This window comes from Galleria mellonella, unplaced genomic scaffold, assembly GCF_026898425.1.
Source record: "Galleria mellonella isolate WM207_F2 unplaced genomic scaffold, CSIRO_AGI_GalMel_v1 utg57, whole genome shotgun sequence".
In the NCBI taxonomy this organism is placed as follows: domain Eukaryota; kingdom Metazoa; phylum Arthropoda; class Insecta; order Lepidoptera; family Pyralidae; genus Galleria; species Galleria mellonella.
The window spans coordinates 2,429,636-2,573,814 of NW_026442119.1; the positions used below are offsets into that span (position 1 = coordinate 2,429,636).

General features: G+C 31.6%; 1 protein-coding gene across 1 annotated transcript; it reads left to right on the forward strand.

Annotated features, from left to right (window-relative positions):
- The first annotated feature begins 26,084 nt into the window (after positions 1-26,084).
- On the forward strand, positions 26,085-90,085 carry LOC113509672 (octopamine receptor). The gene is made up of 3 exons (XM_026893065.3): positions 26,085-26,354; positions 87,159-87,228; positions 87,316-90,085. Exon 3 carries the CDS (start codon positions 87,479-87,481, stop codon positions 88,907-88,909), a length of 1,431 nt encoding a protein of 476 aa, XP_026748866.1. The 5' UTR covers positions 26,085-26,354; positions 87,159-87,228; positions 87,316-87,478; the 3' UTR covers positions 88,910-90,085.
- The last annotated feature ends 54,094 nt before the right edge of the window (positions 90,086-144,179 follow it).

Here is a 144,179-nt window from a genome sequence, read left to right on the forward strand (position 1 = left end):
TACTACCGTAAGAATAAGGATTATTCTTATACTTTTACTTTTTACAATTACTTAGGAGGACTTATAAAATTCTCTAAATATCTCATGATGCTAGACAGTTACAGATGGTAAAACATAATCAGAGAAATGATCCTGTTGAGCAATCACGACCTGCAATGATACGGAATATAACGCGAAGCGGGACGCGGATGATTACTTTGGACTATTTAATTTCCGTCAATTTGCGCTAAATTATTGTTTTGTTCAGTTCAATAACAGTCCCGGAATTTGAAGCGTACTGCTCATTATTTTTAATACAATATTCAGCCTCTCTAATTGATATTTTCAAAGTGACGCCATTGAATCAGTCTCGGGCAATATTTGTACGCAGGCTGTTTAGAATGTTTGAGTGAGTTTATTTGACTTTAGTTAGATAATTATTCAAGCAAAGATGTTTGAGCTCACTAAAATATAATGTTTACGCTTGACTACTCTAGTTGAAACATAATCTAGAATTATGTGCCTATGTTGCTATGCAAAATATTACGTATTTGTCAAATTTTATGACCATTAGCTTCTTATCAGCCAACTGAAAAAAATTAAGCTTCGCCTATCTGTAGGCTCTCTACTAAAATATATTTTGTGTGTATATTAAGCTATATCTTCCATTACATTAAACGGTTTTCGTATAGGAATCTTCTTATTGTACCTAATATATTATTAGAGACAAATGTTCGATAAAATATTATATGATTATTCAAAGAATTGTACTTTGTTGAATAGTGTATTTATTATTTACAAGCTATATTTGCGGCTTTGTCGTAAGAATCTTTCGTCTTCATCATCATCATCATAATCATAATCATAACAGCTTTTAACTGTCTACTGCTGAACATAAACCTCCCTTTTGGGGTTTTGCCAGTAGCTACCACGATTGGCAGGCGAATTGGCGAAAAGTTTCATTATGAAATTGTAACACAAGCAATTAGTAACTTTAAGGAATTTTAGTATAAAGATAAATAGGACCTTGGAGAAGAAAATAAAGCTACTCATAGTACCAATCCTGTGCATCAGTTAGTGATTTATGAATAAGCGAGGGAATCAAATTATAAATTACATCACAAATAAAAAAATGACATAAAAAAGACATATTTGTGATATGCAATTGCAGTTGTACCCGTTTATATTTTGTTAAATTTTGTAAAGAGAGATTAAAAAACCAGTGCTGTATAGCTGTACACTGTACTGTAGCTGTATACCCTCATAGCATCAGCTAAGCTAGTTTTTTTTTGTTATTTTGAGATAATTCTTATATATAGTATTATTATATTATTCTGACAATAAATATTTTCTATTCTATTTTTAATACTATTGTATATCATTTTAATAGATAGATAGTTATTCTTTATTATTTCCTCCAAAACATTACAATAGTAAAATTATTATAGATACAAACAATTACAAGAAATAAGCACAGAAATAGACAATGGAAAACAAACAAGAATATACTAGAAATATAGATATGTATAAATATATTTCAGTATACTTAAACGATATAAAAATAATTAAAATATCGATTTGTTGGAAGCAGTCGAGTAGATTAAGCTTTACGTAGGAAACGATACAATAAAGCTGGGATTACGATTTTCCGTTAATTGCAAAATAAATAACATACGTGCGTATGTGAAGCGGCAGGCAATCTTTAGGAGCTACATTATACACCACTTGAACGAAATTATTCTCATTTGATAGTACTCTCAAATATAAGCAGATTTATACTTAAGAAAACATTAATTAATATTTTTTATCCAATAAATAAATGCTAATCGACATATCACATAAGGCGTCGTAAGAGGCGAATAAGAGAACTTTATTGTCGAGGGATTGGCAGCAGCGTCCTTCTTAAAATATCACTAAAGTCTAACTGCGGTTGCCAATCCGCCTGCCAAGCGTGGTAACTACTGGTAAAACCCATCAATAGAGGGAGATCTATGTTTAGCATTGGACAATTAACAGCTGATGTGATATGGCATGTCAAACCTTATACAATGGATACTAGATATAGTCACATAATAAGGTTGCTTAAATGCTTTTTGTGAACACATACATATTATACATACAATATATACAAATAAATACAATTATACACATGTATACAAATGATTCAGGGACCGAACTCGCGACTGTCGGTAGGTGAGGTGTGTTAAACCGAAAGTATTACACTCTCAAAGGCATGAGTACCAAAAATTGATGGGGTTTTTTGTCACGTCGCTTTATTATTGAATTCCTATTTCTATTTTCCCACTCTGTAAGACTAGGTGTGGGTCATAATAACATTGTATTATCATCCGACTTACATATATATGTTTACATAAAATATTACCTCAATCTGATGTCAGTAGATGCGTATGAAATAAATTATAAACAAACAGAAAATACTGACAGGAAGACATGTACGTCAAAGTAACATAAAAGCTTGTAATTACATATTGTGTCTTCACACGCGCGGAATTCGTTACCTCCCGTTTTCGTGAGAGTTTCGGCAAATTCTTTCATAACGCTCGCTTACCGATATTACATAAAGTACTGTGCAAAGTTACATGTCTCTAGACCCAGTAATATTGAATGCGCGTTAATTAATCACTCAGTTTGCTTATAGAGGTAACATTTTAGATTTTATACAACATATCAGAATGTGGTCTCGGCATAGAATAGGCGACTCCTTCCTTTCCCGTGGGTGTCGTACGCCTCTTATTAAGGAAGGGCAAGGGATAGGCAGCAGCGTCCCTCTTAAAATATCTCCAAAGCCTGTGGTTGCCAATCCGCTTACTAACAGAGAGCAAGAGATGGATAGCAGCGTCCTTTTTAAAACATCTCCAAAGCCTAACTGTGGTTGCCAATCCGCTTGCCAAGCGTGACAACTACTGACAAACCCCCCAAGGTGGAGCCTTATGTTCAGCAGTGGACAATTGAAGACTGATATGATGATGATGATAATTAGTAGTAATAGTAATCTAATTTGTTGAACTATTGTAATAAAGAAATCAAATAATGCTTAGTAATTTATATTTATACAAATTTATGTATCCATGTAGCCCCGGTATAGAATGGGTAATGTTTTCCTTTTTCGTGGATGTCGTAAGAGGCAACTAAGGGAATTTAATGGTCGAGAGATGGACAGCAGTGATTCTCTTAATACATCAGCAAAGCCTAACTGTGGTTGTTATATTATATTGTGGTAGTTATATAATATAGGAATGTTTCATGCCATTCTAGCAGACCCCTGGTCCAACGACGCGAGGCTGGTGTATGATATGGTTGGATGTAGATTTTAATGTAGATCCACCTGCCTTGAGGCTTGCATCGGACCATAGACTATTAAGTTTTTTTTTGCTCCACGACATTCCTTTCATTCATATTATTTGATTTGGTGGTGTTTTTGATTGTTAAAATTTTGTAAAATTGTGAACTTTTGATTGTTAAAATATATACAATGATATCCTAAAATTGATTAAGGTACGATGGGACTGACGTGCCTAAAAGGACAAAAGTCCCTGAATAAATAAAGATTAAAAAAAAACTGTGGTTGTTAATCTGCCTGCTAAGCGTAGTAACTATTGGCAGAACTATTCAATAGAGAGAGGTCAATGTTCCACAGCAGACAGATAATGGCTGATATGATGATGATAGTTAATAAAATTTGTTTTTTTTTAAAGCAACAGTTGAATTTCCTGCATTTTTTAACTGAATTGCATTCCAAAAGGGCGGTGTAATAAAAAAAAAACATATTTATAAATGCTTAATTTTAAGGCGACTGGAATAAAAATATACCTTTCATAAATTTACATTTTATAAGTTTTCTTCACAAGAGGAGTTTTGCCAGTAGTTGCCAAACTTGGCTGGCAGATTGGCAACCGCAATTAGACTTTTAGAGAAGGACGCTGCTGCCCATTCCTCTACTATTAAGTTACCTTAGTCTCTTACAACACCCATAGAATATAAAGGAGTGGTCTATCCTATTCTGGGACTACACAGCCAAAAATACATCTTTATTTTTATTCAATTCAAAAGAGTTTTTTTTATTATTACAAGATACATCAATTGTATTATATTAGCATTTGTAACTCTATTTCTATATAAGTATAATTCATTACAAGTGAAATGTTCATAGTTCGATATTCGCTAACGAGTGAAGTTTGCGTGTAATCTAATGATGTTGCCATTAGAGAGTATTTCAAAGTTTATAGTGCTATTGCCTGAATTGATGGCAGACAATTGAGATTGCTATCAAATGCGACAATCTTAATTGGGTCTTGACGTCCATACATTCGACTGTCAAACGCTTCAAACTCATTAGTACGAGATCGTTTATGTTGAAGGGGTCACAATAATCTTATTGAGATTTTAGTTTAGTAATACTTCAATGAGATAGTTAGTTAGTGAATCTTAGTAATAAAATTGTAACTATACGATGTCAATATATAAAACATATTTAAAAAAATAGTTGAAAATAAATAAAGAAGCAGGCTTGTAGATGCTATTTACCTACAAAAAATATTTCAGCGCATTAAGTTTCGATAGCTTATTTAAAATATTTAAAAAATTGCTATAAGGGGGGGGGGGGGTAATAAACCATTTAGAAATTTTGTCTATCTGTCTGTATATGTGTTTTGATATAACGCATAAACTAGTATACAATGTTGGATATGGGTAATTAAAACCTGGTTTATATTTTATCTTAAGACACTAACTAGAGGTAGACAATTTTATTTGTTTTACTGTTTTCGAATTCCACGCGTAGAAGTAAGTAGCGAGCAGAAAAACTCGGCAAACAATTCCTGTCCACCGCCACCTGTTGAGCCCGTTTTACTTATCAGGATAAAAACTATCATATCTATCGATCTCACTGTTCTTATTTTAAAACAAAAAGAAAAAAAACGAAGTAATCGACGCGCTGTTTCATAGATACATTTGATTTCAGACAGGCATTATTTGTATTTAGAATTTTGCTCCACAGATAAAAATAGACTTGTATAAATTTGAAGTATAAATAAAATGTAGTAATAAAATAAATACACAGTTAAGTATAAAACAAATACGGAAGTAAACTTTATCAATTGCAATAAGATCGTAAGTTTACTATTTTTATAAATTACTTGTATTGTATGCACTTTTGATATTTCTGATAATGCTTGATATATTATTCACACACGTACAACCACTCTTTGGAATCAACTTCCAGCAGCAGTATTTCCGAACCGATACGACAACATAACCTTCAAGAAAAGAGCATATTCCTTTTTAAAAGGCCGGCAGCACACCTGCAATGCCGTAGATGCTGTGGGTGACCATGGGCGGCGGTAATCACTTACCATCAGGTGAGCCGTATGTTCGTTTGCCCCCTGTTGTAAAAAAAATATACAAATTTTATACAAAATCATAATTTATAATATTCATCGCTATGAATAAAGCAACTGAGTTCTAAACTAACTAAAGAATTCTTATCCGTTCTTTTTAGCTTAACGGAATTTGAATAAACCCTGGTAGAATAAAAATACAGTAAAAAGTAAACATTTAAAAATAAATGCTTATATTAAAGTGTACTTGAATAACAATTGCATATTATACACTAAAAAATATAGATATAGATAAAAAATCTATAATAAAGGTGAACCCTTCTTATTTCAAAATTCGTTTAAAATAAATAAAAGTTAATGTGACACTTATTATTAGCTTTACAATGAGAAACAAACATTAAATGACACGAGTTTGTTAATTATTTCTTAGCCCTTGACTTTGAAAATTGTTTCAGCGCCTATCAGATGTCGCTAATGAAAATTTTCATATTGTTGTCAACTTTGAAATGAACTGTCAAAAGTTGTGGAATTTATTGGTGGCAACAATCGTTGTAAGATGCCGTTATACTCTCTATAAACTTTTTAATTAGCGATAGAGAAAACTGTGAAGAATAAAGTGTGTAATAAGTTTATTCGAGTAAACTGAAATTTTTTTGAATAGTTATTTTTTATGTTTCGACCACCCAGCAAAAGTGTGAAAACAATTTCAACTGAGAAGAAAGGATAAAAAATTAGCTGTTGTTTTTTCAAATAGTTCATTTATATAAATTATATATTTATATGAATATAAATTACTTATTAATAAGATATTATTGATTAGTAAGATCTTAACAGCAATACAATTACTAATAACAACAAAATATGTAGAAGATTGTTATTCCCATACAGTAAGGTAGAATAAACACAAATGTTCCTTGGCATATGTCAGTGTACTGAATGTAATACTCGAATTACTTAAAATTCACTCCCGACTCTGTCAACAACGACATTTTGCTACTCTGATATTAAATTTTGAACTAAAGTAACTAAATATGTATATATTAAATTATAAACTCGTTTGTAAAGACAAATACGAGTGGTGTTTCAATGGGAAATGCAACTTACTTCTAAACTGTCAAGTAAACGAAACTAAACACAGCTCAAAGGAACAAGCAAATTTTCATGCACGTACTTAACACAATACTAGAGCGGTTCATGAGTCAACCACATAACACTAGAATGAATGTTGTTTAAAGTAAAACAAAGTGAAGTGAAGTGTATGTTTGATTATATACGGGATGAAATCGACACGGTTAGCATCTCTTTACAAGGAATATTCTATCAATAAAATAGAACAGCTTCCATATATAAACATAGTTTGAAAAATCCTATTAATAATATAATACATGCGAAAGTTTGCAACGATGGTTGGATGGATGGATGTTTGTTACTTTTTTACACAAAAACTATTGAACATATTTGAATGAAATTTGATCTAAAGCTAATATTCTTTATTGTATACAAACATAATGTTAAGAATAATTAATTTTAATCGTGTTAGAACATAAAAACAAGTACACTCAAATTTCCCGCGCCCTCCCTTTCCATTCAACCTGTCAGCGAACGCGGACAATCAGAGCTGCCCAAAATGACAACATTCGAAAAAAACAAATATCATCGATGGCGGCCGTTTCGCGCGTTCACAATAAAATAATCATAATTAAGGTGCTTCAGTTTGGTATTCATACAAATTTGTGGCTAAAAGTGAACCTAAGACGATCGACAACCCGTACACTTGTGGGTAGCTCCAGGCAGACTACAAGAATATTCCGTAAGTCTTGTTCACTTGTGCCGGTATTTTACAGCAGTAATAAAGCCCTATTTTAAGTTTCTACAGTCCACTTAAATCAACTTTTAATACCAAATCGTAATGTTCAAAAGCAAGTTTATCTCAATAAGAGATTTCTTTCAGTACTAGTTTCATGTGTATTAAATTAATATTTTTAAGAAAACGCGCTTCCTGATGCCATTAAGAAACTACCGACTAAACCATCTTTCAAAAAAAACGTTCATGCCACTTTTTTACTTTATCCGAGCGCTAAGTGTTTTATATTATTCTCAATTTCGTGTATAATATAGTGTATGTCATATACGTGTAAGTATATTTATTATTTGTATATATTTATTCGTTTATATATGTAATTTTATTATGTATGTATATCAATAATTAGTAGTACCGCATTCGAGTATTCTGACATTTCCCTATGGTTGACTAGGAGAGAATGCTTTTAGCATTAAGTCCGCCATGTATACATATTTGTACCAATAAATAAATATGATATAGTAACCGTTCTATAATTATTAGTAATAGTAAAAATTGTAATATAAGTATAAACATAAATCGCTTAGTCGTGTCATGGTCAAACATAAACGATGACAATTACCACACATATAAACAATATTTGTATAACTATAAACAAAACATTAAATAATATTGATTTTACACATATGTATATTATTTAATAATGATTCCATTATTTATGCATTATAACTGCCATCAATCATTTATTGTTGTTATCGGAATATACATCTATGGAATAGTAATACTCATTCAATTGAAATGCTTTCACGTAAAATGTTTGTATTTAGTTTTGTTTAATTTATGAAAATAATGGAATTACGATAAAATTACATGTCTGTGTTAATAATATAAATAAGTAAATATCTAAATTAATTAGTAAGTAAAACTAAATACTACGAGTATTAGACAACGGACACATGCATTTACATTTAAATAGTTTTTTTTTATAAATACATACATATTATAAGTGGAAAATTCCCAGAAAATACAAACTATGTAAATATTTTTTAAACTAAGTGTTATCTTACGGAAGTATTATTGTTGGTTAATAATATTAATAATAATAACCCATATCACGAATTATTTTGTTTAATTAGTCCAGTGTGTGTGTATCACTGGTTATCTTTATCATTACTAGAAGTTTATTTTGTTTAATCCTCCCATATTGTTCTTGAAATTCGTAGTTTACTCGAACGGTTTACTCTAGATTTCGAGCAGCGATCTAATAATTTGCCATAAACAAAATGGTAGTAGAAAATTGATGGCTTATATGGAAGGTCATGTAACTTTTGGTAGTAATAGTTGTGGTCAATCTTCGAGTGTTGGCAGTCACACACATACTAACGGTAGCGGAATTAAACAAAATAATTCTATTCATATAACCAACAAACAATGTATTCATACAAATGTTTGTATTCTGCGGGGAGCGAATCCACGTCTATTGGAGGGTGAGACGGAGTGTTAAATCACTAGATACATCAAAACTGTATCAACATCGTATTATATAAAGTAAATCAATTAGGAACATACACAAGTTAGGTACCTGCTCTCAAGGTATACCCTCCTATAATTAATGTCTCAACTATACTCAATCGAATACATGTTTGCACAAATATCGTGTGTTAATTAAACCAGTAATACGTGGTAATTGATTCGCTGTAGATGACACATCTACAGATTATCAAATGTGTATTTATCATCTGTTAGTAATTAATTAGTTTTTGATAGATCATATATATATATATATATTTAGCTGTGTGGTCTCGGCAAAGATTAGTCCACATCTTCCTTTCCCATGGGTGTCGTAAGAGGCGACTAAGGGAATTTGATGGTCAAGGAATGAGCAGTAGTGTCTCACTTAAAACATCATCAAACCCTAACTGCGGTAGTCAAACTGCCTGCCTGCTAAGCATGTCAACTACTGGCAAAGCTCCCTAATAGGGGAAGGCATATGTTCAGCACTGAACAGTTAAGTTTCAATTTAACAGCACAATCCCCATCTTAAAAAAAGTTTGAATTTGACACCAAAATCCCCATTAACAAAATAATCCGCCATTTATTAAATTCATTTGTTACAAAAAATGTGATAAATGAAGAACCGCTCGACCGATATTGTGCAAACTTCACTGACTAAAGCCTAAACATTTGGTTTGGATAGGTGAGCCCGTTCTTGAGTTATAAAATTACAACGAAAAGTGGCATTAATTTTTATATATATAGATATATTAATTTTAGCCTTATTCAACGCAAGTTGTACATGGTGTCCGAGTTGGGGGCCTGGATTCCTGAGATACAGATCTCTGATCTAGTTTAAGGTCCAATCTCCCACAAGTTTTACAGAGCATTGTATTTATACAATTATAGTTGTATTTTTTTCATGTAGCTGTCTTTTTCTGTAAAATTTGTGGAGAAAATAAATAGATCTTATATATTAAAATAAATATTAAATCGTTAAATCGTTATTAATAAATCGTTTTAATGTGAGTCAATATTAAACTTCCTAATATCTGAACATTTTTACAAACTTTCACATTTATAACAATAATGACAGTTACTAAGTTCCGTGTTTAATTCTTAATCGAGTCAGTTAAGAAAACAAACTTTTCATTGTACCTCTTAGTTCACGACATTGTCTTTATATGAGATATAGAAATGGGGAAGTTCCTTAATTCACTCGCAAATTTTTTATATGTGTTACTCCAAAAAACATAGGAGCCTCAGTCATGAAAGTTATATGGGAATTGGTGAAGATATGTAATTTATAATACATAAATAAAAATGTAGGTAAAATTTCTTATTCTTCTTCTCTTCTTCAATGGTAATAAGTCGTTACTTTTACGACCATTTCTGCCAGCGTCATGTAAGAAGCTCGTACTGAAAATCACTTATTTTTGTGTAATAACTTCTGTCAGAATATTTAATTAATTTCACTATTAAACATGAACCTTCAAACTGAAACAAGTTATGCAAGCGGCATTGGCAGCTGAAATAGGTTAGACAGAGGTACCCACGTAACTTTGCACAAACTCCAAAACTATTGAGTTATTGAATTCTAAAAATGGACAAATAAATGAAAACTATTCTGACTCCAAAAATAGTTATTTTCAACCGACTTCAAAAATGGTTCTTAATTCGATTTTTTTTTTTTATTTGTTACTTCATAGTCATTTGTTATTTTTATATATATCAAGTGAGACTTTGTACAAAGTCATTTGTTTGGGCATCTCTGTCCCATTTGTGTTTTTACCGTGAAACAGTTGTGTTTGTATGGTTCTATTTGATTTTTTATTTGAATATTTTCAGATCGGTTCCCGTTTTTTATGAAACAAAATCTACATGTTATCAATGTAATTAGCTGCTAAAATAAATTTTTACTTACATAGATATAGATTACGAAGAAATCAAAAATACGTCACTATATTTAGTAAAATAAAATATACTTAAATTGCAAATAATACGCTTGTGATATTATTTAATAGTCCAAAAAAAGTTGATGTGATTTGTATTCGCTAATAATAAAGGCATCTCATTCATAGTATTTTAATTGATTCTTCACTTGCACAGCACTCCCTAACCATATAGGTTTCAGCATAGAATAGACCACTCCTTTCTTTCCCGTGGGTGTCATGAGAGGCGACAAAGGAAGTTTATAATGAAGGATGAGCATGAGCGTCCCTCTTAAAACATCACCAAAAGCTAAAGGCCTTTGGTGATGTTTTAAGAGGGATGCTGCTGCCCATTTCTCGACCATTAAGTTCCCTTAGTCGCTTCTTACGACACCAACGGGAAAGAAAGGGAGTTTTAATATATTTTAAAGCAATCACAACCAGATTAACTTACCTGTAATGTAGAATGTCCTAAAATTAGTCGGGCTTACTCAACTAAAATACATACTATTAACATAATCCGGTTGTTATTACATAAAATACCAGTTTGTTGTTTAGAGAGTGACTTTGTATAAAAGTCATTTGTGTTTCGGTTTCTAAGAGTTGAGAATTAACGCGATTGTTTAGGTAAACTTTTTTTATAGATGATAATGAAATGGTAACACCGCCTGCACTAATGGCATATGCTGGTGGGGCACCAGTGATGACTGATAGGTGAAAATAGAAAGGCAGGTTAGTTAAACCATTGTGATGAATACATCTGGAATTTAATACAATAGTTTTTAGGGGGGACAATGTGGAGGTCGACCAGATAGCGTATATTGCCAGCAATGGGTTTGGTAGTTCGCATTACTAACAATTCCTGCCCCTTCACCCCCATTTTATTTGAGTTATTTCGAAATTTCGATTAGGCTACCTTTTATAAATCATAAACCTTGAAAACACGAAAGTCTAAAAGTTTATTATCTATGTGGGTTTTAAGGGTAGGATATGGCAGTGAAATTACAGGTTACGAAGTAATGGCAACGCATAAGGGATATCATGGGCATAACAGTATATTCTGTGGTATGTATGGTACCGTCTGCCGTAGGCGACGATTATTTCCCATCAGGTGGACTGTGAGCTCGTTTACCATCCTAACTTTCATAAAAACGACATTAGTAAATACTCCAATTGGAGTAAATAAAATATGTAAGGGTAATGAATATATAACACTTTGTCTCCTGTATTCGAGTGACAGAACTAAATTACTCTAATATTGTTATGTTCTGCCCTTGATTGTGGCGAAAAAATGAACTGACTTCCTACAAGTGACCTTTTTCTGTATCAGATAAAATAAGTGCGAGCGCACAGTAAGCCTAGATAGTAATAAAGATAAACATCTCACTTGTAATTCGTTCATTTTGTGTTACAATCGTGCTTTAATATAAATTGGATACTACTTTAATGATGATCTATCCCTTGGAGAATTTAGGTGATGGTAAGAAGTAATACTACAACATATCATAAGTATATTATGTCATTGTCAATATTAGAAAGCGGTGAACTGTAATGAGGTGATAAGTAATGAAGACATGGATTTTAGCAGAGAAATATGTATTAACAGCGATCAAGCAAGAAAGAAAGAAACGTTGCCAAAAGATACAAAATCAAAATTACAAATAAGAACATTCTAAAAGTAAGTCTATATAAAAAAGTATTTAATAAAATTTAAAGAGTGCATCGGCTGGTCGCCATCAAATGCGTACTGCAAATACATAGAAGTATTATAAACTATCTTAACTAGCTCACAACTTCATGCGTGTGTATCAAAATAAAACATATACCAGATTTTAAGTTATACATTCAGGAATACAAGCGTAAAATTCACTTTCAATTCGGTGTAGTAGTTTTTGTGTAATGCCAAAACAAATAAAAAAATATTGTATATCTTTCTGACATTATACCAGAGGGAGACTTTGTACAAAAGTAGTTTGTTCGAGCATCTCAGTCCTATTCGTGTTTCTACCGTGAAGCAGTTATTTGCATGGTTGTTTTTCGGTTTGAAGGGTAGGATATGGCAGTGAATTTACAGGGTACAGAGGAATAACACCTGAGTCTTCAGGAATGGCACCTCATGCGGGGTATCATAAGCAAAACAGCATACTCTGTTATGTTCATGGCACTGTTCTCGTCTATAGGTGACGGTTACCACTTTCCATCAGGTGGGCCGTCAGCTTGTTTACCATTCTGAGTTGCATAAAAAAATCATCTGATTACAACTTTAATATAATGCCAAGTAAGATATAATTGGATAAAATTACTCATATTTTTATCGAGAATATTTAAATAAACCATTGACGTGACCATCTGAAACTCTAAGTAACGAAGGCAAATCTACTCTTTTAGACAAGGCGTAACAAGAAACTCTGGATAGAATCGTTTCCTTTAGCGCTCGCATAAAAAGAAACAGGACGCCGCACGTCGTCATCTCATTCAATTTCATGAAATTGCTAGCGATAACGATTCTATTAATAGATTCATTTCTATTTTATTTATTTATCTTTTTCTTTTTTATTTCTCTTTATTTCAGCAGAAATATAAAAATATGCAATGATAATTGAATAATTCAAATGTAATACAGTACCATATAGATTAAAATATTCAGGGGAATTAACATCTTACTATGTTATATACGGTGTACACTTTACACATGAGTGACAAGAAGCTTAGTTCATAGTGCGTCTTTGGCATAAATATAGGTAAGTCAATGCAGTTAAGTTTACAATTAAACACATTCAAGTAGAAATAAATCGTCTTCTGAATGTACATTATCTACTTAGAATAGATAAAGAATTTCTCTTCTTGGAACTTCTTGGCATTTCTGTCTCTTGAACTCTATTATCGGGTGAGAACAATAGATATCAGAAAGTTGCAGTGCTACAACTTTGAATAGTCTGAAGGACAATACAGATAATTTAAGTTTTTTTTATTCCATAAATAATACCATTAGTGATAATGGAATGGATGGAATCAACATGGAAGTCATCGTACATAAAAAAAAAAACTCATTATCATCATATCAGCCGTAAATTGTCCACTGCTGAATATAAACCCCATAATTAAGTTCCGTTAGTCACCTCTTAGGACACCCACGGGAAAAGAATGGGTGACCCAATCTATGACGGGACCACAAGGTATAGAATAGATAGAACAGAAAATTTTTAGTAATAGGCAATAAATACTACGAAATGGAAAAATAATAATAAAAAATCGTTAACATAGGTGCATGTATATAACATAAACAGGAGAATTGTAAATTTTCTCCTTTTCGATATTATATATTATATAAAAGATTATGTGACTAATAGTAAAAAGATTTTCCAACGGACTTTATGTGAATGTATCGCAAAATTTTAATTATTTAGAGCATCGTGTGTAAAAAACGATGTCAAATTTTATTCAGCGAAACGTCAAATTGGTTGACACATGTTTTTTATTAAATCAAAATAAACGCACTTTGTTCAGGGTTTCAAATGAATTAATTAAAAATTTCCCAGATTTTTCAATTACAATTGAGAACTATTTGTCTGATATAAATATATAATTTACAAATGTACGTATTGCTCAGTATAAATAAAAAAAAAACTTGTTTTAACGCAACACTTTTAAGGAGATCTATACGAGTATAATTTAAGCACATAATATATAGACATATAAAATAGTATTTTTTTACCTTATTTAATTATAATGTCATTAAAACAAATAGACAAACTACCCTCGAATTGAGAACCTCCTTTTTGAAGTAGTTCCATGGACATTTCGCTTGAATGGGTTCATTTTGCAATTCTACGATATTCTAGAAATCGGAATTCAACTGCTGTAACGGTGATCGTTTAAAGCGATAAAGTTTGTGGTCTCATGTCTGGAATCGAGGTTGTGACTTGTTAAATGTATTGAAAGCTGTAATACTTCACGTTAAAAGTTCAACGAAGTGTTTTTTTTTTTATAATACAGAGGGCAAACGAGATCTGGCTCATCTGATGGTAAGTGACTACCACCGCCCAAGATCACTCGCAATACCAAAGGCATTACAGGTGTACTGCCGGCCTTTTAAAAAGGAATATGCTCTTTTCTTAAAGGTAATGATGTCGTATTAGTTCGGTCTGTTTTTTTATTAAACAATTTCCAAGACAAGTTTCATTTATATTACAAAAATGGCAGGCAAGACTAATAAATTGTTACAATTATTTCTATTCCATTTATTACCATAAAAATCGGCCCGCGTTTAGCGAAATATGAAATCTTACATAAATTTACTTCCTAAAATAAATTTGTATGTTATCTAAATAATTCAATTACTTCTTCGTTCTGTCTAAATTACAACAAAAAATATACTCTTCGAATTGAGATCGTACAAAAGAACTCGAGATGATACTTGGTGGAATTTGGAATTTGTCTTTATAAGTGAATTGACTTGTACTACTTTTCCTCATATTCACTCGACACCAAAAAGAAAGAGATTCCTAGTTTTATTTTTTATTGCCCCACAACTCCATCGGTTATAAATTGATTTGGCATATTCTTTTTTTTTATCTAAAAGGTTATAAATTGGTTTTATAAAAATTTTAACAGATCAATAGTTTAATTTTGAAATCAAAATAATTGGTTCCGCTACAATTGAAGTCGGCTTTTATTGTACTACACGATTTTTAATTATTTTTTCCTGTTAAAAACATAAAAAATATGATAACAAGAAATTTTATAATGCATTTTATAAAATCAAATCTGCCCATGATTACAGTTGTTCTGGTATAGAATCTTAATGACGGCGTGGAGATGGTGAATGCAAAATGGACTATGAATAATAATGAGTATTTTTACTCGTAGCTGAGCGGTAACTTCCATTCTTCCGCTATTTGTTTGTTTAATAAATTGCAATTTTAAATCTAATATGGTATAATGAATTATAAAAATTATTTTCAGTTACATTTTTAACATTTTTAATTAATATGTAAAATTAATACGTAAAACAGTTTTTTTTATACAATTTTTTTTTTATAAACACCTAAAATGAATACAAGTTGCATAAAAGAATAATGTGCATAATACTACTTACTCTGTTTTAATTTCAAATTGTTATCGTATATTTTTAAATGTAAGGTTCAATAATGAATTAAATAAATAATGATATTAATATAATAAATGGGAAAATTGTAATGATGGATGTTTGTTAGTTTTTTTTACCCAAATAGTACTGAACAGATTGGAATGAAATTTCGTACACGGGTAGGTTATATTTTAATTTAACACACAGAATACTTCAGGTACTAATTCACACGAGTTTAAAAGAATTGTGTTCGTTCTGATTTTAGTTACTCATAAAATAATTTCATTAATAATAAGATTATTTGAAAGTTCGTCCGTCCTATTAACGCTTTAATGCCTTAACGGTTTTTTAGTTGTTCTGGGTCGCGTAAACAAAGTGACACGTCCTCGCTAACGGATATGGGCGACGAATCAGCCCAAAATATGTACGATAGCGCCAGAAAAGAAAATACTTAACGTTTTAGTTGTTATGGAATTTCGCATACAAGTAACAGTAAAAAATAATAGTAAATATTAGTAGTATATTTGAAGTGGAGATAAATTATTGGGAAGTATTTTATTTTGAACAATTAGTAACATCCTAGATATGCGAACGAATTCGCGGGTGAAAACTAGTATATTATATTTTACATATAAGCTGAATAACGTCAACCCTCCTAGGGAGGACGTGACCTAAAAAAAAACTATTTTCTTATTTCCCGTGACGTCACAAGTAGGTCACTACGCTTTGTTAATGAGAGACTGTCCCCACTCACACTAGCACTTATCTATTAGGAAGTTTAGCATGAAAAAAATTAAAACATAAGACAGTTTTAGTTTTATAAGTGTCCTACGAGGTAGGTAGAAAGTACGAAGCTATTACCGAACGCCCATTTCGTCTCTGATTAATTAAAAAAGTTTAGATGGCGTGGCTCTAGTACTAAACTCATTTTCTATACATAGGCTAAAATCGAGGCCATTAGTCATACGTAAAACCAAATACTTACCAAGCTGTTAAATATATCTGAGATTATGAAAGTACGTAAATATGGCAGACTAAGTCTGTGGTATTCCACAGTACAGACTTAGACTGTAATCACGTCTTTTAATCAATTGTATATAATAATTCTATGCACTTATACATATGTATATATATTTATTTATTTATTTATATATTTATCCACAATAGTGTTTGCTGTATTTACATTATTTTCACTGGTACCTTTTCTGCACTGGATTACCCAAATTAAATTATTTTCTCTCTAACTACACTGGGTTAGCTGGAAGAGATCTCTTTCAGAGATAAGTCTTCTCTTGCTAACAAGTTGTTAAACTAATCGTCGCATATATTGTTTAAGTGCAATAAAGTGCAATAATATATATATATATATATATATATATATTAGTCTACCATATTTACAGTACCTTAATCAACGTAACCTATGCCTTAAATTGGTGTTTGTGTTCTTTAATTAGTATCGGCATAAAATGGGCCACCTTTTCAATTCCCGTGGATGTCGTAAGAGGTGACTAAGGAAACTTAATGATCGAAGGATGGACAGCAACGTCCTTCTTGAAACATCACCAAAGTCTAACTGCGGTAGCCAATCTTCCTACTCCAAAAAATCTGACTACAATTTTTTTTTAATTACACAGATGGAGATCTGTATCAACGACACTACATACCTAATGCTTTTAGAATAGATACAGGTGGTTTTTCTTTTTAACATTTTTTTTTAATATTTATTAGTTGTGTTATTTAGATTTTTATATTTAGCCTTAGTTAGTGTCAATATTAAATACAATATGAAATATTTTTTCTTTATTGACTCTTTCGTTTAGAAATTACATTCAGATTTACTAAATAAATCTGCATTAAATATTTTTAATTCTAACTAAATATATGTTTAATTATACAAAAAAAAAACTAAAATTTTAATAATTAAATAAACAAAAGTTATAAATGAATAAAATTTAATCGATGATTTAATTAATTTTTATTAATACAGCTTTGATGCACGATTCGCAGATCTATTACCGAGCAATGAGGTTTATAATAATTTTGTCACTCATCAAAATAATAATGTTCGGGAGAAACGAGTCGCTATCAATTCTCTTTGGTACTTTACTAAATGAAAGATCATATTTCACGTGTAACACGCCGTAGTGATTTTGATAGCAAATTTCCACTTATAATAAAATCCATTAATTTCATTTATAACATTACATCTCCATAAAGAACCTGTCTATATTGAGATGTTTTGATTTGACAATCTATTTATTATTTGATATCGTGTTACATACATTTAATTAGTTTATTCTGTAATGAAATAATAGTATTGAAAAACATCATTTATTTTAATATAAATAGATTGTATTCAATAAACTTATACTTGAGTCAAAACGTCAAAGCAGGTTAATAACCTCTTGTTGAAGATGTTTTTTGTTTAGTCTAAGAGTAGTTTTTCTTAAATGAAATTTTCTAATTAAGCTGCCATTATCTTTGTCCATTTAATTTTTGTTTATTGTAAGGAAGGCAAACGAGCAGTCGGTTCGCATAATGGAAAGCGGCTACCGTTGTCCCTGTACATCTGCAATACGAAATAATATATAGAAGGAATAGCATGTTTAAACTGGAATTTATCAATATAGAAGTTTAGTCCATTGCCAATGACAAAATTCATTTCAGGTACCATAACAGAGGGAGACTGTACAAAAGTCATTTGCTGGGCACCTCTGTCCTATTCGTGCTTCTACTGTGAAGCAGATGTGTTTGCATGGCTGTGTTTCGGTTTGAAGGGTGGGATGTGGTAGTGAAATTACAGGATATAAAGAAATAACACCTGAGTCCTCAGGGATGGCAACGCATGGGCGAAACAATATACTCTGAAATGCGCATGGTACTACTCATGTCTATGGACGACGGTTACCACTTTCCATCAGGTGGGCCGTTAGCTTGTTTGCCATTCTAAATTGCATAAAAAAAGGTGAAACAACAATATTACAATACAGGTCTGTTGTTGTGTATATATCATGACTATTTCCAAATAATAAATTTATTCTAATACTTTTTTTTAATTAAATATTATAAAGTACACTCTTGTTTATTATTCTCTGATTATATAAACCGAAAATATATATAAAAAGTTCGAAATTTAACAGATAATTGCATATTAGCTTAATTAAACTAAATAAATATCATTAAAAATACGATACGATTACAATTATTCGATATGAAAAAACTAATGCATATAACATCAAATATGTCGATTATAAACCATTCTAATCGACTTTCAAAACAAAGAGTTACTCAATTTATTTAATTTTGATTGTGACCATTATGATGGTTATTAACATGATAGTAATTAGTGAATTCGGAGTCCCATACTATAAACTTATTCCCATTTAGTGTAAATACCCAAATCGTGCAGAAACTATTTTAATAACAAGTATACGCTTATGTAATAATATCCGTTCATAATATAGTGGATTTATTTAATACTAGCTATTTCCATGACTTTGCTTCCATAATTTAGCGACTGATCAGACTTTTTTAAATTGGTACTAATATTTTTTTTTATAGATGATAATGGATGGGTAACCCCGCTTGCGTAATTGGTATACGCTGACAGGGTATTAGTAAGGGATGATGGGTGAGAATGTAAAGGCAGGTTAGTTAGCCCATCGTGATAAATACCCCTGGACTTCAACATGATTATTTCCAGGGGTGACCGCGTGAAGGTCGATCTGACAGGATATATTGCTAGCAAAGGGACTGATAGCTCACATTACTAACAATTCCTCCCCCGCTGTTATTAATGTTAGGATATAAGCTATCCGTATACCATATTTAATTAAAATCCATTCAGTTGTTTTCAAACTTTATAAACTTTTACGTTTATAACATCGGAGGGATGAGACTAACAAGAGCCCCAACGGTTTGAAAAAGAAATTGTAAATATCGCTTCAGAATTTACAACAATCGCGTAGTCGTAGATAAAAAAAAAATAGAAACTAATTAAGAACCTCTTTCTTTTGAAAGTAACTTGAAAATAAAAAGTAAATTATGATAAATTTGTATCGGAAACGATAGCTTATTTTAGAAACAGTACTGCCTCAGGTGTATCAGATACGTGTGGATTCAAACACGTAGCGTTGATTTTTTTTTTCAATTACAAATAAAGTTATTTTATTCATATTTTCTACATCTAATCTTCCTGTCATCTGATCCCCGATTCTGCCACGTTAACGCCCAAAAAGTTATAATGAAGCGAAAATCTCAGCTGACAATTTAATCATGACATAATCACTCTTGGATTTTACTAAAACGGGGTCGCATTAGAAGCGGGAACAATGAGATAATTAAAAGTTAATGCGTCAAATAATTGCTTTAATTCAAGGCAAATTGTATGAAAATATAATAGATTATAACTGTCCATTGTTAAATATACATTACCTCTGTTCCATTCGTGTTTATAATGGCGTGAATTTACTGGGTACAGAGGAATAACACCTAAGTCCTCAGGAATGGCAACGCATGGGGGGTATCATGAGCGAAACAGTATACTCTGTTATGTCCATGGTACTGCTCATGTCTATAGGCGATACCACTTTCCATCAGGTGGGCCGTCAGCTTATTTGCCATTCTAAGTTGCATAAAAAAAAAAAAAAAAAAAAACATTATTTATAATTAGGTATTATAAATATAGACGGTAATTTTTAATCTTTTATATTTCTGTTCATAAAATTGTAGAAAGATTGAACAATCAAGAAGTTAGACAATTCGAGTTATTTTCATAAAAGTTTGTAAAGTAACTGATAATGAATGCATGAATAATGTTTATTGTAGGATTTCATAGCCACAATCAACGATATGAGAAATATATTTTACTAAAATATTTATTTGTCGTAGGATAAAATATTTCCATATTTTTTTTACGTTTTGTATATTTTTTCTTAATAGTTTAAAAATAAACTTAACGTATTCAGATATACCTACCATACCTCTAGATGATGCTAGTGTATGATGCACTAGTTTCGAATTATTTGAAATTTTGAATAATTGATCATCAGCGCTTTACTATTCGATTCGATCCACTGAAACTGCGTAGACGTTTGCATCTTTAATCGAATATATCATGGGGAGTATTCTGAGAAATTGTTCGTCTTGATATCTGCTGCTGAACCTCATAATATAATTTGCAATAAACTAAAGTTTTATCCCGACCATCTGGATAAGTGGCTGTTTTTACTGTGCATATTCCATAGCAGTTTCTTCCACGCACATCATATATCACACATATCATCATATTTTAGAATCCACTCTTAGCAAAAATACCTGTATTTTTGCACCAATATGACATAGATAGTTCCAAGAATCGAGCATTATTCTCTTTAAAAGTACACCTGCAATTCGTTCGATGTTGCACGTGCTCATGGGTTGCGTTAATCACTTACTATCAGATCAATGGCTTTGGTGTAAATATGGCGAGCCAATACCCACAATTGGGTATACAAAAAATCTAGCAGATCAGACGCATGGGGACCTAGGTACACTCCAGAACTTAGTTGCTACCTTTTTTACTACTGCAGTATCGAATAAACTGGCTCACTTACCTTATGTACTGATATGTCTTTACGTAGGCCGGCCGGCTGAACAGCAACAGTTCCAAGATAGAGAATGCGTAGCAACGTGAACTATCTTACACCACAAGACACTAGTATCCACACACTTCACCTGTGAAAAGTACAAGTATCCATACAGTTTTTGTCACAACACAAAACAGAAACGTTTAGGGTGAAACTTGAATGTAGGTACTGATTTTTTGGGTTTTTATAATTTTTAATTAAAACATGGCAGCGAGAGAACTGCAAAACGGAAACTCTCGCGCTCGTCGGTTTCACAGAACCGCGGGGAACGAACGGAACGTTCCTATTGGCTGTCACCTCGCCATTGTCGGGCATGCGCAGAAAAGCTGTGCAGACATTGCGCGCGAGATTTGAGTGAGCCTGTAGCGACACCTATAGGAATATGGAATCGCAACCAAGTTATAGCCCAAACTGGCTTGAAAGCCCCGTTAGCATGAAATCATTGATTTTTCTATACAAAAAAGCAATTCTAATTTGACAAAGTTAATGTACGACCAATTTTTTTACTTATAAAGTACATTTTTGCTTTTATTTCAGTAGTTGTCTTTGGGAAAAATATTAAACTGCACAAGTAGAATTCTCCTTTTATGACGATGCTAATTTCATCTTATACAATAATTTTAATATAAATTGAGATGTTTGCGTTGGTTATTTCTCTTTGACTGTATTCAATATTTAGATATTTCATTGGATTTTTTTTATATTTATTTTTCAAGTAGAAGTATGGTGAAATTACAAGGTACGGAGGCATAACACTGCACTTGTGTAGAATGGTAACGCGTAAAGGGTACCATGGGCTAGATGATATAATCTGTGATGTTCATGATGCTGTTTATGTAAATAGGTTATAAGTTTCCATCAGGTCTTAAGCTTGTTTGCTTGTATCATGTAAAAAATATAGAGAAATTAAATACTAAAAATATAAAGAAAGTACAGAAGCCTAACATATTAGTCCTCAGGAATGGCAACGCTTGGGAGGTATCATAGGTGAAACAATATGCTCTGTTATGTCCATGGTTCTGCTCATGTCTATAGGCAACTTTCCATCAGATGAGTCGTCACTTTATTTGCCATTCTACGTTGCATAAGAAAACAACTTAGGCGAATTTCAAAAAGACATGTCATTTATTTAATCTTGCAAGCCAATGTCAAAAGTTTGAACTGGAAGTTATATATATTGTAATATATATGTGATCCCAGCATACCATAGACTACCCCCTTCCTTTTTCGTGAACAACAACGGTTTTATTTATTTATTAGAACATGTGTGTACATGGCGGACTTAATGCTAAAAGCATTCTCTCCCAGTCAACTATAGGGAAGTGTTAGAATACTCTAGTAATGCGGTACTAGTAATTATTGATATACATACATACTAAAATCACATATATTAACGAATAAATATATATAAATAACAAATATACTTACACATATGAGACATATACTATATTATACACGAAATCAAGAATAATATAAAGTACTTACTCCTACTAAAGTAGTTTACTTAAAATATCACTGGCATTTAATCTAACTTATCACTGGCTTTTATGTATTTTATTTTAATCATTTCTCTTATCTCACTTTTTTATGTTTATCTGTATCTGTTGTAATTTGTGTGCTATAAGAAATGCAAATAAATTATATGACTATCTATCTATCTACATTTCTGTGGTACTCTTCACCTCTCTATCCCCTCTCATCGTTCTGATTTTGTATCAAATTCATTTGTTATACATTTTTCACGGCTCTAGAATGCGTTCCCCGATACCATCAAGAGACGTTCGTGTAAATCGTCTTTCAATAAAGAAGGTGCACGTTCATTTCTACACTTTACTTACCTCGCTTTATACACATCTTGTATTAAAAAGTAAATAAATATAATAATACTAATATATACTAAATACATGTTATTTTATTTTTTCCCCCAAAAAAAACCTTTTATACAGATAAAACAGTTTTAAAAGCTTTTCTGCATACCCATTATATGTTGAAACAATTTTCGAGAGCCCATTTGCATACCTATATATTTATTACCATATGGACTAATTCCTCGTATTTTATATTGATAAAAGGCTAGATATTTCTCATAACTCCGTCTGCGCAAAGACATTATCTTCTATTTCCGTTGTAATTTCCTTGTATTGTTTTGTTTATTTTTGATAAATACAAATTAAATAGAAGATTCTCCGAAAAGGCCGTATTAAAGATTCCTTAGTATTGAAAACGCGTAAGTGATACCTTTAATATTCCATAATTAATTTGTTTGAACTTTTCGGTAACTGTATTATGGGATTATGTCACTAATTGTGAACCGATGTTCACGGTGCAAAATTTACTCTCCTGTTGGTGTTATTTTATTTCCGAAGCAAAAAATTTGGCTCAAAAAAAAATATTTTTGGTGCCCATAAATCAATATGTAGGTACTTTATGCGCGACAAACGCGTCTAAAGTAACAGGCTCGGCTAGTTTAATGTAAATATTGCATTTACAAAGAAATTTAATTATGTTAAATGGAAATTATATTTATTACTTTCAAGAATAACTGAGGTCCGCTATAAATAGCACCCCAACCTGAGATTAAGAGGACTCAATTTTTTTATCTCCAATCATTTTAAAGGACCCTTTTAATTTTTTTCCTGTGCTAATTTAATATTTCCTTTTATCAAAATAATTAGTATAATGGTATACAGTAAGTGTAAAAAAAAATATAAATAAAGAAGAGATTATGGTGATATTTCAAAGTACATTTTATTTTTTATTTATTTATCAATATAAAGTATGTTATTTCAAATTGATTGATGATGATTTTATGATGAATGATGAAATTAGTGATCATATTATATGATCGATATAAAAAAAGATCTAAATCTTTCTCCGCTCTATATAGTACGTGTATACCAAATTTCATAGTGATTGGATAGGCTTTTAGGGTACTATGAGGTAACAAATAAATAAACTCACTTTCACATTTATAATATCAATAAAGATAAAATAATATAACTAAGTAATAAATGTCTTCAAACTTGGTTTTCAAAAGTTTTCAATTATACATTAGCAGATATAAACTGATTTTGATAATTCTTTTTGTAGTCGATATAGTTGTCTTCTTATAGCTTTAAACATAGAGTAATTTTCACAGTTGCTAGGCAACATATTTTTACTAGCTATTTTATTTTAGACTTGAAATGTATTCATATAAATTAGGTATTCATTTTAAATCATATAAATAGAGCATCGAGTATAAAAAACGGGGTCAACTTTTAGTCAGACAAACGTCAAATAGGGTTGGCAAGTTTTTTTTTTTAAAAACAGACTGATTTTTTTGGGTGTTACAAGAAATAAATTAAAAAAATTTCAGATTTTTAAACTCGAATTGAGAATTATTTTCTTGACATAATATATAAATTTATTTATTGTTTACAAATTAATATACATGTATTAATGGCGCCCATTTTTAATTATTTAAAAATGAAAATATATTTTATGTCTATACTCAGATACTTATCATCAAATATTATTATTACTTCAGCCGTTAACTGTCCACTGCTGAATTAAGTCTTCCCTATAAGGGAAATTTTGCCAGTAGTTGCCACGCTTGGCAGGTGGGTTGGCAACCGCAGTTAGGCTTTTATAGATGTTTTAAGAGGGACGCTTCAGCCCATCCCTCGCCGTCTCTTAGTCGTTTCTTACGACACCCAAGGGAAAGGAAGGGGTGACCTACAGGTTGAATACCTGAAAATAATTCATTCTGAAACAAATTAATTTTTAATTTATTTTTTAATAATTAATAATAAGAATTTTGTATCGTTTCTAATTTTTTATTTAAACTTATAATATACATACTTTATTATATATTATAATGTGCTTAACAATAAATCTACATTATAGTAAACTTATTCACGGAAGTATGGATAAAATAGTTGACCTGTTTTAAGGGAAGCATTTGTTTGGAGCGACTCTATGTATATAGTCTAAGGTATTCCTATAACGAAATTATTTGAAATTAAAAATGTTACTACTTTAGAGTCAAATAGTAGCCTGCGCTTTGTGTGAATAAATTTACGGATTCGATTTTTAATTTTTACGTATCTTTTAGATTTTTTTTCTATATACAATTATATTATGTTTTCCAATACAAGATTAGTTGTATTTTGGTCGAGCGAACTTCAAATTCTTTTGTCAATTTTACTTATTAATAATATAATGTGAAATCTTATCTAAACAGGACAGACTAATTCGACCGGAGTTTTGCACTAATAAATTAACAAGAGATAAAACTAGCCGTTTCCTTTCCCATGGTTGTTGTAAGAGACGACTAAATAAATTTAATGATAGAGGGATGTGTAGCAGTGTCCCTTCTAAAGCATCAGCAAAGCCCTGTATAACTGTAGTTTCCAATCCGCCTGTTTAGCGTGGCAACTACTAAGAAAATCCCCCAAAGAGAGATGACTATATTGGATCTGGAATCTGGAAGGTTATTTATGTAAACTTACTTCTCTACAAAATTAATAATTAATGAAATAAATTAATTATAAACAGATCCATTAAAATACCACTGCAATACAAAAGTTTGAATAGCGAAACAATGCAAGAGCTTATTTCCAAATTGAAACCTCATTAAAGCAGACCCGCTTCAGTTTGAAGTTTGTTATTAATTAAATAATTAAAATATAAAAGATTCATTTAAATTACACTGCAATGTAAAAGTTTAAAGTAAGCTTATCATGAAAATGTGAAAAGTGTAAAAATAACTGAAGCTTCAGTATCATAACTCGTACTACGGCGTAGACACTTCGTAGCGTCAGTAGACAGCAGGCTGCTACGGAGTGCGCTCGCTACGCTGTGCGTCCTTACGCTACGATCATTCTATATGAACTCGTAACGGACTTGTTATGAATAATATGAACTGAAATTTACTGTGAACGTGAAATGAATTTTATTAGTCTAATATCGATTTTTGTTGTATAGATTATAAAATAGTTAAGATATAAGTTAGCTGTAATTTTAAGTTCATTTGTGGGATATGGTGCACAGTTAACAATAAATATGAACTCAAAAGAAGATAATAATATTTAGGTGAGTATTTCTTTTTTTACTTACTTGAATTAAATTATGTTTAAATAGTCTTACAAATTATTATTATAAGAAATAAAAATAAGGTACTAGCACTTGTTTGTTGCATTGTAATTTGAAAAGTTTGAATTTTTACGGTTTCTTTCGAACAGACACCGATATTCCGAACCAAATGATAAAATCACAAGAAATTGCTACATATGATATTACATTAATACTGATAGTGTTAAAATTAGTTTCAATAAAAATCTATTTATTTATCTATTTTTTATAATTCTAAAAAAACAATTACGAGTTTAAATAATTCTAAAAAATGTTACTACTGTTATTAAAAAATGTCAATAAAAAGAATTAATAATTATTACATTTTTCTATTAATTTATTTAATTTTTCATTTCAAATTAAATAAATATAATTCTTAAATATAATTTGTGCATAATATGAATTTATCTAAATTGGCGTGAAAATATTAAATTGAAAAAATATAGGTAAGAGTTTTGAAATGAGAAAGATATTTAAAAAAAACTTAGGTATATTTCTTATAATAATAATAAAGTAATTATAATAAAAATTAACAATAATAAACACATACTTCATCACATATTTTTTTAAAAGCACAATCGTTTGCTTCCCCTGTTGAATATAAAGATGTTAATTATAATAAGTTCTACTAATAAATATAAAATACAGACAAATATTATGAATCAGATTATTGTGACCCATTATTAATATAATAATAATAACCGTGACTCGGTGGTATACTACTTTGACTAATATAGACTACAAAGGTCGTTAGTTCGAATCAGGCCGACATCAAAAAATCTGTGTGTATTTTTAAATGATCTCCAGTGATAAAAAACGCTATTAAAATACCAAATAAGTCTTAGAAATGGTGATATATTTGCTCCATATGCCGCAGGATTTTAATATGCTCGGCGAAATATGGGCACGGTGATTATTACTCGTATTCATCATCACAACGGTAACAAATGAGAAATGCTTCTGATTACCCCATAAGAAATTAAGGTCATGATTATATTGATAACACAAACACACAAACAAACACACACACACACACATACACACACACACATATACACACACACGTACATGCACACGCTCACGCACACGCACACGTATACACACACATTATTATTATTTATTTTTTAAGTTAACATGTAGGCTACTGTTTTTTAAATTTTTACTTTTTTATTTTATTTATTGTAGTTTATAGTTATTATTTAGTATTGTGGTTGGTTAGTTGCTAGATACAAACAATTATCTTCGTTGATGTAATAACTACTATACGTTTTGTCTATTTTGGAATCCTGCTATAAGGAGGAGGGCGTTGATATTCGCGACACAGTTTTATACTTCTGCGGATATCATCGTTTTTCAATAATATTGTAACCAATGTTTTTGTTCCAAATAAATTTTTGTTCCAAATAAATTGATATATATAATTTTTCGCAAATACTTATGCTAAATAGAAAAAGGAAAATCAGCAAACTGACCAAATCTGTATACTACTTTAACAAATATGAATATTTTAATATAAAAACAACAATTTAATTTATCTAATTTATACAATACTTTGATACAAGTCTTTATATCTTATTAAAGATTTATATTCATAATAATAAATATCTATAATAATGTAATATATTATATTAATAATGATATTTAGCAAAACGGGAATACGCGATACGAAGTTTGTGAATATAAATTAATTTTAAATTAAACGCCTCTGGGATTCCTCTCTGGATTTGTTTGAAATATTTTAGTCTGACTATACTTTTAAAGTTTATTTTTGTATAATGCGTTAGAGATAGTTAATAAGTCCGTGGGTTTATTTTTGGCGATATAATTTAATCAAAGGCAGTAAAAGCGATATTATTATAATGGTTTTGGTGAGCAATAAATTCCAATTTAGAAAGGTTTCTTTCCAAAATTGCCGCGAACAAAAATCGAACCCGAGATCTAATTTATGCAAAACTACATTCTTACTATTGGGCTACAGAGATCATAGAAATATTCATCATCATCCTCATCATGATTTTACCCATTATTTGTTCACTACTGAATATTGGCTTCCCCCATAGGCTGCCATAAGAAACGCTCCTGAGCCACCTGCATCCACTGACTACCTGCAATGCATTTGAGGTCGTCACTCCATGTAGTAGAGGAGATGTAGTCGATGCCGCCACTCGAAAACATTTTTCCCCATTGATTGTTGATTCTTCGAGCTATGTAACCAGTTCATTGCCACTTCAGCTTGCTTATCCTTCGGGCTACTTTAGTGACTTTGGTTCGTTTGCAGATATCCTCAAATTCTATTACGTAAAGAAACTCCGAGCATAACCCTCTTCATAGCTTGCTGAGTAATTTGAAGTCATATAAAATATCTACATATTTTTATAAATATATGCGAATTGATGGAAGCGGGTAACAGGAAAGTTTGGAGGGAAGGGAAGTTTGTTAGTAAAGAAGACTAAGGTTCCTATTGCTATCAACTTGGAAATTATTATATTGAATTAAGTAGGTCTATTCATCACGATGGGGTAACCGGCCTACATTCATTGACATACTAAAAAAAAAAAAGAAAAATAAAATACCATTAAATACAAACTACCAAACTGTGTTCAGAAAGCAGTTGACAAGAAGAATTTGTATATACATATTTATATGTGTTTATTTACTATAGTTTTAAACAATTTTTGTTGGACATGTAATTTTTCAATGAAAGCCGGTCATCTTTCTTCCCGACATTACCCACATCAACCTTATCCTTAAGCTATTTTATGACCTGTCATTTCTAACATGTCAGTCAGCAAATTATAGTATATAGTTTTTTGAAAAACCATCACGAACGTATTCAGGACATACGAAGTTTTTATTATTTGGAAAATTGGAAATAGAGAAAAAAATTGTTCAAATTATTAAATTACATAAAATGAGGCACGTATGTATACCTATATAATCGTAGGTCCTAATTTAAATTGATCGACAATAATGAGAATTTCTCCATCACAGATAAATATTTATGTTTAAACCAATATGATTAAAAGGAAAGGATTAATTATTTGCTTTTCAGTAACGAATGTGCTAAAAAATTACAACTAATTTTAAAAATTCCCTAATCTATAGAATTGCTATGTATTTACCGTATACTTCCGGCATAAATGGATCACCACCTCCTTTCTCGAGGGGTCTTAAGAGTCGATAAAGAAAATTTAATGAGTGTATAAATTCTTAAAACATCACCAAAAATCTAGATGCGACTGTCAACCTGTAAGTATTGGCAAAACCTCCCTCATTGTGAAGGCTTATGTTTAGCAATGAACGGTTAACGACTGATATGTTAACGATGATGACGTGATGAAATGTCTTGTAAAGAAACTCTATAGATTACATAAATAATCATCAAAATTGACGAGCGGGTAGATCGCGTAACATTCGACAAATAAACCTAATCGAATCAAAAAACTACTTATTGTTAAATCGGTAGAAAAGGTTCATATATTTTCATAACGGTGTTTATTATAGGAATAAATGGTTTATGACTTTGTCAATAGTTTCTAGATATGATAATATAGGTATTTCTGATTTATTTGAATGGAAACTGAAGTTATTTGAAATTTATACTAATCTTACGTGATTAGAATTATTTTCTTCTATTATATAAGGAACTTTATTGTTTATAAAGTTAAACTTGAATGTGAGTTTATTTATTATATACTAGCGATCCGTCCCGGTTTCGCACGGGTAGAGAGAATTTTCGAAAATAATATATAGCTTATGTTACTCACTGATAATGTAGCTTTTTACATTTGAAAGAATTTTTAAAATCGGTTGAATAAATTTTGAGCGTATCCAACACAAATAAATGTACAAATAATCAAATGTTACCTATTCATAATATACTAGTGATTCAATCCGGCTTCGCATGAATATCGATTTTTCGAAAATAATATATAGCGTATATTAAGTACTTAGAGATAAAGTAGAATTTTAATAGTAAAATAATTTTTAAAATCGGTCCAGAAGTTTTTGAGTTTACTCATTACAAATATACAAAAATGCAAAAAATTCCTCTTGGTAATATCAGTGTAGACATATGTATGATTATTTCAATGTGTTACTATAATTGTCACATATTTTTTACCACATCTACTCTTTATACGCTTTTTTTTATACCAGTGAGGTGGCAAACAAGCATACGGCCCCCTGATGGTAAGCAGTTACCGTAGACGCCTGCAATACCAGAGGTATTACGCGCGCTTTGCCGACCCTGAAGAAACCTCTTTACCCTCCTCTTGAAGAACCCCGTGCTGTAGTCTCTTGGGAAAATCTCGGCAGGGAGCTCATTCTGTTTTTACCTAATGGTTAGCTGGTATATAATGCCATATGGCATTAAGCTCGCCACTTGTACAAAGTTTTATTGTGCAATAAAGAATAAATAAAAGAAATAAAATAAAACTATGTCACGAAATTTAGTATATACATATATCTACGTTGTTAGTATTTCGGATGAGAAATGACATGGATAGACTTCAATTACTTTTTATTACAATTAATCTAAATATTCGGTTTATATGGAGGAAGGCACAAATAAAAACTAATCTTTACTAATTTGTTTGAATTAGTTTATTACCTTAGAGGGCCTCAACGGATTAACCATTCATTATAAAATTTGGTATACACATACTATATGGGGTGGAGAAGGTTATAGGCTACTTTATATCCCGGTTAGTAAACATATCTAGTATTTCTTATAATAATAACTAATCTAAGACATTGGTTTGAATTAGTATTTTTTAGCCATGATTTCATTTGCGTGACTGGAGTATATTGATTGACCGGGACAGAAAGTAGCTTATGTCCTTGCCCGTCCTATTACATTAAGTATTTGTTGGCCAAATATTATGACATTTGATTAAGTGGTTGAGTCGCTATGAGGTAGCAAACAAACAACAAACAACCAAATTTAAATTCACATTCACATTTATAATATTGGTAGGGATACTTCAAAACTAATATTTCAATTCAAACTTGAAGTTACACAATAGACCGATCCGTTATCACTGAAATGTCGAAGTGGTCGTATTAAGGTCGTCTTGCAGGGCCGTACACCACTTAAAAGCTCATTACACCCACAGCGTGTACACAACCAACATTTGGACAGCTCTTGAATTATTGTTCAAAATTGGAGATACAGACAGACACGCGACGGAGATAGATGACTGGGTGCACCCGTGAGAATACCGGAGCGGCCCCGCTAACGATGTGTGATAAAACTTTTGTCGCATGTCGTCAACTGACTTCGGAATAGGGACGTAGAGATCCTCTCGGTACTGTTTTGTTGCAGTCATAATAATAATTGCCTTAACTCAAACAAAAAGTGAATTACACGAGTTATAATAAATATATGAATCTGAAAAGGGAAGGAAAGAAATATTCAAATTGTCAAGGTGTAACAGAAAAATAATAAGACATAAAAAAAGGAGAAAATATGACTAAATATGAATTTAAGCGCAGTATAAACGATATAAATATACTTACACATAATAATAATAAAATACTTATAATATACTAACAAAAACAGAAGCAAATAAATAAGATAAATATACTAATATGGTGTATTTAGTACTACGACGGAGATGAATAAAAATGCACTATACAAAGAGAGACAGTCTCCGCCCGGGGCAACACGATGTCTGTTTTTCTAGTAGAATTGCAACTTTTTCTTTAACGTATGTAAAGATGTAATTATTCTGAGGAATGGTGGGATATTATTCCAACATTTCGTGGCCTGGTAACAAAAGCCGTCAGTAAATGCCGCAGTTTTATGACGTTGAAGTGACAGTGGTGGTTGCACTGATCTAGAGTGATACCTATCTAAAAAAGTGGAGAACTTCAACTTACTGTAAAGACATTCCGGATTTTTAAATTTCATTACACCAAATAATAAAGTAGCTAAATGTATTTGTCGTCGGAATTCCATATTAAGCATAGACGCCATATTCAAATAAGGAGAAATATGACTACGAGGAGAAATGTCGAAATAAAATCGACAACAGGCGTTTGGAACTCTTTATATCAGATGCTGCGTTTTATGAAGTAGACGAGGGCCATATACTGGGTCACCATAATTGAATCTAGATAAAACTAAGGACTCGTATAAAGTGATGCGAACTGTAACCAATAGAAAATGACGAATTTTGTATATGATTGATAAGATGATATTTACTTACATAATTAATAAAAAGAATTAAATTCCTTGTTTTGTAGTTAATCCTAGGCGATTTGTTTCTAGTTTAATTTCGGGTCGGGGGCGAAGGGATTGTTAGTAATGGAGAGGTTAGTCCCCATTGCTATCAATATACCCTATCACCGACCTCTACGTGGTTCCTCCTGAAAATTATCGTGATAAATTTATCGTTGAATTCGTCACGATGGGCTAACAGACCTGCCTTTTCATCCTCACCTATCACCTCTCACTGGTATCCCACCAGTGTATAACGATAGCGCAGGTGGGGGGTTACCATGCCATTTTCTCCCATTTGAATTTATGTGTTTATATTCAGGACTGAATTATGGAAACTTCGCACTGGATATTATTAGGATAGTGTTAGGGTTATTATTTTTAAGTACGTACAAAACATATCATGAGTTGTGAAATTAGCGGTACATACGCAGTGATCCTGGTCAGTTGCTAATGCTTAATTGATGGAGATCATTTAAATATATTTAAATTTAATCAAGAAAAACAAAATGTAAGAAATATATCTTTATCTTCATTTACCATTATTATATTATTACTCAAAAGCAGCCTATGTTCTTTTCCATGTAATATTGTACGCCAATATCAATTACTTAAAACACTAAAGCGCTAGGAGGTGACACAATCAAACTCACACAAGAACTTATCTGACTATAATGTAAGCTAAAATATAAGTTTTCGTATAAATAAACTATATTTTTATAGTAGGATGCAATGATATATGTATCTCTGAGAGCGTCGTGACCCAGTTATATACTATACAGACATATAAATCTCAAAGGTCACGAGTTCAAATCTGACTGACACCAAAAATTTTATGTGTCAATGTGCGTAGTTTGATAAAAATGTGATGAAAAATGTCGAGAACTTGCTTTTTGCTGTATTTAATTCTTATTATATATACTAGATAAAATGGGCATATTGAAAGATATATTCACAAGAATAGAAACAGTTTACAAATGTTAAAGACATTTATATTGGTGTATTACCGAAAAATTTTGTTCTCAGGGACTGTAATTTAACTTCAAGCGACTTCCGACAAAGAAGAGGTTCTTAATTTGTCTTTTTTATACAACTTAGAATGGCAAACAAGCTGACAGCTCACCTAATGGAAAGTAGTAACCGTCGCCTATGGACATGAGCAGTATCATGGACATAACAGAGTATACTGTTGTGTCCATGATACTATATTACCATGCGTTGCCATTCCTGAGGACTTTTCAAACCGAAACACAGCCATACTAACAGAACTGCTTCACGGTTGAAACACGAATGGGACAAAGGTACCCAAGCGAGTGACTTTTGTACAAAGTCTCCTTCTGGTTTTATGCCCGTTACTTAAGAACTTTGTCATTTAAAAACCGATTTTAAATTCTTCTTTTATCTGAAATACTTTTAAATTAGTTTCCGAAATTTCATAAAATTGGTTTAGCAGTCAAGTTTTTAATCAAAATAACTTTGTTTTGCCACTTTTTTTTTATAATATTTTGCCAGTTTTAAAGGCGGTGATATTTTTTTGTGAAACGAAATCTGTTCTTACCATACCTTACCATATTAGCCATTAATTGCCCACTGGTGACTACAGGCCTCCTCCTATTGGGGGGTTTTACCAGTAGTTGCCACGCTTGGCAGGTTGGCTGCCAACCAAAGTTAGGCTTTGGTGATGTTTTAAGAGGGACGCTGCTGTCTATCTCTCGACTATTAAGCTCCCTTAGTCGGCTCTTACGACACTCACGGGAATAAAAAAGGTGGCCTATATTATGCCGGGATCACATAGCACAGTACTTGTTATAATTTCAATAATGTCGCTAAATCTTCGAGATATTTATTGAGTTATCATATTTTCAATTTTCAAGTTTTATATTTCAATTAGAAGATAATTATGAAAGTCCGTTCATAATTTTACAAGTCACCATTTAGAAGTCGGTTAAAACTGACTTGATATCACCATAAAATAGCTTTACCACCTGCCCACATCTAGCCATTCTCGGCAAATGTGAATCATGATGCGCTCATTTATATCAACGCATCTACGTGATACCATCACAGGAACTTCCTGTGTTTACGTGTTTCTTGTTAACACACACAAATTTATTTGCAGCTTCTTAACCTACCGTTCAGAAATAAGAGGGTAATATTTTACGGGTAGAAAAGTTTGTAATGCATGCCCGGATACGAACATATGGCGCATTTTCTTTTTATACCACTAAAGCGGCAAATAAGCATATGGCCTGTTTGAACTCAAAAAAAAAGGTTGTGTTTGCGAATGACTTGAATAACTATTATTTAGCTTCCGACTAACTTTCATGTGTTAGTAAATAGCGTTAACTAACCACATCAGCCCCAGTGACAGTAGCATACTTTGTTAAATTAAAATAGGATTGATTATTATTTTCTAATACAATAAATGTGGCAAACAAGCATACAGCCCGTCTGATGGTAAACGGTTACTGTTGTTCATGGACACCTGCAATACCAGAGGTGTCATGTGCGTGTTGCAGACCCTGTAAAAACCTTAATATATATTTTTTTGAAGAACCCCATAATGTAGTCTCTAGGAAAAACCTCGGCTGAGAGCTCATTCCACAGCCTGAGCGTTCACGGAAAAAATCTTTTGAAATCGCACTGAACGCAATCATTTAGGTTCAAGCGTGTGTAACCAAATATAAATAAATGTAACCGAAACAGTTTTATGGGTTTTTACAAATGTAATGCCATTATGATAGAATCCGAAATGAGGATATCCATATAAAAACCAAAGAGAGCGAGCCCGAAGGATAAGCAAGCTGAAGTGACAATGGGCTGGGCACATAGCTTGATGAACGGACAACAATGGGGAAGAAAGATTTATGAGTAGCGACCCCGTATAGGAAAATGCAGTGTAGGACGACACCCCACTAGATGGAGCGACAACCTCAGAAACATTGCAGGCAGCAATGTACTTTACTACTTTTTATTTGTAAATATATATAGAAAACACCCAAGAATTTATTTTTCTTTCCTAAAATTCAAAAGCATACCTACTATTATATAATAATATTTATAATGTTATTCTGTATGATATTTCTTTTTGTTTATTTTATTCTTATTATTAACTTTATTACGTCAGTGTAAAAATAATAAATAAATAATAATATTCAATCGGCCAAGCCTTGTCAAAGTGTTCCCTTCTCTGTTTTTGGGACTTAATATTGAGAAAAAAACTAGTTAAGAATACCTATATAATAATATTTATAATGTTATTCTGTATGATTTTTAATTTTAATGTTAATTTATTTATTATTAACAGGTGTATTTTTTACATATAATATACAATGGCCACCACTGCTCTCAAACACTTTCTGTTTTTACTTAATATTTAACTAGTTAAGAATGCTATATATCAATAAGCTCGCCATTTGTACAAATTTTATTGTGCAAAACCAGAGGGAGACTTTGTACAAAAGTCGTTTGCTTGGGCACCTCTGAACCATTCGTGTTTCTATTGTAAAGCAGTTGTGTTTGCATGGCTGTGTTTCGGTTTGAAGGGTGGGATATGATGGTGTACAGATGAATAACACCTGAGTTCTCAGGAATGGCAACGCATGGGGGGTATCGTGGGTGAAACAGTATACTCTGTTATGCTCATATCCACGTGGCGGTTACCAAGTACAAACTTTTCAAGTTTTCTTTCTAAGTTGCATAAAAAAAATAAGGAAAGTAAATAAATAATAAAAAAACACACACACACATACTTAATAAATTAAAATTATTAAAAATACCTTAAAACTTAAGTTAGTCTAAATTTAATAACCAATACAATTAATCATCCACCGTTTAAACAACTTTCAAGCGGCCTTTGTGAACGAAATATGCATTTCGCCAAACTTTCACACCATAACAAATGGTCCGGAAAATTTGGTTCGACTTGGGATTTTGTATTTATTAAGACTTTATATATTTTTAATACTTCAATATCCTCTAGTTATGGAATGACATAACTTGTTATTTACAATTAATCAACCCTTATCCGTCACGATTCGGAATAATTTTCAATTTCCACGAATCAGTAGCTGGAAGGTACAAAATTTAATCTAAATAATTTTGATTAATTTGACTACGGCAAATTTGATTATCTATATTGATTTATGTAATGAGTTATGTGAGTGTAACATTAAAGTTGGCTACTATTTTGTTTATATATACAATGTATGAAATTCCAAGTAAGGCACATTAGTTTTTGGTATGCCTGCTTAATTTTATAATCGAATAAAGTATACAGAGAACTTTGTGGTTTAGACCATATAGATATTTACTATCTTAATTTACCGATGCTCTATAGGCAAACACTGTGTGTAACAACCTGCCACTAGATGGAGCGCTGACAATGCATTGCAGGGAGTCAGTGATGATGCAGATCCAGGGAGAGCAGCAGTGAACAGTTAATAGCTCAAATGATAATGATCCTACAAACCCAAAAAAAGTTTGTGAGTTTGTGCGTGGACGACACGAATAGCTATTTTTTTGTTTCTGACTAACTTTCGTGTATTGGTAAATAGCGTTAACAAACCACATCAGCCCCAGTGACAGTAATATACACCGTTAAGTTAAAATATGATTGATTAACATTTTTTTAATATATATATTTTTTAATACGAAGATGCAAACATACAGCCCGTCTGATGGTAAACGGTTATAGTCTGAGGACGCCTGCAACACTAGGTATATCACGTGTGCGTGGCCGACCCTGAAGAAACCTTAATATACACTTTTTGAAGAGTAGACATTTTTTAGACCCTCCATACTGTAGTTTCTAGGGAAAAACAAAATGGATATATTGAGTGTTACGTTCACTATAACGACGTCAACAACTGTTGCCGATATAATTATGATTTGAGATTACCCAACAGAATTTGTCGTGAGCATATTTCTGTAAAATCTAGTTTAGGTATACAGGGTCATCACTTTTGATTATGTTTTCTTTTCATCAATAAGACTTTTTATTTGTTGTACTATTTAGCGACTTGTATTTATACGTTGATTATGAATAAAATTATTATTATTCTGCACTTCATTTAATAACTAAATATTTTCATTTAATTCTATATATTTTTTAGATCTGTACATCTAAAAATATATAAATAAATAAAATTTTAATTTTATTGCATTGCATTTTTATAGTAGAAAAAAGAAAACGTACTGCCGAATACCGCAGATTTATTGCCATATTTTACTTTAAAGTAACTTCTACTGTCTTCCCCAGGTTATCAATTTTAAAATAATTGATTATATTAATTTACGTTAACAAAAAATCTACTCTCATTATCGCCACAGGATATTATATTCTGTGAAGGCGGTATGAAAACATAATTTTAAATTTAATTTATTAATTGGCAAAGGAATTAATTTGTATTTAAGAATTAATTTGATTATCACAAACAGTAAATTAAAATTTGATTAATTCTGTTCGCGCTGGAGGCCTTATAAACGAGGAAGCGTTTGTATTGCTTCTCGAGATATCTATTTAACTATAATTATATCATCAAATTGACAGTTAACTAATCACCGTTGAATATAAGTCTCTCCCAATAGGGGGGAGGCGGGAGTTGCCAATAGTAGAGAGATAAACAACTGCAGTTCGACTTTTAATGATATTTTAAAAGGGACGTTGCTGCCCATCCTTTGACCATTAAGTTCTCTTAGTTGCCTCTTACGACACTCATGAGGAAGGAAAAGGTAGCTCATTCTCAACCGGGACCGCACAAAAGCAATATGGCTTACTCTCTTGTTAATACCATATTTATTGTAAAAAAGTCTCTTCAATATCGTCAATGCGCATGCAAAGTTCTTTAAACTACATGTATTGTATGTTCATGCGGATTGTACGATATGCTTATTTGCCACCTCATTGATGTAAAAAAATCCTTTTTTGGAATCCAGTTATAAAAAAACATCCTTTTTATATCCCACTGATAAAAAAAGAATCATCAACGTCTTTATCTTTATTCTTTATTGTACACAAAATATAATGTTAACTACATTTCATTTGAAACATAATGTACGTCGTTTCGCAATATCGCTACACGCGAAAATAGAAATCTTCTTTCTCTTAAACACTTCTTTTAAAGTCATTTGTAAAAATAGAAAGTAGACGAGAAGCAATGTAAAGAACACCTATCATGTAATTATAGTTATAAAAGTCTTTTATATAGTGAAAACTACATCATTACTATAAAAATAAGATTAGGGGCCCGAAGATTAATTAACTCCAACAAAGCTGTATTCCCGCCTTCATTGAATACCGGTGCCTTCGAGATTTCTAATTTCACTCACGTAACTAGTTGGAAAGACGTTCAGAGTTTAGCTTTCTGCTCTATTATTGCGTAGAGATATATTTTTAGATAGATTAATTTAATGATTCAATCGAAGATACTCAGTGTTATTGATTTTGATATTTATTTATTTAACAGTAGACTTTTTAATTGATTTTCAAACGTAGACAATCGATTCATTTTTAACTGACTTCAAAAGAGGAATTTCGATGATCGATTGTATATTTTTTTCATTGATAATTTTATTATTTATTTATTTATAGGATCATCAACATAAGATACAGCGAAGCAATACAATACACTAGTGGATTAGGTCTGATTTTACAGTTAGAAGCAACCACAGCATGCTTTATGTTCGAGAGATATTAAAATGGAATTAAATTAATAAATCTCATTAAATGAATAAAAAAAAAACAACATAAATTGTTAATATCTATGTTTATACAAATGATGGAAATTATGATTAATTTGAATTTATATTTTAATAAAAATTAATTGTATTGACTGTAAATGAACTGTAAATTTAATTTATAATTTTTGTAATGTTATTAAGTAGTATCTATCCTATACAATGTATTTTGTGCTTTGGATAAAATAAATAAATATCATCAGCTACTGACAAAACCCCTCAAGGGGAGGCTTATTTCAGCAATGGACGGTTAGGGGATGAAATGATGATGACGATGATTACACGATTACGTCGTCAATGTTACTCGATTGTGACGTTATCTTGTAACATTTACATGTTACAAGTTATTTGATTACGTCATCAATGTCATTCGATGACGTTGTCAACATCACTTGATTATGTCGTCCATGTCGTCAAAGTCCACGTGGTTTCGGCATAGAATAGGCCACCTCTTCCTTTCCCATGTGTGTTGTAAGAGACGACTAAGGGAGAGCGAGGGATGGGCAGCAACATCCATTTAAAACATCTTTAAAGCCTAACTGCGGTTGCCATTGCGCCTGCCAAGCGTGGCAACTAGTGGCAAAATACCCCAAGGGGGACGCTTGTATACAGCAGTGGACCTTTAAAGGCTGATACGATAATGACGATTATATCGTCAATGTTAATTGATTTGATTACATCATCAGTGTTATTCGTTTACGTTTAAACTTATTTTTAATTTCTTTTTACAATTGCTAGACTTCTGTGTTGGTCTTATTTTAATTTTTCGACTATTGTCATTTTTCTTGACGGAACAAAAAACTGCTTATTGCGAAGCAAAAATTATGTAACGACTGAATATTGACATGCATATAGTATGCGTGCATATAGGGTATCTACAAAACCAGTCATTGTTGGATATCTTCGAAATGTTTTGTTATTTATCCGTATATTCACGATTGAAGAAGCATTTTTGTCAACCATTATATACTTATTGTGAACAAAATCATCTGTTACCAATTGGAATATTTTATTGCAAAATTATTGAATTATTCGCTTCGAAGTATTAACTATTTATTTAAAGCGGGCAAGCCCGAAATGCAAGTCCTCTGTGTTCATTGCAAACAGATTAATTTCGAAGAAAGCGAAATTGAGTTTTCGTAAATTAATAAAATCTTCTGAATTGTGTAACTTCCATTATAAATTCTTCAATATTTATGAATCTCTATTGAATTTTTATATAAAGAAAAAAATATTGGGGAATTGTTTAAATATTGTAAAGAATATTTTTTTTTTATAAAAAGATACATTTTAATATATCTAAAATGAAATTAAATTAGTGACTATTAATAAAGTAATTGAGTTTGGAACTAAAAAAATATATTGATAATAAATTGCTTACTTTTGAAGACATTTCTAAACGTATTATAATATCTGTGTCTAAACTAATATTATAAAATGTGTGTGTTTTTGTATATTTATTTGTTTGTAATGGATTAACTCGAAAACTACTTAACCGATTTTAAAAATTCTTTCACACGTTGAAAACTAATAGTGAGTAACATGAGCTATATTATATTTACAAAAAAATCGTACGAATCCGAAGAGGGTTGCTAATCTATACTTATAATAAATCTGTACAGAGGTCAATTCTGTATATGAAATATATTTCCAAAATAACTATCAGGGGGTGATAAGTGGTCGATACTGATGCCAAAAATGCAATCAGTAAAATTTTTGTCTGTTTGTCTGTATGTTCGCTATAGAAACAAAAAGTACTCGACGGATTTTAACGAAACTTGGTACAATTATTCTTGATACTGCTGGGACAGGTTATAGTATACTTTTCATCACGCTGTGATCAATAGGAGCAGAGCAGTGAAGGGAAATGTTGGGAAAACAGGAGAAGTTACTTCATTTTTAAGCTTCCGTCGCTTGTGCAGCCTTAATGGCAACTTTTTAAAATGTAAAAGTGTCCACCTGTACAAAACCGGGACGGGCCACTAGTTATTATATAAAATCTAAATTTACTTCAGGGAAAATATTTAAAAGATTTATATTATTTGGCAAAATATAATACTCGTATAATATCGTGTAATAGCAACCAACCGCTTCCTTTCCCGTGGGTGTCGTAAAAGGTGACTAAGGGAACTTAACGATCGAGGTATAGACAGCAATGTTCCTCTTAAAACGTCACCAAAGCCTGACTGCGGTTGGCAACCCACTTACCAAGCGTGGCAACTACAGGCAAAATCCCCTAAAGGCTTATTGAGCATTGCACAGTTAACGGTTGATATGTTGATGATGATGAATATCGTGTTAATATATATTATGTTTATATATTAAATATAAATGTTAGTATCATGTATTGTAGTCTCATGTTTTCAGTTATAAATTTAAATATTGTATATATTTTTGATGAGTGAAAATGGTATAGTAACCCCGCCTGCGCTAACGGGATACGCTGGCGGGGCACCAGTGAAGGGTGATAGATGAGAATGAAAACAGGCCAGTTAGCCCATCATGATGAATTCATCTGGATTTAACCATGATAGTTTCCAGGGAGAACCGCGAGGAGGTCGATCTGGTTGGGTATAATGCTAGCAATGGGATTCTCAGTCTCCATTACTAACAATCCCTTTCCCCCATATTTTATATATTATCTACATGCAATGTATCTATAAAACATGTGCTCATACAGCGGTAGGTGCGTCTAAATCAATTTGAAATAAGAGTAGGGAGATTTATATATCAATTTTAATTCTGTCACATTTGAAGTCGCTGTGTTTTTATGAAACACAATTTAAAACAAAAAGTAGTAATTATAATAACTTGTGCCTACCCAATAATGAATTTGCATATTTTAGACTATCAAAATTTGTAAAAAAACAATGTTATGGCAAATAAATGTATCTATCTATGTATCTAAAAAAATCCTTCGACAACTCCATCTGAAAGTGAGGTTACAAACATGTTTATCAGAAAAAAAATATCAGTTTTTCCGAATTAATCGCCAACAGAATTCGTATTGTTTACAAAACAAAGAAGTCCGTTCACTCACTCGGCAATCTGAAGCCATGCAATCAGCACTCCATCATTCAATATCTGGCCCACAATAGATCCAATATTGAATGTTCGAATAAGATATTATAATAAAATAACAAATGTAAATCTATTTGTGTCGGTATCTGTGTAATGAGATATAACTGTTATTGTTCTCAATAATTGTCATTGGAAAATATATGTAAGTATAAACCCGTATGTGTATCAACTGCGGGCCTATAAAATATAATATTTTAGCGTATTGAACGTGTAAATTATAAATAATGTAATATATTATTGAATATATAAATTATGAAGATATAAAAAATATCACAAATGATAAACAAAGATCTTCATCTGAAGTACCTTTTTAAAACTGGGTCCTGTAAATATAGCTTAGTAATTTTATATATTTGTTTTATATTTACATATATTAGTATATATAATGTAAGAATAAATAATCATAACAATAAATATTTGAATTCTCATTGATTATTATGAGAATTCCAAATATTTATTAAATAAATAAATCTATATTTTCTATCACAATGGCACTTCAATTTTACAATTTACTAAACAGGTAATATATAGTTCGCCATTGGGAGAGAACAGATTCGTCGTAGGATACCCTGTGTTACAGTATTCTGGCCCCCAAACTCGGCCCTTGGCTATATAAAGAACAACAGGTTTACCCTTGAATCCAATATCAATCCAATCTGTTGCCAATGACAATTTTATACTACACTCATGACACAACATTTATGGATTAGGTGAGAACTGAAATTGGTTTGCATTGACAATTTATACTAATGTCCGTCTATCAGAATATTATATCGCTAGTATTGCAATTCAAAATCGAAAAAGGAATGTTGCGTTGGTTTGGTCATTTGGAGAGGATGGATGAAAGAAAAATTACGAAAGAGATTTATCGAGCAAGAATGAATGGAGATGTCGGTAGGCGCCGCCCTAGAAGGACGTATGTCGACCAAATAGGCGACGTGCTGAAGAAGGGCCAAATTAAAAGTACCCGTAACCGGCGAGCGTGTATGAAAAGATTGATGAATGTGGAAGAAGCGAAAGAGGTTTGTTTGAATCGAAGCATTTGGCGTTCCATTGTTTCTGTCTACCCTAATGGGAGACAGGCGTGACAGATATGTATGTATGTAAGTATTGCAATTCAAGAGTGTAAAACGTCTTAATTTCGATATCGATCTATTGGAGTTTATTTCAAGAGTAACTCCACTGGTAAATAAACCGTAACATAAAAAGTAATTATGAAAATGTAAAAAATTAAAAAAGGCATAAAATTATAATTTATTACTTTTGTTAATTAATTATAATTAGTTTACTATATACCCGTCCTCCTTGACAAGTGGCAAAGAAATCCATCGATAGAATCGTCACCGCTAGAGATCCCGTGAGATAGAACGATATAGCGACGTCTGGTGTCTTACTCTTTCTCATACGAGCGCTAAAAGAAACGATTCTATTGATGGATTCGTTTATCATCGCTAAAAATGCGTCTTCGTTTATAACTTTATTAATATAGCTCTATAATCAAGACAAAAAGATATACAATATAGACCTGGGATACCCAGGTTGTCTGTAAGAGATTGCTTTTAGCGATAAGCGCATTTTGTAAATGCATATTCTATATAAATACTCCTTGTATACATCTCTGTTGTGCGCAATAAAGAGTTTATTATTATTATTATTTCTTTTTCGAGGCGATAAACTGTAAAACAAAATATCATACGCAGTTCAGGGTAGTCGTTTAAAAATACAGTCAGTATTATTTTATAAATGACCTCGAAGTATCTAATCGTGATATGACGATTTTTAAAAATAAGTTAGCGACATTTTATGATCTTTTGATGGTATTTTCTATATTCGTTACCAAATCTATATAACTACTGACCTACAAGTACCTATTAATCGCCACTAAAAGCGAGTAATATAATTTTTATGTATAATATTAATTACTCAAACAGTATTTATAAGTCGGCAAATATAAAAATAGTTTATTCAGTTTTAAGTTATAAAGAGTTATTAATAAAAAAAGTTATTATTCATTAGGTACATCACTATATAGTATAAAACAAAGTCGCTGTCGCTGTCTGTCCGTCCCTAGGTATGCTTAAATCTCTAAAACTACACAACGGATTTTAAAGCGGTTTTTTTTAATAGATAAAGTGATTCAAGAAGAATATACACGCATAATATTGAGGAGAAACACTGATAAATTTAGAAGTTTCTAATACGATGTGATGTAATATGTACCCGCGCGAAGCCGGGGCGGGTCGCTAGTTATATATAAAATAAAATATTCCGATCATACAGATAAAATCGTGGAAAAAACTAGTAATACATAATTCATTATTGTAGTAACCCAATGCTTTAATACATATATCGTCATAGATATAGGTATTATAAATGTAAAACGATGTTGCATTAGACAAGACCTGTAATGATGTCACTGTAAGAAATGATTAATTTTTTTTTCTTTTGCGACTGTATTTTGATTTGAAGGACAATAGTAGTTAAATTACAGGATATAGAAATATATTTTAGTCTTTAGGAATGTTTATGCATTAATGCATTATTGAACACACGCCGTGTGTGCCCCGGCATAGAATGGACCACCCCTTTCTTTCCCGTGAGTGCCGTAAGAGGCGATTACAGGAGGGCAAAGGATGGGCAGCAGCGCATTGCTGGCAAAACTCCCTTTATGGCGAAAGCTTATATCCAGCAGTGGACAGTTAATGGCTGAAATAATAATAAAAATATTGAAAGCCAATATGAAGCTTGCAGTATTATAATTTTTATAGTTCTTCTATTAAGTACACCGTCAGCTTAATTACTATTTCATGTTATATGAAAAAGTCTGGATAAAAGCGAATAATTCCAAATACTTAATTACCAGCAAACAAAATAAACATCAAACATTTTTTTGACATTTACTGTATAATTTTCATTCTAATAAATAAAACGAGTTTATGAACAGTAAATAAAAACATAACTGTAATAAGCTTAGAGTGTATTTAATAGCCGGCAAATATTTTTTTTACTTATAAAATCATTAGTGTATTTACTAACTTACATTGAGCCTAATTCGCATGTAGTTTAAAGTTGAAATTTAATTATTATATTTTCTGGATCCGTATGCTGATGACCGTTGAGCTATTAGATGCTTGATGAGGGGAGTAATGTGTCATAATGTCGCTACTGGGAAATGGCGTCGCTGCGAGAGCGTCCTAATTTGGTCGGGTAGTATTTAGGCAACGCACAAACTTAAATGACAATTATTGTAACAAACGTAAAGCACTTACATCCATATGAAGTTTCAGAAATCCTAATAAAGATATACAAACACACTAATGGACTATACAGATCCCTCAGTCGTATAAAGATTATTAGGTTAGTCTCGCTATTTCGTTATCTTCATAATTTATCTCAAACTGGACTAGAAATATAATTATTCTCATTTGGAAAAGTATAAACGACGAGATATTTTATGGACACATGAAATTAAAATTAGACATATTTATTTAAAACACAGAATATCGTGCCTGCGTGTAGACTTTGCTTCATAGCAAGCGAATTTTGCTCAGTAACAAGCAATTTTTCTTACACGAAGAAAAATGGTGAAACTGCCGTTAGAAAATTAATATCAAACAAACGGGGGAGCAAACCCAATCAAATTCAAATCAACTTTATTTAAATATACTTGTTTACAAGCACTTTTAAATCGTCATTTTTTATGAATAAACTGCAGGGTTTGGAATGTTATTATTTGTTGAGAAGAACTTGCAAGAAATTCAAGAGTTACTCTTTTAAATCTCTGTTGACATTCTATGTATTATTTGTACGTTATATCTAAAATTACAAGGTCATTAAAAAGCCTGTGCATATTCAACTAATACCCTGTATGTTTATCATTTAATTGATGGAGAAAATAATTGTAAAAATAGAATCAGAATTGGCGACGTAAGCTTTAAATAGACATGAAAAAATTTCGACGAATTGGGAACTTCTTTGAAAATCACTTGAAAATCTTTTTCAACTTGTACAATATATGAATTGCACAATACAGTGCGTTTCAATACGAGTATTTACTCATGTCCTTATCTAACATTCCGCTTTGCCGTCACGCAATCAGCATTCGAGTAAACAGTCTGCACCCGATATCCCTCCATCTCCCAGACGTGGATCTTTTATCAACGATTGTGAATTGCGCCCCCTTAACCAAGCCGGCATGTAGGCACAATTGATTCGTTTGTTATAGCTATTGCTCTCTGCAGAAATCAAGATTAAGGAGATGTAATATTAATATTTCCTATACCTTAACAAACAGACCATACAACATAAAAACGAAGTGTTTTTTAATACAAAAACTACTGGTTTAACTTACATGTAATTAGATCGAGAAAACTCAACTACTTTCTGGATCAATTCGAGACCCTTAATCATGAGCGGCTGTGACGGTAGCGCGAGTTGGGCCGACGCCTGCAGTTGGGCTCAAGTTTCTCGACTTAATTGCATGTAAGTTAAACGGGTAGTTATTATTTTAAAATATAATGTATGCGTACGAAACTATGTTAAGTTACTGATTATAAAAATGGATTCTTACTTTGGTTTGTAAATAACAATGACAATGAGTGACAGTCACCATTAATGTGACATCTTATATCTATGGCAGGCGACACTTTTCATAGATACATTACATTTAAAATACTTTAATTTAAAAATGAAATTTTATAAATTAGAATAAAAATAAATAGATTATGTCTATAAATATTTTTTACTTCGCAATAACCAGATGTTAATCCGCAAAGAAAAACGGCTGCTGCAATAGTTATAAAATTAATATTATATTAATGGGAATACAGAAAAAAAAATGCTGTTTGTCAGTAAATTTGTGCATCATCCCAAAAAGGCTGATTTGGAAATATTGCTTTAATTTCATGCTATTTAGAATGATTGAGGTTTTTAGCAATAGGAAAGAAAATGGAGTTTGAACTACTCAAATTAATAAATTAAATTTTTTGCAAAATACACAAATTTCACAAGTTCATTAATTTTCTTTTGTTTTCATACTAAAAAGATACAAAGTAACGCTTATTTATAGTGAGTATTTTTTTTAAGTTTCTCGAATATTCTAAGACTCTGATTAACCTATACAGGGTTATTTTTCATTCATTCATATCAGTCTCCGACTATCCATCGCTGAACATATGTCCCCCTCGTAAAGTTGCCCGTGTTGCCACTGTTAGCAGGTGGATAGTTAAGCTTTTGGTGATATTTGAACAGGGGTACTGCTGCCTATCCCTCACTATTTAAGTTTACTTAGTCGCCTCTTACGACATCCACTGGAAAGGAGGGGGTGGCCTATTCTATGTTGACACCATATGGCAATAACAACGGTACGAGTCGTGTTAATGTGTTATTGTTAGATCACTTATTATTGTTATATGTTGAAATAAAGAAGTTTTAATAGAGTAATACAAGGTGTATTATTGTTGAACAAAATGTAATCCATCCTTTGGATCACAAGAAGAGGTAACAGATGCTAAGTGCTTTAAAGTTTCTTAACAACGATTAAACATGCTCAAGTTTATACTTTGTTGTTCAGAACTGAAGATTAATAGTTGAGTATTCTGATGGCATAAAGTAAGGATTATTGTTATACGAAACACCTTAGATGAACAATATAAAAAGTAGGATACTGAAAATAGAATTCAATTGACTTTTGCACTCATTTCTAACAAGATACACAGGTATATTATAAAATTTGATAAAATATATTTAAAATAACAAATAAATAATAGTCCTTTAATGAGTGAAAATGGAATTGTAACCCAACCTGCACTATCGTAAATGCTGGCAAAGCACCAGTGAGAGATGATAGGTGAGGATAAAAGCAAGTCATTTAACCCATCGGGACGAATTCGACAAAAATAAACCATAATACTTTCCAAGGGAACCGCGTGGAGGTTGATAAAGTATATTGCTAACAATGGCCGCCCTAATGCTAGCAATATACTTTATCAGGTCGACCATCACATTACTGATAATTACTTTCCCTTTCGTCCAGATATGTAGTTCATTGACCATATTAAATATTCGACTCTACTCATAACTTATATATATAATCATCATTTAATCATTTTAGCCATTAACTGTCCGCTGAACGTAAACCTTCCCCATAAGGAGAGTTTTACCAGTAGTTGCCACCCTTGGCAGGCGGGATGGCAACTGCAGTTGGGCTTTTAAAGATCTATGAGGGACGCCCCTCTACCATTAACTTTTTTTAGTCGCCTCTTACGACACCCACAGGAAAGGGAGGGGTAGCCTATTCTATGCGAGGATCACCCAACAATATATAGACAATAGCATTGTTTACATAATACAAACAAATAAACAATATTTTTTTTAAGACAGTCTTAAGTTTCAACGTTTTTATAAAATTGTGCACCTTGGTTTTAAATCCCTTTACAGATTAATAAAATTATTAACACTCGTAATATGCACTTTAAAACTTTTCCATCGAAACATCCATACACGTTACTTGATTACAGTCGATCTCTTTGTAACCGTTCTGGAGCGTGTTCAATACGGTGAACCGTTTCAATTTCATTCCCTGTATACGAATACCTATCTCTTTTATGCTCAGCGTACTTGATAGTCGACACGATCGGTTAAATAAGGGCTAACCTGATTAAAGTTAACGCTAGGGTTGAAACTGGATAAATACGAGTAGAGCTTACAATTTTCAATATATGTTTATTGTTTACTACTATGAAACTTCAATTACTTTAAGAGTTTTTATGATATTTAAAATGTTTTATAATTTAAAATGGCAAACAAGCTGCCACCTGATGGAAAGTGATAACAGTAAACTTTATATTATAACTCGATGGAAATCATAAAATATTTTATAATACTCAGGAGACTGTTAGTAATAGGATCAAACGGCCCCATTGCTAGCAACAGGTCAACCTCCACGCGGTTCCCCCTGGAAACCATCGTGGTTAATTCTCATGGAATTTTTCATAATGGGCTAACTGAACTGCTTTCAAACCCACCTATCATTTTTTACTGGTTCCTAGCCGACGTATATCGATAGCGTAGGTAGGGTTACCATTTTATTGTTACCCATTAAAAAAAACCTCATACGTTCCCATTCCGCAACATCTATATAATATCACCTGAGTCCTCAGGAATGGTAACGCAAGGGGGGTATCACGGACGAAACAGTATACTCCGTTATATGCATGGTACTGCTCATGCTTATAGGCGACGGATACCACTTTCCATCAGGGCCGTCAGCTTGTTTGCCATTCTAACATGAATAAAAAAAAAACAGATAAAATAACTACGCGACTACTAATTATGTGACTGAGCAAATCATTCGAATTATTCGAATGATTTTCGAAAGTCATTCGACTACTAATGTCAACCGACTATTACTTTCGGTTTTTTTCATCATCCTTATCACTGACATAGTGATTTAGTAGTGGTGGATGCAGGGACAGAACTTTCTTGTAGTTACTAATTAGTAAAATCATTCGAATACGTAAATTACGTAAAGTACATTACTAATTTAGTAGTTGAATTATAAAATTAGTAATTACAAATTTTTCGAATAACAAAATCATTCGGATTTGCGCATCGCTAAGATAAACTCATGAAGCAGCTTACTGCACGAACGAATTTAAGCAATATTCGTGCATGACGCTGCTATGTAGATAATGACTAGACAAGACTTTGTCTAGTGAGAATTAGCGTTTCGCTGCTTGCGCTTAAAGGCTTTACTGGCACGATATTGTATGTAAACAATATTGGAAGGGTTGAAACTAATGAAACTCATTACGTTCTGGTATTGTATTAAATAAGTAAGTTTACACACAGTGTAATACTTTTTAGTAGTTTAAATATCTTTTAAAAGCAACTGAATTGTGTACCTCTTCTTTTTTGAAGTCGGTTAAAAAAGACGATGTTTAAAAAAGGAGGCTTTTATTATTTAAAATCTCTTAACTAATAAAATGTGGTACAAAAGGCGGATTTAATGCTTTAGACACTAATCTCTACCAGTGAACCTTTTAAATTTTTTTCTTAGCTGAAAGGAATAAATTGTAACAATTTTTTCTTACAAATTGCAATTTGGGTATCTCACTACCCATCTTTGATCCCATTACCTATCAGATTATCTCAGTGCTACCATAATCACCCATTTTCACCCGCTGCGCAGATAGCGTCTGTAGAATTTTAATTCGTCCCTCAACTTGGAAACGACTCAGGAATCAATTACGACTACAAGATTTCCAATTTAATTGTGTTCCAAACTGTAATTTGACACCTTGATAACCCAGGCGTAGAATACATTTAATAAATTAAAGTCATCTATATTATCTTTCAAATAAATCTTACAAGTATAAAGGGTATAAAATATGGCTATTAGTTGAAAGCTACACGTAAACTATGTCTGTTGCTATACGTACTTTGACCCTCAGCTTCAAACTTTATTCTTTTGTTTTTACTTAGAATACTTGATAGGTACATTAATTACCTTTCAAGTATTTTATGTAATAAGTTATAGGATATTTTTTCATATTATAGGATATTTTAATAATATTTATGATTCATTTTTCTATATTTACAATTATTAAGTAATATTAGTATGTCTTATTATTGAATTAAGTCATTGTTACGTTGGTTCTTTTGCGGATCTTCGTTTCGGATTCTATTACGCAAAGAGACTCCGAACATAGCCCTCTCCATAGCCCGCTGAGTAAACAGGCATACGGACTGTATGCCTGCTTCCTCAGCGGGTCTATCTAATGGTAAGTGGTCACTGTAGCCTATAGACGTCTGCTACACTAGGATAGATTCTTTTAATTCAACTTAGTCACGTATTCTCACGTTAATATTCGTATAGGTGAATTAATCAAATCTAGGTATTCTTGATTGCTTTTAATCTTATTTCATTGTCTGAATACAAGATCTTTTTACGGAGCAGTCAATAAATCTCTGGAACGAAGTGTCTAATCCCCAAAACGGGGGATGATTGCTATTTGATCTCATAATTTGATAGTTCCAGAATGAAATAGCAATAGTAGCAGGACCATTCTTAGTACATTATCGACACACGATTACAAGCGATAATCTCGTGAAAAGCTTTTTCATTGTCTATTTGTTCACCCATCCATTATGTGCGGCTTACAGCTAAGATAACATCTATGAACTCAGAGCAATATGTTCACCCTTGTATACTCCGAATCGACATCTTATATGCATATTTCCAAACGATTTCGTGCCAAATTGGCATGCGGCTGCCAAAAATGGCACACGGTTTTTGCAATATTACCAATAAAATGTTACCGCGTAATATTAACTTTCTAGGTAATGGCATGCGGTAAGGATTTTATATCTTGTAACTTGGAAGTTGTTGCTGAGCTGTAACAACAGTAGGTACCTATATAATAACTGCCTATTGCTTGATATCGCAGTATGTTTCGACTTTTAAAACAAGGTTCTCAGATGCGAACGTGATAGCGTGTGTGCGTGCGAGTGTGCATGTGTGTGACCCCATAATAAAAATAATAATAATAAAAAAAAAATTACTATAATATCATAATTTCAATAGTTAACTGTCTACTGATCCTTAAGGGGAGTTTTGCCAGTTAGTGCCATGCTTGACAGGCGGGTTGGCAACCGCAGTTAGGCTTTAGAGATGTTTTAAGAGGAATGATGCTGCCCATCTCTCGCTCTCTCTTAGTCGCCTCTTACGCCATCCACGGCAAAGGAAGGGGTGGCTCATTCTCTGTTTGGGCACACCCAGCGACTACTATACTACTATAATAACGTCCATTAAATGAATATAACAAAGAACTCCTCAAGTTTCTTGTACCTCAGCTTCATTATAAATACATTAGTATTCGAATTTTAGACTGTAATATTTTCACCAGTACATTAAAACAATCCTAGTTAACTTTAAAAAATATTAACCAAAAATATATAAATAATAAACTACTATGTCAATAAATATAATAGTTTGAACTAAAAACTTACAATATTACAATACTTCACGGAAATGGCCCCTGACAAGAAAATCAAGCAACAAATCAAAACCTGACAGTTTAATAACATTGCTATTAAAACGGACATAATTCGACCACGCCATCTGTAGGGTGCGGTGTTTTACTTGGATCCATTTCTTGCACGAGCGGAACAATTCATCCATCACCATCATAATATTAACCCGTATTTATCCATTCCTAAACAAAAACAACCTAATCCACCCCTATCTATCAATCACGAGTTTTGTTTGGATGAAAATGTTTCAATATAACATTATCCAGATTTGTTTTGTTATCTACCTACCAACGGTAAATATCTTAAAATTGGAGAATTATAATTGTATTAAATTAATATCATCAATCTTTGTGGAAGTTTCAAAAATAGAATGTAACGATTAGATACTAGCTGGCGCGCTAACGAATTTCGAATCGGCAGCCACATTAAAATTCTATTACGTACCTAATTCAAACCATAATATCCCTTATTCCATCTGAATTTACTCTCAAATTTGCCTGACATGATAGCTCACATTATTCTATGCATTCAAAAATAGAATAATATTGGTTACTTCAGCTAGCTGATTGCACCTGAGCACAAAAAGTAAATGTTGAAATGTAAATCTCTCAGCTGAAGCTATCTTCATTCTTTCTTAATGCTTTAATAAAACTTAGTAAAATATAACCAAATTTTGTTGAAATTATTACAGAAATGCTCCCTAAATGAAATCAGTAATAAATCGAAATATTCAGTCAAGTAATTAATTTTTTATTTATTAGACATCCATAGACTATCTTATGACTGGATCTGTTATTCATTTGTTAGATAGATGTTATGATTTGTTATTTAGATTGTAATTTCATCTTATTCGAACATTAATTATTTCATTGTTTTGAAACTGATCTAAGATAATAATAATAAAATTTTTAATTGGAACTCATTTGGAAATTGGAGATGAATCTAAATAAATGTGTAATTATTTATTTATTTTACACTTTATTGCACCAAGTAAAAAAAAAAATACAGTAAATATTAATGAGAATTGATACAAAAGGCGACCTTATCGCTAAGCAATCTCTTCCAGACAACCTTTGGGTAGAGGACATATATGTATATAATAGAATTACTAATTGTTCATTGCCATGCTTGACAGGCGGGTTGGCAACCGCAGTTAGGCTTTAGAGATGTTTTAAGAGGAATGATGCTGCCCATCTCTCGCTCTCTCTTAGTCGCCTCTTACGCCATCAACGGCAAAGGAAGGGGTGGCTCATTCTCTGTTTGGGCACACCCAGCGACTACTATACTACTATAATAACGTCCATTAAATGAATATAACAAAGAACTCCTCAAGTTTCTTGTACCTCAGCTTCATTATAAATACATTAGTATTCGAATTTTAGACTGTAATATTTTCACCAGTACATTAAAACAATCCTAGTTAACTTTAAAAAATATTAACCAAAAATATATAAATAATAAACTACTATGTCAATAAATATAATAGTTTGAACTAAAAACTTACAATATTACAATACTTCACGGAAATGGCCCCTGACAAGAAAATCAAGCAACAAATCAAAACCTGACAGTTTAATAACATTGCTATTAAAACGGACATAATTCGACCACGCCATCTGTAGGGTGCGGTGTTTTACTTGGATCCATTTCTTGCACGAGCGGAACAATTCATCCATCACCATCATAATATTAACCCGTATTTATCCATTCCTAAACAAAAACAACCTAATCCACCCCTATCTATCAATCACGAGTTTTGTTTGGATGAAAATGTTTCAATATAACATTATCCAGATTTGTTTTGTTATCTACCTACCAACGGTAAATATCTTAAAATTGGAGAATTATAATTGTATTAAATTAATATCATCAATCTTTGTGGAAGTTTCAAAAATAGAATGTAACGATTAGATACTAGCTGGCGCGCTAACGAATTTCGAATCGGCAGCCACATTAAAATTCTATTACGTACCTAATTCAAACCATAATATCCCTTATTCCATCTGAATTTACTCTCAAATTTGCCTGACATGATAGCTCACATTATTCTATGCATTCAAAAATAGAATAATATTGGTTACTTCAGCTAGCTGATTGCACCTGAGCACAAAAAGTAAATGTTGAAATGTAAATCTCTCAGCTGAAGCTATCTTCATTCTTTCTTAATGCTTTAATAAAACTTAGTAAAATATAACCAAATTTTGTTGAAATTATTACAGAAATGCTCCCTAAATGAAATCAGTAATAAATCGAAATATTCAGTCAAGTAATTAATTTTTTATTTATTAGACATCCATAGACTATCTTATGACTGGATCTGTTATTCATTTGTTAGATAGATGTTATGATTTGTTATTTAGATTGTAATTTCATCTTATTCGAACATTAATTATTTCATTGTTTTGAAACTGATCTAAGATAATAATAATAAAATTTTTAATTGGAACTCATTTGGAAATTGGAGATGAATCTAAATAAATGTGTAATTATTTATTTATTTTACACTTTATTGCACCAAGTTAAAAGAGAAATAACACATACTCGTATAGTAAATATTAATGAGAAATGATACAAAAGGCGACCTTATCGCTAAGCAATCTCTTCCAGACAACCTTTGGGTAGAGGACATATATGTATATAATAGAATTACTAATTGTTCATTGCCATGCTTGACAGGCGGGTTGGCAACCGCAGTTAGGCTTTAGAGATGTTTTAAGAGGAATGATGCTGCCCATCTCTCGCTCTCTCTTAGTCGCCTCTTACGCCATCAACGGCAAAGGAAGGGGTGGCTCATTCTCTGTTTGGGCACACCCAGCGACTACTATACTACTATAATAACGTCCATTAAATGAATATAACAAAGAACTCCTCAAGTTTCTTGTACCTCAGCTTCATTATAAATACATTAGTATTCGAATTTTAGACTGTAATATTTTCACCAGTACATTAAAACAATCCTAGTTAACTTTAAAAAATATTAACCAAAAATATATAAATAATAAACTACTATGTCAATAAATATAATAGTTTGAACTAAAAACTTACAATATTACAATACTTCACGGAAATGGCCCCTGACAAGAAAATCAAGCAACAAATCAAAACCTGACAGTTTAATAACATTGCTATTAAAACGGACATAATTCGACCACGCCATCTGTAGGGTGCGGTGTTTTACTTGGATCCATTTCTTGCACGAGCGGAACAATTCATCCATCACCATCATAATATTAACCCGTATTTATCCATTCCTAAACAAAAACAACCTAATCCACCCCTATCTATCAATCACGAGTTTTGTTTGGATGAAAATGTTTCAATATAACATTATCCAGATTTGTTTTGTTATCTACCTACCAACGGTAAATATCTTAAAATTGGAGAATTATAATTGTATTAAATTAATATCATCAATCTTTGTGGAAGTTTCAAAAATAGAATGTAACGATTAGATACTAGCTGGCGCGCTAACGAATTTCGAATCGGCAGCCACATTAAAATTCTATTACGTACCTAATTCAAACCATAATATCCCTTATTCCATCTGAATTTACTCTCAAATTTGCCTGACATGATAGCTCACATTATTCTATGCATTCAAAAATAGAATAATATTGGTTACTTCAGCTAGCTGATTGCACCTGAGCACAAAAAGTAAATGTTGAAATGTAAATCTCTCAGCTGAAGCTATCTTCATTCTTTCTTAATGCTTTAATAAAACTTAGTAAAATATAACCAAATTTTGTTGAAATTATTACAGAAATGCTCCCTAAATGAAATCAGTAATAAATCGAAATATTCAGTCAAGTAATTAATTTTTTATTTATTAGACATCCATAGACTATCTTATGACTGGATCTGTTATTCATTTGTTAGATAGATGTTATGATTTGTTATTTAGATTGTAATTTCATCTTATTCGAACATTAATTATTTCATTGTTTTGAAACTGATCTAAGATAATAATAATAAAATTTTTAATTGGAACTCATTTGGAAATTGGAGATGAATCTAAATAAATGTGTAATTATTTATTTATTTTACACTTTATTGCACCAAGTAAAAAAAAAAATACAGTAAATATTAATGAGAATTGATACAAAAGGCGACCTTATCGCTAAGCAATCTCTTCCAGACAACCTTTGGGTAGAGGACATATATGTATATAATAGAATTACTAATTGTTCATTATATATACAATATAATATGTGTGTACCGGACAACTATTCAATTATTTCTATTCAATTATTCGGCTCAGATTACTCAGACCTGAGACGAGTTAGAAAAGTTTGTTTTCGAAACATCGTCCTACTTACCCACTGCGAAGTTTCTCAAATAACATTGAGCTATTTAAACAGCCCCAATAGCCAGAAGGCAGTTCTATACTAGAATAAATTCTTGTGGCAGTACAATAAGTTTCAAATCCCGAAGATGATTCCTTGACATCTATATAACTTTTATAAGCTAGAGCTCTATGATTCCATCATGACTTTTACGAATATAAATCAGATGTCTAAAGCTTAGGGATAAACGAGTGATTATATTGCAGATATTTTAGTTGCTTGTAGCGATGCGCGACTTTACTGACCCGACCTCTAATTATTCGATTGAGCAAATTATTCGGGTTATTTTGTATGATTTTCAAATCATTCGACCACTATTTTTATTTATTCGACTACTAATATCGATCGACTACTAATATCATTTGACTACTAATTTCATTCATTAGTAATTGTTGATGTACGAGTCGATACAAACATACCCGAATCAAACCGATCGTTGGATTGGCATTTTTAAGTGTTGCCAATTTAAATTTAATAAAAATTGCCAATTTTCGATAAAAGTAAGTAAAGTTTTAGTAAAAATGCATCTATAGTAAATTGCTGTAGTTATTATTAAAGTGAGTGGGAAAGTAAAATAATTAGGAAATATGAAATTGATGTATTTGCAGGCGTTGTTTTTTTACGTTATTTTTTCACTGTAATAGTAAATGTATATAGTATAATATAGTCGATGCAGACTAGAATAGACTTGGTAGTAACAAATATAGGGTAAGGACTGTGTTGGAATTAGTTACTAATTAGTAAAATCATTCGAATACAGGAATTTGTATGTTACTAATGTAGTAGTCGAATTATAGACTTAGTAATTACTAATTATTCGAATAATACTCGTAAAATTATTCGGATTCGCACATCGCTAGTTGCTTGCTCCATTAATACTTTGTACATTGTAAACCTTAGTAACTCTGCGTCCGACAATCTCTTACAGACTAGATGAGAATTAATGGATTCACTTGTTAATACTCGTACTACAAGTTTAGTGCTGCAGTAGACAGCATTCTGTGGGGATTAGAAAAGGCTCGGAAACATGGACTGAGTAACATAAACAATGATAGGTAGTTTTTATTTTTATCTAGTTTTTTGTTCGTCTTTGAAAATATATGCAGTTCCAAATTATTGTTTTTTTTTTTTTTGTATAGAGAAATCTCTATTAACTTACAATTTTGTAGGTTTTTTATTTGGAAATTTCACACAGAAAAATGTCTACATCATTGTAGATATAATAATTTCGACGAATTACATAAAAAATTTTAGTTTGTTACTTTATCTTATCTTATTATTTTAATAAATTACTATACAATGTCTGCACATGAGAGTAATTCAAGAAAAAATGATATAAAATGTCTTATTTACAATAGTAGAAGCCATAATAATCAGTTTTACAATTTTTGTGTCTATTCTATTCTGTTTGGTCAAACAAAAACTACTGCATTAAGTTGAATGCGGTTTTTATAGTTGTATTTCTGAAAATCTAATTTAAAATCTGGCTATGTTTTATTTTGATATATTATTTAAAAGTAATTATTTACCTTAAAAAATTCGTATATACGAAGTAGCGAACAGAAATAAGTAACAGGGGGTCTACCATGAAAAATTTTCTGAAATTTCGAGGCCGAACAAAGCACAAATTTGATGTTAAAATAACATAATACATACTGTTTAGAAATATTAAAAATATTCAAATATCATTAATTTGGACTTTTATAGTAGGATTTATGATGAACGAAATGTTAACCTCCATTTACTGGGCCGATTTCGGTACAAACAAAAACACAAAATTGTGTCCGAAAGTTCGAAATTTCATTTCATAGTAGACCCCTGATTTACATATCCCTTCGTCTTCATTGATGGTGATCCATAAAGAAACGTGTGTATATAAATGTCTAGTGGCAACGGAGATGTTACTTCTGATCATCTCATCCCTATATAAAGTATCACATAAAAATAAAACGTTACCAGAAACAACATTCCCAATGAAGTATGTCATCATTTTACATACTACGACAACATTCCAATTTGTTCGCATAGAAATAGGGGTTTTCCTTGATTCCTCATATTTATTATGATAATATCTCAACAAATTTCCCTACAGACAGAAATGTTTCACATGTTTTTTTTTTATATTATTATCGTTACTTACAAGAAATACACATTTTTGTGTTATCATTTCCTAACTGGAATATTCCCTATTCGCTGTTTTTATTAGAATATTAAAATATTTAGTTATGCCGACTCTATCCATTGGGACAACGAGTAATGAAGTAACTATTTTAACTATGTGATAGAATATCCAAGATATCACCAAATATATATTAACTAGCTTTTATCCGCGACTTCGTCTGCGTAACCGAAATATATTCACTAATCGAGTTTAAAATTAGCCTATATCCTTCTTCATTCTATAGAGTATATTCACAATAAATAGTAACTTAACTAATTAAGCTGTTAAAGTGTCAAGATGTAACAATCAGGCACACTTCACATTTAAAATATTAGTAAGGATTATAAATAAAACTATTATGCTAACTGATATCATCTGCAAGATTAGTAGACTAAAATAATCGTCATTATTTCAACCATTTTTAGTAAACAGTTAACTGTCCATTGCTGAACACAAGCCTTCTGCATGAAGAGAGTTTGTCAGTAGTTGCGATACAGGCAAGCAGGTTGACGACCGCAGTTTTTTTTTGATGGGTGAAAATGGTATGGTAACCCCGCCTGCGCTAACGGAATACGCTGGCGGAGCACCAGTGAAGGGTGATAGATGAGAATGAAAACAGACCAATTAGCCCATCATGATGAATTCATCAGGAATTAACCATGATAGTTTCCAGGGAGAACCGCGAGGAGGTCGATCTGGTTGGGTATATTGCTAGCAATAAGATTCTCAGTCTCCATTACTAACAATCCCTTTCCCCCTGACGACCGTAGTTAGGTTTTTATAGATGTTTTATAGGAGGGACGCTGCTGCCCATCTCTCTACCAAACTAATATAATTGTCTAAGTTTTATATATGAAATAAGTGTAATAGCTGCAAAGCAATAAAAGCGAGGGAATGAAAGGAGTTGTTCACAAAACGGCAATAACGCTAGTCAAATATTTCTTATAATTATAAAAAGATGATATAAATATATTTATTGATTTTATTGTTGGTTTATCAAATTTTTAATATAGTATAGAGCCATAATAGCTCAAAGGTGGTGAAAATATTAATGTTTCTCTCTTTTTCTCTCATTTTCTTTCATTTAAGAGTTTCCTCTTGTCGGTGCAACTAATTGATACATGGTATTAATACAAATTAAATTGTTTTAATGTATTTAGTATTAATATAAACGTACGTGGTTTCGTAATGCTAATGAAATATAATTTCTGTATTTCTGTTTTTTTCGTGATAATAAATAAAAAAAAAAACATGCATTCTCTTCCAGCCAGCTCTATTTTAGACCATATCTTTGACCTCCCTATATGACATGACACCTAGTGTTTCATTTATCTGTCCCATGTAGTTACTTCATAACAGATAAATATTCTATATACGGCCTAGTATTTGGGAATACTTCTAAAATACCCGAAAACTGGGTTAGAGTAGTTTTGAACTAGAAAGTGCCATATAAAACTTCTCTTTCGCTTTGTGTAAACTATCAAAACTTAGATGTAAAACTAAAGTGTGTCATATCAACTAATATTTATAAGACACTAACCGCATTATAATATAGTGGAAAGAATAAGAAGAAGGTACAATTAGACAATATTAAAACTTTATAAAAACTATATTTGAAAAAAATGGGTAAAAGAAAACATGGAATAATTACAACGGTTAAATAAAATAAATAATGCATACATACATACATACATATCTGTCACGCCTGTCTCCCATTAGGGTAGACAGAAACAATAGACAGAACAGCAAATACTTCGATAAGAAATAATGTATATGTAATTAAGTTAGCTGTCTTGACAGGGGAAAACTTTGGAATTGCAAAGCAAAGGTGAACACTTCACCAAACAATTCCAGTTTATTCAAATCTGCATATTATTTCCACGTAAAACAACCGATAGCAGAACTGTACAATAGATAAGGTTCGAATTTGGAAGTACATAGATAGTATCGTATTGTTTCGTGACTTGACGCAATGAATACTACTGCGGTTTATTTGAGTTTTGGTTTGGTTTTACTATTCGAATATTACTGTTGATAACTAATTGCGATTCAATAGAAGATTAGCGTATAGAATTACTATATACAGGTACAGATTAAAAAAGAATAGACGGTGGAGGAAATATACGTATACTTTAAATATTAATGCTTGTAAAAGTTACAAATTTTACTGAAGGAAAATCTCTCTAGATGTATATCATCATTGTCATGCATTAACCGCAGTTAGGGTTTTAGATATGTATTAAAAGCATGGGAATAAAATTAAATAGGTTATTAATTATAAATCCTATTTAAAAAGCAGTATTAGTATTTTAAATTTTATATACTCTTATTGTATTACCTAGATATTATATACTATATAGTTAGTAATAATATACTTTTACTAAAAGCGCATCAAATCGAGAGGATTTGGAAGGTTCGCTTATAATGAATTATAAATAACAAGTATATTTAAATATCTCCTTTTCATTACGTTTGAAATCTAGTTTATACAGTAATGGAAAAGCAAATTTATAAAGGAACCTTTTGTTAACACTTCGTTTGTTATCGCCAATACTTTATTGTTATTCAGTGAATTCAATATCCATAGGTTATAAATAGAGTAAATCAATAACTAAGCAGATTATATTTAAGATAAACAACTATATATGTATAAAATGAATACTTTTTCAATTTACAAAACATCTAATACCCTTAAATGGGTTAAAGCTGAAAATCAGTGTTTTGTTCCTTGAACAATGTTCCACGCTGAGCTTTGACCTTTTTGTATTGCTGCAGATCACACATAATAACACAATTTTATAAATCTTATGTTGTATTATGTTTTTTTTTTTTATACAAATTAGAATGGCAAACAAGCTTATGGCCCACCTGATGGGAAGTGGTAACCGTCGCCTATAGACATGAACAGTACCATGGACATAACAGAGTATACTGTTTCGTCCATGATTGTATTATCTATTCTTATGAACATGTTGTGTGTGATTAGTAACAAACAAATAAACGATATATCTATCTATCTAATATATCCTATTCTGAATCTATAGCACATGTTGAATTATCATTGTACCATTTTCACTAATTAAGCAATATTCGTATCTATATTAAATTAATCTACTATAAATTAGTTCACTTACTATTATTAATGTTATATTACCAGAGGGAGACTTTGTACAAAAGTCGATTGTTTCGGTACCTCTGTCCCATTCGTGTTTCAACCATAAAGCAGTTGTGTTTGCATGGCTGTGTTTCGGTTTGAAGGGTGGAATATGGCGTCAATTTACTGGGTACAGAGACATAACACCTGAGTCCTGAAGAATGGCAACGCATAGGGGGTATCATGGGCGAAACAGTATACTCTGTTATGTCCATGGTCTTGCTCATGTCTATAGGCGACGGTTACCACTTTTCATTAGGTGGGCCGTCAGCTTGTTTGCCATTCTAAGTTGTATAAAAAAAATATTCATCTATCTATACCTATTATTTATTATAACTCAAAGACTACAACTATATATTTGGCATTTATTAAAAAATATTATACTTATTTTATAAATCTTATTATATCTTGTCATAATATGAATCATATAAAATTTTGTCCCACATAAAAAAACCAACTTCAATTCTGGTAAAAAATTTGAATTAAAAACTTAAAAACTGAACTGATTTTGATAAAATTTCCGTGTGTCTAATCTGAAAGATGAACATTTTTGATTAAAAAAATACTTTTCCAAAACAGTTTATTAATTATACTGTAATTTCTGATCGTATTTCCGATAAATAATTGTAATAAATGATGTTTATTCAAGTGAACTTATTTTAGAATAGTCATTTCTTTATGAATCTACCGCCCAGTTCAGAATGGGTTCAAATGGGAAAGAGTGGGTTAGAAACACAGCTGTTGCTTGTTTTTTTTCAAGTAAAAGTTAAGTTTACAACAAAAAATATGAATGGACAAAATGACTATCACAAACTTTGTATTGATAAAAAGACAGAAAATTAAGAGCTATCTAACTATCAATCAAAATATTCTTGAAAGACTAGTCTCTACGGACGGATAAGCTAGCCATCGTTGTGTTCACCCATGTTATAAAGAACCCTATGACGCCGCTAATTTGGGCATTAAAGTTAGTATAACTTGTTGCAATTTTGTCAGAAACATCAATTAATTATACAAATAATATTACAAAAGTATTTTTTATAATTAATTCAATAACTTTATGTCCATTTTTCAAATAATACTAAATAAATCTAATAAATTCAACATTTTAAAAAATAAACAACGTCAGCAACTTTTCACTTGCTTCCGTTATTCATAAACCAGGAAGAAGTTTTCAATTCGGTTATATATTTTTTTGTGTTTGTTATAATATCATGTGATACCATGGGAACCTTTTTTGAATTTAGTTGAAAATGTAAATTTGACTCGATATCAACGAACCTTTAATTTATGATTTATTAACTTATGATTAATTCATGTGTTTGTAACCACTATTATACTTTATTAACTGTTTCTGTAGGAGCAAATTGAACAAAACATGTTTAGTCTAGTACAAATAATTATATTTACATATTAATTAGACAACTTGAATTAAATTAATTCCAGTTTCATCGCTCTCAAAGTTTATAGGTAGAATTTATGATCAGAGAAATGACTTTGTTTAATCTTGTAATAAGCAATAACAATATAACAGTTATTAGAATTATTTTATGATAGAGTTAAATCTTATTATTGAATACAAAATTTCTATACAGTGAGTGCGATTGTGATTTTTATACAACATGAAATTCGGCGATAGTGGGTTCTAAAAATATATACCTACCTTTCTCTAAGAAATTGAATTGAAATAAGAAACACGCACAATGTTTTTTTTTATAATTAAATGCAATTTTTTTATGCGACGTAGAATGACAAATAAGCTGATTGCCCACTTGATGAAAAGTGATAACCGTCACCTATAAATATGAATAGTATAAACTGTCACTGTATACTGCCAATCCTGAAGACTAAGATACTCTCTACTCTGTAATATCATTGACATATCCCACCTTTCAAACACAGCGATGCAAACACAACTGTTTCACGGCAAAACACGAATGGGACAGAGGTATCTAAGCAAACGACTTTTGAACAAAGTCACACTCTGTTTGAAATGATCTAAGGGCAGCACTATCACCTTAAATCTATTGTTACTAAGTTTGACATTTTGTGATAATAATAATTTGCCTGAATATATATTGATACTTTGTTTTGAAGTAAAACACATGTCACAAAACGTGCCTGGACGTAATGGCAGTCGGAAATTGAGGACTAGTATGAATGAGGACTTATATAAGTCTGTGGAATTGCTATATATCTAATTCTAATAAAAAAATACATGAAAAACTATTAAATAAAATGGTCGAACGTTTTAAGAATTCATTTTACTCGTAAACAATTATGTGTTAGTACTGTGGGATTAACAAAATTCATTAGAAATTAAAGGTATAGTAATTCCTGGTATTAATCTTAGAAACTGCTGTTTCTATCATCACGCATGACAAATAGGGGATGCCAACCATTCGCGAAAGTAATCCATTCCACTGTGAAGAAACAAGTCGCAGCATGTGTCGAGAGATTTGTTTTGTTGTAACATATTATCACAACTTCTTTGAAGAGCACAAGCCCTTCTTTGTACACAGATGAAAATTCATCACAGGCAGACCGCTTTTAAGTTCCCTTGAATTTAAGTCGTACAGAAATATTGTATTGTATGCAATATTGTAACTGTTATTTAAAAAAAATATATCTATTGTGAACTTTGTAGATATTTTTACGTACTCTGTTAATATTATAAATGCATGGATTTACAGTTGGATGTTTGTTACTCTTTCACGCAAAAAGTACTGAACGGATTTGAATAAAACTTGATACACGTGTAGATTACATTCTTAATTAGCACATAGAAAACGTTATATAGTGATTCACTTGAGTAAAGCCACAGACTATAGCCTAGCATTTAATATATAAGTATTTAAATTTTCGACTACTCGATTCGACAGAATCCGAACTTGATATTCAGTTCCTTGCTGGTCGCTGGTTTTATTATAGCTAAACTTAGCAGGAACTTGGACCAGGAGTATAAAATAAAAATAAAAATGCCGTGTATAGACGTGCATGTATATTGACGAAGTAATAAAGAAGAACAATAGACACATTCCATAAAACAAAAGAAAAACAAAAAAGTGTTTTACAATTATAAAATAGTTTGCATGACAATATTTTTGTTCGTATTGAAAACTTAATACTTTCGACTTACCAGAACAAATTACAACAAACATTTGCAACGTATTTTGCTGATCATCATGCAGCTTTTTACTCGTATTGTTCACTGTTGAACATAGACCTTTACACATAATGCCATAGGGAGCAATTATAAGACACCTATGTTATTGTAGTCACGAGCCACCTACGCATACATCCAACGACTTTCTACAACATATTTCAGGTCGTCGCTCCATATAGCTGGGGGTCACCATACTCTCCGTTTACTCATACGTGGCAGCAACTCAAGAACCTTTCTTCTTTATTACCAGTAGTGATATAAATCTCTTTTATCTGCTTTCAATTAATAGTACAACACAACAGAAATATTCATTTTTCGAAGTTTGTAGATAAATTTTATTTGCTATATCAGAAAGGGTTATAAATTGTACGCTACCTACTGTGGAGTCATCAAAAAGCTATTTATATTGTACCTATTTGATATTTTGAGTGTTCAGTTGCTTTGTTTTTTCAATCAAAATAACTGGTTTTACTACGATTGAAGTCGATTTTTTTCGTGGAACACAAAGTTAAATCATAAGTAAAATTACAGAGTATAGAGGTATAATATTTTAGTTCTTAGAATCAGCAATACTTGACTAAAATTTCAAATATTGTAAATGTTAAAATGTATATACTAAATATTAAAAACTATACCAAATAATAATACTAAAATGTTAGGTATACCTCTATACTCGTATGGTATTAGGGGTGACATAGGCATCACAATACATTCTGTGATATCCGTAACATTATTTATGATATCAACGGTTATTACTTTTTGTCAAGTGGGCCGTAACTTGTTAGCCATTTCTAATTGTATAAATCACTTAGCATTGACTTACATAATCCTGACTTAATTGATTTTCCTCTGAGTGATTCACTGCTGAACATAGCCTCCCACATAAGGGAGATTTTGCCTGTATTTGCCATACTTGGCAGGTGGGTTAGCAAACGCAAATTGGCTTTTGATGATGTTTTAAGAGGGACTGCTGTGCATCTCATACCATAAGATACCATAAGCTCCCTTAGTCGCTTCTTACGATACCCACGGAAAAGGAAGGCGTGACCCGTAGGTCTCGGCATAGCATAGTCCGCGGCTAACTAAAAAAAGACTTAATTAGTGTAATAAATAAACATTAATTAAAAATTACAAATTTATTGTAGAATATTGTATGGAAAATGCATTTCTAGAAAAATGTACTATTAAGAAATTCTACTACTAACTAATTAATTTGTATTTTTTTTTTATAAATTGTGTAGTAACAATGTTTTTGTTACTTCAAGGAATTTTGTGTTGAAATAACAAACATTAAATTTCAAAGGCAATTTGTTTTTTTTTTTTTTCATTATTTTGATAACTGTCTGTATGTCAGAAATTTAACTGTTCTATTATTATCAAGTGCCTTCAAAGCTAAGGAAAAAAAAATATTTCCTGTTCAGTTGGTTTGAGATATAATGAAAATAGACATAATACGATAAGACAAAGGATTTAATCATTTTCTTTTTTCAAACAGAAAGTGGCTTGTCTTTTTCGGTCATTTAAATTATTGAAAAACCAATGAAATGAGTTTTAATTGGCCTTTTGAGTAATTTTAAGAGTTCAGCAGCTGTGAACCAAGATTCGTAATCCTTACTTAATTCTGATTCATACTTATTAACACTTTACTTACATAATACTAAAAATTGAAAAGTGAGTTCATTTCGATTATTTAATACTAGTTTTTAAGCGTTACTTCGTCCACTTGTTCGGAATATGTTCATAAACAGATATAAAACGAATAAGTTTGTGTATATCAGGGATTGGTTAAGCCGTTGAGAATTAACAAACCAAAAAATTCACTTTCTATTTCGTACCATTTTTTTTTGTATTTTTTATGCAACTTAGAATGACAAACAAGCTGACAGCCTACCTGATGGAAAGTGGTAAGTGTCGCCGATAGACATGAGCAGTACCATGGACATAATAGAGTATACTGTTTCGCTCATGATACCCCCCATGCGTTGTCATTCCTGAGGACACAGGTATTATTCCTCTGTACCCTGTGAATTCACTACCATATCTCACCTTTCAAACCGAAACACAGCCATGCTAACACATCTGCTGTACAATAGAAACACGAATGGAACAGAAAGATATAATGAGACATATAACACAGGAATTATTCATACATAGCTGTTTATTAAGACTTATACGAGTCTAAGGTGACCTTAGACTTTGTAAAAAAAAGGTCCAAGTTAATATTTATAATTTCTATTACATAATACGACGGTCGTTTATCATTATTATTACATGGATTACGAGATAATACAGAATATTCGTAACAAATTATATTTGAAGAAGAAATTTAACAAAGCAACATTTTTCTACAAAAAATAATATAGTATAATATACGTAACAAATATATAAAATATTGTTTATCGCAATAACAAAACCTAATAATGAAAATGATCACGTAGAGATATTAATTTTGGAGATACCGAATAGCTATTTACATTACTGTCCTAATGTAACAAAGACTGCGTTGTTTATGAAATGAAATCGAGTCAACGATGGTAGGTGGGGGGATGGTAGACTGCGTATAGATGGGAGGACGGAGCACAAGACACCCTTCATCTAGATAAACCGACATTATTAAAAAGAAGGTGGGATTATTTTATATTGAAAAGAATGTTGAATTTTGCTTCTTTATCCATTTATTATCTACAATGGGGAATGTTGCAGGTAATTATATGACCAGATGCCATCGTCACTATTTTACCATCGTACCTTTCGCCATAGTGCTGGAGTTCACGCTCATTTCTTTAGTGAGTGGTATACTACAATTGTCCGTACATCCCATTCATTTCTATCTCGTAAATCTAGGTTGCGGAATGAGCTTCCGTCTTCAATTTTCCTTTACAATATAATATCGCGAATTTCAAACAATTTACAAACATTTAAAAGGCCGGCAATGCACAAGCAACCCCTCTCGTGTTGCAGGTATTTATGGTCGACGGTCACTTACGATCAGGTAGACCGTCTGTTTAGTTGCTTCCTTAACAATAAAAAAAGGATTATTTCTACAACTTGCTATAAGCTAAAATTTCGTCCCGACCATCTAGAAGAGTAGCGGTCTTCCACTGTGCGTTTCTGTAAATATTATTTTCCACGCACAAACGAATTAAGGAACCAACTTCTAGCAGCAGTACTTTCGATCAAATGCAACATTGAAATCTTCAAGAAAACAGCATATATCTTCTTAAAAGGCTGGCAACACATATAGAGCTTCTTTGATGTTGCAGTGTTGGGCGGCGGTAATCATTTGCGATCAGGTGAGCCGCACTACTCTTTTCTTTCTATGAGATAAAAAAAATTTTGAGGAATAATCTTCAAAGCTGATTTTAGGATAATTTGTTAATAGAATGCTAATAATTTTGATGTCAATCTCTATGAACATACTCACATAGAGTTTCACAGCAAAACCATGCTTATTTTAAGGAAAAATAAATATTTTTTAAAAGCAGTGTTACTTATGGAATTAAGTTTCAAAACTTTAAAACATTTCATATTTTTCGCAGATGTTTTTACACTTTACGCAAACGTAATATCTGTTTACATTCTTTCTTTGTTGTGTCGACTTTGTCCCTGACGAAAATAAACGAAGGAATGGGGTAAACAGCTATGTTTGCGCTTAAATCATACCCGCATTTCATAAGTTACGTCATGACCAGGGCCAAAATAGAGACACGCTTAAACAAATAATCGTAATAGGAACCTATCAGTTATGCATAAAACCAATAATTAATTTTTGAATTTATACAAGATTTTTTTTTTATTTAAACACCTGGTACGAATTAACCCACCTGTAGTACTAAGGAATACCAGTGAAATTATTAAATAAATTCAATTTCGATGTATTTATTATTATTAAAACTGAAGTTCATTTTTAAGGTTGTCTATATGTATGTATAACGGAATATTATAAACTTACTATATTTGTCATTTCCGACAATTGTTTCGTCTTTAACCGTGAGTTCTTCACGAAACTGTGATGCAAAGCGTCATATGTTCCCCACATGACGCTTTGCATCACAGTTTCGTCTCGCACTGCGGGCTACAGCCCACAAAACCGTTTCGGAACAGTTTTTATCACAATAACATCTTTAATTGTATTATAATTCTCATATCAGGTGTTTATAAATTTTCTCACAACTTAGAATCAGATTGGTCAAGTACCGTGCGATTTCAGGGCAGGTTCCTCCCGAGAACACTCAGATTGTGGATAAATCTTTCTGGTGAGGCTTGTACAGCATGTAGATCTTAAAAAAGTGCTTATTAAGGTTACTTAAGAATCAGCAACGCGGGCGTGACATTCCTGGCTTTACAAGCGTCCATAAGCTACGGTAACCCCGTTTACCATCAGACGGACCATATGCTTTTCTGCCTGTGTAATTGTATAAAAAATACATCTTTTGTCCCATTCACTTACATAACTCATCATATATAAGCATGCATGCCAATTGGAGAAACTAGGCTGAATTTTCAGATGTTATATCAACATAAATTGAACGTTGTACTGTATTATATTTATCCCAAGGATTTGAGCATCGTGTATAATTGAGAATCTATTAGCTTTTTTCCTGTTACTTAATTAAAATGAAGATATGTAGTCACATATTATAAATAAACATATTTTACTCCACATAAAAAAAGCTACTTTATGTTTCGACAAAATTTAACGTCATGCAAACACATAGGTAACTATATATTTCGTAAATAATAAATTTTGTGCTCGTAATTGTAAATTTATCTGTTTGTTGCTCAATTAATATTTTTTTTAATTACCAAAGAAAAATATAACAGTCTTGTCACAATATCAACAGAGGTAAATTTTATCAATAAATTACCAAAAATAAATTTAAAATTAGTGTCATAGTCGCGTAACATAGTCAAACAGAGCAGAAATGAATTAATAATATATTAGAAGTAAATTAATTTTTTTATCATTACTATTAGTCAACATTAAAAGCTGACGCAGTTACAGCTAAAAAAATACCTACATTCCCTGATTTCTATTGCCAATGTTTCAACGTGAGTTGCACCACGTCGTGGTCACAGCAGGACTGACGTGGACGGAGTCTTCTAACAGCCGTCGCAGTTTCTTCAGCCAACCTCACATTATCACCATTATTATCTATATTCACTATATCTCTAAATCAATTTATGTATGAAAAAAAAAACCAGTAGAGTTTTTGCACATTTTTCAGTATTATATTTCGAATTGGACGGTAGAATAAAAAAAAATTACTAACCAAAAATGCTTGTAATTAAGTTTACTTGTAGAAAAATTATTCCTAAAGTTATATAGTAAGCAATATTATTTTTATATTATATTATATATTTATATTATATTATAACTTAAGTATTATTATTAAAGTAAAAGTAAACCTACAAAAGAATCCTTATATTGGATCGCGAAATGGCCTTAAGTACTCAGAAAGCTTGATATTGAACAAAAACTTGGACACTCAGATAGTGTCAGCACGCTAAGCGATATTTATTGAGCTAAGATTACTACTTGACCTTTTTCTTCTAATTAGCTTCGCATTAGATATTTCAGGCCTTGTTACCTAACAAGGATTTGGGAAGTGCTAGATAAGTATTAAGGATACCTACCTACCAGAACGTCGTAGTAAGATTATAAGCTTAATGAAAAGGAAATAACATAATTCTAAGTTGTAATTAATGATCTTGTTAAGTTGTTACATAATAGGTATTATGTATTATTAGAAAGAATGTTTATATCACTGAAATTTGTAATATATATATATATATATATATATATATATATATACGACCATAATATTAACTAAGTACTTACCATCTCATAGGCCTCCTCCGTAAGGAGGTTTTGCCAGTAGTTGCCACATTTGGCAGGCGAGCTGTCAACTGCACTAACTGCAAACTACCTAACTAAACTAAAGGCTAAGCTTTGGTAATGTTTTAAAAGGACACTACTGCCCATCTCTTGACCATTAAGTTTTCTTTGTCGCCTGTTACTACATCCATGGAAAAGGAGGAAAACGAAAAAGAAGAAAGGGTGGTTTATTCTATGCCGAGACCATACGGCGAGATAATGTATAGATTATAATAAACATTACAACCATGTGGACAAAATTGTGAGCACAGAATGAATAATAACTACTTAAGAGTTGACACTTCCCTTATCTCAAACTAGAAAATGAATATATACAACTTAGAAATACCAACATAACAAGATACATTATTATTTATAGCATTGTACAACTATTTCCTACGCCTTTCTATAAAATATCAATATCGATAGGTATCATAAAATATCTATAAAGTAATGTACAACTTTTAAATATATTCAAATATTTTTTTTAAATTCAATAAACTGTTAGCATAGAATATAACAGTTAACAAATGCAATTGAATAAGAACCATTTCGACCTGTTCTTTTAACATAAAACGCTTTATTATATCCTCAGATGAATTACTACCTGATTATGTCCATCTAGCACCTATCCTTCATGTCTCATATAAATGACAACCATCTGTCACCGTAATCCGGTGTTTCCCTCGCTAATGACCCCTACAATTGGATGAGGGGTCAAGTAACAAATTTGCCAAATTCAGTTTATCTCTTTTTACCTTTTTTTCTCTTTTGACAGTTGTCAAAGAAAAATGATTGAAACTATGGCGCATCGTAGCCAGAGGGTAAAACTCATCTACTTGGATATCTCTGTCCCATATCATGTTACCAACGTGAAGCAGCTGTGTTTATATAGCTATGTATTGGTTTGAATGGTATTGATATAGCAGTGGAATTACAGTACGTTGGGGTTCTATCGTAGTCTTCGGGATTAGCAACACATAATGGGTATCATGGGCTTTTTAGTATATTCTGAATATAATAGTGATATTGTACATATATAAAGATGACAGTTGCCACTTTTTGCGGCTCGTCAGCTTGCTTGAGATTCTACGTTACACAAAAAAAAAACTCACGTTTCAAAGTTACGTAAATGAAACCTTATAGTACTGAACTATTTATTTGAGCATGACATTTTTATTTATGATTCTAATCTACGCGATTCAATCTTCATATTTAAAAAAAATATACTCTCATTGTTTTTATTTAATAATAAACCAATTATAAATATAAATGCATTAGATATCAAAGTTTTGAATTTAGAACTTAAAATCATGTAGCTGTAAGTATATTTTATTTCGGAAAGTAGAAGCTTGCTCCACAAAGAAAAACGGTAACCTCAATCGTAGGTATATTAACAATTATTATAACATAGAAGTATTCTCATCGAATGCAACAACAAATTATAAGTTAATTCAGAATTGGCAAAGGTATGTAATAAGTAGTTCATACAATTAATTAAGGCTTACTTCCCACTTGTATTTTTGTATTTGTTTTTTCCGTGAAACAGCTGTGCTTATATGAATGCGTTTCGGTTTGAAGGATGGAACATGGCAGTGAAATTATTTAGTACAGAGGCATTATATCGTACTTCTCAGGAATGACAACACGAGGAATATCATGGGCATAATACACACACGGACACGTCGTCAGCTTGTTTGCCATTTTAAGTATCGTAAAAAAACCTTTAAAATGTAACATAATTGTAGATACACGTAGCCACGTACCAGGTAAGGTTATTTTAAATTTTTATTACGACAATAACAGAGTTTAACTTGACTGGAGAGTGTATTTCTTTATTGCATTCTATTTTCAACTTGTATATATGTTGTACTTGTAAAGTTGTATTCCAAAGGGATTGTCGTGCAAACAGCACATCACGTGACAACACATGAAATACACAGACATCAGCACTGTCTTGGTGACGCATTACTTTTAAATTTCAATTTGGTTGTCCCTTTTTATGTTTGTTATCTCATAACTCCATATAACATTTATAAACAGTTTTGGAAAAATATTTTTAAATATGAATATCAGTTTTACACATTTATGTTCGCGTATAATATGGTTTCAAAGGAATTTTCTCCCGCGAATGCTTAGACTGTGAAATCCCTGCCGAGGTTTTCTCTAGAGACTATAGTATAGGGTACTTCGAATAGGGTATATTAAGATATAATCAGGATTTGCAACGTGCACGTGACACGCCTAGTGTTGCGGGCGTCCATATGCTACAGTGACCGTTTACGATTACACGGGCTGTATACTTATTTGTCACCTTCATGGTTTAAAAAAAAATTTGAAGGTTTACACTATTAATTCAATTGTTACCCAAATTGTAGTGATTATATCAATATCGAGATAAAACAATATTTTCAAATTGTACATAGTGGATGTTATTTTTCATTACAGTCATCACCATCATCATATCAGCCTTTAACTGTTCACTGCATAACTTAACATAACATAACATAACATGCTGAACATAAGCCACCACCACTTGGGAGATTTTGCCAATAGTTGTCATCCTTGGCAGGCGGATTGGCAATCGCAGTTAGGTTGTGGAGATGTTTTAAGAGAGACGCTGCTGCCTATCTCTTGCCCTCTCTTAGTCGCCTCTTACGACACTTACGGGAAAGGAAGCAGTGGCCTGTATTTCCAGTACTTATGGTAAAACGCTAAAGCGAATCCGTGGCACATATTATTTTTAATATTATACAGTTTATTGAATAAAAAAAATATTTTTATTCTCCAATAAATTATATTGAAGTTTACAAGAAGTTAAATAGTTTTTTTGTCTTTTTTTTTTGTTAAGATGTTACTACTATAATTGAGCTATAAAGTTAACGTTAAATGAACTCGACTTGTGACAATATCCATCTCGTTAGAGAGACTAATAAACAAAGTTTGCAGCAGATATCAAAGTTGGAAGGGCCACAGCTGGGGTAGTTAATTCTGTATTGTTTTCTGCGAGCAAACTCGACTGTTTCACGAACTTCAGAGGCCCACTTGTAAGTAAACACGAAACAAGAGAATAATTGCGTTTTTGTTACAATTTCAACACACTTCATAGTGTAGGATGTTCTCAATTGATATTGGTTGTTAGCTGCGTGGAACTTGAGACTTCTTAAGATCCAACGAACGATATTAAAAACATATACTAAACGCGAAAGTTTATAACTGTATTTTTTGTTACACTTTCGCATTTTTTTTTTAATTTATTTATACTTTATTGTACACAAAAAATTACAAACATACTCGTATATTAAGTAAAGACGTACAACGGGCGAAACTAAATCTGTGAGAGTTCTCTTCTAGCAAACCCTGAGTGGAAAGGAGCATTAATTACTATCGGGCAGCGTACGTACAATAATAGGAGGAAACAGTATAGTTGTTTATATTAAGAAGTAATAAATATGTTGACATATTTACAAAGTAACTCATATACATCATTAAAATCAAATTACATACATATCTGTATATAAGATAATTATATATATATATATATATATATATATATATATATATATATATATATATATATATATGATATATATATATATATATATATAGCCGCATGAACCGTTAATGATCCACTATAGCATGAGGAGGGACAAGAAAATTGAACCGCTCACAAAGATTAGATGTGGAGGAGGAATTAAACAGTATAGAATACAAGAAAGATAAAAAATGAAAATCATGACGGTGACGAATTGGGAGCCATTTTAATCTGCTTCTGTAAGAGAAGACATAGACGTATTTTCTAAGTACATAAATAAAATGTATGCACAAATTTTGTAGCCGTTCTAACTTATTAAATTGTTCCTCTGTGACATCCAGATAACATACGTCAGCACAATCAAGAAGAGGTGGTAATAAAGCTTGGGCGAGTGTGATTTTCATTTCAATGGGCAGAAATTTCTGAAAACGTTTGAGCGAGTGAAAAGAATAGTATAGTCTCCTACTTACTCCATTGATATTCACTCTAGGTTAAGTTGTTGTCTGCCACTTTTAGTATACGGAATCAGAAATTGCTTATAGAAAATAGGAGGTAAAACATTAATATCAAGCGCACTATATCTCCGATGCCCACCTATTATTAATACCTGAGATTTGCAGGGGTTAACTAACAGTCCGTAGGATTTTGCCCAATTGGATATTTTACTTAAATCATGGTTTATATGATCAATAGCCTCAAATATGTCTCAGAGTTCCAAATATTGGTATAGTTGCAAATCGTCTGCATAGAGATGGTACGGAGAAGAAATAACTTGAGTAACAGCATTAATAAATATGAGAAAAGAAGCGAGGAGAGATATATATATATATATATATATATATATATGTTAAGAGATATATATATAGGAATATATATACTTCTCACTTTTTCTGTCTGTTTTTATATCAGAAAGTTATGACCAGTCAAATAAACGGATAGTTGCTTGTGCACAATGTGTTCCAATACTTTAGATAAGGTGGCAAGTATTGATATAGGTCTCAGGTCAGAAATAGGTATAGGATTAGGTGTTTTAGGGACAGGATTTTTTATAATATTAGTAAGGATTCATAATAAATAATAAAAAAATTCACCTCTAATGACTTTTCGTTTCTTTTTGCAGCCATGTCATTACGCTCTTTTGACGATTCATTAATAATTAATAAACGTAGTCCGTGGTGTAATTATCATCTTCTCTATTGGACCGTATTAATTACGGAATGACCCAATCATTGCGGACATCCGAGCGGAACATTATTCTGATAGGTAAATTATGTACCTAATTTTCAGAATGATGAGCTTCATCCAGAATTGCCAGATTAAGTATTTTTTTCATTATTTTGTGTAAAATAATATATATTTTACCCGAAAGTTCTCGAAATTTTCGAGCAAAATGTATAATTCATCCTCTTTAAATCGTCACCAAAACTTAACTGCAGTTACTAACCCGCCTGCCAAGCGTAGCACTTACAAGTAAACCTCCCAATAGGGATGGGGCTTATATTTAGTAGTGGAAGATAGCAGCAAAGACGAAAGAGTTTGTCGTAGAGAAAGATCTTTTTCTCCATTCAGGTAATGGTTACACGTAAAAATGCAGTAAAAACTAACACAAGTTTGTATTTTAAAAATAATTTTAAAAACACATAATTTCGTATATCAAAAACATTAGGATGAGTTAATCCATCGTGATGAATACAACGATAAATTAGTTATGATGGCCTTCAGGAGGGTAATGTTTAGGATATATTAAGAGAGACTAGTAATACGAACTACTTGTCCCATAACTAGTACCATACCCCCTCAGGTTGACCTCCATGTGGTCCTCCCTGCAAATCATCGTACTGAATCCCAGGTATATCCATCGCGATGGGCTAACTAATCTGCCTTTTTATTCCCACCCATTATACCTCACTGGTACCCCGCCAGCGTATACCGTTAGCGCAGGTGAGGTTACCATTCCATTATCATCCACTAAAAAAAAACTGGTCAGGTTACCATCATCATATCTGCCGTTAACTGTTTTCTGCTAAATATACGCCACTCCCATTATACTACCATAAGGATGATCTCGATCCAAAGGACTGGGCACCATTTCCTTCTAATATTTGCCATTGAGGACTTTAACAAGTAGTTATCACGCTTGACAGGTGAGTTGGCAATTGCAAGTTAGCTTTGGTAATGTTTTAAGAGAGACGCTACTGTCCATCCCTCGACCGTTAAGTTGCCTGAGTCGCCTCTTACTACACCTACCGGAAAGAAAGGGGTGACCCATTCCATACCGGGACTACACGGTAAGGTCAGGTCTTATAATACATAATTAAATATATGAAAATACTATAAAACTATATTTATGTCATTAGATTTAACCAAGTTTAAAAATAATGATTTATATAGGCAAATGTACCTATGTCGAATATTGATTACGAATAAGTGGAATGAAAATCGATTTCAATTCGAGTTCAATTGTATTTGAAATGGCTGTTGACATCTCAATAAGGATGCTAATCGAGCAGTAGGTACTAACTAGAGTTGTGCTGAGTCGATATGTTTTGGTAATCTTATATTTTGGTATTCGATAAAATAGAATCGAATACTGTTTCCGATTTTGCGGGCTCGGAGAAATACTCGAGTACCTACTTGTACAGGTATTCGAATACTTCATCAGAGTCGAGTATACTTTCAATTGATTTTTGAAGATAATAAATGCTCATTTAACAATTTTCTTTAGTGAATAAGAAAAAAAAATTATTAAATACAAACTAAACAAAACATAAAAATGTACGTTAAATACGAATATCATGTATTCAAATTCTGTATGTTGACTGCTCGAGTACCTATTAGGTAGATATTCGAGTGAGTAGGTACTCAAGGCAGCTTGACTCGGCACAACACGAGTGTCAACCGCGGACAGCGAAATAAGGTTATATTGATGTGTGAACAATTTTCTCTCAATACAAAGTAGATGCATTCATTGAATACTCATTTGTACCACAGATGAAAAAAATTGTATATAAAAAAATAACAATTAGAAACTTAACGATTGGAATTTGAATGTTTTTTTTTATATGTATGTGTGTGTGTATTATTCGGTAAATATGAACCTGTTTAAGGTTCATATTTATCGAATATATTTTTTTATTTTTTTTTTTCATCGAAAGAGTCTTAACTCCAGTATGTGTTTCATCAATTGGGCGAGGGACCGGCAGCAGCGTCCTTCTTAAAACATCTCTGAAAACCTAACTGCAGTTGCCAAGCCGCCTGCTAAGCGTGGTAACTACTGACAAAACTCCTCTTTTGGGCAAAGCAATAATAATAATAATTGGTTCCACAATAAGAGTTTCAAGCCTTTAGATAACTATAAAAAAAATAATTATATATTTTTATATAAAACTTACTTATATATTTTTTAATAAAGCTTACTGTTATATCTACTTTAGTTAAAACGACGTATACTATTCTAGATACAAATACATATTGTATATTTATTATGTTCAACGTATGGCAGTGACTCAGTATAATCAGTACAATAGGATATATGATATCAAAAGCGCGTTCAAACTCCCCCACTGACATATTTTACATTGTGCATTTTCATAATGGACCTAATTATTTAATACTAGCTATTCCTCCCGACTTCGTCCGTGTGACCGAGACATTTAAATTGACTGGAATAAAAAGTATTTCCTTCTAGCCTATATCCTCCTCCAGACTATATAGGTAGTTCGTATATACCAATTTTCATAGTAATTGTATTAAAAAAGAAACGATTTCAACCATATATAATGAGTATGGAACCAACCATTTTGAAAATTTGATTAAAAGTCGTCATTTTGGGCGATATTAGCACGTATTATATAAAATATATAATAGAGTATTAAATACTCCATCCTTTTTTAAAGGCGGATAAAGATCAAAATCGGTTTAAGTACTCTTTTTATGTAACCAGTTTTTTATGACTTGAGGAGATTTGATTCTTTACCAGAGAGAGACTTTGTACAAAAGTCGTCTTCTTGGGTGCATATGTCCCACTTGTGTTTCTGTTGTAAACCAGTTATATTTGCATGGCTGTGGTTCGATTTGACACCTAAGTCCCTGGGAATGGACGCACGCACGCACACATGCACCACACGCAGACACACACACACACAAACAGGCGCGCGCGCGCGCACACACACACACACACACATACACACATTTAATTACAATACATAAATACAAATTCGAGATTATTATTATCGACGATCAGTGACTTCATTGCTTAAGACCAAGTATGCGACTGCCACGCGATTATTCCTGGAAATCCTAGTGGTTAATATCGATTGAATTCGTCATACAGGGCTTACTGAAATTACTTAATTGCTATCAATCATTCCCCACTAGTACAAGCGGGATTACCATTTCATTTTCATCCATTAAAACACATGCTAGGTACTCGTACTATTAGTACTGCAATATCGTTTATTGCTTTTTGTTAACCTCGTTTAATAGCATCACAACGACCTGTGTCTTAATATCCAATATCAACTGGCCCTTTTCTACACACGTTTAAAGATTTGAAGTGCGCTAGTTTCTAATGTGGTATAAGTCATAAACGTAGAGAGGTACTTTATTATTTTGCACTTTTTAATTGTATACGCGTATATACAATAAATTTTGATATTATTATTATTATATCAGCCGTTAACTACCCTTAACATAAATATAGACCTTTCTCTATTAGGTGTTTTGTTAGTACTTGCCACGCTTGGCAAGCAGCTTGGTTGACGTAGTTAAGCTTTGATGATATTTTAAAAGGAACACTGCTACCCATCTCATGTCTATTAGGTTTCTTTAGTCCTTTAGGAAAGGAAATGATGGCCCATTCTATGCTGGGGACCACACGGTAATGAATTTTACTACACATTAATTATATGTGCACTATAAATACTAATTCTTACCGATATTATAAATGGATTTTTATTGCCTCTTGACACTTAAAAGCTTTTATTATTACTGAATCAAATTATAATACGGTCTATATTTTATACTAGTATTGATTGGCTAGGTTACGTGAATGAAGTCAAGCTTAGTCAATATTTATAAAAATTTAAATATTTACTTTAATTTTAGTTATGTACAAATCTTGTTTGTTAATAATGCACAATAATATTTTTATTTGTCACTATCCTTCAACAGCTACAAAACATATTTTTTATATTTATATATTAATATACATCATGTCATGTACAAAAATTCCTAAATTTATTACGACGTCCTTTCGTAAGAAAACATTTTGTAATTCCATCAATTTGATCTAACATCAACATATATGGAACATATCTAAAAATTATAAGCATGCAAAGTATAGAAAATCAATAAAGGCAAGTAAGTTATAATAAAATTTAAACTACAGTTTAAAAGGCATTATTATTATTAATTACAAGCGATCTTTTCCAGACAGCCTATAGCAAGGGGAAATTAAAAGTCAGAAACATGTTAACTTTCCACAAAGGCTACAGGATATTTTAAAATACCTATGATAATCAATCTAGAACATGCTTTTAATTAATGAACCATATATTATATAGTAATATGTATAATATTTCAGTTTGTCTGTGCATTTATGTAAAACGTATAGGTCTGTAGTAATAGAGTTCCTCATACTTTTAAAATAGTATCATTTCAATATTAGAAAAGTGAAAGTTTGTAAAAGTGGTAGATTGTTTACTTATTTCTAGATATTTATTAACTAATAACGCTTTATTTTAATGGCATTTAGTTTTACATATGATTTAAAAATGAAACAATAGTTTGATAGTACACTTTGCTACTGCTTTTTCTTTTCCCTAAGAAGTTGTAAAGGTTACTACCAGAATATAAGTAAAAGAGAAAAAAATCTAAATAAAACTTATATCGTCCTCTTGAAAGCTAGCACAACATATTTATTGATTAAAGCCTATTATGCTTCAAGTGGTTATATGTATGGGATATTTGTTTTTAGTATTGTAATTTGAGTCTGTCCATTAGATTTCTGTATATGTTGTTTGACATACAGTTAAATATAATATTTACAATAATATATTTGATTTAAATAAACAACTCTTGTGATCTGTATTAATACAAATTCATAATAGTACAATCAAATTTTATTTGAAAAAAAAAGCAACTGTTGAGTTTTTTATCCATTTGTCTTGGCTGAAATTGCATTTTGAATGAGTTCTACAGTAATAAAAAATATGTATTCAATAATGCTTATAATTAACTTTACTTTAATAAAATTATAATTCAAGCAAACGATTCCACATGATGTTGCTGATTTCAAAGCACTAATGATGATTAGGTACATCATTATTTTCACTTGTTCACAGTCTATAATTATATCGCTTACCGCTTGTGACTTCCAACATCGTGCGATGTCAGTGGTTACTTACACTCGTGGAAACGAGCGCTGAGTGACCACAATTTCTTATTTCCGTTCCCTTTCAGACTCGTTTCCACTTAGCTTTCAATTTTTAACTACAAAGCTTCCAAGGCGAGTAACACTCAGCTGTACAAGTTGAATTAATATAAACTCAAAAGTTTACGAAACTGCATTCGCATTGCAGCGTGAATTTTAAAACAAACGCCACAGTAATAATTTGAGTGCTAACTAGACTTTGTAGCTTCGAGCAATATATATCGCTTGAAGCTAACAACAGCTTGGTAGACTTGGATGAGATCTCGGCGGAAAGAATCAGTAAAACTTTTTTTTTTGTTTCGTTTGAACACTTTATGTAAATTACATGATACAGAAGTCTTAAGAAACGAGTGAGTACAATAGCGGACTTATCTCATAATAGGAATTTCTTCCTATTCAACTTTTAGCTTTTAACTTTTTTCATTATACAGAATTAGTCGTCATGGGTATCCCAATCCGAAACTCAGGGAACTGAATAATTTTCTCCATGGAGGATAGTCGTCAAAACATTTTTTTTTTTATTTCACAAAGGACCTTCCGGTATAGTATGAAGTCATCACATGTAATTATAAGGGAGAGAACTGTTAATAATGCATGGAAATTATTGAGCTGGAGGACTCATAAGAAATGTTATGTTAATTTTCCTGTAGTCCTTCCTAGAAACTATCATAGTTAATTCTTGATAAATTCAATCGACTTCATAGGTATAATCACCGACCTACACATATATACCTTCACTGCATACCACACCAGTGTAAATCAATATAATTTCAAAATCAATTATTTAAAAAAGGTACGTTCCATGAACTCTGTTCACAGGTCTCTGTTCACTCCAAGGCTCTGTTCACAGGTCTGTCTCCATAAAAGGAAAATATTTGAAATATAATATCAACATTAGATTCTATTTAAATATTTTATACTTGTCAATTTATTTATTCAGTTATCTACACTTAACAAATTTTGATCACACTTTTTTTTTTTTACAACACAGTTTAGATTTATACCGCCGCCCATGATCACCCACAACACCAATTGCAGGATAAGTGGTTTTAAAAAGGAATATACTCTTTTCTTGAATTGTTGTCGTATCGGTTCGGAAAAGCTGGAAGTTGATTCCAAAGAATGTTGTGCTGGAACAAAGTGCCTTGAAAAATTATTGGAAGATTTAATACTCGTCCAGATGATTGGGATGAAATATATCATTGTACGGTGGTGAAAATCAGCAGCAGGTATCAATCCGAACAATTCCTCAGAATAAATCAATTTATATCGGTAGAAAAATGCACAAGATCATCTCTTTCAGTGGATCAAGTCGGACAAAGGCGTTGACTATCGATAATTAGCCGCCCGACTTTGAATCGGTCTAACGGAAGGAGTTGGTACTGTGGCGCTCCTGCCCACAGGTGAGAACAGTATTCCATATGCGGCCTGACTTGGGCTTTATATAATTTCAGGCGGTGTTCTGGCATGAAATATCGTCTCACCCTATTGAGCACTCCTAACTTCTTGGAAGCTATCTTAGCCTTCTCCTCCAGATGACCGCAAAACTGGACGTCGCAAGATATATCAACGCCCAGAATTCCTAGACTCGACTTTTTATCAAGGGAAGTGCCCTGAAAGTGAGGAGACAAACGGCGTCTTTTTTGACAATAACGCGCAGATATATTTTTTGGGGTTAAATTGGACAAGATTTTGTTCACCCCAGATCGAAACTTGATGGAGAAGTTTCGATTTAATAAAGTCTATTCCGGTACTCATCGGTATGTGCCCGTCGAGATCCTTGCATGACCGGTATATAATGTATCTCCATTTTCTGCATAGCAATGAATATTACTTATCTGTAACATATCATTGATATGCAGAAGAAACAGAGTCGGAGATAGTACACAGCCTTGCGGGACACCAGCATTCAAAGGTTTTAAATCAGAGCATGCTCCGTCGACTACGACCTTAATGCTACGTTCCTTGAGAAAACTGGCGACCCAAATGCACAGTCTGCAGGCAACCAAAATGAAGGTAGCTTTGAAAGCAGCGCTCTATGCCACACCCGATCAAAGCCTTCGCGATATCCAAAATATATTATCCCTTCTCGATAGCCAGCCCATCGGTGTGTTAAGTAAGCTAAAAGATCACCGGCCGAACGTCCCTGTCGAAAGCCGTACTGGCGATCACAGATTAGCTGGTGTTCTTCTAAACAGTTGACGGTTAATGATGGATTCCATAACCTTCGAGAATAAAAATTATATTAGTTCTGGATCCTAAGACTTTTTAGGGATCGGATGCACCAGAGCAGTCTTCCAAAACTTGCCTTAGAAAGTAGTTTAGATTTATAGGGAGGATAAATCGTAGATAAGTGGTATTAACAATAAAATACCTATGTAATTATACAATTACAAAGGCAACTGTGTACGTAAACTTAAGTTGTGACTAACAAGATAGTGATAAATGCAAACAAAATTTAATTTCTAAGGAAATTTAATAATATAAAAAATATATCAAGAAATAATTATTCTTCATAACCGCAGAATAAATCAATTTATATCACTAGAAAAATCACAAAATCATTTTAAGATCAAGTTAAAACACATTGTGACTGATATAATTATCATCATCATCATGATATCAGCTGTTAATTGTTCACTGCTGAACATAAACCTTCTCTATGTACTGTGCTTTCTATTAGGAGGTAAGTTGACAGCCGTACTTAGGCTTTAGTGATGATTTATAAAGGATGCTGCTGCCTATCTCCCAACCATTAAGCTCCCTTGGTCGCCTTTTACGATACCTTCATGAAAGGAAGTATTGCCTCATTCTATGCCGGGACCGGGACAATAACTAATATATTTTAATTTAATGAAGAACACAAATTTAATGGAGAGAATAATAAATACCTGAGTACTTCTGAGTAGGCCGTCAGCTTGTTTTACATTTTAAGTATCTGAAATTATCTTATTCTTCCTAAGACAATGATAAGAGCAAACAAAATTATATTATCCCTTCTAAGACAATGATAAGTGTAAACATAAAAAATAATTATTCTTCCAAAGATAGTCATAAGTGAAAGCAAAATTATATGAATATTCCTAAGATAGTGATAAGTATAACAAAATTATATTATTATTCCTAAAACAGTGATAAGCGGAAGCAAAATTGTTCTATTCTTCCTAAGACAATGATAAGTGCAAAAAATATATTATCCTTTCTAAGACAATGATAAAAGCAAACAAAATTATATTATCCCTTCTAAGACAATGATAAGTATAAACAAAAATATATTATTCTTCCAAAGATAGTCATAAGTGAAAACAAAATTATATGAATCTTCCTAAGATAGTGATAAGCATAAACAAAATTATATTATTCTTCCTAAGACAGTGATAAGTGCAAACACGAGAAGAAAGCACGATTCAATAGAATTTGTTATATTAATAAATATAACAAATTGAGAAAGTTTGTATAACGATGCATGGATGAATGAATGTTTACCTTCACGCATAAACCACTGATTGGATTTGAATGAAATTCGGTACACGGGTTGGTTGTAGCTTAACTTAGTATATAAAATACTTTATGTATTGATTCACGCGAGCGAAGTTGCGAGATATAGCTAGTAAACAATATACGATATAGTCTGATGAAACTTGAATCTAGTAATATTTATTAGTTACTCTATAAAAAAAAATATAAACACTCCTTAGGTCTTTGGGTTTAATACTCGTAGGTGGTATGTTGACCATGTTGACGTCTTTTGGGGTCTTTAGAGGACGTTGAAGTCTTTTACTGACTGCGCATACTTTATAACTTAACTAGCGCCTCGCCACGGCTACGCACGGTTTTTTTTTTAATAAAATGTAGTATATGTTACTCACTGATAACGTGACTATTTATAAATGAAATAATTTTTAAAATTGGTCAACTGTTTTAAAAGCTAATCTATTACAAACAGAAATCATATTGTATTTCATAATTTAAATTTTATTGGCGTATTAAATATACTCCTTTTTTGAAGTGGGTTGAAAAGAAAATTTCGATCGACTTCAAAAATGGAGAAGGTTTTTAATTCCGTTCTATTTTTTATGTTTGTAATAAACTTAGAACGTTGTCTTTTATGAACTAATTTGGAAATTTCTATTTTTGTCTTTCAGATTGGTTTCATAGAGATTCTATAGAGGTAATTTTGAAATCGGTATTTCTTTTTTAAACAAAATCTTAAATTATTTGTAGCAGTTTAGATAGGAACAGACAGAAAACATATTGTTCTTGGAAAAAACAAACCTCTTATAATTATCTCGTTTGCTTAGACTTTTAAGGTCGACAAAGAACTATTCTTAGCATACTCGCATTATTGAAAATTAACAAATTATCTATGGATTACGCAGGACTTTAATATCAGAATAATCTATAAATAATTTAAAACGTATTTGTATTCTGCTATTCGTATTTTTGTTATTCTGAATAACAGCGGGTTACATGTAATAAACATATATATATGTAACCCGCTGTTACTCAGAATAGCGTAGTATTTTCCCTTCCAATAAACCGCGACTCTTTCCCATTATACTACAAAGAAATATGATTAATAATATCTGAATAATAATATTTATTATCTATGTGAACATAACGCATTTATTTGCTCATTACTTGTAGTCATTGAATGCTCATTAGCTAACACATTGAATATGTTCGTAAATACAACAGGTACTTATATGTTCAAGGATGATAAGTTTTTATACTCGTTTCTTCATTGATTACTCAATAATATATTTAATGTGTATGTTTCTAAAGTTTTATGATATATACTAAATAAATTTAATGTATAGTTACAATTTAAAAAATGTGTATTTAAAATTATATTTTTAAAATATCATTTGTTTATTTGACCTACTGAACGAACTTTACAGTTTCCAATACACTTACCCAGAAAAAACATTAGTACAATAATACCTTCTTTACAATTATAATTAAAAGAAATAATATTACTAAGATTAAAGTACCGTACAAACATACAACGATATTAGAAATAGCATTTATACGATAAATATCTGAATATAAACACTATGTGGTCATTTGACGAAACTCCAGCAAATTAGATGCAAATACGTCTAATATATAATACGTTAGCCGTGTGGTCCCAACATAGAATAGGTCACCCTTTTCTATCTCGTGGGTGTAGTAAGAGCTGACTAATGAAGGGCGAGGCATAGACTGAAGCATCCCTCTTAAAACATCTCTAAAGCCTGATTGCGATTGCCAATTCGCCTGCCAAGTGTGGCAACTCCTGCAAAAGGGGGAGGCTTATGTTCAGCAATAGACAGTTAAAGGCTGATATGATGATGATATAATACCTTACACCTTCTCTTTAATCGTGCCAATCATGATAAAAGTAACATAATGTGATGCAATATTCATGTTAATTTTAAATATAATCCATTTATTTACTAAAGTTCATTAAAGTCCATTCAATCGTTTAAACATAATTATGTAAAAAAACATATTGTTTAAGAATAAAAAATCCTTTACGAACATTCTAGTTTATAATACCAATCGAATAGGATTTATAACGGACACATTCCTACTATTCCTTAGCAGAATCTTTATGTAACAAAATGTTTACATTTCTTCCTTAAACACATTACTATGTTACTCTTCGTTTTATTTTTAAATGTCACTTTATTGATAATAACAAACGTTCTTTATGATTTATATTCTGAACGATGCCCAAACGCAATTATGTTGAAAGACGACAACAGATCAGTCATCCTTTGATTAGATATGTACTACACGTTTTGTCCTCATCATGACCCTTCTCTGTCAACTCCACAGGAGGATTTATATTTTTATTAGAGCCTTCGGGAAATCCTGGATTATTACCAGCTCATGGTTTCACTAACATATAAAAAGAAAATATTTTTAGTCAAACTTATAAATTGATAACGCAACCCCTCTAATATCGTACGCTCGTAAAAACGATATTTTATTTCATACCTGACTGAGTCTAATGTTTTTCTTTTGTTACAGATTCGATTACGCTTCGAAAGATGAGAATGCTACACAAATGGAAGTTCCTGAAAAAGATTTCGAAACGAAGGTAATTTCAACGTCTAGCTTACGCAAAATCGTTTATAGTACATATTTGTATAATACATGGATATATTTTTCTATATTTTTGTTACAGCAAAATGGATTATAAAGTACTGAACTACCAGCGAGTCAATGCATTCCAAACGAAGATACACAACAGATACGTGACAACTAAATGTTTCGATATGAGAACCAGGCAAAATCCTAACGTTATTGGTAACAATGCTACGTGAAATGTAGCTACGAACAAATCAAAAATGGGCGAGGCATATGTCGATTCCAACTACACTCTAAATTACACAGATATATACAACGTGATTGACGACGAAAAAGATGCATGCGCTATCGCAGACGAACCCAAATACCCGAGCAGTTTTGGGATAACATTAGCAGTGCCAGAATGGGAAGCAATATGTACTGCAATAGTACTCACACTTATAATCATATCGACAATTGTTGGGAACATCTTAGTAATACTTAGCGTATTTACATATAAACCACTTCGTATCGTCCAAAACTTTTTCATCGTATCTTTAGCAGTAGCAGATTTAACTGTCGCTATTTTAGTACTTCCCTTTAATGTAGCTTATTCCATACTAGGACAATGGGTATTTGGGATATATGTGTGCAAAATGTGGTTGACGTGCGACATTATGTGTTGTACATCGTCTATATTAAACTTGTGTGCAATTGCCCTCGACAGGTACTGGGCTATTACGGACCCCATAAATTACGCTCAAAAGAGAACTTTAGAAAGGGTTTTGCTAATGATCGGAATAGTTTGGGCCCTTTCACTAATCATTAGTTCCCCTCCATTACTGGGATGGAATGATTGGCCCGATGTTTTTGAGCCCGATACGCCCTGTCGTTTGACTTCTCAACCGGGTTTCGTCGTATTTTCTTCATCTGGATCTTTCTATATACCATTAGTTATAATGACTGTAGTTTACTTTGAAATATACTTGGCTACTAAAAAAAGACTTAGAGATCGAGCGAAAGCAACAAAAATCAGTACTATCTCAACAGGTCAGAATCGTTTTACTGTAAAAGATAGCGATCAGAACGATCAAGATTCAGTAAGTTCTGAAGCTAATCACAATGAGCATCAAGGTGTTACGCGTTTGGTCTCAGATAATGAAAAGAAAAAGAAAACAAGAAAGCTAACTCCTAAAAAGAAACCTAAAAAGCGCTATTGGAGTAAAGACGACAAATGTCAAAATAAACTCATAGTACCAATTTTATCTAATGAAAATTCTGTATCAGATATGGTAGAAAATATGGAAAATAGAAATACCTCCTCTGAGAGCAATTCTAAAGAAACTCATGACGATGAACTGTTGCCGGTAAACGAAGCGACATCGATAAAGGCCCCTAAGCGAGCAAAGCCCAGTCAACAAAATACTGTTTACCAGTTTATTGAGGAAAAACAAAGGATATCGTTAACAAGAGAGAGACGAGCTGCCAGGACACTTGGGATTATAATGGGAGTATTTGTCGTTTGTTGGTTACCTTTTTTTGTAATTTACCTTGTCAACCCATTTTGTGCAAGCTGCTGTTTATCTAATAAGTTTATTAACTTCATCACTTGGCTCGGTTACGTTAATTCAGCTTTAAATCCCTTAATTTACACAATATTCAACATGGACTTCAGAAGAGCTTTCAAGAAATTGTTGTGTTTGAAACCATGAAAGCAAATTGTGCCAAAACAATTATGAATTAGAGTTTTATGCTTAAAGAAGTTACAGATGCCGCTGATTTGCTCAAATTACTAAGTTTTAAAACTTTCATAGTGATATGATAACTTAGAAATTTTATCAACTAGAAATATTTAATTTTTAGAATATTCATACCAAATAAATATCGTCTTTAAGCATTATATGTTTACATAAGTCGGGTATAAAATAAAATAACTTAAACGGCGTTTGTACGGAGCATTGTAATTTTTGCAAAATCTAATTGGTAACTTCTGCTTTTACAGACTCCTACAAATTTGCTACAAGGTCGTTGCTCTAGAAATTGTATTCGAAACAATCGCTAACACCTAATGACTTTCACCAATTTTATATAATATATAAATAGTATCAATACATACACTTACAGATATACTTTTACAAAATATCCTATTTTTATTTTAAATACACTGTTGAGACTTAACGCGATGAAATATTTTGCAAGTTAATAGTACCTATATACCCGCTTCTTTATTGATGACATCCTGCCGTGACCCAGGACGTGGTGAAATCTACCTCGAAACGTCGGCAATAAAGAAGCAGATATGTACTGTTTACCTACAAAAAAATTTGATCGCGTTAAGTCCTAATAGTGTATTAAAAATATATTTAAACAACGCGAAAGTTTAAGGTTAACTATATATCCTTAATTGTAAAATATGATTATGATATGTTAAATATACGAAAAATTCAGTACAGAAAATCAGCCCAACACAGGTCATCTATTGATGTGAAATGACTTCATTGCTAAATTCTAGTTTAATGTGATATATTTAACGTGTACATACTTACTGGTTTTTGTGCATAGCACGGTAGAAATTACATATAGTAAATACAATTGTAAATACAAATTCGTGAAGATCGAATTTAATAATAAGAAAATAATTATTAGCAACGAAAAATCTTCAAACTATTATACTACGATGTAATATTGTAAGTTGTATATACATACATATCTTTATCCTGTGTAAATTTTGTAAAAAAAAAATACGATGATAATTTGATTTTTAAGACTTTGTTTTCGTGGCACTAAATATTAAGTAATCAATCAAACGACTTTGTTCCTTTCATGTAGCTGTTAAAATAAATATTGATTCAGATATCCCTTTAAAATAATTTGAGCCCTTATTTAAAAGGGATATTAATATTATAGTGATTTATACTAATTCTTGTGAATTGTAATAAAACATATTGATTGTTTATTTGTTGTTTTACTTATTGTTCCTAGAAAAGAATATTACTTAATACATATCTTTAACATGTGTTGTGTAAAAAGGTAAGACTTCAACTTGATACCACTCATTTTACTTCTTCATATCCAGGATGTCGTACGAAATAATTAAAGAAACTAAATATGCCATGCGTCTGTATGAAAGAATGAGTATATTTTATTTGTATTATACAATATAGGGAAACAAGCAAGACAATTAATAAATGTAATGATACATTTGTATAAATACAGTAAGGTTATTGTTGTTATTGCTGAAATCAATATTTTGAAGACAACCTTCAGATATAGGACTAATTGTTGTACGTGTAGGTATAACAATATTGTATAATTAAGAAAATGATTCCTTGCTCTATATAATAAATACATTTATTCAATAGAAATATAATTATATAAAACACAATACCAAGTTACGTGACATACGTTTGAAATCAAATTTTTTTTTTCTATCTGGCTAAAAACTCTCAAAAGCGAACGAGCTAACAGCTCTCATAAAATATGAAAAAAGTCAATACTATTTGTATATCAGTTCCATTCAATTAAAATATAGAGCACTCTTGACAAAATCGAACCTGAACAAAACTGATATAGTTTGTGTCAACTGCGTTAGGCGATCCATTTTAAGGTGGCAACCGATGTTGAAGGGCCCTTTATATTTGAAATAGGAACGTTATATGTTCGAAACTTTGTCTATTTGTATTATTTATTTATCGGGTTTTTTTTTTTTTTTTTGTTAAACACAATCTTTTTTTTTTTTTTGTTGAAATTGGTTTTTTTTTGTGGAACACAATCTTTAATTATTGAATACATAAAGATGATAAATTAAACAAATATAGGTACATTGCCAAAATATGTTGGGAAAGGATCGACTAAAAATATTTGTAACTGAGGATTTTATCAATAGATTTATAGAAAGCGTAAGAAGTTAAATAACTCTTTGAATCGAAGCATTATTGATTGTTGTTCATTGGTGTTCTTTGATTTTGTACCAACAGGATAAGGAGAAGGGAATGAGCAGGACCTTACATGTGACATTGTAATAATTTACGTCGGCTTTACACAAGTTTTAAATTCAGGAATGCCCGACTAGTTTTAAACTAAATAGGAGACCTTATTAAAAATTAATCGAACATCTCTGAATGCGAAACGTGAGTACGCTGGCATAAATAGTAACAGTACAGATCTAGATAAGTTAGTTACACACATAACACACGCACAAGCGCACGCATACAGCAAGCACACACATACATATATACACGGCGTGTGATCCTGGCATTAAATACACAACAGAATACAAGAATAATAACTGATATATTATATTAGATACGTAATATTGGTATACATAAATTAATAGGTAAGTAATGCATACACCATATAAGCGATTAGGTTTCACGTCCGTTTATTTCATCCGAATATTATTAATAGAGGCTTAGACATATATTATCTTACCTACATAATAAAACTATAACTAGACGATAACTACATGGAAAATAATTTAAATAAAAGAATTAAAAAGCACTCTCGCAAAATTATTCTTAATATTTTTTTTTTACAACTTAGAACAAGTTGACGGCCCACCTGATGGAAAGTGGTAACCGTCGCCTATAGACATGAGCAGTACCATGAACATAACAGAGTATACTGTTTCGCCCATAATACCCTCCATGCGTTGCCATTCCTGAGGACTAAGGTGTTATTCCTCTGTACCCAGTAAATTCACGCCATATCCCACCCTTCAAACCGAAACACAGCCATGCAAACACAACTGCTTCACGGTAGAAACACGAATAGGACAGAGGTGCCCAAGCAATTGACTTTTGTACAAAGTCTCCCTCTGGTAAAAGTGCAATAGAAGCCAAAATAACAATTTTCTGAAATATAGTATAAACCACCTCTTCCTTTCTTGTGGGTGTCGCAAAAGACAACTAAAGGAACTTAATGGTAGAGGGATGGGCAGTAGTAACCCTGTTAAAATATCTCTAAAAGCCTAACTGCGGTTTCCAATCCACCTGCCAAGCGTGACAACTACTGGCACAACTCCCCTTATGGGAAAGGCTTATGTTTAGCAGTGGACAGTTAACGGCTGGAATGATGAGGAATGATGATTCTCAAGTCCATCAGACATCCATTTAATTTTTTTTTATAACAATAATAATAATATATATTGAGTATATATGTATATGTTATAACAAACTAGTTGTAATTCATCGACTTGTTCACATGAATTGGGATAAAAATACCATACATCGATCATTCAGATCCATTCAGCCGTTTAAGAGGATTTAGTAACAAATATTATACTGTACAAGAATATTCCCTTGAAAGATTTTGGTGTAAGCTGCATGACATAACTATGTATATATTAATAGATTGACAATTTATTTAGATTCGAATTTAAAAAAAACTTCAAAATTTATACCTCGCAATAAGTTCTTTAGAAAATAAATGATAAATATGAAATCAGTGCCATGTGCTTTTTTCACTGTTACAATATTTTCGCGCCATAAATAAAGGTTTTCCATTATCATTTTATTTTTTTAATATTATCTTTTATGAAAAGGAGTCATTTACCTTGTACACTAAAATACGAGTAGTACTATATACATATATTTGGAGATGTCCATTAAACAGGTGACCTATTTTTCTATTCAATTTCAATAAATTTTATATTTCATATATTGTCCCCTAAATAAAATTTTCTAAAAAGTATATATATCCTCTAACGTAAAAATTAACTATTGAGCTTTTAAATTATTACTTTTATTTAATAATTTCAGTTTAATTTGTTTCATTTCACTAAATAACTGAGCTTTAAAACTTATGACTTCTATGCACTAAATGTTTTCTGTGAAATAGTTATAAAAGAAAAATATAAAAAAAAATTCTATATAGAAAGCTTCACTATCTACGAATAATATACGAGATATATTATTTCACAGATATTCCCACGGGATCAGGACCACACGTGTGAGGCAACGATAAACAAAATAAATTGCAAAGTTATAATTAGTTACTGTGCCCAAAATAAATATTGACTAGTAACTTGTTTCAGAAATCTGTTTACTTAAAAATAATTATAGCAATGTAGTTTGGGCTGCAAATTTATTGAATTCCTAGAAATGTAGCAGGCAAGAGACTACGTATTAATCCGGGTTCGGTTTTCAGACGCGCAATTTTGAAAACAATATTCACGAAATGGTTGTAAATATTTTATTTGTTTTTATACGTTTTTTAGGCTTCCGTACCTCCAAAGAAAAAAACGGAACCCTTATAGGATCACTTCGTTGTCCGCCCATCCGTCCGTTCATCCGTTTGTCTAACAAGACCCTTTTTCTGGAGGTATCAAGTTGAAATTAAAATCATATACTCAGGTCTACAATCTCTTAAAGCAGTGAAAAAAACAATCTTTTAAATCAACACAATCAAAAGATATGGTCATGTAACATTTATATCGTATATTTTGACTTTCGCCATAAACTAAAATTTTATCCCAACCATCTGGACGAGTGGCGGTCCTCCACCGTGCGTTTTTCAAGGCACTTTCTCCCACGCACAACCACTCTTTGGAATCAACTTCCAGCAGCAGTATTTCCGAACCGATACGACAACATAACCTTCAAGAAAAGAGCATATTCCTTTTTAAAAGACCGGCTACCTGCAGGTGTGCTACCTGCAATGCCGTAGGTGTTGTGGGTGACCATGGGCGGCGGTAGTCACTTACCATCAGGTGAGCCGCATGCTCATTTGCCCCCTGTGTTGTAAAAAAAAAGGTACAACCCCTATAGGGTACTTTCCGTTGACCTAGCATTATAAAATTTGGCAAGAAACAATTTCATGTAGCACAAGTAAAGGAAAATCACTGAAAACCGATATACTCGTTGCACAAGTCCGACTCGCATTTGACTGGCTTTTTTTTATTTCAGTCTACATTACGTCTTTTTAATTAATGTCATAATAAAAAGTCTTCCATTACAGGATACGGAGGTACATTTCAGTTCTCGGGAATAGTAATGTACGAGAACTGAAAGGGTAGAAGGTGCTCTCACGTTATATTCTTTATAGGGACATTTTTACGACAAATAATATGAAAGGCATGAATATCACAGTATATTATCACCGAATATACTGTGATTTTTATGTCTATATGTGACGGTTACCGTTAGGTGGGCCATCAACTTATTTGCTATTTCTACTTATTTATTTATTTTATTTTTTTATTTCACTCTTTATTGCACCAAAAACATAAAAATAAACAAAAACATATAGACAATTTAACTGAAATACAGTAGCATGAAGTACAGATTAGAATATACATATAAGGCGGTCTTATCGCTAGGGTAATTTCTTACAGACAACCTTTCCTTAAAGGAGAACATATAGAAGTGGGTAGGTGGTGCAAGAGTGAATTAATAATTTTATATAATAATCTTATATAAAAACATCTGGTTTTTGTTTTATTTTGACTTCTTGTATCAACACGTTGTATACATTAAAAGGCAGCTACAATAAAAGAGTACTTTAGAAAAGTATTAATGTAATTATTATCATTCATGTGATAAATTTAAATTTATGATTTTGTTAAGAAACAACCAAAGAAATGGACAGATAGATAATTTATTTGCAGTACTTACAGCACACAAACAACAACAGACGTAGATAGACATACACAATAAAAAGAGATAAAAGAACGCATATACAAAAAAAAAAGCAAAATACTTAAAAGAAGTAACATTTTTCCTTTCCTATATGTGCCATAGTACCACAAAATGGTCACAACCCAGTTTACTGTTTTGCTCTTTTAAGGACACACTAATATTCTGTTGTGGCCAAAAGAACAAGAAACAAACAAAACTCGAAATAAAACTCTGTATCTGCCCGTTTAGACCCGAATTTTATCTGCATGGGGAAACTGGCATGCAACAGTGGAATATTAATGAGTCAGCAATCTTCGGGAACAACGTGTATAAAAGTTATGACAGTAGAGCAAATAAGAGATATCTTGTTAGGGTGGAACTTAGTTCTTTTTGCCTACTCAACGTGAAGATAAATCGATATGCGTAGTTAAGGAATAATCTGGGGAAATCTTGGGACAGTGATAAAAACCCTGGCTTAACAATGTGTAGATTACATTGAGCCCTTGTCGAACTGTGAGAAGGGACAAAAGACGGAATATTTTAGATAACATCCTAATAACGTATGCAATCGTATAATGATTTCTGAATATATTTCCTTTGAACTATAAACCGAAATTTTTACGAAAAAAAATATTTATTTTATTTGGGTATTATTATTACTTAGTTATAACATCGTCATCATCATATCAGCCTTTAACTATCCACTGCTGAACATAAACCTCTCCCTGAAGAGGTTTTGCCAGTAGTTGCCATGTTTGGCAGGCGGATTGGAAAGCGCAGTTAGGCTTAGAGATGTTTTAAAAGGACACCCTCCCGTAGTTGCCTCTTACGAAAGAAAGGGGTAGCCTATTCTATGCCGGGATCACACGGCCAGTGTACATAACACGGATACAATATTGCTTAGTTTTATCGTGTACCTGAAGAACTATTGGTGAATATTTATTGGCTAAATACACTTCAGCAGTTTTGTTTGTATGGCTGTGTTTCGGTTCGAAAGGTGGGATATAGGTACTTCAGCGCTATATAGGTACTTGTCGCTGGAGTTGTACATATATAGCATTAGCTGAGGCGGCTCCTGTTACCAGCAAAATTAATTGTTTTTTTTTTTCTTTTTATTGTTGATTTTTTATTTTATTAATACTGGTAATAAAAATTATCTATGTATCTATATGGCATTAATTTAAAGGATACAGAAAAATGACACATGCGTTCTCAGGAATGGCAACGCATAGGAAATATCATAGGCGAAACAATATACTTTGTTGTGTCCATGGTACTGCTCATGTTTATAGGCGACGGTTACCTTTTGTATATGCTACAGATTTTTCAATAAGTATATATATATATAACATCTTTGTAAGGAAATCCCCATAATATTCAAACATTATTCTAAATCTTTATCTATATAAAAAGCAATGCTTAATCCTGTGTAAATTGACAGTGAATTTTATTACATAATTAGTTCGTATTTTCATGAAAAATGGTATTAAAAGTTTTAATTTGATTATTTAAATCCAGTATAAGATATTTAAGATGTGAACAAAACAAATTTAGGCACAAAAGTTAGGTTTCAGTCTAGCAAGTTTCTACAGCTTCATCTTTTTCTTATGTTTTTTATAAACTATTATATTTTCTTATAAAATTTTATTCCCGACTTATTTTTATTTATATTTATTTACATGCCACATGCTATAGATTATAATAGGTAAGTATATAAAACATGTGACACTACGTACGGGCACCGCAATTTACGTAAAAAACCATCCACTTTTATAACAATTAAATCTATATATTTATCTTGTTTTTTTATCTATTTTGTTAGTAGATTTTAAATTTTAACACTACTACATATATTAAGAATATATATTAATATTTCAAATAATTCTTTCATAAGTAGTCTGTCGTTATCTATAGGTAATTTGTAAATTAAATTAAATAATTATAACAATAAAAAACATAACTGAGTACATAATATTGATTTGATTTGACAGTTTGCGTTGGCGGGTTACCAATAATGGTTGGTAAATGTTTGAAGGGGGTAATTCCACGATGGTTTTTGAATAGGGAAAGTTACAATTTAGTCAATCTGACTAACAATCCTTCCTCTCCAATATAGTAGATATATTTGATGACTAGCAAACCGCCCCGGCTTCGCACGGGTGGTTATTCTTTAGATTGATATAACTTTTTTATTTATGAACCGATTAAAATAAAACACTATATGTTAAGTGGAGCAAATGCATTAATGAAAACCGCATTCGAATCGGTTAAGCTGTTTCTGAGATTAGCGTCCACAAACGTGCAGACAAATAGACAATAATTCTAAACATCATAAAGTCCCCATATAATAGTTTTTCTTATATATCTTCTATGCACAGACGACGATCAGTTACAATTTTATTATATATATTGTATTGTAAAATCTTTATTGTACATAATTCACATTGGACACATTAATGGCGGACTTACCTCATAATGGGATCTCTTATAGTCAAACTTTGAGAAGCTAAAAGAAAACTGTAGAATGTACATGGGTAAAGACAGACAGCTAAAGATAAACTAGTCAAAATTACCACCTATCCACTTCTTACTGTTCTATTTGAACCAAAGGTTGTCTGTAGGAGATTGCCCTAGCGATAAGACCGCCTTTTGTACCTTTATGTGTATATTTCAATCTGTAATTATATTACTGTATTTCACTTGAATTATTCACTTGTCATTGTATATTTTTATTTATGGTGCAATAAAGAGTTAAATAAATAAAATAAAAAATTTATATATAATACAATATAAAAACAGTATACATTTTTTTATACAACTTAGAATGGCAAACAAGCTGATGGCCCACCTGTTGGAAAGTGGTAACCGTCGCCTATAGACACGAGCAGTATCATGGACATAACAGAGTACACTGTTTGCCCATGACACCCCTCATGCGTTGCCATTCCTGAGGACTCAGGTGTTATTCCTCTGTACCCAGTAAATTCACGCCATATCCCACCCTTCAAACCGAAACACAGCCTTGCAAACACAACTATTTTACAAATACAACTATTTTACGGTTGAAACACGAATGGGACAGAGGTACCCAAGCAATCGACTTTTGTGCAAAGTCTGCCTATGGTGACATATGTAAATAATATCTAACAATAGATTTAGAATAATGGTGAATATTATGGGGATTTCCTTATAAAGATATTATATATATATATATATATATATATATATATATATATATATATATATATATATATATATATATATATATATAATAAATACATATATTCACAATTGGTTTTTTTGATACCTGCAATATTTTATGATACTTTAAAGGATTTTAATGATTGAATATGTATTGATGATAGAATAACAATATAACATTTGAAAATTGGATACACAACAATTTCTGCAAAAAGTCCTAAGAACACAGACTGATAATATTCAAATATTGCTTACTACGCACCAGACGGCGACCCTTCAAAGGACGGCCTGTATCTAGTTAATCTACTTTTTACAACATCTGTAGTGGGGACACGTATATCCGTAACGAAGTTTATTTAGCCGTTCTGTATGTATTGACGAATTTAAAGGCCCTTTTTTTAATATAAACCTTGTGGGTAATAAAATTGATACGCAGTCACGTATCGTTTACACAAGCACATAGGCAAGAATTAGTATTGCCAGGTCCGATTTGTTTCAAATCGATACGTGAGGTCAAAAAAATCGGGATTTAGGGTTACAAATCGGGACAGTAAACAAAAAACAAGGGATTTTTAACTCCAGGTTAAATTTTTTGCGTTTTAAACTATTAGTACAAGTATAGTATTATATTAATTACCTAAATTAAATATGTATTTAATCTTACATAATAAGTAATCAGTCTTGCTGGACTAGTAAAAATGATAATATAAAACCTTAAGTGTAATAATACATAATACGTAGTAAATAATATACGTAGCGTAAATATACATTTTTTTATGAAAAAGCTTTTTCATTTTTTGATTAATCGGGACATTTAGCGTCACGATCAGGTACAAATCGAGACGCGTCCCCAGACCCCTGGAAATCAGGACGTCCCGCGCAAATCGGGACACCTGGCAACACTAGCAAGAATTGACCAAAATTAATATTTATCTAGTACATATTCAAGTGGTTTAATAAGTAAAGATCTGGTTTGGCTTCTCACGGAGAGATATAATCTTCGAAAATACTGTATAGCTTATGTCATTCGTTGATAATGTAGCTTTCTACAGGTGAAAAATTTTTTAAAATCCGTAGCGTAGTTTTTGAGTTAAAGGTTAAAAAAATTATTATATAAAAAAGTTTGTGATGATCTCTTATTTTCTTTATTAGTATACTCATGCGAAGTTGAGTAATGTCTCGTACGAAGCGAAAGATGGCAGCACTGGATGTGCCCCAGCATAAGTCCATTTACTTTTCTTATAAAAACAAAAAATTTGCATTTGCAATGTGTCAACTTTGCTGTGGACTTTAAAAAAAATTGAAGTGTATCAACGCAACGTTTCTTTCGTCTAAAATTATATTTTTATAATATTTCGCAAATAAAATCGAAAATTCAAGCTTGTTTATATCAAAATTGACCTTCTAACGATCTGTTGAAGACTTCAGCGCGTACCAAGTAAGGATTCGGAAATATTACAAAGGCGCATATATTGTTAAATTGTTTATTGCATCGGCCTCAGATCTTTTGGTTATTTGTTAAACAAAATGTATTTTTCACGGTTTCTTTATACATTGGATGAACGTTTAATGTTTTTTCACAAAATAATCCGCACAATTGGTTTAGTGTGGTGCTGTTGACTTCTAATATTGTACAAGTCTTTGTAGTACCCGTGTAATTGTTGTTTCAGTCGACATCAAAAGTTCGACTCAATTTGGCTATTTATTTGTTTTGTTTATTTGTAATACTTTATTTTGCAGTTAAGTCTTAAGTTGTAGGAGTTATTAAAAAAAAAGAATGAGTACAATAGTGTACATGGAGGTATTGTCAAATTATTATTATTTCCCATTGCCATTAACTGTCCATTGCTGAACAGTTAATGACAATAAACAGGCCTTTCCCATAAGGGGAGTTTTGTCAGTACTTGCCACTATTGGCAGACGGGTTGCAATCGCAGTTAGGCTTTTAATGATGTTTTAAGCGAGAATCTGCTGTCCATACCTCACCTTCCTTAGCTGTATAAAATTCGTGTAGATACAACACAAATATAAGAATATATTTTTAATGCTAATAGAACTATTAAAAATGGAAAGGAGAAAATGTAACACATATATAAAAAAAAATCATGAAAATTATAATGTACTCCATAATATAGACAATAGGAGTGAAAGAGGAAGATCAAAGTGTAGTTAAATCAAATGGATTAAGGAAAAGTTTGTGTCGTGTCGCATCAAAAAGTTGAGAGGCTCGCCGAAAATCATGGTGAGAGGCAAGAGTTCCACCGACAAGAGCGCTGCTCTAATATAATAATACAACGATATCTTCATCAATTTCAAAATACTTTTTTTTTATCTTAATTACACAAATTTTGTTAAAATCATTTACTTAATATGTCGTTCTTATATATCTATAATATAAAAATGAATCGCTGAATGCGTTGCCAAGTGCAAATCTCGAAAACAGCCGAATCGATTTTGCTAATTCTTTTTCAGAATATTCCTAGAAGTACGAGGATGGTTCTTACGTAGAGGAAAATTTGAAAAATTGCTTTGTAAAGTCTAAAAACAACACTTCTATACTCCCATACAAATGATTGTAATAATACTTAAACGTCAATTTGAACTTTAATACCATACCATAAAGTTCAAGTGTTAGTGAAGAGGTTCCGGGAAGGCAAAACAATTGAGTGACGTGACACGGCGTGTTTTATATATATATTTTTAACATAGCGTAATTGTTGACTTATTAACTTTCTTTTTTCTTTTTTTATCTTACTAGCCGACCCGGCGTTCCGAATAGTAGAATAAGTATTAAAAAAAAACTAAAAAAATAAAGAGTCGACTGTTAGGCGGTACGAAGTTCGCGGGGTCAGCTAGTTTTTATATAAACATGTAATTACACATTCAATAAAATTCAGTTATTTTATTGAATTATTCACGATTAAACTGACACAAATAAAGAAACAAATATTTACTTACAGATTTAATAAAACAACTGAGTTGAATTTGTAAGTACATATTTTTTTGTTTGTGTGAGTTAAATCCTAACTAAAATATAAATGCGAATGTGAGTTTGTTGTATGCTTAAACCTCTGAATCGATTATGATGAATTTTAGTATAAAGATAGACGTGACCTTGGAGACGGTTATAGGCTACCTTTAAAATATTATAGGGGGTGAAGTGAGGAAAGGGTAATTTTGTATGAAACTTATTATTATGTCGTCTAATTTGTTTAAAATTTTGCAGAATTTTGGTTTATAATTCATAATTATAGCATATATATTTCTTTTTTCAAACTAATTTTTAAAGGGGATGGATTTTTTTTTGTAACTATTAGCAACTATACCAAATAGATATCTATTTGGTATAGTTGCTAACTGAATTGTTGAACAAAAACAATTTTAAATTTGGGCAAATCCGCGGCAAAGCCGCGGCTAAAGACTGGTATTCTATGTGTACATAATATCTATATAGCTAGTATTCTATAATTTTAAACACAAAATAACTGACTGTTATTAAAGGATTTATGTACAAATAAAAGATTTTTCGCCATGTGTGCCCCGTCATATAATGGGCCATCCCTTTCTTTTCCATAGGTGTCGTAAGAAGCTACTAAGGAAGGTTAGGGAATGGGTAGCTGCGTTTCTCTTGAAACATGTCTCAAAGCCTAACTACGGTCACTAACCCGCCTGCCAAACGTGGCAACTACTGGTAAAACTCCCCTAAAAAGAAGGAGTGTTTGTAAGTTCAGCAGTGTACAATTAACGGTTATAATAAAATAAATAATACAAGACTGCTAAACTTTACGATTTTTTACCTACTAATTTTAATAAAAGAGATTTTTTAATAAAAGATACTCCAATCGAATTAATTTTTATTTCATTAGAACTTTCAGTGTCGCCATCAATAAGACGTGGCGTGGGTTGAAAAGTAAACCAAATATGTCAACTCAGATATTGTTTCACCATGTTATTATGTTTGTTTATGGTCCCTATAAATAAATTTGTATAAATGATGTTTAAAATAAAACAACGCCCACTTTATTAGTAAACAATTCAATTCTATAGCTCTATATATTTATATTACTAATCATATCATAGTAATTGTTTTAAACTAGCTGCTTGCTCCAGTTTCTTACGGGTGTACTAGTAAAGAAAATAAAAATTAAGTCTTTATTTTTTTATTCAAAATTTTCCCTTAGAGACACGACAAAAAAATAAACAAATAGGTTAATTTTTGAAATAATTGGTTTTATATAAATTTAAAAATTGCAAAAATATTTGTATCTTTGTTACTCAGTTATGATTAAAAAACTAAAAGAATTTGAATGTAATTTAGTAAATATATTTGGCATATTTTACCTCAGTAAATAGATTATCTTAAGATAATCTATTTACTGATTTACGCAATCAAAGTCATGAGGAACAACTATATAATATATAAATTTATATAACAATAAAAATATGGTGCTTGCACAAAATGATTACGACAATATGAACGAACAAATAAACACAATGAAATAATAAGCGCCCCTCAGCTTGTAAATCCTTTTTTTATAGGCATCAAGAATATAAGACTGTAATAGGATACAACTCGAAGCTTTTATTTGCAAATTATAATGTAGCTGGATGAAAAAAGAGACTAGACTACCTATTTACAGTTATTTTCGGCTGAATTCGAAACAATACTTGTTTAATGAGCTTCGTACCTATGAATAATACCTACAAGTACATCTAATTACTGTGCTTAATGATCTACAAGTCATTGTACCTGTACCGTACCAAGCTACGGCCATAAACTTTGCTACAAAAAATAAGTAAACACAACAGACTAATTATATAAATAAAATTCAGGGCCTTAAAATTTAAAAACATCTATCAACTACTAATTAGAAAGAGAAAAAAGAAGAATAAAGTGCCACAAGTCTCTTTTTATATACATATATCACTTGCTTTCTTGACTTTACTAAATCGTCTCAAGCGGGGTGAAAGGGATTGTTAGTAATGGAGACTGAGAATCCCATTGCTAGCAATATACCCAAACAGGTCGACCTCCTCGCGGTTCTCCCTGGAAACTATCATGGTTAATTCCTGATGAATTCATCATGATGTGCTAACTGGCCTGTTTTCATTCTCATCTATCACCCTTCACTGGTGCTCCGCAAGCGTATCCCGTTAGCGCAAGCGGGGTTACCATACCATTTTCACCCATAAAAAAAATCGTCTCAAGCACACACATCAGTTTTATCGACTCCTTCCTATGTTCTTAGAAAATAGACATAACAGATCTAGCTATCCATACCCATCTCTGTACCTAAATCTTTTAACTTTGACTTTACAGATTTATTTGTTTTGATAGATAGATAAAAACTCTTTATTGTTTAATCCAAAAGATTACAATAGTAAACTTATCTATAACAAGTTATTACAAAACTTATCTATAACAAATAATTACAAGAAATAATCACAGTGAGAAAACAATGGGCGACCTTATCGCTAAAAGCGGTCTGTTCCAGGCAACCTTTGGATGGAGAGGAGTAATTATAAACAGTTTGATCGGAGGCACGATGAAAATTCTATCATTTCTAAATATGAAAATGTAATAATATAAATATATATTCTTACTCATTATTATATACAAATATATAAAAATATATAAATACTGGTCACATGTATACCTAAAACACATATTTATAAAATTCTTAGATATCTGAAGAAATAAGTAGGTCAACCAGACAAATATACAAATTAAGAAGATGAGAACTATTGTCATCGTTTTAACAAATCAGATAATAATACTCTTAATGGTAAATCCTTAACATATGCTCTATTTGATTATAATTAACTAGTATTTTTATGTGAAATTTTTATCTTAATACACTCGGGCAAATCCACGGTATACAGGTTATTTTAGTAATGTTTACAAATGTGAAAATTTGTAAAGATGTTTAGATTTTTTTTTATACAACTTAGAATGGCAAACAAGCTGATGGCCCACCTGTTGGAAAGTGGTAACCGTCGCCTATAGACACGAGCAGTATCATGGACATAACAGAGTACACTGTTTCGCCCATGACACCCCTCATGCGTTGCCATTCCTGAGGACTCAGGTGTTATTCCTCTGTACCCAGTAAATTCATGCCATATCCCACCCTTCAAACTGAAACACAGCCATGCAAACACAGCTGCATCACGGTTGAAACACGAATAGGACAGGGGTACCCAAGCAATCGACTTTTGTACAAAGTCTTCCTCTGGTAAATTACTGAATTGTTTAAAATAACTAAACTTAATAGATTTATAGTGATACATTCGGGCAAAGCTGCGATAAATAGCTAGTAAACTAACTGTTTTACTGTATGAGTTTGAAATGTAAGTCAGTCAGGGTCAGAAGTTTGAAGTGTAAATCAGTCAGTCATTTCAGCCATTATCTGTTCATTGCTGAACATAAGCCTCCCCAATAGACTGCCGTAATGAACGGTTCTGAGCCACCTGCATCCATTGTCTCCCTGCAATACATTTGAAGTCGTTACTCCAGTTAGTACAGGATCGTCCTACACTGCGTTTACTCGTACGGGGTTGCCACTCAAGAACCTTTCTTCCCCATCAGTTGTCTGTTCTTCGAATGATTTCAATGGTATATGGTAGACCAATATTAACATCAGCTCTTTGTCTCAGAACTCAGTTTGTTTCACACGGAGGCTAGAAATTCTACCGAGTTCAAATTTATCAAAGATACAAACATTAATAAAGCCTATATAAATAATTCTATTCCCAACTTTAAAGACAAATAGGGAAATACATTTCTAAGCATAATAAGACTGAATATCTAATACAATATATAAACTCATTGAAATTGTTATATTGTAATTTAAAGATGGAAATAACATTTCCAATTCGGTCTCATTGTATTTTACATTAGTTGACAAGAATAGAACGTAAATAATGTTCATTTATAAACAAGAATTTCTAATGTCGAACGAGTGTTACAGATATTAAACTTATTACTCTCCAATATTCAATTTGAAACAAGTATGACACTAGACAGCTTGTCCTAAATAATAAAATTTAACAATTAAATAATTAATGACTCCGAGCAAACGTAAATAATTCGCTCACAAGAAACTTGGAAATTAATCCTTCTTCGGTACCTTTCCTTTCAAAATATTTTGTTTACAAGCAAAGTTTACAAGTCTACGTCAAGATACGAAAGTCCAATTAAACTCTAGGGTCTACATCAAAGGCGTATAATATTACAATAATCATGCCATCCTTATCCATGCCTTAGACTGAGTGCTAGTAAGGTTTAGAGCGCGTTGGTGGTAACTATTTCTGTATTATTATTGTTTTAGCATTTATAAAGGAGAAAAGTCTATTTCTCTATTGGGTCGCCAATATTTGTTAGTGTAAATGTTACTTATGTGCCTAGTTTAAATATAAACAATAATATCATGAATCCTTATTAATACTATAAATATGAAAGTAATAATATAAAAGTTTGTTTGTTACCTTTACTATAAGGTAACAACTAATCACTGTAAAATTTGATATGTACATACTATATTATTTATTCTAAATATTAATATGTACTATATGGGATAAAGAGAGATTTAGACTTCATTTAATATTGGTTAATAAAAATATCGAGAACGAAGTCGAGGGCGAAATTTGTATTATAATATCTAATAATAATAATACTTCATTAATATATACATATAATTAGGTACTAATCGAATTACTAGACGAAAAATTTGTACAAAAGTCAACTGTCCCACCAGAGTTTCTGGCGTGAATTAGTTGAGCTTGCATGTCTATGTTTCGGTTTAAAGGGTGGGATATAGCAATGTAATTTTATAGCATAAAATAACACCATAAACCCCAGGAATGACAACGCGTGGGTATCACAGGGTATTCTATGACGTCCATGGTACTGATCATGTTTATAAATGACGCTTACTATTTTCCATTAGATGAGCTGTCACCTTGTTAACCATTCTAGGTTTTATAAAAAAAATAGTCGCTAAAGTAGTTAATAATATTTTTTTTTATACAACTTAGAATGGCAAACAAGCTGACAGTCCACCTGATGGAAAGTTGTAACCGTCGCCTATAAACATGAGCAGTACCATGGAAATAACAGAGTATACTGTTTCACCCATGATACCCCCCATGGGTTGCCATTCCTGAGGATTCAGGTGTTATTCCTCTGTACCCAGTAAATTCACGCCATATCCCACCCTTTAACCGAAACACAGCCATGCAAACACAACTGCTTCAAGGTTGAAACACGAATGGGACAGAGGTACCCAAGAAATCGACTTTTGTACAAAGTCTCCTTCTGGTTGGAATAAATTACTAATTAAAAGTAGTAAGTGCAAAATAGTATTTAATTCGTGTCTTAAAAGCTAAATAAACTTATAATATAATCTAAGATCTTATGAAATCTTCATCACGAACTGCGTCAAAAAGATTACATGAACATATTCTTATGACAGAAGTTTGAAACAAAAACAACAAAGACACAGTCTAATAAAGCTATTAGTATGATATCTGTGCGTTCCACATTTATCGTAGGGTTCCAGATGTACCTATCCCATTACAGACGACAAAGTCAAGAGCAAATTTTAAGAAACTTAACAAGAATTGTTTCTTGTTAAAGAACTTGCCGTTTCACAGTTTATCTCGCTAAGCCTCTTTTTAAAGAATTCATTTTTGACCAAAGTCATTTCACCTACGAAATATAAAATTTACATACTGTATAGGTATCCACTCGCGTCCTACAAATAAAAAAAACTTTTGTACCCTTTACTTCTTCTAATTAATTATAACTTCTGTCAATGTTGGAGAAAAGTCTGCGTGTGTAATTATACTTATATGTTCCCTGATAATCTTGAACAAAAAGAAAATAACATTGGGTAATAAAAAATAACATAACGTAATGTACAGTATAATATAGTGTAGTATAGTATATCAAGGGGAAGGGGATTGTTAGTAATGTGGACAAATAATCTCATTACTAGCAATATACCCTATCAGGTCGACTTCCACGTGGTCCCCCCTGGAAACCACTGTGTTTAATTCTAGTTGAATTCGTCAGGATGGGCTAACTGACCTGCTTTCATCCTCATCTGTCATCTCTCACTGGTGCCCCGTCAGTGTATACCGATAGCGCGGACAGAGTTGCCATTATCACCCATTTAAAAAGTATAGTATATCAATCAATTCATAATCTTCTAGTGCGAGACGATATACTGTGACGCAATGTATCGTAAATTCTCTTGATAAAGACTTTCGGATGAATTTAAAACAATTGTTGGAAACGATAAACATAGTAAGTTTATAAAGTTTGCATTATGCATAGGTATATATAAACAATTTAAACATCTCCTCGTTGAAGTTAGTCGAAAAGTTTAATATTTTATCTACATCCAACACATTTTTAATTAATGTTATTTCAAATTATCATAACTTTTTAGGCTACATCAGACAAAGGATTAAGGAAAGGGATAAAATAAAACTTAGCAAAATATCGCTTCAAATGAGAATTTATTTTTCATTCTAAATCCTACATTATACATTTTAAGTTTTTCGTTTATATGCTATATATGTATAGAATTATTTTTCTACGTTTTGATAAAATATAAAAAATAGACCCTATGTAAATAATAACAAGTATTAATTGATAAATTTCTCCACAAAAAAAAAAACTGCTTCAATCGTAAACATTATTCCATAGATACCAACCCACCATATGAGAAGTTTTACAAATTAAAGTACAGTAACTTGTGAATATTTGAATTTACAACGTGAAATCTCGTGCTTTTATGATTCGACATCTGTATTTTACTTTGCAACAAGTAGTTTTTCCAGAATTAATCGACAGATTCAATTGTTACAAAGTAAAATTTGCGATACACGTGACATGGAAGTAAATCCTATCGATTCCAAAAGAAATCATAAAAACAGAACAGTATTGGCTACTTTATCGCTTAACAGAGTCGCTGCAAAAAATTCAAACGAATTTACATTCCTGCATTTGAAAATGGTTCATTGCACTGCTACAGTACTTTCTTAATAAGATTTTATGTAATTTTTTTATAATACATAGAATAAGTAAATAATCTGACGGCGATTATTAGTACGTCCTGACTAATATTATAACTGTTATGTGAAAATAAAAATAAAAAAAAAACTTATATGAAAAATTTTATTGCAACTAAATTATATACGAGGAGTCTTAATAAAAGCAATAAAAGTCACAACAGTAAAATTTAGAATAGTTCATTTTAAACTTTCGCGTTGTTTATTACACATATTTCAAATACATAATTTTCGGGTACCCTCAATAGTAGTAGTGTGAGGGTACCCGAAGAGACTGCGCGAGCTGTCAAACGAAGACGCCGCTCACTTCAGTCCTGTCGTGACCATGACGTGGTGCGATCCACGTCGAAACGTCGAAAATAAAGAAGCAGGTATGTAGGTACTATTTACTTGTAAAGACTTTTACATCGCGTTAAATTCCGATTGTGTATTTAAAATTTTAGCATATTTGCCAAGTTGGCATCATGCCTAAAAGTGGTCTAATTTGTAAGTTTTTTATACATACTAAAACAGTTTAATTTACTCGTACCTAGTATAGTTACCTATGTCTAAAATCCACACATACGAAGTCGCGGACAAAAGCTAGTTTACAATCTTATCTTATAAATACTATACGGTCATTCACGTATCAGCAGTTTGTCATCCACAGATAACAAAGTTGGCTAGCCATTGATTAGGGTTATTGTTGCTACATAATTCTAGTCACGAAGTAATTTGACGGTTTTCGAGCAGTCTGAATAGGCTGATACTGCGTGCGGGTAGCAAGCTCACGATAAGCGGTTCACCACTTAATTAAGATACGTGGTTGTTTCCAATACATCGTGTTTTGGAAGAAGTATAAACATAGAATCGTATAGGGAGATCAAGGATATGGCCTGGGACAGAGCTGGCTGGAAGAAGATGCATGAATTAGGTGCACCGACAAGAGGAAACTCTTAAATGAAAAGAAATAAACATAGAAAATGACTGGTGTACAAAAATAATAAGTACATTGTTTTGTTCATTGCCGTGTCGGTCCCGGCATAGAATGGGCCGCCACTTCCCTTCCCGTGGGTGTCGTAAGAGGTGATTAAGGGAGCTTATGGTAGAGGGATGGGCAGCAGTGTCCCTCTTAAAATATCTGTAAAAGTCGAACTGCAGTTGCCAACCCGTCTACCAAGCGTGGCAACTACTAGCAAAACTCCCCTTATGGGGAAGGTTTATATTCAGCAGTGAGCAGTTAAGGGCTGAAACAATTGTTTTGTTCCGCAAATAAAATACGAGTTAGCTTTGGTAATACGAATACATGTTAATAATTAGTCTAATAGGTATAGGAATCCCATTGCTAGTAATATACCCCGTCATGTCAACCTTTTTTTTGTACAACTCAGAATGGCAAACAAGCTGACGGCCCACCTGATTGAAAGTGGTAACCGTCACCTATAGACATGAACAGTACCATGAACATAACGGTGTATACTGTTCTGCCCATGATACCCTCCATGCGTTGCCATTTCTGAGGACTCAGGTGTTATTCCTCTGTACCCTGTAAATTCACGCCATATCCCACCCTTCAAACCGAAACACAGCCATGCAAACACAACTGCTTTACGGTTGAAACACGAATGGGACAGAGGTATCCAAACAAACAACTTTTGTACAAAGTCCTCCCTAGAAACTGTCGTGATAAATTTTTCTCTTCACAAAAGGTAGCAAAAAGTAACATCTTGAGGTACAATTAAATGTGTAATACTAGTTTTGTGAGAGGCTGGTGCTTGCAGTAGGTTTTGAAAAGACCTGTTTTACAAATCACCAGTGCCCCATCTTCATGAACTACACAAATATAAGGTAGCCAATTAATATTACCATACACAAATAACAATAATGCGATATAAATTGCGAGAATAAACTTAACATTAAAATTTATAAGAATTATAATTAAGGTAAAATTATTTACAAAATACAGAGTGTGTGTTGTGTGTGTGCGCACGCGCGCGCGTGCACCTGTGTGTGAGTGTGTGCTTGACTGTGTACTGTGTGTTTGTGTGTGTGTGAGAGAGAGAAAGAGAAAGAGAGAGAGAGAGTGAGTATATGTATATGAGTACTGAATGACAACTGTGAATTAAATGCAAAAGTTTTTATAATCATTTTACGCTTAAACTAGTCTATGACATGTCTTATGATAACAATATCTTCCACAGAGTATAGACTTGATTTTTTGTATCAGTTATGATGTAAACATTCCGATTGTTAAAGTTACACGGAACTTTAACAATCGGAATGTTTGTCATACCAACCTTGATGACAAATCAGTGTGCGTAAAAGGATACAGGTTCACATCCGTGACGGATATTTATTGTGAAAGTCCATATCCTTGTTTTACTAACTAATATACTTAATACATAATAGTAAAGAGTTATTAGATATTCGAATACGTAGAAGTCATTACCTGTCCTTTCTGTTATAACAAGACAAATATAACTATTACTTTACCTTAGACATCCAATTAAAGAATAAGCCACTTATTATATAATCTACGTACAGCATAAAAACTCTTTAATGGATATTGCAACTTATTCTAAGAATTCGCCTTAAATCTACAAAATAGGATTCATTAATATCGAGTCGAAGAAAATGAAAAAATTATAAATATATTTTATCTTTCAATCCCATATATTCAGTTACCAAACACTACCACCATTATTTTAGCAAACTTACAAAAATCGGCATTTTCCTTTATTATTTTTACAACACAGGGAGTGGTAACAAACCTGATGCCGCCAAATTAAATTATTTATTAAATTTATGTAAATTTATTTTTATTATATAGGACATGCTTTGTACTATTAGATATAGTACAAAGCATGTCTTATATAATAAAAATATAGTCGTACATACATATCTGTTTAGTTTATATCCAGGCAAAAACAATGGAATGCCAAATACTCCGATTCAATCAGTCCTCATTCAGTTCTCCCAAATTTAGACTATACGTATAGGAAAAATAAATATTACTGCTAATAAAATTGATAAATAAATAGCAATCAAAATTAAAGCTCTGAAAACTGCACTTAAATGTTTTAAAAAAAAAATTTAATCATATACGAGTATTTCTTTTATAATAAAGTAACTAAATTGATGTAGCTGGAGACGCAATAATAACTTATTCTCGTAGGAGATCTTTAAACCCTGTGAAATATGGCCGTAAATCTATCGTATCCAGCTATATTGCCGTTGTATCCCCACGGTATTAGACTTATTACAAAATTTCGAGCTATCTTCAGTCATTTTGAAGTTTAAGAATTCTCAGTCACATACCTCACAATATAACGACCATGCACACGCATGCATCAATATACATATCTCTGCATGCAATATTTTCCTAGTATAATTACAAATATACAGCAATATCTATATATTTTAGTTACAATATCTATAAACTGGTCCAGTTACGAATACGTTAAAAGTTTATTAAATATAATATTGTATAAAAGACTTTTAGCATATTTTACTTTAACATATTCGAAAGCAGATATTCAATCGATATGGGCTATATCGAAAAAGGTGGTAATATTTTTTCCGCCGTCAACGTTCCAGAAAAACCCAATATATAGATATCGGATCTGTATCCATATTACGCATGCCTAATTACAAAACACATATATGTCGTAGCAAATATGTAATTGTAGGTGTTTTATTATGGCCGAACTAAAATGTACGCTGGAGATAGACCCTCGTCACACTTAACATCCTGAGTAGTTGAGTTAAATACGTAGAGAAAATTTGTCTGTACTCTAAATGTATCGCGGCCCTTTATGTTAAGCCTATTTTGAACTGTATTCGAGAGGAGAGTAATTTAGCAGCTATACCTATGTGTGAACAATTTATATATACAGCATTATAGTCCAGTAGTGTAACTAAACACATAGTGATCTAGTTATTTAGTCAAGTAGATTGTACCACTAGACTAAATTACTAAAGAACTATATACTAATCTCACAAGGTTCATAGCAATTTAAAAAAAAATAAGTCGTATCTAAGTATTATATTCATTTCGTATTTTTACGTAAAATAAAAAAAATATTACTAGCACATAAATATATAAAAAACATACTAGCATACTAGCATATAAAAAAAAGGAGTTATATTGAGAATCTCCTGTTTTTCAAGTTAGTTCAAATTAAGCATTTTTTATTCTTTGTTTTGAAAGTTCGAAACAAACCTCGTTGTTAACAGATTACGTAGAAACTGATAAAAGTAGAAAACACCTAAAATTAAACATTACGTCTAAGTACCCCATTTGGGAGTACATTTGTGAATTATTTTTTTATATCTAGTATCAGTTAAATTTTCACGCACGTACTTTAGAACATTCCGATATTTATATATACAAATGCTAATGTTGATTTTTTTTCTTATTAAAAACAAAAATCAAATATGAAAGGGAATGCGAACAAAGAATATTGAGTTTTTACTTGACTTGTGCTTTCACTCTTTTATTCTTCCTTATCACGAGCCTTTTTACTTTTCTCTTCCGCATTACAATAATAATGAGAACAAAATAAAAGGAAATAAATTGTGAAAAAGATGATCTTTTATTACAATTCTTTTCTATTTATTTTTCTAGCCCTTATATTAAAATTTCTTACATCGCAATTATTTATACTACATGCCATCGTATCTTCCATCGGTCGTTAACAACTCAGCATTTATATTACTATCTGTATTTATTTATAGTGTGAAAGGTTTCATGTATTAATGTTATAATTTTTCTATATTTTCTTTAGAAATTGAAATAATTTATTGTTTGAAATAATGTCCACAACCACCTTTTATCATCGCACCGCTTGCCATCGACAGGTAATTCATCCGCTCACGCTTGAACCTAAATGGTCACGTACGAGTACAGTGCGCTTTTAAAGGAATTCTCCCCTGGCTGTGGAATGAGTTTCCCACTGAGGTTTTCCCTACAGACTACAGTATGGGGTTTTTCAAGAAGACTATTTTAAGGTTTCTTCAGGAGAATATTATAACATGATTAAAGTTTTAGTTTGCTAGAATATCAGTTTTTAAATAATCAATCACAGACATTGAAAGATATTCAATTGATTTAGAAAACTAACCGATAATTGTCATACTTCGTTAAAAACGCTTAATTAAAAAATTAGGCAGTAATTGTACTGTGTAATATTTTTTTTATAATTAGCAGTAATATATATTGCCATATGGTCCCAGCATAGAATGGGCCACCTCTTCCTTTCCCGTGGTTGTCGTAATAGGCAACTAAGAGAGGGCGAGAGATGGGCAGCAGCGTCCCTCCTAAAACATCTTCAAAGCCTGACTGCGGTTGCCAATCTAACTGCCAAGCGTGGCAAGGCCATCCATGAATCCATGAATGTCCAGCAGTGGACAGTTAAAGGCTAATATGATGATGATAATATATTCTGTTTACACAGTGTCTTTATTTACACAATTAAAATTGAGATGCGGCATCTCAATTTAATTTTTTTCAATTTCACACTTTACTAATATTCAAAAGAATATAATACTATTAAATAATATTTTTTTATAAATAAAATTAAATTTAAACATTTTTGCATAGTAATTTTTTATGATTCAACCATCTATTTGGAATATAATTTTAGCTAAGAAAAACGGATAAAACGAAAAAGTTTTAATTTCTTTTTTTTATGAGCAGACGATCCATCTGATGGAAAGTGACTACCGTCGCCCATAAACACCTGCAACTCGAGAGGAGTTGCTTGTACGTTGTCGGCCTTTTAAATGTATATGTAATTTAAACTTACGTTTTTATTTTATTTATTTATTTATTTAAGGCAAACAACAATAACAACGCGTAATTACACACTTAAATAATAATTTAACAGCCACTAAAGTTTGCACAAATGTATAATAAAAGTGAAGGAAACACAAAATAAAACAATATTATTGAATATTATATTTTATTTTAAATTACACATCCTCTACTACTGTCATGTTGTACTTTCTATTAATGATATGTCTGCATCTAAGAATCCGCTGAACAAAGATGATCTCATATGATAACCAGCATATTATTATACCTGACATATTTTTGACGTCTGTGTGGGTTCGCCCGATATTAGCTTTAGTGGATTCAGCTTGACGAGAAATAAGATTCGTAATGTGACAGAATTATTACATACGCCACAAATTGGATTACCAACCCATGCTGATTCCCATGTCTGCTTTAATCCACAGAACGGAAGGACGTATGAATTACTACCTACCTTTATTTATTTTTAAACTTTTTAAAACATTTTATAGCCTTTAGACTTCATCATTTGACTCTGGCAGTACATAGTGTTATCATTTTTGTCAAAATAAATGAAACGATCCCGAGCACAATTGATTTATCACACGTAGTTTAAGAGTTCCTATGATAACTTCCGTATTTATCATTAGATTAGATCAATGATACAATATTATTGTATTGTCACCGAACTTACATGAGTATACAATATTTATATATATAACAACATAGTCGAGTGATTAAAAAACAGATTGCAAATTTTGAGTGGAAAAATTAACTTAAATAGAGCAATAAAAGCTCATAAAATACTTGAATACGATATTGTCAGATTCCAAATTTAAACATGTAGCTATCTTTATAACTTATAGGTTTTCCCTAGAGTTCACATTATAGGATTCTACCCAAAGGGCGTACTAAGGTTTCTCCGGGGATAACAACCCGCAAATAATATCCCTGTTGCTAACGTAAATACTTAATTTAATTTATTATTTCTAATTATATATATATATATATATATATATATATATATATATATATATATATATATATATGTTGACGTCTAATACTACTACGTCTGATGATGTTGAGATTATGACGTCTATAATTTTCTTATTTTTCATTGACTATTGTTTCTATCTACGTGAATTTCACACAGTCGCCGTAATTCGCCGTGTGGTCCCGGAATAGAATAAGCCACCCACACTGACCTGCTTTCATCGTCACTTACCTCACTGGTGCCCAGCCAGCGTATACCGATAATGCAGGCGGAGTACCATTTCATTGTCACCCATTAAAATAAATTGGACAGTAATTATACCTAAATTATATGTATTTTAATTGACATAATTTTTATTTTTTATAATAGTTGTTGTCATATTACCAATTGTTTTAATACTTTTAATCGACATTTTTACTTATTATATTCTTTAAATTACACATGCCTATTTATACTAAAATATGGGGACTTATACCTATTGTTAATAACTATATACTTATCATATTTCTTGCAAATAAATATTCATTCATTCATTTATTCAATATGAAGATGCTTGGACTAATCAATAAGGATACACACTAGCAAAGCAAATGACGCCGCGTAATTAAGAAGCCGTCTCCAAGTTGAGGAAAATGAGGTGAGGGCAAAGAAAGTTCATCTTCGAAGTTATTATGGATACAAATTAACAGGCTCTCTGTTATAAGGTCAAGGCAGTAAACTGCGTCATGACCAATTTTTGTTACTTACTGTAGTTCATACATGATTACAGTTTTCTAGGTCATCGATTCTCTTATTCTATCGATTCTTTCGATTCTTTTATATCTTTTATATCTATCGATTCTTTTATATACACGTATATATTTTATCTAAATAGTGCTGCCTGCCTATTAGAAACCTCTAAAATTATCAGTGTTTTTCTACTATGTTATGCATGTATTATACATATAAACCTTCCTCTTGAATCACTCTATCTATTAAAAAACCGCATCAAAGTCCATTGCGTAGTTTTTGAAGATCTAAGCAAACATAGGGACAGACAGGCGGAAAGCTACATTATTTTATACTATGTAGTGATTGACTATTTGTCCGCTACTTCATATGCGCGGATTTCATTAGTAGAAAAACTAATGAAATAAACTAGTTCTACGTGTACCAAATATCACAATGATTATTTAAGCCGTTAAGGTGCTGTAAGGAAACAAACAAACACACTTTCAAATTTATAATATTAGTAAGGATAATAAAGGCGAAAATAACTATGAATGAATGTTTGTTACTTTTTCACGCAATAACTACTGAACGAATTTGATATGAATTTAAATGTATTATTATAAATTGAATAAAATTTAGTATACGAGTAAGTTATATCCTAACTTAGTTCACACGGGGGGAAGGAATCGTTAGTAATATGGGCTACCAGTCCCATTGCTAGCAATATACCCTATCAGGTCAACCTCCACGCGGTTCCCCCTGGAAACTATCATGCTGAATTCTAGATGTATTCATCACGGTGGGCTGACTGACCTGCTTTTTTCATTATTCACCTATCATCCCTCACTGCTGCCCCGCCAGCGTATACCGTTAGCGCAGGCGGGGTTATCACTCCATTTATCATCCATAAAAAAAAACACTTAGTTCACACAATACAATGTACTGATTCTCGCGGCCAGAGTCACGGGATACAGATAGTATTCTAATATTTTTAACTAGCTTTTACCAGTAACTTCATCCGCGTGATCGGGATATGTTTAATGACCGTCATGCCAAAGTTCATAATGATTGGTTAAGGTGTTCAGAGATAACAATCAAACAAACTCACTTTCTCTTAATATTAGAAACCAGAGGGAGACTTTGTACAAAAGTCATTTGCTTAAACACCACTGTCCCATGCGTGTTTCTAACGTGAAGCAGTTGTGTTTGCATGACTGTATTTCGGTTTGAAGGGTGGGATATGGCAATGAATTTACAGGGTACAGAGGGATAACACCCGAGTTCTCAGGATCGCATGGAAGGTATCATGGGGGAAACAATATACTCTGTTATGTCTATGGTACTGCTCATACCACGGTTACCACTTTCTATCAGGTGGGCTGCCACCTTGTTTGCCATTCTAAGTTGCATAAAAAAAAATCTCATTGTTTGTCAATGTGTGTTTAGAATAGAAGTCACTCGAGAATGAATATGCCTATTTCAAATTTGAAATTTTAAACAAATTAAATGAACCTTGTACAACGCACACAAACAACTGATAATAGCGTGCTTCCGACAATAGTTCTGACTAAATATTAGCATCATTAATAACGACCTTCGGAACTGACGAATAAGAACTTGGAACAAACTCTCGCTCGGCCTAATAACAGTTATTTGAGAAATAAACTATTACAAATTCCCGAGTTGAGTATTCTATTATATGCTACAAGTAGATTTTGTACCATAAATAAAAAAACACCTTCAATCATGGCAAACCAGTAAATTTGTTTAAAAAAATAAATTACTAAATCAATTTTGATGACATTTCTATGCGATCAATCTGATCTTTTATATCAAAGAAAACAAAATCCAAATCAGTTTACAAAATGCATTTCTGAGGTAACAAACATATAAAATACAACAGAACAGAAAACCTCCTTTTTCTGAAATCGGTTAAAAAGGAGGAAGAATTTAAGTAAAATGTAAACAAAGGCTTATATTATTACATTACTAATTTTAAATAAATTTTGAAAATTTTTTGCAACCATTAAAATTTTAATTAAAATTTAAATTTTGTATTTTATGATGATCGAAGCAGCCATTTTACTTTACTGAGCAATATATTGCTGCCAGCATTTTTGTTGCAACGTACCTATGCAATTCCGCGTTCTAAATTCAAATATTTAAAAATTTAAATAAATAATAAATATTAAGAGAGTTCATATATCCTTACTAATATTACAAATATGAAAATGAGTTTATTTTTTGCCTTATAATGTCTTAACGATTTAACTAATCACTATAAAATTTGGTATACACGTACTACTAGTATATGGGATAGAAAAAGATATAGGCTACTTTTATCCCGGTCAGTAAATAAGATACGCAAAAGAAGCCGCGGGTAAAAGCTAGAATAAAACATTTTATCCTTCATCAACATAAATGATAATGATAGTGATAGATCGGCTACCTGTGATCCTCTTTTCACGTTCACTCATGTTTTTTGTTGTGTTTTAAAATAACAGGTATGAGATTACTGGGTTATATTAATTTTGTCACGTTAGAAGCCAGTTGAAAATATGAAATATAAATGTATTGTTGATTATAAAGATTAAATATATCTATTACGTCATATCATATATGTATATAAATATATAAAAAATTTCGTCGCTTACCGATATGGTCTTTTTGTTTTTATTTTGAAATAAGAATCTCGAGATTACTAATTTATATATTTATTTTGTCATTATGGAAGTCAGTTGGAAAATGTAAAATGTAACCGCATTGTTGTTTATATTGAAGATTAAAAAAATCTCTGTGCTATCGTTGCTGTGGAGTTGTATCTCGTGAAAAACGACCGTCCGTCAGACGACAGTCTGTCACCACGGCTCTACTATTGTCGTAATACTGTACCCTCACCATTGTGCCACGTGTCCCTTCCACGAATCGTATTGCACGGTGGACCGAGCAAAAAATATAATCAGTGTTTTTTAACCGACTGTATAAAGAAGAAGGTCCTCAATTCGGTTGTATTTTTTTATGTTTGTGACTCCATCTTGAGTTGTAAACCGATTTAGGAGAATTATTTTTTATCTGAAAGCATATACTTACAGGTTGGTCTCACAGAAATTTTATCAAAATCGGTTTACTAATTTGATTTTTAAATCAAAATTACTGGTTTTGTCACAACGGAAGTCGTTTTTCTTTTTAAGGAACACCTTAATTGTTACTAAACTGTATTGTAAGCGACTTACAAAAAATGTTATATCATATCTTTACCATTTTAATAATTCCTTTTTCTTAGCAGCGTTAATTGCTGCTCCTTGTGAAAGCAAATTTTACTTGTAAATTAAGTATTCTAAATTAAAATAAATCCAATGTAACCTACGTAAGCTGTAAGTTTTATTATGTCGTTATTTTGTGAGAGAAATAAAATAAAATAAAATAAATATATAAAATTTCCAATATTTCCAATGTATATAAACTACGTAGTATAGTTTTATATCGGTATTATTTTTTTAATTATTATATTAATAATATTTGTCAATATTAATTCCGCCACGAGTAAAAGAAATTAATATTTTTCTTTCTATAATATAACCGATTATATATATTAGCAAATGTTTTAAATTATTAATATGTTATATAGACCAAAGATAGTTACAACTTTCCCTAAATATTACCATTATTTTAATGAATAATAACTCCAAGACGTAAAATTATATAATGTTTTATTACCAAAACTCAAAGATAACAATAATACGAACAATACATCTATTTTAATAAAATAATATTTTATTAAGATCGTATAATTAGATTTTTTTATAGAACTTAGAATGGCAAACAAGCTGACGGTCCACCTGATGGAAAGTGGTAACCGTCGCCTATAGACATGAGCAGTACCATGGACATAACAGAGTATACTATTTTGCCCATGATACCTCCCATGCGTTGCCATTCCTGAGGACTCAGGTGTTAATCCTCTGTACCCAGTAAATTCACGCTATATCCCACCCTTCAAACCGAAACACAGCCATGCAAACACAACTACTTCACGGTTGAAACACGAATGGGACAGAGGTGCCCAAGCAATCTACTTTTGTACAAAGTCTCCCTCAAGATCGAGAAAGCCAGACTAGTTTCGGGGCCAATTCGGAACCCTTAATCTTAAGCTAAACATGCAAATATAATGAGTGCTTTAAAAACTTTTAACAGTATACTTACTAAAATCGTACATTGGTTCCTGTTAAATAAATATTGGTTATTTTTTATCAATAAGTTGAGGCCAACATTGGATCCAAGAGATCGTACAATATGTCAACGCGGTATAATAATATACTGACTGATTGCTTACACTACACGCCCATTCAATCCGAAAGGCTACAATCAAAGGTCGCCCATTCCAACCTCGTAACAGACAAGTTTATTGGTCTCGGCCACTGATCGGCTTGTTATTTCGTTCTAGTTTTATGCTGACCTCTTTTGCACACAGTGAGAAACAAATTTCTTGGGAGCAATAAGTAAATCTAGGAAAGAAATATACAATGCAACGAACAAAATGTAACAAAGTGAAAGCAATCTCTGAAAATAGTTCGTTCAGAATCAAATACTGAATCGAAATTAGTTGTTTGTAATGTATAAGAGCTTTGTTTTTAATTTTTGAGTAAACTTTTACTTGAGATCTTTATACCGTCAATTCTATGTATATATTCCTTACTGCACTTGTAAATTACATTGTTAATACATTTATAAATATTGTGAGCAAGGGTGGACTTATCTCTGACAAAGATCTCTTCCAGTCAACCCAATGCAATTAGAAAGCATGTTGTTAGCGGGCAGCTGAAGTTCTATGTAGTATTTTGTTAGTAATGTGGACTGCCAGTCCTATTATATGCTATCAATATACCTAACTATTATTAATTATCCCCGTGGTATTAACCTGGGTAATAAATCGTCCTGTATTGATTACAATAGTAAACTGACCTTCATAAATATCATCACTCACTGAAAAAAATTACACTAAGTATAACCATTCCATTAAAAAATATACGAAATACGAATACATTCCCATCTATTTTGATATATATATAAAATTTATATATATATATATATATATATATATATATATATATATATATATATATATATATATATATATATATATATATATATATATTTTAAGTATAAAGTATTATATAAGATTTATATATGGGTTTTTTAAGTAAGGATTTAAGGAGGATTTAATAGGAAGGAAGGAAGGAATTTAATGATGTTTATGGTATGACCTAATGTTATGACTAAATGCATTAAATAATTAAAGTAACGACATATTTTCCTGTACATAATATATATTATCATAATTTTATGATTAATAAATTAATGACTACATTTCTATTGTTCTAATATTATTTATGACTAGTTCTTCCTTACTACTTCATTTGCGTGATTAGGATATGTGCATGGACCGGAATAAAAGTAGCCTCTATCCTTCTATATGTCAAACATTACGAGTCATCATCATTATCATTTCAGCCATATCTGTCCATTTTTGAACATAGACTGCAATAAGGCACGGTCCTGAGATACCTGCATCCGCTGATTCCCGCAATGCATTTGAGGTCGTCACTCTGTACATGGGGGGAGGGTCGTCCTACACTGCATTTTCCCATACGGGGTCGCCACTCAAATATCTTTCTTAAATATTAGGTACGTGTAGATATATTAAATTTCATGACGATTGTTCGAGTCATTACGGCGCCAAGAAATGAGCGAACGAACAGGATTTTACATCTCGCGAGAAGTAATTACTAAACATAACTTTTTAATAAATTATTATGATTGGAAATGAACATTCACACGAAGTAATAGCTATGATATTTTATGAGTAAGAATTCTTAGAATAAAAAATTATTCACAAAGATAAATTTTAATGTCTTTGTCACGTTGATAAATATTGATATGTGGTAAAGATCAATGCTAGTTGAAGCGAACACTAAAAATAAACATGTATGAGTAATTAAGAATTTAAAAAAATATCCATTAAATATCTGCTAGGTACATATTTTTAGTAGTTTTTGTCGGACTGTTAAAGAAACAAAAATATTGTTTCGAATACGTGTAGGTACAAATTTTACGGAACGTGTAGATTACATGATTTATTTATTTATTTATAAATTACACACCACATTTACAGTTTTCCAAAACGTGTAGTGAGCCATAGGTTTATTTTACAAACTTAAAAATTTTAAACAACATTTTAAAAATATATCTATTTTGTCATTAAATATATCAATATCTGGCTGCTGAGCAATCAGAGAAATGAGCAGAGAAATAGCCTAATGAAGAATGATGAAGCTGAAATATCATATCATGTTTTAATTGTCCACTGTTGAACATAAGCCTTCCCCTAGAGTGGGTTTCGTCAGTAGTTGCCACACTTGGTAGGCGGATTGGCAACCACAGTTAGGGTTTGGAGATGTTTAAAAAGAGACGCAGTTGCCATCCCTCACCCTCCCTAGGTCGCTTCTTACGACAACCACGGGGACGGAAGGGATAACCTATACCAGGACTACACGGTAATAAAAGCATTTTAATAAAAGAGAAACATTTGGATTTATTATGACATCATTATCATAATTAATACTTAATAAGGCAACTATTTATTTATTTTAAATTCTCTTTATATTACGTTTCACTTTTGAAAATGACTGAGAATACATTGACGTGCATTGACACATAATGACGCGCCTCTTGACGCAGCGATTGATTGTATCAATTACATCAGAATACGTCATTGACAATACCAATTGTCAATTACGTAAACTGACGTAATCATATTGACAATTACAAATTATCGTCATCAGGGCAAGGATTTTATGAATATCGTTATTGAATATAAATATTTCTTCTTAAAATAGACTTGTTTACAAGCTCTTTTAAATTGACATCTTTTATAAATCTACTGCTTGGTTTGAAATATTATTACCTACTAAAGAGAATCCGCCAGAAACTCAACAATTACTTTTTTTTATGCAACTTAGATTGACAAACAAGCTGACGGCCCATCTGATGGAAAGTGGTAACCGTCGTATATAAACAAGAGCAGTACTATTAACATAACAGACTATACTGTCTCGCCTATGAAACCCCTCCATGCATTGCCATTCTTGAGGACTCAGGTGTTATTCTTCTGTACCTTCTTAATTCACTGCCATATCCCACCCTTCAAACCGAAACACAGCCATGCAAATACAACTGCTTTACGATAGAAACACGAATGGGACAGAGGTATCCAAGCAAACGACTCTTGTACTAAGTCTCCCTCTGGTTTAGTTAATTTAGTTATACACAGGATAATTTTACATTTATCTGGGTATTATAAATATAATCAGCATTAAGTTCTATTTCTATTTTCATCATCATATCAGGCATTAACTGTTCACTGGTACTACTGGCAAAACCCGTTTTATGGGGGAACATAGGCTTCCCCCATAAAGTAGGTTAGTAGTTTCTACACGTGATAAGCATGTTAGCAATCGCAGTTAGGCTATTGGTGATGTTTTAAGAGAGACGCTGTTGCCAATCCCTCAATCATTAAGTTCCTTTAGTCGCCTTTTTCGGCGCCCACGGGAAAATATGCCGGAAATAACTACAAAAAACATCGCGATACTGTATGCCCACCTATTATCGTTATGTCACAATAACCGTATATATATATGGACATTTCTACAACATTTTGAAAAGTGGTTTTAATAAGGATCCCTAATCTTTTCTAGCAATAAATATAGCTTATGTTACTCAGGTTGAATATAGCTTTCTAATGGTGAAAGAATTTTTGAAATCGGCAGTTTTGAGTTTATTCATTACAAACATACATGCACACAAAAATACAAATCTTTCTTCTTTATAATATTAGTCTATATGTAGATTTAATAATATTATAAATATTTGTTTATTTTATTTTTATTTTGGCATTGTATAAATATATTTTAAATACACAATCGGGATTTAACGCGATGAAAATGGCCTAATGCGTTAAGTCCCGATTGTGTATTTAAAATATGTTTAAAATATTTGTTTGTTACCCTTTAACGTCATAATGGCTTATCCAGGCACAATTAAATTTTGTATACACATACTGTATTGGATTTACATAGATATAAGTTACTCTATCCCGGTCAGTGAACATATTCCAGTAACGCGGAAGAAGTCGCGGATAAAAGCATGAACACATACATACATTGTTGTATGAGCCAATAGCCATCCACTACTGAACCTCCCCCATAAGGAGGATTTTGCCAGTAGTTGCCGTGCTTAGCAGGTGGGTTGGTAACCGCAGTTTGGCTTTTAGTGATATGTTTAAAGGACGCTGCTGCCCATCCCTCCACCATAAGCTCCCTTAGTCGCCTCTTACGTCACCTATAAAGCTACATACATGCACTACATTACATTATATACACTCATGAAATGAAGAATTATATTACTTTTTTTATGTATTTTTGTGTATATAGTCTTTTATCTCTTTTTCTAAGTATTTATCTAAGTCTATTCTTATTTAAGTACTATATGTAATGCAAATAAATTATATATCTATATATTACAAATATGAAATTTTTTCTATTCCATTATTTTCGTTTTAACGGTTTCTTTATGAAATTATATATTAACGAAAACGTTATAGATTTATCTACTTTTATACCAGTCAGACGAACAAAGTTACGGGTAAAGTCTAGTATGTAATAATAATAAATTTTGTTGATGCCCTTTATATGATAATCCACTACCATCACCATTTCATTTCATCCCCACAATATCTTAAGACTATCAATTTAATGACCAAGCTAACTTTTTATTAAAACTTGTAATGTCAATTTGATAGCCTATCTAAATATCTAAGGAAGAGATTGTTATTAAAGGGGAGGTTAATCCCCATTGCTAGCAATATGCCCTATCACGACAATCTCCACTCGGTTCTCCCTTAAAACCATTATGATTAATTACTAGTGAATTCACCACATTGACTCCAATTCACGTTACTTTGTCCTCCACTATGCCCCATCATTAACATAAACGGGGAACAAAGTCCATCTTCGTCCTTCGCCCACCTAAATAGATAAATCTTTGATTATATAAATAAAGTGTTTCCATATCAACGCTTTTCCAAAAATAGGTATTTTTTATCCAATTGTGCCTACATCGATTTACTAACATATATAACTATTACTAACTATGCGGGAGAAGTTTATAAGGTAAGTTCTGTAATAAAAACTATATAAAATAATTATGAATATTAAAAGAACGGTCTAATCATAGCTTAATGATTTATAATGATGCTTAATTTCAATGATTACTTTTATTTAAATCTAAGAAAAAAACCATAAAATCACCAGTTTAAATATTTTCATCCTTCTTAAAACATCACCAATGCCAAACTGCCAAAACCATCCCAAACCGCCTCCCGCCGTAGCATATACTGGCAAAACTCTCTTACAGAGAAGGTTCCTAACAGTTGATATAATAAAAAGAAAATCTAAGAATAAACATAAAATATATTTTATTGTCAAATTTATTGAAAGTGGTCGCCATTTTATATATAATCTTACTACTATTATTAATGTAAAAATGGGTTTGGTTGTTACCTTATAACGCCTTAATCATAAATCAGTATGTTGTCTATATATATATATATATATATATATATATATATATATGTATATATATATATATATATATGTATATATATATATAAATGGGTTATATATATATATATATATATATATATATATATATATATATGTGTGTATATTGTATGTAGTCAGTATGTGATAGTTCCTAATTCAAATTAAAGAAATCAACCATCTGGAAAATTTTAAACATATTATTTCCAACACTGCAAAATGACGTACAATATTTTAGTTAAAAAAAATAACAAAATACAGTCATTTAAAGTGGCATTTATCTGACAAAATTTTGACATGTTTTTGATTCGATGCGCTATCTACATATATAATACAATAGAAAACAAAAGTTCTAATCGTTGCCTATAAATATGAATATCAAATGGACGTCATTTAAAAATTTGCAATGGTCATTGTATCTCTCATTGGTATGAGGGATTGTATTTTTTTTTTAATGGACAAATTTAGAATGATCCTACGCTATCAATATAGGCCGATGATGTACCAGTAAGAAATGATAAGAGAAAATTAAAAAATATATATATATGAGATATTTTAATAAGACGAATCAAAACATTTATCTCGTCAAAATATTTTTTTAGAAATTTTGTTTAACTGTTTGTATATTTGTTCCGACATCACGCAATAACTACTGCACCAAACAGGATACGGTTTTCACCGTTGTGTTTCTAAACGTCTAAAATAAAATCTAGTGTCTATTCTATTTTTAATACGCTAATTAGAAGTAATCTTTTTCACTAGTAATTTTAAAAGGAGTAAAATTCAAGTGTACGATGTAGCAAGCAAAAAGTAAATAAATAATAAAAAGAACTGTTACACACTCACATCAGTCACGGGGTTATGAGAAACGAAGCAACGAACACCTTGGAGCACAATTCAGAACACCCTGATTCGACCCAATTCAGATAATTCCATTTCCTAAATTGACGCCATTGAGAATCGAACCCGGAACCTCATTACGCACAGCAACGTGTCGCCAAATCAATATACATATAAACAAGTACTAAATTTGTTTGTACTGTATGTTTAAAGTGTTTGCACTTAATTATTATTCGTAAGAAGTTAATCCAAATATGAAAATTATGCATGAACGGCACGTATTCCGTATTTTAAAAAATAAACGTATAAAATGTATTAAATCTATTTAGAGATTTAAATATTCATATCGCGTTACAATATTGGACATGAACGCTTAGAATCCATTATTATAATTGTTATTACAAACGATATATTTGAAACAATCTGGTTTTATTAAGAAAATTAATCTCTTTGATATTAATTGTCGTATTGTTAATGAATTAATTACCCATTATGTTTGAATTAATAATTTTACAGCTGGTTGAGAAATTATCTAACCTCAAAATTGTCAGAAGACTTTGTACAAAAGTCGTTTGCTTGGGCACTTCTGTCTAATTCGTGTTTATACCGTGAAGCAGTTGTGTTTGCATGTCTGTGTTTCAGTTTGAAGGGTGGGATATGATAGTGAATTTACAGGATACAGAGGAATAACACCTGAGTTCTCAGGAATGGCAACGCATGAGAGGTATCATGGGTGAAACAGTATACTTTGTTATGTCCATGGTACTGCTCATGTCTATATGCGACAGTTACCAGTTTCCATCAGGTGGGCTGTCAGCTTGTTTGTCATTCTAAGTCTCATAAAAAATACATGTTGAAACAATTAGGGTTTCGTTTCAAATATTCGTTATTCGGTCACTCATAAGACAAGTTATACTAGTTTAAGGATTAGGTGATTGGTTTTATTGCGGTTAGCCTGATTGTATGGATGAATGAATGAAAAATGAATGAATTAATGAAAAACCAATAAATTAATGAATGAATGGAAACCCTTTGTTGTTCCTTTCAAAGAATACAATTATAGTACACTTATTATTATTAAAACATGTTGTATTTTTTTTATTGCATGATTAATGGAATGATAACCCCGCCTGCGCTAACGGTACACGCTGGCGGGGCATCAGTAAGGGATGATATGTGAATAATAAAAAAAGCAGGTCAGTCAGCCCATCGTGATGAATACACCTGGAACTCAGCACGATGGTTTCCAGGGGGAACCGCGTGGAGGTCGACCTGACAGGGTATATTGCTACCAATGGGACTGGTAGCCCGCATTACTAACGATCCCTTCCCCCCAGCATGTTGTATTAGTAATATGTATTAGTCAAGGGGTCCCGACATAGAATAGGCCATCCATACCTTTCCTGTGGGTGTCGTAGGAGGCGACTAGGGGAACTTAATTGTAGAGGGATGGGCAACAGCGTTCCTCTTAAAACATCTCAAAAAACTTAACTACGGTTGCTAACCCGCCTGCCAAGCATAGCAACTACTAACAAAACTCCCCTTAGGGGGAAGGCTTTTGTATAACAGTGGACAGTTAACGGCTGAAATGATAATGAAATAATTGCAACGTGTATATTAATTTATTTGGATTTAATAAAAATGGAATTCTTACTTTTCCTGTCTTATTGGTATATATGAGCATGGTACTACTGAGAGATAAGAATCAAGTCAGTTCATCATGAGTAGTTCGCCAGATATTAATCATGATAGTTTTCAAAAAGAGACAGGGTGGAGGTTGACCTATTGTACAATCCCACGTCCTATGATGTAAATAGTTATCGATAGTTATCGAGAATATGACAAAATTGTTTTATTTAATGGAAACGCCATGGATATAGAAATCAATTAAATAATTAAAAACATACGTTACGCGGTATAGCTTAATAGATCAAAAACTTTTTTTTAATTAAATTTTATTTCAAATACTATAGAAAAAAGGGATTGTTAGTAATAGGGACTAGCGGCCCCATTACTAGCAATAACCCTGTCAGGTCGACATTCACGCATTTTACTCTCGAAATTCTCGGCATTAATTCTTGTTAAATTCATCACAATGGGCTAACCAACTTTTTTACATGATCCCTTATCATCCTTCACTGGTACCCCGCCAGTGTATACCGATAGCGCAAGTAAGATTATCATTCCATTATCATACTTTAAAAAATAAAAAATAAATAAGTGTGTTGTAAGAAGTTGCGTACACTATAAAAATCATAATAAAATCATTATATCGTATTTACGAATACCTTACTAATATAGCCTTGACACTAAATGTAAACAAATAAAATAAAACAATTACAACATTATTACCGACTACAGTGCTAGATGAGTGATTTTTATTTTGTTTTATCACGTAATTTTTAAACATACGTATACATTTAAAGTTGTATTACGAAACGCTTTTTTAAAATGTAGTCAGGAGTAATACTTAGAATCACTAATTTCTCTCTAGACTAATTGAATAAGTTGAAGATTGTGTTTTAAATAATTAAATTAATTTTGAATAACGCGCAAAGGGAATCTTTTATATTTACCTACCTACTTATAAAAAAAAGTAACAAGTGTATGTTAGCAGAGTATTAATGTTTACTTAACATTTATTTAATTAATTAGTGTTTATAACTATAAAATACAATTTAAGCTTCATTATTTACATTAAAAATCGACTATTATTCAAATGTCACTAAATGTTACGTATTAAAATAGTTAATAGATTGTAAGGATAAAAAATAAAAGAAATATTTTCAATATAAAAAAAGTTTATGAGTATAATTAATACTACATTATGTTAACTCACCGGTTCAATAATAAATACTTATATTAACTAATTAATAAATACGAATACTTTCATAATGCACTGATAATAAGGTCAGTCACAGTGTTCATAGACTAGAAAACATTGTAAATCGTTTCAACACACAAATTTCACTATGATATCTACGATATCTCTCATTATTATATTAGTCGTCAGGGAACTGGAACCCTTCGAACGCCGGATGATCAGGCGGGTCTTCCTTCACTTTATTCTTCACTCCTCCATTCCGTATATCGATTTTGTCATCACCAAAATCGCTGTCAACCTCGTTTTCAAGCTCCGATTGCGGATCCTTGTGTGTTTCGTCAAAATTTGTCGGCCCATCAAAGACAATAATGTCAGGGCTGGCAAACGGTGGATAATAATATTTTACACTCTTCTGGTAGGCGAGATTCACGACGCACATAAAGGTGAGTGCTACTAGTAATTTATTCATTTTGATTTGTTAACACGACCTTTCGTGATTGAGTAAAACAAGCGAATGGCTGTAGTCCTTCGATGACCAGTTTAAATACAAATTCACGTGCGATACTGCAGTCGGCCGACAGTGCGATTCTGTATTGAAAATTAATATTATGTCATATTTAATTCGCCTGACGTATCCAAGGAAGGAAAATTGGATTTAGGATAAGTGTTGAATCTCTAAACGGTGTTTCATCGTTTATGATTACCTCTTGAAATATTTTGTGAAATATAAAATAATTTATTAATTGTATGATGAAATTCATTATACTTCTTATTATTTTATTATAAAAATATTTAAATAATATATAGATATTTTTAAATAATCAAGTATTTATTTTTTTAATAACAATTGAAGTAAAACATAAAAAGAAATTTATAATATGACGCAAGTATTAGCATCTTACTTTCCTCGTAAGAGATGTTCCACGAATATAATTAGAAGGATTGATTGGCCATCATTACTATGGTAATTTATATCATACTAATTAAAAATTGAGCTTAATGATAATTTTATAGATGAATGTCAAACAACTACTTGTACAACAACTAGTCCATTACCTTAAAGTTGTCTTGAAAAGATTGCTCTCAGCAATAAGACCGCCTTACTGTACTTATACAATTGTATTTGTAAATTGTCTTGTTGTTGTGTTGTTGTTGTGTTTGTAAATTGTCTTGCTTATTTCCTATATTGTATAATGCAAATAAAGTATACTCATTCATTCATTCCTTCAAAGTAAAATATAATTGTTTATAATTCCTACATAAAATAAATATATATGGTTTTTACCAAAAAAAAAAAAACAATGAAACTTTTACTAAAAGGCAGCAATATATTAGTATTTGTCAATACTTCTTATTTCTCCTACACTATATCTATCAATTATTATAATATTTAAATTACAATTATTCCTTTTATTACTTCTGGACGAGAAAAAAAGAAGAAGAACTAGTTATATTTTTCGTATTGATAAAAGAAATATTGTAGAAACGTTGTTATTGTAGAATAAGCCAACCAAGGCAGGTAAGTCCCTAGAACCGGTATTTAACGGTTTACAAGATCATCACAATGTGCCAAGCATGTCATAATATTACGAGATGATTATTAATTTGTATTCATTAATATCTAGTTTTTAGTGCTTCGTAAATAAAAATAGATTTAAAATTACGTACATAGTATTTATAATTATGATGTACGTATATATACATATTTTTGTTTCGAATAAAAAACTATATTGCGCAATAATTATCCTATTAAACATACTATAAACAGTTTTAATATTTCAATATTTAGTTAATTGTTATTCAATGTTCCCTAAACTAGCTGTTTAGTTTATAACTTGTTGAGTAACTTGATGATTTTTTTATATATTTTTGTAATAATGTTGTATATAATTTTAAAACTAGGCAACGAATTCGATCTGTGATAATTAAAAACTTTGGGTTTGCTGGAAGAAAACTCTATCAGAGTTAAGTTCGACTTTGTACTTTTGATTACCTCTGTCATATTTTTATAACTAATATGTACAATAAAGTATTAAATAAAATAAAATAAAAAAATATTACATTTAACGGCAACTTATGTCTGATTTTTTACTAAATAACCTATTTCTTATCATCTGTTGTGTTTTTTTTTTATTATTTCGTTACAACAACTAATATACAAACAAATATTTACCGGCGATTATGTCTGTGTTACCAGAATAAATTAATTGATTGAAATAAAACTAGCTTATATCCTTCTTCATCCCAAATATAATATGTCAAATTTCATGAGGATTAGTTGAATCATTAATGCTCCAAGAGACAATAAACAAACTCACTTTTAAATAAATTTATGTGCGTGTATATGTGTGTGTGTGTGTGTGTCCCGATCGTAAAAACACATTATACTAGTAGTAAAGTTCATTCATAATAATATCACTATGTGAATTATCTTGTTATATCACTTTTTCATACGCCTATTAATAAACAAAATTCAAAGGAATTTCCAAAGTGATTCCGTAGTAAAAACCGTGTAAAACCCACAATTGAACCTCTACTCCTATAAAACTTATAATAGGTAAATAGAACCTAAATTACTATGAAGATTATAGACAAAGATTTTAAATAACTTTTAAACTAATACAAATTATTGTAAAATTACAGCACTGCAGTCTGTTTCCATACAACATAATGAAGAGGTAATCGTGTTTTAATAAAATTATAACAAAAAACTCTCTAAATTAAATAAATATATAACAAATTGAAACATTCGATCAATAAATTGATTTTTTATTAATACTAATCATTTAGATACAGACATATGCGAACTGTCTTTTGGTCGGCCCAATTATTTGTTTGTTTATATTTTCATTTGCTATTTGGTCCCGGCATGGGCCACCCCTTCCTTTCTTATGGATGTCTTAATAGGCGACTTAGGGAATTTAATTCTACTATTAGCAACTATTGGCAATACCCCCCAAGGAGGAGGCTTATGTTCAACAATGGACAATTAACGGCTGATATAATAATAATAATATTTCCATTATGTTCTATTTGCTACTGTGTGGGACAGAGACAGACGAACGTACGCATGGAAGTAAGAAAGAGACAGAATACTCCATATTTTAGTAACGTTTTCGTACGGAACCTAAAAAATAAATTCTACCAAGTCTTATTTGAATGCAGCAAAATAAATTCATAGTCTAGTAAGAGCCGCATCAAATATATGCACCTGGGGGGAAGGGGATTGTTAGTAATGGGTTCTAATTGACCCATTGCTAGCAATACATCCTATCAAGTCGACCTCCACGCGGTTCCCCCTAGAAACCATCGCGCTGAATTCCAAGTGTAGTCATCACGATGAGCTAACTGACCTGCCTTTTTCATTCTCATCTATCACCCCTCATTGGTGCCCCGCCAGCGTATACCGTTAGCGTAGGCGGGATTACCATACCACTATAATCCATTAAAAAAATATATACTCTCGTATCCACACATTAATGTACTCCCTGCAATATTTTTCATTCATCTAATAGTGTGTCGTCCCATGGTACTTGTGCGATGTCACTATTTGTGAATCTTTTTTTAAGTTATTAACATGTAGCCAAAAATTTTAACTAGTCCTTTCTGTATAGCTCATTGAGCAACATAAAATGTCCTCATAATGCTAACCATGTATTTGTTCCAAAAGTTATTCAATAATTCTAGTGGAATTTGTCATGATGCCAGCGTATCCCGATAGCGCAGGCAGGGTTAACATTCCATTATCAACCATTAAAAAAATATATGCATCTAATTTATAGGTATAAATAAAAATTTATTGCAGAACACAAGTAAACATATCACTTCTGAATCTGAATAAGTAATTTATTTATTTATTTACACTTTATTGCACTATTAAAAAAAATAATAACTAAATTACATTTTAATGTGACACAAAAGGTTTATCCGCAAAGCAGTCTCTTTCAAACAACCTTTGTGTTGAGGATTTTTTTTTTTTGTATTTGTAATTAATTGTACTATTAATTACAAAAGATTAATATTAGAAAAATATTTAAAAACAACGTACGAAAGGTAAAAAAATTGTACATTCATGTGAAGTTGGAGTAATCAGCTAGTCGTATAGTAATTTATTTATTAATTATTTATACCAAATTAATTCTTTTTTTTTTTTGTATACCTAATTTAAGGATAAAGTTAATATGAATAAAAGGTTAAAAAACATACGAAAAAGTGAAAAATTAATATATTTATGTGAAGTCGGGATAATCAGCTAGTCGTATAATAATTTATTTATCCATTTATTTATTTTTTAGTTGTACTAAAATCAACGTTAAAATATACATTTTTTGCAGTAAAATCTTTTATTGTTTACCTAAAATTTTTTTCAAATAGGTAAATCTAAAACAAAAAATATGCTTTATGTCGGTAAGGTTTGTAACCGAGTTCAAGGTCAAGGTTAAGGCGCGGTACAATCCACAGTTTGTGATGTTTTAATATAATCAGCTAGCTCCACACAGAATGCAGTGTGAACATGTTTTCTCATACAGAAGCAAGACAAAACATTTACAATCCGTTCTCTTACATTTACAAACCGACCGTAGACGGTTTGTAAAATTTATTTTATTAATTAAATTGTAATTAATTAACATTATTGATTTATTATTAGTAAAATTATTTGTTGTTATTAAATTATAATTAATTGATCAATTATTTAATCCAAATAAGTATGTAAAATATAATAAAGACAATTAAATAATTAATTTATTATTATATTTATTTATACGATTTGTTACTTAATGCATTACTTAATGTTTCTATAATGTTTTTAACAAAATTTCCAGCAAACAAAACGCCGGCAGTATACTCGCAATGCCTCTGGTGTTGTCACTGCTCATGGGCGGCAGTAGTCATTTACCATCAGGTGAGACGTATGCTCGTTTGCCCCTATGTTATAAAAAAAAACTTGGTTACATTTTCATTAAATTCTATTGAAAGAGGCTATGATTATTACTATGAATAGATACATAATTACGTGATTCATGTAACGTATTATGTTATTAATGCCTTTGTAAATTATGTAAGCAACTATAAGCTTTTTTTTTATTCTTGACACATTAATTTATATTTATTTGTTCTCTATTGCTCGATCATCATCATCATCATCATTTCAACCATTATCCGTCCACTGCTGGACATAAGCCTCCCCACCATAGACTGCCATAAAGAACGGTCCTGACCCACCTGCATCCATTGACTCCCTGCACTATGGAATATGATTATGGGATATGATTTTGAGTCATTTATCAACCTCCTTGCATTGAGAAATATATTTAAAAAAATCTCTTATCTTCGACTCCGTCCTTTATATCTAAAACAACATATTAACACAAAGATACAAATTCAAAGACGTAAAATTTAGAGACGTAGTAAGAATGTAGTATTTTTCTTTATGACACTTAGAAAGGCAAGCAAACTTGTTAGTTTGCTGTCCATCAGTTGGGCGATAGCCCAAGTGCTAGTGGCAACCGTCGCCTATAGACATGAACAGCACCATAAACATTACAGACTGCAATACTACGCCAATGACACGCTTCATTTGTTGCCATTCTTGAGGAATAAGATGTTATGTTATAATTTGTAGTTACAGATATAAGCTGATTTAGTGAACAATCATGATATATTTATACTTTTTTTTTACAAAATTGATCATGTACAGAGGGAGACTTTGTACAAAATATAGACTGTCCCATAAAGTGTTTCAGCCGTGAAACATTGTTGCACTATGGAATATGCTGTGATTTTTCATTTTGAAGGGTGGAAATATGGCGTGAATTTACTCGGGTACAGAGGAATAACATATTAACATAATGATACAAGTTCTCAGGAATGGCAACGTATAAGGGGGTATCATGGGCGAAACAGTATACTTCTGTTATGTCCATGGTACTGCTCATGTCTATAGGCGACGGTTACCACTTTCCATCAGGTGGGCCGTCAGCTTGTTTGCCATTCTAAGTTGTATATAAAAAAAAAATGTACAAGACAAAAACGATAAAACAATAAAAAAAAAACCAATTAACGTGAATCCTTTTTATTTCGTGTATTTTTATGGGCTGTTATTTTAATAAAAAGGTATAACAAGATTCGTATTCATATTATGCACAACAATTAAATTTCAATTGATTGTACGGAGGAAAATAAAACAAATATAAATAAACCTCTGATAATACCTTAAAAGGTCACCACCGGTCTATTTTATTGTAGCAATTTGTCATAGAATACTTTTGTGTTGTTGTGTACATTTTTTTTAATAATATTAAAATGATAACTGAATTTTTTTTTATACCATTTATACTTACACACCAACCGCCTTGTTCTCAAGGTAGGATACAATTTTTTTTTAATGGATAATGTATTATTTCTAGTAATGGTACTGATAGTCCGCATTACTAACAATCTTATCTTCAATGCAATGCATTTGAGATCGTCACTTCATCTAGTAGGGGGGGGGGGGGGGATCGTCCTACACTGCATTCAAGAACCTACACTCAAGAACCTTTCTTCCCCATCAATTATCAGTCCTTCGAGCTATGTGACCTGCCCATTTGGTTTAGCTTGCTTATCCTTCAGGCTATGTCGGTCACTTTGGTTCTTTTGCGGATATCCTCATTTTGGAATCTCTCACGCAAAAAAAAAACTCCGAGCATACTAAATATATAAAATCTATATTATCTTTATTAAAACTAATTAATTTACATTTTGATTTTGTATTATTTGAAATAAATTCAAACAAGTTTTAATTTTGTCCAAGTTTTTTAGCGATTCACTCGTACCGTCTATAAATTAATATTCCTTTAAACGTTTCATTTCAGTATATTTGCTTTATTTTGCTTCTTGTTTTTTTATTTTTTTTTTTTATTTATACGTTCCGCGGCTATTATTATGATAAACACAAACAATATCTGTATAGATTTTTATAAAAGACCTTCTTTACTTCTACTACTTCTTGTACTTGTTTCTTATTTATATTTTTGGATTGTGTAATTTAGTGGAATGTATTTTGTTTAATAATTATTTAAACACATACCGGTTGGGGACCTGGTGATCTATACTACAGGTCTTAACCTATTACAGACACCAGCTCCTCATAGCAGAGTTCTATATTATTTTAATTTAATTTTATCCTAAATACCTATGTGTAAATTTAAATTGTTTGTGAGGAGACATAAATAAAAAAAAATATTAAAAAAAGGGAATAAAAAAGAAATTATAATATTATAGATCTATCATTAGATACCGGGCAGTTAGTTTTATAATATAAACCTATAGACGTTAATACAAGCCATACTTGACTCGCCTATAATAAACGGACTAGCCTTGACTCGCCACTTCCTTTCAATTCCATTTCCGAGAATAGGCTTTTACGGTAGAAAAAAAGAAAACCACTATATAGACAATTATATAAGATCCAATCAGTGGATTCACTCAAATTTTACTCTTTTTGGATCGAGAATAAAAAAAATTATAATCACATAATTAAGGAAAGTGAAATTAAATTGCAGGATTATTGCAAGAGTTATTATATATATATATATATATATATATATATATATATATATATATATATATATATATATATATATATATATATATATATATATATATATATATATATATATATATATATATATATATATATATATATATATATATATATATATATATATATATATATATATATATATATATATATATATATATATATATATATAAACCCTTAACTGTCCACTGCTGAACAAAAACCTTCTCCAAAAGGAGAGTTCTGCCAGTAGTTGCCACGCTTGGCAGGTAGGTTATCAACCGCACGTTAGGCTTGTAATGAAATTTAAGAGGGGCGCTGCTGCCCATATCTTTTCATGTATTTATTATTTATTACTAATGACTTGTTTGATAAAATGATTAGGATTGTGTATTTTACATGACTGTGGATTTTTAAAAAATAAAACAAGAAATAATAATAATAGCTTTAAAAATAAGGGTGCTTGCTAGAAATACAATTAATGATGTTACAGGACAGGTATTTTGCAAAATAAAAATGACCGGTGCTTACACCGGTCTCTTTTTGCCTGCAATTCATTGCCAACCATTAACCCTTGTAATATACGAACACAACTTTATAATTGTACCCACGTTGTTATATGGTAGCGTGAATTGGGTACGTAAGAAACAGAATACTGCCAATATATTGGGTACGCTGCCTCGATATGGTACATTGGAAGACTGTAAGTGTCCTTACTAAGATTATAAATGTTACGTGAAAATATAAAAAAAAACGTAAAATTTTAAAAAGAGAATAAAAGTAGGTAATTTGTTTTACTCTTCAAGTTCGTGGAGTAAAATTAATAAATCTATTACTAAAAATAGGAGTATTTTATTATACTATTATATTATTACTAAGAATATACTAGAATAGACCACTCTTTCCGTCCCGTGGATATCGCAAGAAATGACTAAGGGAACTTAATGATTGAGGGATGGGCAGCAGTGTCCCTTTTAAAACATCAAACAAAAGCCTGACACAATCGTATCAACTGTTAACTGCTGAACGTAGTCCTCCTCCATCCTCTTTCGCCAGCAATTGCCATACTTGGCAGATGGATTAGCAATCGCAATTAGGTTTTGGTAATATTTTAAGAGAAACGCTGTTGCTCATCTCTCGATCGCTGAGTTCCCTTAATAACCTTTTATGACACCCACGGGAAAAGAGAGGGTGGGCCATTCTATGTCAGGACCACACTATAGCATATTATTGTACACAAGTTCAATAAAAATATTCATATACAGACGAACCTATTCAAGATTAAGACATAATACTTGATATGCCGGCATAGTGCGGTCAACTGTTAAGAAAAGAATATCTACTTCACAGTTCATTGCATTAATGGCCCATATTGTACATTTGCTCATTCAATATCGTGTGATCACATGCTGTGTTGTTATAAAAAAAGGTTCGCCTATAGACATGAGAAGTATCATGGACATAACAAAGTATATTGTTTCGCCCATAATACATCCCATCTGTACCCTGTAAATTCACTGCCATACCCCACCCTTCACACCGAAACACAGCCGTGCAAACACAACTGCTTTACGGTAGAAACACGAATGGAACAAAGGTGCCCAAGAAAACGACTTTTGTATAAAATTTACCTCTGGTGAAATATATATTTAAAAATTAAATAGAATGCCTTTTATTGCATTTCTCATACGAAATAGACACAAAAGCGAAATTAATGCACCATGCATCCTAACTTTTTTTACCAGTCAACGTATGGAATGAACAATGAATCACGAACGATTATTGTTATGGTTATTGTTAAAAATTGGACCGCATTAACGATAATTTTTCAAAACCTAAATAACTAGCACCTAGTCAGAAACATTGTTTGACTTTTCCTGTAATATTCATATATTAAATATTTATAAATATAATTGTTATTATTTTAGAGTTTTCGTTTTAAAAGCTTCGTGGAATAGTCTTTTTCTCACAATTTTAATCACAACTAAAAAAATATAAAAATGAATAAAAATCAGTTTTAAAATGTATAAACGAAGCCGTTTCCTATGATAAATCCACTTGGACTAGTAGATTTATTTTTAAACTTTGAATATCCGTTTTGGACACCCTAGCAGAGAAATTAAACATATTTTGCAATAATCTACATTACAATAGCGAGTCAAAGATATGTAAAACTATTTCAAATTTACAACTTCAGCAGTTTATGAGATATAACGCTGTGACAGACGGAAGGACGATTGGACAAAAGGGCAGACAAAGTCACAACATAAGTTTTTCTTTGTACCTTTTTCGTGCAGAATCCTAAAAATAAAAAAATACTTTTGATCCTATTGTAACCGGAATAACCGACGGGCTACAACTGATAGTAAATAAAACCAAACTCTATGAAATATACAGTCTGCTTCAGGTAGATAAGAATATTTCGTGTTGAAAATTCGAGTCCATGTGTGAAAAGGCTTTTGTGACATCCACGAGTGTTTACGCTTACATCGTTCAAAGCTTCTATTGATTTAGAGAAAATACTGTTGCAAGTCGGATTTTTATACGGAAAAACATACTTCTGGCAGCAACAAATAGATTTGCTCTGCAAAAACTGCGTCTATTTGTTATCACGTCACGATCGCGGCGATAAAAATAATATTGACTCAGTGCTTATTCTCATTTTAAAACGAATAGAATGCATGAACAACAAAATGTTTCGTGGATACATTGGATTTGAAATATTTGAATTTAGAACGACCAGAACGTTTGTTTACAAGTAGATTTTGTTCCTGAATAAAACGGTAGATTCAATTATTACATAATTAATATGAGATAGAAATAGGTACAATTTATCAGCTTTATGTTATTCGCTCCTATACGTGTTTCTTTTTAATTTGTAGTAATTGATGCTATTCTCATTTTAATACGAATAGAATATATTCACAACAAAATGTTTCGTAGATACTATTTGAAATATTTAAATTATTTTATAAAATATTTATATAAAATATTTATATTTATATATTTTGAAATATTTAAATTTAGAACGGCGAGATACGGTTTCTTTTTAACTTGTAGCTTTTGATACTGCCGTTTGTCTTTAAGCAGGAAAATTTTGCCCATTATAAAGCAAAATATACATTGTTTAAATATACATTTTTTAAATTCAAACACACTATTTACTCTCGTATGTACTAGTTTGTCTCTTCTTTCATCGATGTTTCACAAATAATAGCAATTTATGTTTGTGGCGCGGAATGCATTTATTGTTAAAAACTGTGCACTGATATAAAAATTTTTCTTTACATGTAATATATTACATTAGCGGGTAATAAAATATATTTAAACTGGTAAATTCCACGTTAAGTTGATATCGACCTAAATGTATTATTGGGTCGCGTCGCTCTCTCACCGTTGCTAAAATAGCTTAGTATTGTCGCTATAAATTTTGAATGTAAACTTGTCTCATGAATAGTTAAAGTTACGCAGAAAAATATAAATGTGATTATTTTTTCTGCGTAAAATTATATTATATTTTATTATTCATATATTTAGATATTTAAGAATTCATTTATATAATTATTTACTATTTATTACACCAATTACCATATATCTATATATAAAGTACAAAAGGCGATCTTATCGCTAAAGCATTATGCAACTTAGAATGGCAATTAAGCTGACGTCAATAGCTGACGCTAATTATAGAAAGTGGTAACTTTTTTTATTCGGTGACAATGGAATGGTAGCCCTGCCTGCGCTATCTGTATACGCTGGCAGGGTACCAGTGAGAGGTGATATCTGAGGATGAAAGCAGATCAGTTAGCCCATCGTGAAGAATTCCACGAGAATTAACCACGATGGTTTCCAGCTGGAACCGCAAAGAGGTCGACCTGATAGGATACATTGCTAGCAATGGCGCTTTTAGAACCCATTACTAACAATCCCTTTCCCCCCAGAAAGTGGCAACTGTTGGCTATAGACATGAACAGTATCATTAACAACAGAGTATACTAAATTGATGTGAGTTGCCTTTATGTGTCCTTATAAGGACGATAAGAAACAATATTTTTTAAAAATTGTTTCTGGCTATAAGTTTTTTCTGATATCACGCAAGAATTGCTGTTCAAATTGGATGCGGTTTTCGCTGTAGTATTCTTGAAGGCCTAACTTAAAATGTGATATATGTTTTATCTTGATATATTATCTAAATGTGGTAATTTTATTGATTTCTCTAATTCAAATCAACGCGTACAAAGTAGCGGGCAAAATGTCAGTCGTTCATAAATAAAAATAACAAAAGTGAGAAATTCAAGGGTTTGCCTTACGTCAGTAATAAGTTTCTTTATTCACCATTATTTTCTATTTTCCGGCTCAACTTTTTCGCGGGGTGAGCTCGGCTTTTCCCGGGAAAATCTCTTATTAATTTTGATAGCCTGAGGTTTGCGTGGGTATCTCGAGTACCAATAATTGTTATTTTATATAATTTCTGTTTATTCGTCTTATTCAAAACGCTCCTGCTTTACTACTAAATGTGATAGAATGATATAAATTATTTAAATCGGTTAAAGAATTGTAAGTTATAGATGGGTCCTTCGTAATTTCCCTGTATTAAAAAATCAGTTTATAATCATCACTGTCTTAACTTTTCCCATTTATTTTCGGTCAGCGCTGTATATCTTCTTCCAGAAATCTTTGGCAACTGCCAAACCTGAGATCATTTCTCTTTTATTGATATCATTATCACACAATCCATCCATTTCTTCGGTTGTCCCTTTCTTTTACATCCATCCACTTTCATACATAACCTTAATTTGAAACAACAATACCAGTTTGATAGTTAAAGTAGTACAAAATGGATACTGTTCATATTTGTATAAAAAAACAAAAACCAGCAACAACATCTGTAATACAATAAATGCCATTTAATTATTCTTTTTTTATATTTAATGAAATACATCTATAAATAATGGATATGTTCTATATTCAATATAAAACTCCTTTTGCTATGAGCGATATTTCCATGTTCTAAATTTAAATATTTTAAATCTAATATGACTCGTGAATAGCGTTCATCCGTATTACCGACTTTTCTCGACTTTACATATCCACTCTTTTCCTAAAAGTAGACTTTACACCCCAATATAATATTTTTGAATTGAAAATTGAATATAAAAATCTCTGCATATATTTTATTTTTAATTTGTGCTCGTAATATAAAAATAAAACAAACAAAAAATAGTATCAGCCAATATATAGTATAACTACATTGCATTTTACAAGTAATTGCAGTATAGGACGACCTCCCACTATATGGAGTGACGACCTCAAATGCATTGCAGGGTCAGTGGATGCAGGTGGCTCGGTACCGTTTTTTATGGCAGGCTATTGGGGAGGTCTATATCCAACAGTGGACGGATAATAACTAATGTGATATCACGTGATGAATTGCATTATGACATAAGGACAGACAAAATCGAAACAAGAAAAACTTATCCTTTGTTCCATTTCGATACGGAACCCTAAAAACGAACTACATCAGTCAGAATTACTTCACTCAACAAATGAAGTTAATGTAATCCTCTAGTTACATTGAATGTGTATGACAAAAATGTAATCAAAACTGGATCATCGTACACCAGAGATCGATACATTCTTGCAGCATTGAAATAATAAGAAACGTAGTTATAAGGTCAATGACATTATGACTAAGCTTCTTAAGGAAAAATGTTGCTCAATGAATATTCACACTATGCATTTAATATTGAGTAATACCTTTTTAAATTTATTGAACTCTTACATAATTTAATTAGATATTAGATTTTTTTTTAGAATTTACTATATTTTTTGTATGGTTACATATAAGTATATAGTAATCTTAATAAGACTTTGTTTCATGCATTCTTGAGTTTATTACACAATATTAAATGATGTTAATTTCATAACAGTTATTCATTAGTCACTAGAAATTGTATATTTATTATGACAATTTACTCGTATTGTGTAATATTTTTTTTTAATATTTATTCCTTAAATTATATAGATACAGTATCGAGTTTTTTCTAAATGTTTATTAATAAAATAAAAAAATTACAATATATAATTGTACAGCATGCGTTAGGTTGACTGGAAGAAATCTCTTTTAGAGATAAGTTCGCCTTTGCTAACATTGTTATTGACTTATTTTGTTCTGTATGTTTTATATATATATATATATATATATATATATATATATATATATATATATATATATATATATATATATTGTATATTGTATATTGAACTATGTTTATCATTTGAAATTTCAAAAAGTATGTATTTGGTAGATCGCACAGAGTTTCGTCAGTAACTACTGTTTACTTGGATATCAGTTATCTTGTCATTAGTTTTCCTACTTCCAAAATTCACACGTAGATAAATAGATAGATGTTTAATGTTTCCTCCAAAAGATTACGATAGTAAACTTATTATAGATATAAACAATTACAAGAAATAATTACAGTGAGAAAACAATGGGTGACCTTATCAACCTTTGGATGGAGAGGAGTAATTATAAACAGTTTGATTGGAGGCACGATGGAGATCCTATTATTTCTAAATATGGAGATATACTTAATACATCTAATAATGTAAATATATATCCCTAATAAACACGTCGCAGACAAAAACTAGTTATAAATAGCCGCTAACAAACAGGTAATCCGTTCGTAGATAATTCGAGAAATACCTATGCTAAAGGGACGCATAGACATAGATGAAAATAAGTAAGGATTTAGCGTAATAGAGTATCTAGTTACATAAAAACGTTGTCTCCTCGAAAGCCATTGGGGCACAATAAGGTTATGAGGGTATATTCCAGCTATGTACGCACTGTTAAAACTACGTCTAAGAGACATTTTTATACTTATTACTCTTTTAATATTGCCACTTTTTTAGGGTTGCGTAACCAGAAAGTAAAAATCGAAACATAATATGATCGGTCATCTATCATTTAATTTAATTAAATTTGAAGATTAAAATATGTTATTTGGAACAAAAGTGCTTTACGTCTTGATAAAAGTCGATTGCTTGGCTATCTCTGTCCCATTCGTGTTTCAACCGTGAATCAGCTGTTGTGTTTGCATGGCTGTGTTTCGGTTTGAAGGGTGGGATATGGCGTAAATTTACTTGGTACAGAGGAATAATACCTGAGTCCTCAGGAATGGAATAATACCTTTTTTGTTTGCCATTCTAAGTTGTATAAAAAAAAATGTGTACTACATTTCGTTCAAATCTGGGGGTTAATCATAAAATGAAATTCCGAATTTTCAGACTTAATTTCGTGTTTTCGTTTATACCGAAATTAGCCTAGTAAATGAAGCTTAATATTTTGTTTGTCATAAATCCTACTATAAAAGTCTAAAAGAATTATTTTTTAACATTTTTAATATTTTTAAATAGTATTTATTATACAATTTTAACATTATATTTGTGTTTCGGTCGGTCCCGAAATTTCGGAAAAAAGTTTACGTTAGACCCTCACTTCTACCCACGTATATACAAATGCCAACGATTTGATTGTTTATTTGTTTATAATAGATCAACTCAAACTGCTCAACCAATTACGATCCACCGTATCTTGTAACTGAACTAATAAATAAAAAAAATATTATAATTTATTATTATAATTTTAATTATTTTTTCGTCTATAGAAAACTGTATTATCAACAAGTATGGGCTTCTCGTATATAGTCATGTATGCTCT

What these genes read in the sequence shown, in the direction of transcription:
- LOC113509672 (XM_026893065.3), top strand. Translation starts at nt 87,479, where the DNA reads ATGGGCGAGGCATATGTCGATTCCAACTACACTCTAAATTACACAGAT.